Here is a 144179-nt window from a genome sequence, read left to right as displayed (position 1 = left end):
TCAGCCTGGTTTTACATAGGTTGAATGACGCAGAGTTAAATTTTGTTTGGACAAGATTCCTATCCTTGCAATAATAAAGAACTACGCACTAGACTCTTAAGTGGTCTTCCCTGTGGAAATGTTAACACCCAGACAGTTTCAACCCTGATCATTTGTTTTTCTTTCTGTTTTCCAATGTACCAGCACGTTGTGAAAAGTCCACAGGAATCTGCCTTCTTGCCAGTAGCTGAATGAATCATAATCACCCTCAACAAATAAAGCAGGCTAACTTTAGGTGCATAAACACAAACTTGCAGTGAATTAATTTACTTGCTCATTACACAAGATTAAACAACAAACTGAAGAGAACACATGGAAGTGACTGATTCTTTAAAAGCTTAAGAATGATTTGGGTTGAGTTCTGTATTGCAGCTGGAAAAAACACTGGTTCTCATATGAATGTCTTTTTGCAAAAATGTCCTTATTTTGACTTGCTACGATCTGAGAACGTCCTGTTATGATTTTTTTAAGAACTAGAAACAATTAAGTGATAATTTTTTACACTGGTGTGGAGGACTTAAATGACTGTTGTATATCTGCACTCTCTTTGGCTGGATAAGTAGCTTTCCATCTCTGCAGGATTTTTTTTTCCCCTCTCTTTAAAAAGACCTCTCCCCAGTCGAAACAGGGCAAGTGTAATTAGTCTCCTGCAAGGCTACACATTTCAAGATTTTTTAAAAGTCGCCTATTTTTATAAAAATGTATCAGAATTATGAACCTCTTATCACACTGGTTTTTTACCCTAGAGCTAAAAGTCAGGTGTCACTGAACAAAGTATATGTACGCAAGGCTTCATTATCAGTTTTTCATGCTAACTAGATTAGAAGAGATGAAAGTCTTGATCCTAAAATGAGATGATTAGGAGAGTCTGGGTGAATCACAGCTGATTTTTAGCTTGAAGGTTCAGGTGAGTGACTACTTTTTACAAATTACCTGACTACTGAGCTACCTAAGGTACAGATCAGCATCCTGGATTATTTATTAGTAACAGCAGAAGCACAGGAGAAAAATCACCCACTTCTGTCTGAGCTAAGGAAAAGAAACAGGGTTCCTGCCAAAACCACCCCAAGTCAGTACAGAATGGCTGGCAGCTCTTTAAAACATTATTGGATGTAACTTGAGTTCAGATGGAGGCAGGAGAGGAAAAAAAAAATCCAAAGATGAAATAGCAAGCATCTTTCTTTAGAGAGGTATTTTGTCTTGTGTATGTATATGGCTTTTCTCCATCAGTCTTTTATTACCTCCCTGTTCCTCACATTGTCTGGTTGAAATTATGTTCAAAAGGCTTTGAACCAAACACTGCACATGAGTCAAAATTATTGAAGCCTCTATATCCTTGCTATTTATACTATATATGAGCATGATATGTCAGCTAAAAGGAAAAAAATGTCTTTTCTTTGCACAGAATAAGTTCTTTTTACAACCTAACATCTCAATGATTCAGAGACAGGGCCTGGGTTGTCCCTAGATTTAGATTTCATGTCACCACTACACGTTAGCTGAAACAGGCTGTAGCATTGTGTGTCGGATCTGCAGCTTATTCATATGAATCCCACAGAACTACACCAATTTATAAGCTGACAGTCTTGGTCCACGTTATTTTCTCCTTCACGTGAATATTACAGTATGGAAACATGACATGCTTAACTTACGGGGTAGTAGTACTGAATTATATCCTTTCCTGCTTAATATCAAATAGCAGAGGACTGGTGTTTCGTTGCAAAGTTAACCACAATACCACATGATGAGGATGTGCAATGCTTATAGCAAGTGCTTGCTGGTGTCTTAATCTAACATTGCACTGAGGGAGATACAATTACTCTTCTAACCACCTTATGTTAATAAAGAAGTTAACCAGAAATACTAAAGAAAAATGACTGCCTGGCCTAGTCAAAGCAAGCAAAAGAAGCACCATGGTCTGAGCAGACACAAGGAATTTAAATACTGCATGTGCAAAAGATCTGCCCTCTGGCTGTGTCACAGGAATGACAGATTGACATGGAGTGCCTCAGTTAGAAGCCTAACTCTCCTTAGTCAGTGGGGAGAGATGGGCAGCTGCGCAGGGTGATGCAGACCTGAGTCACACTCTGGAGCTGCTTGCTCTCTCCATTAACTGTATCTGGGACCTAGGAATCTATGCTCCAAACTTTAACACCTCCTTTAAGCCAACTGAGGGAGTTCTTCCCCATATGCAGGGACACTCGAATTTGTTCAGAGCCAGCTCAGGCAGTTTCACTGCAGCTCTGTTGGTGCAGAGCTCTGTCCTGGCTAATTTACTTTGCACTATGCAGATCCTAAAGATATCCAAGAAACTAAAATACAAGATTTTTAACCTTTTCAACCTTTCTGCCAAGAAACTATGTATGTAGAAATATCCAACTCTGCACAGAGCATAACCATTAACAGATAACAGATAACTTAGCTGTTAGCACAGATCCCTTGCCCTGAGTAACAGATAGGGGTAAGGACTACCATATAGCAGAGCACCCGCAGCAGGCGGGCATGGTACCGAGACCCTCACTACTTCCTGTCCAAAGCAGATTATAGATGTGGTTTCAGAAGCTACAGATACTTTTATTAACCATGATAAGACACCCCTAAATATATTAAAGCATCTTCTGTGCTTAGAGAAAGCAGCTTTGAATTTCTAAGCCAGCTACTGGACATACTCCAGGGAGTAGCATCACATAGACTTTTGCAGCAACTGAATCTCAGTGCAGTTCTCTGTCCAGGGCTCATCCCAGGACAAGTGACCAGTTTAAATGCAGTTGAGACACAAGGCCCCACACAGCAGTGTGGAAAGGGGTTGTCACATGACAGGTGTCTTCCTACAAGACATCTGACAGTATGAAGCAGTGTTCTCTGTATAAGCACAGTAGGATGATGGAGATGTGAGAGGAGAAGAGAAAGCTTGTGATCAAGTCTTTGTAAATCATCGCTTCACACTGAGGTTTAGACTAGATATTAGGAAGAATTTCTTTCCAGAACGGGTTGTTAGGCGTTGGAATGGGCTGCCCAGGGAGGTGGTGGAGTCCCCATCCCTGGAGGTGTTTAAGAGTCACGTTGACATAGCGCTGAGGGATATGGTGTAGTTGGGAACTGTCAGTGTGAGGTTAATGGTTGGACTAGGTGATCTTCAAGGTCTTTTCCAACCTAGATGATTCTGTGATTCCAAGAAAATAACCAAATGGATTGTAACATGCCAATGTTTTGTCATAAGTGATTAGACTAGCATAATATCAGAGCTCTGTGGCAAAGACACAGTCCTGTTTCTCTGAAATACCTGTGCCTTCTCTTCCCCCATTTCTCACTTCCTTCTGATGCTCTTTCCAACGTGCGCAACAAACCAGAGAGGCATCCACAGAGAGCCTACTGACCACACAAACCACTTATCTCAAAGCGTTGCTGTCTTCTGTACAGAACGATCCCAGAGACCTGCAGAAATCCCTGTGGCAGCTTGTGGAACAGGATATCTGTGTCAGCACAGAGAGGTGAACTGACATTGTACAGACCTAGTTATAAGAAATGAGAGTATTCAGAAATTGTTGACAGTAATTCAAGAAATAAGTGCCAATATGTAATAAAATTATTGCTTAACTTCCATCCTACTTTCTACTTCTAAAACTCACCACACTTTTCAGAGAAGGGAAATAACATTAGTCCATTTTATTGTGGAGAAACTGAAAAACAAAGCAATAAATATTTGTCCATAGTCTTCCAAAAGGCCCATGACAGAGCTTGGCATCATCCTGAATCCTACCTTGTCCTTTGGACATCAAGTCCCAGAACACTCCAAGTCTCTGGGTGTTAGAGCTCAGCCAGCTGCATCCTGACTCCACACTGGCACAAGACCTCCTGTACACGCCCCTAGTATCCTTATTTCCACCAGAGAAGGAGGTATGCAGTTCCTTAGGAGCTGCAGGGCAACTATGAGGTGAAGATCTCCAACACAACACAGCCCAGGTAAGAAAATATTGTCAATAATCTCAAAATTAAAAGTAGAGGAAAGCAACAAAATCCTTACTCGGGGGAAAAAAAGTGAAATTTTCACCCACATGTTGATAGCCAAGTCCTGCTGGTAACCCAGGTAAAAATATTACTGTTGTGTATAGGAAGGTAGAAATATACTTTATTATTAGCAGTTGCCGAGAGGCAGATGTGTAAACTTTCTCCTGATTACTTATGGTGGGTTGAGCAACAGTTTGGATTTACAACATTCAAATTTCCTTTTGGTTGTTCACTCCGTTATATATACATTGAAGAACACCACAGAAAAATTCTGGCCTGTCTTCAATTTAAACTATTAGTGTGATACTTTGACTCATACATCTCTTACACTATAAATGTTTTGCTAATGTGATACAGTGTTCAAGATGAGTATAAATCGTGGCTACAAGAAGAATTTGCATTCCACTTCCAGAATCACCCTTGAGTACCCAGGCAGTTTTTGTTCTGTCATAGGTCAATATTCTTAGTAAAAACTAATTTAATAGAACTCTATTACTAAAACCAGGCAAAATGTAATATGAGGATGTTCACCTTCTCCTTAGTTTTTTCACTGAGTCAGAGAACAGAACAGAGGATTAAGGCTATGATTACTTTTCTGCTGCTCTGTACACCAGTTCATTTCCCACACTGGGACTTTGAACACCCATGCAATAGTAGCCATCAACTGATCATCAGTGATTTAAGCACAGAATTGAAGCAGTCAAACAGCTGAAAAGCTCAAGTTACTATTTGAGGCTCTGCCTTTGTCCATTCTGGTCTGAACCAAAAAAGACAGCTGGTTCTGGGACAAATTCAGAATAGTTTGGCCTAGAATGATGCTGGAAGCAGGAGGTGGCTTGCTAACAAAACTTGGTTTTCCATGGAAAAAATAAATTCTAGAAAATTTTCCAAAGCTTCTGCATGTGTTGCTAGATTAGCTGGATTACTTTAAACCATTTCTATTATTAACAAACCATTTCATTAGCTTCAGAAACCAAGGCACTTTCTGAAATATTTATTTAACAACCATATATATATGAAAGAGGAAAAAAAATTCCTCCTTACTTAGCTATCTACTATCCAAACATAAGCCTAATTTCCCTCCCTAGTAGCATAATTTTTCTGCAAGATAGAAAAGCACTGGTGGCTGGTCACAAGTTGGGATCTTGGTAACAACAGAAGTCAGCACTAAATCATCTGAAAGCAGCTCAGCTGACCCAGGTTCAACACATTCATTAAAGATTTATATAAAACCATCTGCATTCAAAACATGAGCCAAAGGTTCAATTAAACTGGATAGAACCAAAATGTAAGTTTACTGAAAGTTATTGCAGAAAAGCAATTTGACTGATGACTTGTACAGGGTGAATGTGGCTCCTTCTGGACACAGGGTAACTGTACTGACTTAGAAGAGAAGTACCTGCAGTATTTGCAAGAAAACAAAAAGACCCTGGCTTGAATTCTTTAGGCATCTTGGATTAATTTTAGGAGCATCTGTATTCATACAAAACTATGACTAAATCCATTTATTACAAATATTCACTTGTATAATTTTGCCTAAACAATGTGCTGGATATTTAAGAAATCCGCAATGTTTTTTTGCTCTTCAGAAGAAATTAGCAGTGTGCTTCCAGCTGCATTATGCTTCAAACCACTACAGGCTATTAAAGCATGTCCTGCAAATTCCACAGCCCATAGCGGATCTGCTGAATCAGTATTTTTCTAAACCGTTAAAGACTTCACCGGAAAGCCTTAGTCCTGTAACAAGTGGACCTTACCTGCACCAGAGGTTTTGAGAGAACTTTGCATCCCATAGATCAGTTCAGGTTGTGCTTTCAAACAGGAGCCTTTTCTCTAAGTAGGAGAAAAGTAAACTCAATCCTATCCCTGAAAATTTTTCCAGTAATATTGGATTCCTTCTGCCCCCTAAAAAAGGCAAAAATACTTAATCTGTGTTTAAAAAGTACAGAGTATAGCATTTTGGAACAGCCTCTTTAAGCAGGTGCACTTTCAGACACACTAAATATCCACAGATCTAGCTGAAGAGAAACCTATTCTTCCTGTGACCCCATGTTCTTCTTTCACTCCCATGACTCACATTCAGAGCTTTATCCTTCACCTTTAGGTAGGTTGTTTACCAGTAAGTTTTATTGTCAGCATGGCTCGTGACATGTTGTCTTCCTAACCAAGGTCTAAAGAAGACTCCCAACAGTCATATATTCAACGTGCTGACTTTCAGGCTCAGAACTGAACAGATCAAGCTGAGTCAGCTTCCACGCTACAAATGCTGAGTCTCTTCGGAAATCTGAGTACTGGTTTTGTGGTGTGTTTGTGATTGCCTACTGCAGCTCAGAATCATAAAAGGTATAATGAAAATTTTTTTCCACTTTTCATTTTTTTCCTCTGTGTTTGGCACATGTTAAATAAAGGGGTTTTATCTTGCTGTTGCTACTGCTCGTTTTTGGACACATCCCTGATCCCACCACAATTAACTGGAGTGTTCCTCTTCTTCCTCCACACAGCATAAACAACACAGCAGGCCCAACAGGAGGGATACAGAGGAATAAAACAGTATTAAGCAACAAGCTATTTTAAGTGTGTGAAGGGACAAAGCCTCACATGCTAAAAAGTCTTGTCTCAATGGACTGCTGGCTGGGGAGGGAATGAAATCTTGTTGCACCTCTGGAAGACACTCTCAGCAGTCTTGCAGCCACCCATTTACTGTGTTGCCATTAAAATACCTGTATTTCTGAGTGGCAGAGACTGTAGTTATAGATCAACTTACCCCAGTTCCAGTCTGTCTGTAGTTCCAAACACCTCAGACACAGACCATGCCTCTTGCAGGGACATCTCTATTGCAGGCTCAACCTGAGGATCTCTCTTCACAGGAGCGTATCAAGTTGCATTGGTTGCTTAAAAAGAGATGCCAAAGCTCACTGGATCACTCTTAACCTGCTACCTTACCTTAAGGCAAAAGGATTAGCTATGGCTTAACCGAATTCTAGGTAGGCAGCTGACATGGGCTAGAAAAGACCCTGTGCAAATCCTGTAGGAGCAGGGGGTTTCAAAAGCATTAAACTGTTAATCCAATAAAAAGGAAAGGACTACACTAGTTACACATGCAATCAAGTTATGACATATAACTATGCTCATTTTAAGGGAATGACTAACTTGTGAAAGTAAGGATATGAATTTGCATGTCAAGTGTCTAGCTGCCATCCCACAATTATAAACCTGAGATAATGCCTGACGTTACACCTACTGTGTTCATAGAGGCACAAGAGAGAAGGGCTGTATTTATCGCTCTGAATGTTACTCACACATACGATGATTTATGGTTATACTTCTTCCAACTTTTTGAGCTGTGTTTTGGTCCAGGGTAGATAGCCAGAAGAAACATGAAGTCAAAATCAACCAAAGCTGAATATAAACATATGTTCACAAATGTCTGATCAAATTTATGATTTTTCATTAAGATGTGCTTAGTTTTAAGTCTGTTTTACAAGGAAATTGCAAAGCAAATACTGAGTTGTTTAATCTATTTTTATTTTCCGTGACCTCTGATATTGCTGCACTGCAAAATAGGTCTCAAATATACCATTTCATAGGAATCTGAAAGAACTTTATCTCCTTTCCAGGTGCTATATTTAAATGTCTATACCCTGCATAATCTTTCCAGAGGCAAAAATAGGCATCCTCGTTATAAATACCTATAGCAATGATATTTGCATATGTTTAGGTTTTTTTGCTATGCAGGGAAAGCAAGGAAGAGTGAAATTGCTTGTAAGTACAGCTGCAAAGAATAAATCCTCTTCTGGATGGATTTTGCAATACGTTGAATCTTGGTTTCATTCCGACTGGAAAATCTCCAAAGGAATGTTTTTCCATAGGAAAATGCTGATTCATCAAAACCAAAGCATTTAGCAATCAGTAAAAGGCCAACTACAGTGGAAACCTGTCTTCTACTGGAAACATGCCCAGGCCCTGCCAGCTTGCCTGAGGGTCTGTGCTCACAGATGGGAAACCAAATCATCCTGAAACTAAAAAGAAGAGTTTTGACATGGAGATAAGATCATGGAAGGCCCATTAACTCCTGTTTACAATGTCTTATATTTCTAAGGTTTCTCATTTTGGCACAATTCACCTGGAGGATTGAGAGGCTAGCAGAGAAGGATTCAGGGTCCTGAGAGGGTAGATGCCTACAGCCCCCAGGGCCAGGAGGTCCCACTGCTCCCTGCCCACTCTTCCCCTATTTGCCAGCCAGGATGACAGAGTCCAGAAACTTTGAACCCCCAAAGCTCCTACGGAGCACAAAACATATCATTACCACTCCTTCTGAAAAAAAAAAAATGTTTCTCTAAACTTTCTTTTGCCAAAAAAAAAATCCTTCCAACTCTGTAAAGGGTCACACTGAAATATAATGTCTTCTGTGATACTCCTATTTGGCCATTCAGACCTGTTCCCTTTACTATTAAATGCTTAAAGTGTCAAAGAGATTTTCTCCCCAAACTGAAGAATATTTGGTATTTCTGTCAAGTACAGAAATTTTATTAAATATTAAACTATTAAAGTTAATTGAAAGGTCCATTCAAATATATCAAAGTATAAGCATAGTTCAAGCTACCACAAATATCCCCAAACTCCTATATCAGGGAGCTGCAGGTGCATCCTGAAATGGGCCCAGGTCTCAAAGTTGCCACATACAGTTCTGGAAACTCCAGAAGTACAATGATCCTCCTCACCAGCCCTGTGAACATCAGAGCATTCGCTCGTACTGACAGAAGCAAGAATGAGACTTGGCTCAAAAAGTTACTGCTTGAAGCTTGCAGTCTGGATAACTGTAACTTGTGGAATAAAATTTGCAGGGAAGGTCATGACAAGACAAGTCTCAAAATCAAGCTAACTCTAGCAATCTAGACACAGGCCCTATGGCAAAGGGCTTGCAGTAAAGGATGATCTCATCTTGCGAATAAACACAGAAGCGGTGTCCGTGTTATGGTGATGAGATCTGCCAGCCGGCACTCAGGTGAAAGCACACCTGCTCAGCAGATGGTTATGAACAACTGTCCTTTTACTCATCTTCTGATGCATAAGTACTTCTCAGGGCACTAGGCCATCACAGACTGCTGGTAGGTCATTGTTCCCTGCTTCGCATGCCAAGAAATCCAGTTCGGTCTTCCCACTTTGTTTAATTTGGACAATTCTGTTCAGAGCTGGAGTCAGCAGCAACAGGAGGCACTGAGTGGCTGATGCTCAACCTAAGCAAGCCAGAGACAGGAGTAGGAACCTAAGCAAGCTCCCTCAGGAGTAGGAACTGCTATTATGGGCATAAGTGTTTTCAAATTGGTGGCAACTTTAGATGTCTCTAAGACAGGCATTCAGTGCAGCTTTTGGAAAGTGGAGTTGACTGCTCACTAAGCAAGTCATCTTTCAGGGAGCGTGTGACTAGTGCCCCAGAATTCAAATCAGCTGCTCACTGGCCTTGGTGGGACAGGAGAATTGTAAACTTTCGAAATAAAAAGAAAGTTAAATTCAAACACCAAATAAAAACAACATACTATTGACTTCAGTAACTGAAATCTCCTACAAAAATTGCAATTTCTGTCTTTACTTTGCAGTTAGATCATGTTTTATCATTTAGATGAACTGAAGGATGTAATAACGGGAATTACTCTAATGGAGTTATATATAGTTAATAATCCGCTGGCCTGTATCTGGGAAAGAATCCCACAAATGTGCAACTGAGCATACAGCTGAGATGTAGGCTAGAAAGTACTAATAGCCCATTATATATCTAAAAATTGCCATATGCAGTAAAACTACATCTGTAGAAAACTACAGTACCTTTCATGATAGTTACTTGCCACTGATCTCTACTAAGAACACTATTGAGGCACAAAATTCCGTGAGATGAAAGGGGCAACAGAATCTAATAAAATCATAATGTAGGATTTCCACTGCTCTCTTCTAAACTTGTCTTATATCAGAAAGTTTGACCTTTGGAGGACTGTTTCTTGGAACAACTCGTTCTGGAGCACAGAGGGGAGAGGATGTTCTGACCCTTGTCCTGAAAACGTATGAGCCTGGCTTGGCACAGCTCAAGAAGCTGCTCTAGTGAAGCTGCTAATTAACAGTTACCACCATATAATCAAATGCAATGTCCTTGAGGAAGAAATCACTGGGGAGGGGGCGAATATATCAAAGGAATGTTCAATCTAGCAGAGTGTCACTAAACTCTAGAGAGAGAGGAATTTTTTCAAAACTTAATTTTGTTAAAGACACCCTGAAATGTAAACATACAAATTGAGGTACTTAGCAAAGATGTTGCTCTTGATTTGTTTGAATAAAAAAAATCCATCCATTAGAAAAGAGAAATCCAACCCCAGCTTCACGGTAACCTTAAGTAAACTAGAAACAAGAAATAAATTGACTGAGAATTAAGGCCAAAGTATTCCACATGACTCACAGGCAGTGATCCAGAAGAACATGATTGCCATAAAACTTCAATATTAAACGAAGTTCCCTCTAATCCTGTAAAGTCCCAAATGCTAATATCTCTTTTGCTTCTTCAGCTAAGTTGTCCAAGGTGTGATAGAGTGGAGTTTGGTTTTATTACCAGTTATAAGCCAAGGATAGTATAGTAGGTACTTTAAGACTTACCTGAACAAGACATAAAAATGAGACAGTTATCCATAAGTTTATGAATCTGACTCTCAGGCATACAATTTGGAAATACATAGTCTACTACATAAGAAAAGTTTCATTTTCTAAAGCAATGGAAAGTTTGTGTGAAAAGTAACAGACAAGAAAGGAACTTGCTCAGTAAATAAAACTATATTATAGCCATCTACTAGAGGGTCCCTTGTGTCTTCCTTTGAAGACATTCAGATGGTTCTACCATTTGAGACAGGGACCTAATTAGGTGTGAATACAACACTCTCTTTATGTATAGATGTCAAGATGTGCCCCTAGCATGATTACTTACAAGGACAGCAGAAGGCCAGAAAGCCACATGATCTTGTAAATTTATGCAGGATGTTACAGGACAAAGTTCCAGATTTCTCAAAGCGGCACTTTCTCAGTCTCTTTCTGTTGAGATACACTGATATCTTGAGATGTCTCCATAATCACCTTCCTCTATAATCCTCTTCTACCACCTTCTTTAAAGGTTTATTTGCTTATGTCCAAAGTCTGCTCTGATGCCACACAGCTTGAATCAGAGTTCTGTAAAAACAGGGAAGGTGTGAGAAGCAGGGCTGTGCAAAGTCTCATCTGGGCTTTCCACTCAGGCATCCTCTGCCCATTGGATTGAGAGATGCATTTGGTCCTTCTCTGAACTATATAATAGGTACACTGCACCTGGCTTCACACCTTGCTGAACTTTCACCTTGCCTTGACTTCTTCACTTGACCTTGGACCTGTCTTGTCACCAGACTTGTCTGGTGATCACTGGACTCTTGTCTAGACCTGGCTACTCTCGCTGGACCTGCTGTGCCCTCATTCAGGTGCTGTGGAACTGGACCATTGTCAGAGAGACATTGCTGCCTGCTTGCCACACTGTCACCCCTGTCTCCCCTTCCCTTGTGAGGCACACGCCCCCCTGACACACATGACATTTCACCATGGCCATTCTAAGCATCTGCTGAACAGCACCTGCGTACCAGCTCGTATGAACAGCCTAGCATTAAACATCTGCTGGATCAATATTTTAAATGAACTGCTAAGAGTGTTAATGCTCTGGTTGCCTCATCTTGGGAAAACTAGAGTGTTGCACTGATGTTCATGTTGTGATGGAAAGTTCTTTGGCTGACTTTGTGGGGGGTGGTTTCCATCCCTTTGTGGAGCCATGGTTTATTTTGTTTCTTGTTTTGTTTCTTGATAGCTTGCCAGCGTCCTCTGGGATAGATTATTCCTCAGCATTTTCTGAATCTCTGTCAGTAGAGTCCAATACTTCCTCCTCCCAGCTCTCATACATGCAATGACTCAGCCCTGGCTCTCACTTTCCCTTTGTTGAACTTTGTGACAATTTTTTCAGCTGCATTGCTATGTGGCCAAAAGAAGTATGTATACACTGTGCCAAAAAGGAATTTCAAACAACAGAAAGAAAAAGCAAGAAAGCTGTTTGTTTGCTTTGTATTAGAAGATCTTTGTGTTTCATGTCTCAAAACAATACGCATAGGAACACTTGCATTTATCTATGCAGGACTGGTGTGACACACAAGATGCTCAACAGTTGCTAAAACTGCAGAAAGTTTTAACTGAGAAAAATTTTGAATAATTCTTGTTTCATAGGCCTCATATCGCATTATCAGAGGGCACTAACAAGACACGTTTGAGACTTGAAAAAGTGATGTAATGAGCTGCAGAGATGGAATTGTGGACATATGAAGTGGCTTAAGACACAAGTCTTTTCAAATTATATGCCTAGAATTGGTTGGAAGCAAAATAACCCATTATTGTTACTAAAGGTAAGGACGACAGAATTAACAACTAGAACTTCATAGAGGAAGGCCACAAGGAGCCGGTAATGTCCCCAGTCAAAAGAAAAGGATAGGATAGCTGGAGAAATTGGGAGCCACTCCAAGGTAATTTTCAATTTGCCTTAATGGATAGAAGTGGATAATAAAGTCCTCATTCAGATAAGCTTGATTATCTTTTCACAATTCAATTCCAATTAAAAAACATACAAGGAAGGAAAACCCTTAACTAGTGTGGAATGATGCATGGTACCTTAAGGGGCAGGGAAAGCAATACATGTACTGTGATAAGAGAAATCCTTAATCCTGTCCCTGTCCTCTGCAATGAAAATTCACAGTTTAAAAAAAACAACCCCTATACTGCACCGTGTCACTACATAGTTATTAAAAGTTTGATGCACCAGTGTTTCCTAAATTATGGAGTAATTAATTCCTCTGTGAAAGGGGTCTGAGGCACAATTGAATTCCAAACTGAAATCTTGACTGAGGCTTACTAGAATAGCCTGAACTTTTTCCAAGTTTCAAAATTTAGGGAAAAACTTATAAATTAAGTAAAAGGATTTGATAAGCTATGCATGCAGTTTTCCTCCTCTCTCACACCAGTTTTGTTAGAGTTGTGCTCTGCTGCAATATTTTACTCCAACTGCCGAGTAACAATAACTTATATTGATCTCACAGGCAAAGCTCTGGCTCTTTTGACTTTGTAAGAACTCACAAACCCAGAGATCGAGCCTTTACCTTGGCATAAGAGCCAGAGGATTTTTATTTAAGAATTATTAGTACCAGTTGCTGCTGGTCAAGGGATACACAAGACCCCCCCACCTTTGCTGTATTCTTTTAGTCTTAGTTCTCTTGTAAACTTCACTAGTATTCAGATTCCTAATTCAATGAAGACTTGTTGTAAACAACTCCTCCTATCTGCATCTTTTCTAGGTCACAGTCAGGCTTTCACAGACATCTTCCCTGAGAGGGATGTGTTGTTGCCATGGCCTTTCCTTAGGATATCACTTATATAACAGCGCGATCTCTGTGGTGACGCAAGCCTCTTGCATTCCCGGCCACAGCAGGACAGTGTGTGAAACGTGCACCCTCCAGGAAATAATGGTTCAAGTTATGATAATGCTCCACTTGGGATCTCAATCTGGAGATGGGCCTAAGCTAAAACAGCAGACAGATGCATGTATTCTCTGAAGATCATGCTCATTTGTATGTACACAAAGAATTGCCAGGGTTACTACAAAGTTTTTCTTCTACCTCCAAAATAATCTGCTCTCAGCTTGACAGGACCCATTTATGTACCATGGTTTAGGCTGCTCAGCCTTAAAAACAAGAACTTTTCCATTAGTAAAAATTTATCTAACCTTCAGGTTGGCTGTGGGGAAGGGCTGGAACCATAGAGACAGAAATGTCTCTGGTCCATTATTTCACTGTCAAATTGTTTAAGAACCAATAAATATGGATTCTGTTCCTGCCTTCTAGCATTCAGAAAAAAAGTTAAACTATTAGAAGTAAATGAACAGGAAGGAGGAAAAAAGGCAACTCCTTCCCATTCTAGAAGCTAGCAAACAGACAAGCTCACATTGTAGTTACTGTGACTAAATGGTACGGTTTCTGTCTCCTTCATATAAACATTAATAGTCTCAAGTGGAACAAAAAAAGAGGTTCAAGAAACTATGATGTTTATACCAGTATGCCTTGCTCTTGGTAAAGCATGTTGATTTTGATAAACAGTATTTTCAATGAACTCCAACATTATATAGAAGGGTTTTTTTCTGATTTTTTTAAAAAATTATGATTTATAGCACTCTATACAGTCATATTATAGCACCGTATGCTATGGTTTAATAGAGATCAAATTTAAGGAAGATAAATTTGTGTTTGTTAAGCTATAGATGAGCTCACCTACATTAGGCAGGATTCTCTGAATATTGTCTGGTTTTAGGAGTTTAATAATATTTGGCTGGGAGACTCCTAAAATCCTGGGTACCCTATGCACAAGCCAAGCAGGTCAACAGTTGGCAAACATAAGACTACAGGAGCCAGATGATCTGGTTAGAGTCCACTCTGCCTCATTGCCAGTCCTGAGCTAATGGACCAGGGGGCAGAGGAGAAGGAAGACAGTAAATAAAGGAATGTATTAATTATACAGACTGCACCAAAAAAAAAAAATGTTTGTGGTGTGACATCAGAGACACAAAAATGGTACTTAACACTCAGTGTGGGAACTTTTTGTCTTCATATACAGGATTAATTCTGGCTCCCAGTTTACCCATTAGGAGCATTTGAGGATATTATTAGCTGCAGTTTTGAGTTGGTTGGTTTGTTTTTTAAAAAATTCCAATGCATCTTTACAATTTCTATTAGATGACATGAAGGGAAAGCAGAACAAGAAGAGGGAAACTAGAGAGATGTTAGACTAAGAGTACAAAATGGTGCTGTATGAGGGAAATTATTTATCTTCATCTGATGGAGTAAGTTATTCCCATCTAGCCTGAAGCTACTTTTTTCTCCTAGTTCTGCATAAAAGAGTTGAACTACATTTTAGGTGACTATTCTGGGGCAGATTTACAACTTTTTTAGGCACACCAAAAGAGAGAAAAACAATTCTGTTCTACTGAGGTGTGAAAAAGTTAGAAAATGAAATCCACTAAAAATTTACAATTCACTATATAAAGATGAATAAACCACCAAAGTAAAGTAACATGAAGACAGATCTATTATTCTTCTAGGGCAAATACGGAGCAACTTCAATGTCTTTTTACTAAGGAAAGGGGAGATTTTTGCAATACAGCCTCACATGGTGGGCCATTTCTATGCTATTCCACAGATTTCTATAAGAAATCAGTGAAGCTGCAACAGGTTTTCTCCAGTACAATAGAGAGCAGAACCTGTCCTGAATTTTTGCTATTCTGTTCATTAGCTTTATATTAATTTTATCTCAGAAGTGACAAATAGCCTTTAAGACTTTCATATAGGCAATGCATAGCTGGTATATTATTCCATTTTGTAACGGGGCAGCTCAGGTTTTCACATACGTATATTTGAATCTGTCCTGCTTATACATAGGCATTGAGTTTTGAACAAAATTCTTATCACATCAAGCCAGGAGATGCTTTTCAGTTGTCTGAAAGGCTACAAAAATTCAAAGAACATTTGAAAGTCAAAATTGCAGTATTTTTCTTCTGGTTCTGAAAGTGAGTTTTAAAAACTAGGCAGCATAGAGAACACACAAGTGTTTGGTTTTCCCACCCCTTGCCAGTTCACAAGAGGGAGCACGGTGCATCAAAAGAAGCCTTCCTCAGAGGCCTGTATGGATATCAAGTGAGGTATTGACTTCAGGTGATCTAGAAAGGCATCTTCCCATCTAATCCTTGTTACAAATAATGGGAAGGATTGCAAAGCCACAGAAACAACCAAAGGCATTTTGCATGTATTTGCCTCAAGAGACACCTTTCTCTGGTCTTAAATTTACCTCTCATCATCTCCTCCTCCACAGGAAGATTACAGAGCTCCCCACTAGAGGGTCTCACATAAGAGTTTGTTCTGAGGACTACAGCCCACCATAAACTTCCCTACGTTGAATGACTCTGATGACTGACAAAGCCAGGAAAAACAGAATAAATCACTACGATGACTTGCTATCCTCTTTTGGTAATAAAGAACCAGAGATTTTACTTTGTTGGATAGCTAACATGAGAACTGGCAACTAAGTTGGCAGTGGCCCTTGAAACCCTCTCTAGATCTACTAGGCCCCACTGCGATGGGCATGGTCAATAGGGAAGGCTGTAGAAACCACAATGAGAAACTCTTCTGGAAAGTTCAAGTTACAGCAAATATGGGAGCCCAGGGAACTCTTACTACACTGCCAAAGCTGTAATTTAATGTTCAGACTGAATTCACTGCATTGTGCTTTGGGGAGACAGTGTGGTCTGGAGGTTACAGAAGAGGGCTGGGAACCACAAGTATCCTCTTGGGATCCTGTCCAAAATGAGCTGCTCACTGCGTGACTTGAAGGAAGTCACTTAATCTGATTTCTGTATGCCTTAGTCAATTTAGATATAAAACTGGATAGAAAGCAGAACAAAGCTAAAATTTCCTGGTGCTGCAGTCAGACCTTATCTATGCAGACTAAATAAGTCCTTTGACACAATTCATTGTGGGAAGGAATATCAGAGAACAGGACCCAGAAACAGCTTGGTTTCTTAACAAGAAGCCAAACCAGGTACAGAGAGAGGCAGCATCTTCAAATATTGAAGAAATATATATGAATAGCACAGGAAACACTACAATGCTTACAGTGCTTGCAGAGAGCAGCTTTCTAGAGAGAATAAAAAACCATCTCAAGTCTGGGCATCACACCACACATTCATTAAAAAGTTATCTGAGCGATCAGATTGGATTTGCTGGTGCTGAGATGAGGGTGTGCATGTGGAATAATTTGATCAACAGTTTGCAGTATCCACTTGTGAGAGAGACACAGAGAACATCAAAGGTGTAAGTAGAAGGCTGCTGCACTGATCTATGGAAATGGACAGATTAGTCCTACAGGGTCATACGCCTACACAGTATTGAAAGCCACTTTGCAGCTAAGTGAAGTGGATCTCTCTTTACACTACTGCCAGTTTGAATGGCCAGGATTTTCTTACTATGGTTGGAATAGGATTATTAGAGGTCTGGGTTTACCACACTCAGAACTTCCTGGAAGCTGTTAATCTGTTTCAGCTCTGAATTTAGAAGATCATGAAAGAAAAGTAGTCTCCCCTCAGGATGGGGGGGAAAGCTAGGTAACTACATGACTTTAAAGCAAACAAGCAAAGCAACCAACCCCAATTACCCACAAAGCGGCCTACATACTGAAGCTTCAAGTCTGCATCCATATCTTAAAATATTCTGAAAGTTTAAGGGATTTTGGTCAGTAGAACTACTGACAAGAGAGACACATGGAGCTATCACTCCAAATACAAATTCAAGAAGTGGAGTCAAGCAGAGAAATCTGGTTCAGGTCCCTATTTTGTATGGGAAGCATTCTGAGCACATCAAAGTGTACCAACAGCTCATCATCAGATGGGGATTTTAGCTTCTGGAGTTCCATTTATGCTATATTCTAGCCCCATTTTCTTTCCCCTGAGTACAGGATCCTCAGCAGAATAACACGTGCCTGCCTGTGAACAGAGAACATCCCAGTAAAGCTGTGGTGACTGACAGGAAGATGTTCAATTTAGAAGGTGTGCAGGAGCATCATCCAAGGAAATTTTATTCAAGTAAAGAATCCTGGACAGAGCTTGAAGCACATCAAATCATTCATTTCCTCTAGCTCAACATTCTCCAAGAGCTGCACCAGGATCCAACCAAATTAACTGACTATACGTTGAGCCAAAGAAAGGAAAGTCTTCGCTACAGCAAGATTTTTCCCCTCTCAGTTTAATATGTAACATATTGTCACCTAAAAAAATAAGTGTGTAATATATTTTAATTGCATTTTTATTATTTCTGTTATTTTAATTTCTTTAAAGCATAGTTTTTAATATTTCTTTTAAAAATTTTGTCAAACGAATATGATGGGAAAACATTCTGCAATAAGTATGCATGCTCCTTCTGCTCACAAATGGCTTATAAAATTCAACAGTAACATTTTGGCAATCAGAACTATTTACATAGGAGACAGATGACTAGGCATGGGAAAGCAGCCTTTTGTTCACATCAAAGGATCACATACAAATTCTCACATGGTACATATACTCATTTTTATTTACAGACAAGAAAGATTGAGCAACTTGATACAAGCATGAATGGTGAGAAGTACAGTAGGTTGAAAGGGAGAGAATGCTGCATTACTTTGCACAGCATAAGTCATCTTATTGCATCATATAGGAAAGTGTTGGCTCAGAGTTCAACCTGGGGGCACAAAAGCATGGTTCCTACACCCTCTGCTCTCTTTAAATGTCCTGCAGCATAAAGGAAGTTACTAAGTGACATTTCTCACTTCAGCTACCTCAAAAATAGGTCCTACTATACTACTAAGAATCTCAGAACAAAACAAAAGCCACAAAACAAACAAACCAACCTTTAAAACAAGGACCTCCACAAAAAAACCCACCAAAACCCACCAATAAGCCAAAGAGCCTGAAACAGGAGACTGGCTACAGCTATCCCCTATTAATGCTGCCTCATATCAGTCACCTTTCTCATTACAAAAAGCCAGTTTATTCAAGGAACAAAATTGGGCCTAAAAACCCACTTACTAGTTCATTCCTCCAAGGCAACCTCAGCTTGACTGAGGAATTTTTAGGAAACTGGTTTTACATACATGTTGTATTATGTAAGTACTTTTAGTGATGAATAAAAAGACCAATAACAGACTACCTGATAATACAAATGCTGTACACAGTACTCATCATTACTACTACTACTTTTTTTTTTTTTTTTAATCTGCCTTTTTTTTCATCCCCTTAAATGATTGCTGTTGGGTTTGAGTAAATTTGGTCCTCCCACCTCCAACAAGAATTGCATCAATTTCTAAACAGCTAAAGGGTTCTTCCATGGCAGCAGAACTTAGTATGAACACATTTGTTGTTCACAAGTTGTGAATCACCGAAAGTTCACAATTGTTCACTGGCAATTAGTGAGCAGAGTTCAAAATCCATGGTACTTCGACAGTATCATCTCTGCATGTGCATGCATGTACACATTAGTATGATGTTTAATTGGGAAACATGCATTGGAGGTCTCATAGTCTCAATACCTGCCTTCAGACCATCCACAGCTTATGCCCAGAATGACTAAGGTTATTTAGCTCTTGTAAGAATGACTGCGGTCAACATACTCATTCCTCAGGCATGGTGGAGCTCTCTACAGTAAAGGCTAGAGTTCATCTTCTCTGGAGTCAGAAGTCTGTCAGGGACAGTCAGAGATCATGGAGAAAATTCCCCTAGGAACACCGGATCATCACAAGACTCACTCCTTCCTATTTTGACCACTTTTCCCATTATTCCTTTTTTAACACAGATGTGTAGCAATGTGTATTTAATAAGGACAAACACAACCAAGACAATTCACATCGTAGATGTCTCCCTTTAGGGAGAGGATAACAGACACACTATCATATGGCAGATAGTAGTCATATTATTTAACATACTACTGGAAGACACAGAGATACTCCTACATATGGTAGGATAAGCTATGATGGGAAGCATTACTACCATGTGAAATGATAGAGGCAGACACTGTTACTTCCTGCAAGACCATTCATTTTTTCCTCCCTAGGTCTGGTGCAGTCCTACATGCTCTTTTCTACTGACAAACCAGCACACCTCAAACCCTTTATGGGAGTGACAGTTCAGATTTCTTGCCCACTGAATTGCCAAATTCTCCGTGGCCATTATTTGCCTGATGTGGATCTTTCCCAGCTACCCAAGAATAGTCCAAAACTACAGAACTCCAGACAGGTACACAGTCTGCTTGATGACAGCAGTTCTAAATCACTGACCACCTGCTGCATGCAGACTATAAAGCTACAGCTTATTTTCTAAGCTGTTGGCAATAGTGATTTTTACCTATTGTTTTTCTTAATTTACCAACTGTAAAGCAACTTCTCAAAAATAAAGTTAAAAATAATCTGTGGCTTTAAGTTCCATGTAGATAATACATCAATATTTTTCTCATAGTTTGACCTTCTCTGATAAGGGATGAGTGACTTGTCGATGGGAGGAGCATTTCTGAAGCTAAACATGCATTTAGAAGTAATTCATACAAATTGTTTACCAACGGAAGAGATGTGTTTACTGTACAGTCAATACTACTTGATCTTAGAGGAAAACAGCTTGTAAGAAAGGAGACTAAATGACTCATTAAAAGTTGCAATACACATTTTTTCTATTCCCAGGGAATAAAAATTTCTCTTATTTTATGAGTGATACACAAAGTTCTGGACATGCATACTTCTTTCTTTATTGCTAATTTTTCAATTTATTTTAAGGCAAGCTACTGAACTGGGAAATGAACTTTCTATCATTACTGCATAGATACATGTATCTGGAAACACTCAAATAGTATCTCAACTTCTGATAAAGAAACTCCTCAAAAGTAGAGCTTTTTTCCAGGTATCAATTGCAGTAATAAGGCACAACCATTGCCATAGACTCTCTTTTATCAGGTAGAAGATGCTGCTTCATATGCAGGTCACTTATTTGCAGACCAGTTTTGACTGGAAAAATGTTTGGAGAAAGTAGAATGCTAACCTTGCTTTTTTCACATTGGTGAAGGATTAGCTAGACAATTCTGCCACCTTATAAGGGACCCATGTTTAACTTTCTTTCACCTGACTGAGGGGATCTGAACTTCCAAAAAAGTTTCCCAAACATAACAAAGTATTCTGCACCTCCTTCCACCCTTCCTGTAGGAGCTATGTTGCTTTGTATAAACAAAGAGCATAATTCTCTTGGTGGTCAAGAAGGTGTGATGTATGACTTGAGCTCAACTCCTTCAGAAGAGTTGTGAACTGAACTCATGTGGGTTGGACAAAAAGGGGAATAGCAGCTCCTTTTAAGATCTCCACAACCATCATGGGGAAACAACTATCTTAACTTAGTCTTTATTTCAGAAGTGTTTTCATTTGAGACCTTTGATTCAAAATGAAACATTTTTATTATTTTTTTGGCAAATAAAAAAAATGAAGCTATTTTAAATCTAATTTGATCTGTATAAGAATTCTTTCCAACTGTCAAACTTCAATGATTGTTAACACAAACAAGAATGTCCTTTACCCATTTGAGATTATCCTGTTACTGGGGCAGTCCAGGCACACGTTAAACTTTTCTTACATCTCAGCAGTTGTTCAACACAAGTAATTGAGACTTTCCTCTACCTTCACAAGAAAACTAAATTTGTTCCCCTCCCTGCTTGGCCTACATAGTCAATACTTTTGTCTTCTAAAACCAGGGTTTGATCACCCTGGGCTGTTGCAAGTCTGGGAAAATTGGACAGTAAATGGAGTTAGGCTTGTTCAAACCAGCTGTAAGTCTGACCCTTTCTCTGCACTAGTAATTTGAATTGATTTTAGGAGGTGATGGATGAGAAGTTTTAAGTCCAGAAATAACACCTGATGCAATTTGAAACCAAGGAGTTATGACTTGGTACATTACTGAAAAAAAAAAAGATTTGGAGATGCATCCAAGTTCAGTGTGGGAGGATGATTAGGTCCAGGATTCTTGTTTTCCCTAAAAAGTCATAAACATCTAAGTTTTTGGCATGACACTCTTCAATAGTGCCGTGCTTCAGCCTGCTTGCTCTAAGTAACTCCATTGGCTTCTACACAGGTGGAGTAAGGTACTTTTTGGCAGCAGAAAACATTTTCCTGGCTGAGATAAGTTTATGACCAAGCAATCTTCTCTTCTTTACCTTTTGTTAAGTAGTTGTATGTAACAAATTGCAATGCAAACATTTTCCTAAACTGAGAGAAAGTTTTCACAATTTTGACGCTGAAAAATGGTATCACTTTCTCTTGCTTAGGGAAAACATTTTATGCAAGAACCAATCAAAACAAGAAACTACAGCCAGGAAATCAAATGTTAAATCATGCTGACAGTTTAGTCAATTTTACATATTTTCACTGAAAACAAAGATGCTAGCTGCTTATTTAATTCTACTTAAAAATATATTAGTATGCTAAATAAAAGCACAGCCTAAGATATAAACAGAATTTCTAGGATAGCCAAGCCATTCATTTTTTCGCATAATTTGGTATTTTTATTTTTTTTCTCCTGTCAGCTATTTAGTTCTATTGTTTCTTCAAACACTTTTTTCTTACTTTAAGAAGAAACAGTTCTTCCTTAAGTAATTGCAAACAGAGATTTGAAGAAATTTGCTGACAATCAGATACCAGTAGACCTTATGTGAAAGTCTTTATTTTATATTTTTTAATGCAGAAGTGAATAATGTGAAAATGTGTACATACTCAAAAACATGGTAGTCGAACCCTGTTATTCAGTTGGACACTAGTGTGGTGTTCTTGCTTTAATACTAGTTTTAGCTAAGCCTGAAAGCACAAATAATGTGAATATGTAAGAAGCACTGTCTCCATAGTGCCACCCCATGCAACCATTCCCCTTAGATAAAGTCTCTTTTATACACCCAAGCCCATGTACTGTTGCCAAAGAAAATATTCTGAAATCAGCTGGAGTTATTCTTAATGGAGGTAAAGTTTCCTTAACTGGTTGAAGTTGTGCTATTTTCTCCTTAATTTTTAGATACTGTCTATATTATAGAGGAAAAAGGGTTTAAAAAGTCTATACCATCCTAGTTAGCTCCTCTGAATATACAGTAAGCCAACTAACTCAAGTTGAATATTAGTTAAGAAAAAATACATGAGTTAATGGATTGCATTCAAGGTAAGAGGGAGGCAGATTTTAAACACTGGCAATCTTGTTTTCTCTGCTAGTTTATCAAAGACTTTTGCCTTGTGCAATGTGGATATACCTTCTCATTCAGATTCCAAGTCAACCGAGAATATGCAAATTCATTCACTGTGGGCCAGCTTTTTTTACATTATTTTTTATTTTATTACTAATTAAGCTTAGAGTCTAGTCATAGGCCATGACTCCAGATGGGTTAGCTACCACTGACTAGAAAAAATAAGCCTATCCAAAGAGTTCCAAATTGATGAGCAAGTCAAGATCCAACAACAAGGTCAAGAGAAAAAAGCACAGAGCAACAACTGAACAGCTTTGGGAAAAACACCCAAAAAACCAGAAGAGAAGACATGTACAAAACAACTGGTTTCCAAGTCTACAGGATATGTTGATCTCCTGTCATACAAAAGTTTGATGACTAGTCTAATTCAAGATTATATAAAAATAATTCCGCTTTCATGCAGGTGCTCATTTCACTCCCACCTTTCTCCCATTTCCAGGTGTATGTAGCATGTGCTCACCACAATTCACAACCCGGTTAGGTCGTGTTGCCCATCTGCCAGACCAAGTTTAAATCTGGTAGGCAGGCTGACCCACAAGGAATGCCCAACACAGTACCAGGGCAATTACTGCAAATGCACTACTTCCAACTCTTCTGAATAACAGAGTGTCAGTCTTGGTGTAATCACGGTTCTGTGACACTGTCTGAATGCATAGAAACTGCTTATCTTGTTTCCTATTCCAACTTCACCTTGAGGAGTATGTGCATTCAACCTCCATAACACCTATCTGCTGTTGAATTTTAGGACTCGTCATTCTAGTCTCAGATTCAGCCCAACTGCTGAGAGGTCACAGTTTTGGAAAATAAATCTCAGGGTTTTCCTCCATAGATTAAACAAAAGAAAACTGTTCTTCACATGAATAGTTCAGCTGAGGAACTCCACTATGTGATGTAGTGGATGCTAAAAGTTTACAAGTGTTTAAGAGAAAACTGGACATGTTCATGAGAGAGAGATTTATTGAATGTTACTAAATACATAGAAGCTCTGTCTGGCTCAGGAAGTCTCAGAGCTGAAAATGGTGGGAGCCTGGGAGAGTGGTCACAGGGAAATTGTACATGATCGTTTTGGTCCCACACTCTTCCCTAGACAGTCATCCATTTTCAGTCACTGTCAGAGACAAGATGCTGGGCTGGGGAGGCTCCAGGAATGAAATGAAGGTTCTTATGTTCTTGTTTCTTGTAGTCTGGAATTTCTTCACCTGCTGTTTTCTTAGGCTGTTTACTGTCATTATAACCTGTTTCAAAAACTATGTTCCTCTCAGAGTCTTCTGCATTTAAGTGTTGGATATATGATGATCGTTAGATATATAATGACTATAGTATATTATCAAACTATTTTACAGGCCTATATGCAAGTCCTGATCAGGAAATAATGAAAAGCAGTATCTACAGATGTTATTCCTGGACTCTACTTCAGGCAGTATACACAATACAAAATTATTCATATGCCTTTCCAAGACTGCAGAAAATTGAGCTAGCTAATAATGAACAACTCAGCTACACAATGTCTACCATAAAAGCTAGATGCGTTTCATGTGTTGCACAGTATTTTAGTTCATTATGCAATTTTCATTAGTATCACTCTAATTCTGCCAGAGAAGTGTCAAAGTTCAGTCTAGTTATCCCTGGCAAAAGACACTGTTCAATTCATTTCACAACAATTGTTTATTTCTCCTTCTTCCTAATAACATCAGCTGCTTTCAACTCTGTTGAATGATGTAAATTAGTTATTCTATGCTAGAAAGTCAGCGAGCAAATTGGCCTTTGTTTGCAATGGCCTCTCCAGCAGGAACCATTTGCCAGAAATCATAAGATGAGCAGCTAATTGTGGCTTTCTAAAATGCCTTTCATTTTCTCCACTACAGAAGTTCTATTTCTGCTTTATTTAACTGATAAACACTAGCAGAACTGTCCCTGTGGAGATGGGGTGAGCTTCAATGCATCGATCTGAGTTTTCTCAAAAGCTTGGGCATTTTCCAATCTGCATTTTGGTTTTTTTTTTTTTTTCTTTGCAGATATTGAAGTCAGCTTCAAAGCTTCAAACTTATAATATTTAAAGCAGGGCATTATATTTCAGAAGCATTTTGGAATAAGTGTATTTTTTTCTAAGGATGACAACAAATCTTCCTAGTGGTGGTGGTCACAGTATATTTTAAACAGTTACAGAACTCAAAGAAAATCCCTACCACAGAGTATCTCTTGTTTGAAACACTATTCCTATATAGGCTTTGCCTACAGTATCCAACTAAAGCAGAGGTCAAACCCAGTCAGGATGGCAAAAGTGACCACAGAATGGTGCTGAGGATTAGAGAGGCCACAAAGACTGACCAAATAGGGAAACTTTGGCTACCTCTGTACTGACTGAATAAAACTCTTGTGGTGGCATGATTCAGAGCTTTAAATAAGCTTAGAAATAACCTTTTAAATAACCTCGAAAAACTGATAAAAACTGATTCTCAGATCAGCACAAGAACTGGTTCAAGGTGAATCACAGAAAAATTGCTGTTTGATGACCACAATATAGTCGATTCTAATAACATGAGAGAAAACACTTCAGAATTCCACTATAGGAATATTAAAGTTTATAATGGATACTACAGAAAAGGGAAATCATAGTTAAAAGAAAATTCAAAAGAGCAGCTACAAGAGTAGGGTGATTGCATGCAGCAGAGAGGCTATTCAAAAGTATTACATAAAGGCTCTCAAGTTCATCACCAGCTGACAGAAAAAGACTCCGAAAGTAGCAATAAGAAGAAAGACTGTGTGGTTAAACATCTGACTAAGGACTGCTATTAGAAGTAAAAAAGACATTTCAAAATGTGGAAGATATGGCCAGATGGAGAACACAGAAAAAGGAATTAATTATGTCAAGTTAAAAGTAAAAGCATATTAAAACTCTTCTACTTGGCATAAAGTACAACTTGCTATAGGTATAAAGATTACTAATAAAAACTTTTTCAAACATACTGGAAGCTGCCAGAAAGTTTCTGAAGCCAACAGATCATAAAGCTATAAACACTTAAGAAGATAAGCCCATTTCAGAAAAACTAACGAATTCTTTCCATTTGTGTGCAGTACAGAGGAGGTCAGGCAGGTTCACCCACTAAACCAGTCTGCCTGAGGAATGAGTCTCAGGAACCACCTCAAATCAAAGTGTTTAAGAGGCAGCTTTTTCCCAGCTCTGTAAAATGAACAGCCATAAATTGCCAAGGCCAGAGAATATTCACCCAGGAGTTTTAAGGGAACTATAATATGAAATTCTGCCAAGCTACTATGGTGTGTAAATTGTCACGTAAATCTCCCTCACCTGCAGAGGAGTGCAGCAGGCAAATGTCTTGCAAATCTTGTAAAATGGCTCAAGGGTGTTCTTGCAAATAACAGACCAAGGAATTTAACTTTTGCTTACGTAGGCCAGTAAAATATATAATAAAGGTCAGAATCAAAAGATACTTAGATATATATGATTTAATGAGGAAGAAACAATGAGCTTTCCAAACACAAAGTGATGCCTAGGAAATCTTTCAGAATGCTCTGAAGAATTTATCAGTGTGTTAATAAAGGTAAACCACAGTATATGCTGTACTAGGATTTTCCCCCAAAGGTGCTGACTTAGATTTCTGAATGGTTTTAAAGGCCACTACCTTTCTGTGGGCTCTCAGTTTGCTATAGGATAAAACAGTGTCTTTCAAGAATTAATAAGTTGTTAAACGACAAAAACAAAGATTTTGTTTTCAGATTGAAAGTTATAAGAGAGGTCCTCCAAGAATCTATACTGGGACCTGTGCTACATCAAACAATCTGAAAAGGTGAAATGGGGAGAGAAACAGAGCAAGACAGTTTGCTGATCATTAAAAAAAAAAAAAAGGAGGAAGAGAAGAAGAAACCTTTATTCTGGATAGTTAAAACCTAAGCCTAACTATCAAGCATCAAAAATTTCCCTGTATTAACTAATTAGGTCATTAAATGAAAAATAAATTTTATTGTCAATAAAAATAAAGTAATGCACACGGTTGAAAAGCAGCCTTAACTGTTCCTGTGCAGTGATGATCTCTGTTTTTGCTGTTAGTGTTTGCACCCGTCATCCAAATTTTGCTGCAGGTAACACCTAAAATAGCAGATAGATTGCCAGAAAGTAGCTAAAATTCCTAATGCTTGCTTGGGTATTTTTTTGACATAAAGAGGTAGAAAGTGTGTTTTATTCAAAATCCACCCTTCACATGTTGCACATTATATTTAATTCAGTATTCTCCTTCCTTTTTTGCTCTCCCCTATCTCAAAAAGGAGACAGAAGAATTGGAAAAGGAATTGGAGAGCATTCAAGGTGAAGGATTACCCAATATATGCCTTGGAGGGTCGGGGGTGTGTGTGTGGGTGTGTTTTGTTGGTTTTTTTTTTCTTTTAGTTTTTTGTGGGTTTTTTTTTTTGTTTGGTGTTTTTTTTTTTAAACTACTACTTCCACAGACATTTATTCCCTCCAGTTGTCAGAGGATACCAGGCAAGGGATACTGGTTCTGGTTCTTTGTGACAGTTCCTATGCCCTGGTTTTAATTTTCTGCATCACGCACACCAGTATGGCCAAGTTCACAGTCCTGGTCTGACCAAATACAAACTAGGCCAAATGGGGAAGGTGGGAGGTATCAAGAAAAGAATTCCTACTTTTTCCTTTTATTAATGCATTTTTTTAATTTATCAGATTCTTATGTTAAGGGTGGCTGAGCAAACTGAAATACGAGTTTCAGTACAAGGCCTCCCTGCGACTCAATGAACTTTCAACCAAATAAATACGCCTCATCAACTATGAGAATAGTGGACTCCACCTGCACTGCATTTAAGTAAGTACTCACTGCTCTTTGATATAATCTGAGAATTTGATTGTTTCTCGAAAAAAAGACAGACAAGGTATGCATTCTCTCATAATATATTAAGCTTGTACGGGTTCTAAAAGCCTCTTTTCACCATAATAAAGTGTTACTTATGACTAGGGCAGACAGCCAGAATCTGTAGCCTCGTGAAATCATCTCTTAACATCTTTCTGTGGTGGCTGCACTGTTGACTTCATTGGGACTGAGATTTTTTTTTTGTGTGTGAGGGGGCCAACGGGGGGGGATGTCTTTATATGTAAACAAAGATTTTCTGAGAGGACCTCAGCAATATCAAGCCCAGCACATTTCAAGGGTTACCATCTTTTATGCACAAACCGCCACTCATACAGCACAAAGCCAAAAGCAGTTACCACCATCTCTGTGGTAGCAGTTACCACCATCTCCAAACAAACCAACTCCTGGAGCATTTTAGCATAAACAAAACAGTGCAAGATACCAGCCAAAAAATCTTGGAAATCACAAGAGTGCTGTCCACAAAAGCTCTAGTTCCCTGAACAAGCTCATCATTTCTAATTCATAAGCATCTTTGGACGAGGAACAAACAAGAAAAATCTTAAGTAGGGGAAAGGGAACACAGCCTTAATTTTGGAAAACCACAGCAGTACAGCAAATACACAGATAGCTTGCACTTTCCTCAAATAACTTGGCAGCAGGCTTTCTAGCTGTCCACAAGCAACTACCCCTGAGCCACATGACATCACAGCCCCACCAAATCCCACTTAGAGAAGTACCAACCCATGCAATTCTTTCCAGCCCCAGGACAGCTGCTTGACCACCACCAGACCTAGCTAAGAAAAATCAGGTTTATTATGGACCTCGGAGACAATTACAGCTTCATTCCTGCCCTGTGAGCTCTCTCATACTGGAGCCAGAAGCACTCAGAAATTTGAGCAAAACCTCAAGTGTTTGAAGCCGACTCCTTTCTTCTCCCAAGCCTCTTGGTAACCCCCCAGCTCTGCCAGGTGCAAGCTGCAGCACAGGTACAGAGACTGAGCAACAGTCCCCCTTCAAACGAAGTTCTGTAGAACATCACTTTTCCACACCGCCGATAGAGTGAGTCACAATACACCACAGCTTCTCAAGTGAATCTTTTTGCTAGACTACACTTTGATTTAATCTGTAAATACTAATATAACAGAGGTATGGTAACACAAAATACATTCAGCTTGGCTCCCTCCTCCTGCCCACCAAAACCAAGAGCAAGACAGGTGGCAAATACACCTCAGGGCACTCAAAGCCATGATGGTTGGGTTATAAAAGTCAGAACAGATTTGAAACATGAACGTTTGTGTTCAGGCATCTCATCGAGGGTCTGGTATGACAGTACGCAAGAAGGATGGGAAGGGAGTAACACACAATGACAGGCATTTTGTTGAGAAAATTTTGCTCACCTTTCATGCAAACCCTAGATCTGGAAGACTAAAAATGGCCTTTTGCCAGCTTTTTTGCACAGTTGTGTTCATCTACTGCCCAAATGTGATTACAGCTAGCTCTCTTGGAGCACCATGTTTACTTACTGGCAAAGCAGGATTACAGATCAGTCACTTCTCACAACCTTTGGAGAGGTACTTGCTCCCCCTTTCACCTAGCCAAATGCAGGAGGGAGAGCTATGAAGAAGTAGCAGCAGCAATAAGCCAGGAGTCACAGCTCTTGAATTTAAGACACACAAATATAAAATGGGAGTGCCTGACAAACAAAGGAGACCAACATCTTTTACCCTTACCTTTCAGCATGCAGCTAGGAAGATGGACACAAGGAAGGCGAAGCTGTCCGTTTTCCCCCAAGGCACACTTTGTATGCAGACCATGTCTCAGATACAGCAGAAGTTTCATGCCATAAACATACCTCACTACGGAAAATAATCTGCAGTTTAGATATCTTGCATCATTCTTTACAAAACTCTGCTAAATAATCAGTAAGGAAACATCTCTTCGAGATGCTGCATAAACAAAAACTATACAAAGTGAAAACTTCCAAAGTCTGGTTTGCTTCCAAAAGAAACCCCTGCTCTGCTTCATTCATTTCCCCTTAAACTCCAAAACCACAATATTTATAATTTCAGTTAGGAAACAGCAAGTAGAGCCTTTCACTGCTAAACGAGTTAATTTCTATGGTGGGTGATACAGTCAGGATTCCCTAGTTTACACCTACCCAGTTCCCACAGCCTCCCTCCCGAGGGGTCAGCACAGCATGTACAGCTAAGCCTGCCCATTCCAGAAGGAGACCCCCACCACAGAACTGGCCCTTTGCAAGAACACCACCACAGCTTCCAGGCAGCAGTGCCTGAAAGCTGCCATCTGAAGGCACAGTCACATACTGAACTAGTCCACACAGACTATTAAAAACATATTCTCTTCCTGTTGGCTAATATTCTTTGGAAATTCAGGGTATTTGCCACGGGGAACTTCAAAAAGAACAGCAGTAGTACAGATTTCCTCAGCCCAGCTCCAAGAAAAGTGTTTAAGACTACTGAAGAGGGATGCCACCAGCCTGGAAAGGCAGCACAACTACCACACTCATTAAAACTCCTGCTCGTTGCTTTAGCTGCATTCCCATCAACATCATGCTGAGCATTCAAATGTATAGTAAATTAAAATTGTCTACTGAATTCTGTTCCCAAAGATAGCAGATCCAATTACTCATATGTTTTTGACTTCCACAGCTGTTCAACAAGTTTCTAACCAGAGCACAGATGAATTTTAATCTACCGACTTAAACATTTTCTGTATGCTATCCAACTACACAGACTAGATTCTTTTACTTTGAAGCTGGAATACTTGAATATTATTAGGACTTTTAGGAACAGCACATAGGAAATTAAAGCTAATTTCCTGAAAAGTCACAGACAAAAAACAGTCTAATTAGTCACCTGCCTCAATAAATCTGCATAACTGTCACTAGTGTGCATGAAAACATTAAAAGTAACGGACTCTCAGAAGTCCCCACTGTGCTGCATGCTGATATCCTATATAAAAATATCCTTACTCTATAAAGATTGCAAACCCCCTGTGCTCAGACATGCTTAGCTTTGCTCAAACAACCTTTTTTGCTGAAATCTTCCATTTTTGGATATTGGATATTTTTCTGTAAAGTCCGAGAAATCTCCTTTCAGCTGTTTCAAAAGTGTGAGAATTAAATTCCCCTGTTTAAAAAAAAAAAACCCAAACCAATAAAAACCCACACACACACAACAGCCCACAAAAAACCCTTTTAAGTGATGCTGTATACAACAGCAACATCATAAACAAATCAAATATATTGCATACCCTTCAGTTCATAGTTTAATTTTATTATTAAAAGAGAAGATAAGCTTTTGGCATGTTCGTTGTGCTAGGACTCACTCCTAGAATATATGCCTCAGAGAATCTACAATTTGGGGATAAACAGACTGAAAAATCAGCTGGCAGCATACTCTCTCTTAAAAGGGTACATTACTGCAGTAAGCAAACATGCTACAGGAGCAAACTGAGAATCAAACAGGTTGGCTCTGCAGCTAATGGACTAAAGGAAATTCCACCAGCCTTAGTCTATTTTATCACACTGTATTAAGAAACCAAGAGGTGAGATGAGCTGCCTCCTTTTGCCCTGATGTGTGAAAAGACCTGGCAGAGGACACTGAAAATCTCTTGCAGGAAATAAGAAAATTGCTCTTACTCTCTTGTCTTTACATATGGCCACAGGAGCCAGACTTTCACAGGGCAGAAATCTGGAGGAGGACAGAAGCTTCCTTGGAATAGACCAGGGAGATTCCCCAGCAGCACTGCATGTACAGGGTCAGGTCAAAGATCCATCTAATCTGCCGATTTTCCCCTGCAGCAGCTGGGATGCCTAGAGAAAGTAGTGCAAGTATACAATAATATTTCCCTAGTGTATCCTCCCAGCTCTGAACTTCCTCAACCAGAGACTGTATCTACTGTTGAGGAGCCTTCATGGATTTTTGTCTTCCATTGATTTGTGTAATCATGGCTTGAATCATTTGGCCTTCAAAACATCCTGTGGCAAGGCATGCCATCGTTTAATTATGTTTCTATGGAAAAAGTAAGGGGGTTTTTGTTTGTTTTAAACTTGTCAGCTGATTATTTCATTATGCACTTATAGTCCTCATGTCATGAGAAATATTGAATATGCCTTCACTAGTCACCTTTTCCATACCTCCTCTGATTTTATAAACTGCTATGATCTGCCTTTCCCACCCTCTAACTCACATCATATCTTCTGAGGTTAAGAATTGCATATCACCATTTCCTACATCTTCACATAAACTTCCAAACACTATGAGAGGATCAAAACAAGACAAGAACAAACTATGAAATTAGTGGCATGATGATGCTTTCTCCTATTTTCCTAGGTTTTTTCCTAATTTTATTTCTTGCCTTTTTTATTACTGCCAACTACTCCACTGTGAAAAAGTAATGCTTTACTCCCAAACTCAATCTCAGTGAGGAATTTTGAGTGTGTGTGTTTTGAGGCTTTTTGTTTGGTTGGCTTTTAGTTTTTTAAGAAGTTCTAGTACTCTTAACATAAGTCAGACTGAGGCTTAGCTACTTAATTATTGAGACCTTACAAAAATATGAGATGTGAGGTACAGCTTCTTTTGTAAAGACTGTGTGAACCTCTCCTCTTCAGTGTATCCATATGTATACTAATTCTATTATTATAATTGTCTAATAGCTTTCCCTTGTAGAAAGTCATTCTTACCCATCTTAAGCTTCCCAGATCCCCTTAAAAACTAGGATCCGTTTGCTATCTGCTATTCCTTTGGTACCAAGGCTAATTTAAGTCATATATTACACACCACAGTCAATAGCTCAGTAATTTCATATTTGAATTCTTTCAAAACACCCAGGTTATACCATTTGGCCTTGACAATTTGTTACTACTCATTTTTATGGATTTGTTCCAAAAACTTCTGCTGACATCACAATTTAAAAGCATCACAAAACCTGTGAGAAATAGTTCAAGTCAGTTAGACCTTGTCACACCAGCACACATGCAAGAAAGAGCAGAGATTGTCCCACAGAAAAGGATATGCAGAGAGGGCTTGGAGAGGTTGTGATGTATTATGCAATTAAAAGACAACATTAGCTTTAGAAGCATATGTGCCAAGTTTGGAAAGAGTCAAAGATCTTTCCCTTCACCCACGCAAATATTAATGCTGACACCATTTATAACTCACCAGAGGAAATTTCCAAGCTGGCTGGTAAAACTTTTTATAATATGTAGGACTAGCAAAAAGTTTGAAGACTAAACATTACATTTAGCTATAAGCAATACCTAGTAGGATCACATTACTTCTGTCTAAGGAGAGTACAGAACATCAAGATCGGATGCAATACCTTCCCAAAGGTAAACAAACTGGTTTGTCCTCGGGGTTTTTTTTTGTTTTTTAAAGGGTTGCTAAGCTTAAACAGTGTGTTACCTAAAACCATGTAGCAAAGTCAAAAAACACATGTTTTCAGGTCTAAGTTTATGTTGTAATATATATGTCTTATAATACAAAAGCAAAGTTTCTTAAGGTTATATAATGAAGGCTATTTCAGACAGGAGAAAAAAAAATAAATTGAGCTCTGTTCCCACATGCATCCTTCATTTTCTCACACCCCGTTCTTTCTACCTCCCCCTATTTTTCATTTAAGTTCTTTCTGCTTACAAATACTGCATAAAATGTGTTTCTTTTGCTTAGTCACAGGGTTTGGATAGAAAGAACCAGCACGAGAGCAGTGACTATACTTATTGCAGAGTTTTAATTAATGGAGCAGTTCCTGTTAGAGCTCCTGTTTTCTCCAACAGTTTAACACTCCAGTTCAGTGTTGTTGCCATTTAACTGATGTTTTAGTTAGTTACCCTGGTAGCTACCATGGCCATGAGCTCTATCTTTGTATGAGACCAAAGAAAAAAAAACTTAACAAGGACAACCTAGCTAACAGATAGTAGTTAAGTATGTAGAAGCAAAAAGAGCAGCGGGGTTTATTCCTTAACCTACGTATTGGTTCTCTAAATGTCATAGTATCTCTGCACTAGCAGGAAAGCAAAACCACTTCCTAGACCTGCCCCCCCACCTGATCCCAGGACCAATGATGCCTACTCTTCAGGGAAAGGTGACTGCCAAGAAGGGCAGGAAAGAATGAGTTGCCAGCACTGAATAATCCCTTAATACATCACTTTAAGGATCACAAGAAGATCCATGCAAGAAAAACAAAACAAAAAATTCCCTAGACAAACAAATGCCAAAACTATCTCCACATGCAGAAAACTGTAATTTCACTAAATCTAGAAGTCTCAATCCTTACCAAAATAACTTTTCACTAAGGTGAAATTACATTTGTTTGCCCACAGGGGAGGCTGGGAAAAGGGAGGATTTCATATTCTCTGACTCCTTTTGTCAGGTTGAATTTGATCTTACCCACATCATCGGTTCAGACAGTGAACACCAAGAGCTCCAAGGGAAAGGGAGCCAGACAGTTCATGACAGGAAAAAGGATCTTTTAAACATGAGTATCACTGAATATCCCATTCTATCAGGCACGTACATATGCTAAAGGTATTTACCATCCTCAGCCTGATGTAGCTTCTTCTAAATTGCTGCTGCTTAAAGAGCACTATCTCCTCCCCTAGTTCATACACTCTCATTATCTTCCCTAGTGATAAAAAAGCATTAGCCTAGAGCTCCAAATAAACTGCTTCATATAAGTCTTCACAAAACCCAGAGCTAAAGTTACAGCAACTCAACGATAACCAACATCCCCCCAAACAGGATCCATCTCCACTATCAGAAGGGCTGTAAAAGACAACAACCAGGGAGCAGAGAGTGCAACAAACCAACCAGACTTATCCCTTCTCGTTGCACTCACATACCAGGCCTGGTGAGCAGAAGGCTCAGGTTTGACTCTACAAGCATTATGACAACTTGAAGAGCTGTCATCTTACAGCTCTACAGGGACTGGTGAGCAGCGAATGGAGGATTGGGCTGTTGCTTCAGCAACGTGCATTCCCATGACAGGCACAACACAACTCTCTGTCCCTCCCTTGGGAAATCAGTGGTCAGGCCAGGAACTAGGCAAGCAAGGGAAAACTCAAAATACCTTTCTATTCCAACCTGGAGATAAAAAGAGCATCATCCAGCTCCTTTCATTAGCACTAAGACTCAGACCTTCAAATATGTTAGTGTGCTTAATTCCTGTTGAATTCTTTATAGGTTAGGCATTTAAATACCTACAATCCAGTCTTGATTGACTTAAGTGATCTATAGGTTTTCTTTAGACATTTAATCAAGTCTCCAAGTCATAATACAATAGAATAAAGAAAAACATATTTGCAGAGACAGTTCAATTTTAAAAGGCAGCAGGAACTAGCGATCCTAAAAGCAGCATCCATGCCAATGAAATAAGGCAGCAGCGTCTCTGCACCTATTAACACTCTTCTTTTCCACCCCAAGAGATAGAGCTGCTAGGGCTCTTTAATTATTTTTGCTCAGACTTTCTGCTCAGCTAAAAGTCAGATAGGCATGAATTACAAGAATCTTTAAATTATAGCCATAAAATACACCAGAAGTGCAGCTTAGTCTCAGGACACAAATCACATCACACAGGTTAGCAGGATATAAAGTCTATATATAGTCTACTATGTGACTGCACAATTAGGCCATGTGGGTCATAATTACGAATGAAACAAAATGAAGGATTCTGCATAGTCAGAGAAGAAATGATAGAAGTGTAAGGAGTTTTAACAGACTGGAATTCAAATTTAGAGCACTTTGGGATTGAACCTGAATTTTAAGATTAGAACGACATTTGTAAGACTTGATAGGTCTGCAGAAAAGGCATGATAGCATTCTCTATCACTGGAAAAAGCAGAGCACCAGGAAACAAAAAGGAAAAAAAAAAAAAGAATCTCTCAGCATCATCCTTACATTTCATAGATCTGGGCTCTCAATACCACTTATTTATCAGAATGCTAGAGACATCTCAAGAGGGCATGGGACATCCACAGTGACATACCTGACAAGTCAGAAAGGTCCTTTTCACAGTGTGTGCAGTGAGTCTGATTGCTCTCCACGAGCACTGAACGTCCAAAGAGCCTGCTTTGCTACTCATGTGCAGTGACCCCCACCCACAAGAACAGGGAAAGTTTGTCAGATGTGCGTAACAATCGGAGCCACTCTCACCAGGCCCAGGAAATTGAATTCTTCAGGACTGCTGCACACAAGCAGAGCAATTTCACAAACACTGGTTCTGGGGCAATGTTAGAAGTACTAAACCAGTACACCAGGGACCTATAGCATAAGCCTTGAATCAGGGGTTCTCAACCTTTCCTTCACAACGGACCCCCTTTAAATACCTTTTGTGGTCATGGACCACCAAGACTTAATTCAAGATTTAAAGCACTAGACTGCAACAAATATTTTTTCAATTTTCTCATGAAGGGTCTTCAAATTTGGAGAGAAGGGGAAATAAGTTAATCTGTTAATGCACACACTCCTACTATATCTTTATTGCAATGATTCCATTATGAATTTGAAATAATAGCATCAATGCTCTTCTTGCTCAAATGGCCCATTTTATTGTATTTTAATGTGCTAATTTCAAATTTGATGCCAATTTTTACATTAAAATGTGATGAAAATTTTTTACAATAATTCTCACCTCCACCCTTGTTTGTCTGTGTTCAGTCACCATATATTTTTGTTTATGGGCCCAAGGCCACCACTTGGAGGAACAGACTTCATCCCTGTTGTGGCCCTGAAGAGGGCTGTTGGGTTAAGAAAATGTCTTTAAGAGAAAAAAAATCACCTAGTTAAAGTGGGTCCCACCAGCCATACTAGCACGTCAGGGTAGGTGAGGGCAGACGTTTGAGAGGAACATTGAGGGGAGGGGGCTGTGGGAAAAGGAGGCGCAGTGCTTGCTGCAGGCCAGACCAAATGTTTCCAGGCTGGATGATCCCCATCCCTGCTTTAAGCCTTCACAGACCCCCTATGACAACATTGCAGCCCCCCAGGGGTCCGTGGACCAAAGGTTGAGAACCACTGCCTATTATCAGTGAATACCGCTTTGAGTAGCCCTTCCACAATTCTGCCTGGTGCTTACACAGTGCACAGTCAGTGTATCCTGCTTGTTTGGCACCATTTATACTCACAGAACCATAAACTGTTGGAGTTATCCAGAGCTTGGAGAGGTCATGGCTACCTAAATTCAGCCCCTTTGCTCACCTGAGAGCCTTCCCAGAGGACCACACAGAACCCCTCTCAGCATGCCATGGTTTGCAGTGGTGCCAGGACACAAGCACTTGGCAATAGACCCAGACAACATGACAGTTGAGACAGAGGGCAGATTTTAGCAGTATGTTTTGCTATGGTAGTCTGAGCAAGCCAAGATCTTCTAAAAGTAACCTGACCAGGAACTTCAGAGCCTTTTCAAGGCAGAGCTCCTTGAATTCTGTCGTTATCAGACCTGAAAGTTTTGACTGTAGTGATATAAAAGTGTAGTGATTATAGCAAAGATAGATATCTAGGTCCTTTATTTACATGTACATGTGATACAAACCCAAACAATCCTTCTTCACTTTTAAACAATTATTTCAGTCACACTGAGGGTAGTAAGCTTCAGCTACTCTTTATGACTTGCATATCTAGGAACTGACCTATTTTTGAAAGTGTCACATCACAAGGAATCACATCCTTTTTTAGAAAAAAGTGACTAAAAAGGAACTTAACAGTTTAGACAATCTTCATAATACAGACAAGCTAAAAATCAGTTCTTAATTCAGACAGTACTCTTCCCACCTCTAAAGGTCTTTGTATAAGAAACGTTTATCCACAGGCTTACCAGTGGGCTAAACTCTAACAGTGTCACAACCTGCTTTCACTACAGGTGTGACTAGCTTTTTTCTCCCCATGACCTGTTTTTTGTTGCATCTGCATTTCTGTATACCTGAAAAAGGTCAAACTGTTTGACAGTCATGGCTTACTCACATAAGCATTCATTTGCAAAGCCAGTAACAGCTTGCAAGTCTCTGGCTCACACACAGCAGTGCTTGCACAACTACTTCTCATGGAGATGCAGTTTTACTGCCTCACATATGCTGAACCTTCAGACTTTGAATAACTCAAGAGGTTGTCATTCTGTGTTTCCATGCATATCAGGTCAAGAATTTCAGCCACCAACTTCCCCTCAGCTTAGCAGTACAACATGAAGAAGTAGTGTTTCCTTTCACTTTTGAAGAACAGAAGGATGCAAACTGCACTAGCAGAGAATAATCCTTTAAAGTCTATGTGTAATACCATAATGTGATTAACCAAGGAATTTTAGCAGCTTACAACATCAGTAACACAATATCTTAGTCCATTATTGTAAATATTTTAATAAGCTTTTTCTGTGTAAGTTTTTTTTCCCCCCTAGATAAGGTATGTCTCTAAAGCTTAGGAAGCTAAAACTGGCTATTATTTGATAGACCAAAAGAGCCATCTAGCACAGTATATCCAAGAATACCCTATAATGGATCCATACAGAAGAGAATAAAAGCAAAGGAAGCACAGAATAGTCCCTCAGCATCCTGATACTTGCTCAGCACTTTCTCAGCCACATACCACAGTTGTCAGTTTAATAACTTCAGACCTTAATAAAAATCTGATTACAAGAATAAAAACAGGGAATGTGCCCCTAGCAAGGTGGGATTTCAGCCATGATTATGGTTCCCAAAAACCACGCAGTGCCTGAAAATGAGAGGAAAACTATGAGCACCAGGACCTGCATAGCACCTGGTCTCTGTGAGAAGCAGTAGTTTCCCACACTGCAAAGTCTTGGTGGCATCTCCTACTTCAGACAGGGACAAAGTGCTGCCATTACTCAATGAAAGGCACAGGGAATAGCGAGCTTACAACAACAGCAGCCAATTTTACTGAATCATCTCTAGCACACCTTGCCAGCTCATACCTGCACGAAGCAGCAGCTCTCCTATCTGCAGGGACTTGGAGAGGGGGAAATGTGGTGGCACTGTGCTTGCTCGCATCAGCAAGGGCAGTATAGCATAGTACTTTTACCTCTGCATACTGCTCCAGTGCTATGGCAACATGAACAACAAATAAAGAGCAAGACAACATGAACTTTGAGCAGAATTTGCCTTTTTCATAACTTCTGATGAAAAATAGCTTTGGGAAATTTTTAGTGAATTTCCACATTACCTTGAGCCTCTTTTGCCAGTAATTCAATAGATTCTGAGACTTGGTTTCTGCCTACTCATTGTTTTTCACAGGTAGATCCCCAGGTATTAATTATGCTTTTGCATTTTTTTCCAGGGAGCTTTCCATATCTCTTGTATAAAAACAGTGTCCAAAGGCCAATGCACTGACAAGGGCTGTTCTTGACAAGTTCTCCCTCAAGTTCCAGGTGACAGCTGCTGCCCTAAGACAGCAGGCAACACAAAAGCCTGGGAAGCAAAGAAACAGGGAGGACCCATTAACATGAGCCATAGCTTCCAAGAAGCAAGCTGAAAATAAAGCTATGCATTCTTCCCACCTTCAGTTTGCCACATCTTAGTGTCTCTGCTCACTGTCCTCCAAAAGACTTTTCCTTCCACCACCTCCCAAAAGCAGCATGTACTAGATACTCAAGAAATTTGTGCTCTGCCAGAGCTACCATTCTCACAGGCCTTGATGTTCCATATGAAACATCTGAACAAAGCAGCACACTTAAATCACCACCTTGGTTCTCAGATGACCCTTCAACTTTTTGATGTAACGTTCCCCGATATCAGAGGTTTTGTTCTTGCACCATATGATCATACATATATACAGATGAGTGCACACACATACAAACACATATAAGCCAAATCTGCTGAAGAACCTGAAATTCAGCTGTAACACCTTTCACTGACTTTTCTGCTTAGAAGATTTAATGTCCTTTTAAAGGCATTAAATACTTATCCACAAAGCCTCTGTCCAGGTTTAGTGATGATAGCAGAGTCTGTTGGTGAAAGGGAATGCCTGTCAGTGAGTTTGCATGTATTTCTGGCTTTCCAGGAAAAAGAAAAAAACAAACAACACAAAAAAATCACCAGAAAACCCCCTAAGGTTTATCTTTGATTTCTGGAAGCTAGACTTAACCTAGGGTGGTTGTGGCAGCAGGATTATTATGCCTGTATTGCAGTATCTGCAAGACTGCCTCCTGCTCCCTCTTATCCTGCATTTTACTACTCAACTGAAGCAAACCTCAAAGCCTTGAGTGCACCACCGTGGGACATTTTGGCCAAATCAAGGATTGAAGTAGCGAGCCACAAAGCTCAAAAGCATGAGCTCTTCCTGCTAAAACACCAGGCTCTCAAGCAAATGCATCCCATATGCACACATCCTCTGTGAACTGGGCACAGCTGGGGATATACACCACATAACACACCCACACATTGGTCCATAGGTCACTCAGCAAATATGTGGGACAAACAACTGAACACAACGTTTGAATGTAGTGAGTCATGAGTTTTCAAACCATGGGTTTGCAGCACAGAGAACACACTGCCATGCAAAACACTAGAAACTTCCCAGCCACTCCAGACAAACCAGCAGCAGAATTCAAGTTTCATGATCTCCTAGGCTTGACCTGCCCTAAACAAGCTACCAGGGTGACTCCTTCCACTGGTTCTGAGCAGCCCATGAGATGGAAGGCACGTTTTCCTGATGTGTCACAGGCATCTATAGACAAACATCCCTAAAGCCGAGGAGGACTGGGAATCTGCAAAGCTCTTGTTCCACAGAGATGGATTATTACTACTAAGATACCATAACATATCATAATATATCTCACCACGCTTACAAATTCCTTTGCCAGAAGAGCCTGACTTCTTTCTTATAGCAACTAGATATTCAAGTCCACATAAGATTAAAAAAAACTACAAACAGAGGATACGAGAAAGAATCAAACACACCTTGCAGCCACAGAAGCAGTACTTCGAACAACGCCTTCCTCTGAGAGCAAACAGGAGAGCTGTGGGAGAAGACCTCCAAACACCGAGGGCACTAATAAGCCTTAATTGCCCTGACCAGCCTCACCTGGGACCTCATCACAAACCCAGGAGCTCCCTTGCAGCCCAGGTGGGGGCCATCAGTCCCTGAGCACACCACAGGGACAAGCCCCCACAGTTGGCCTGGTCTGTCCCAGGCCCTGAGCCCGGCACCCACTGCCTGGCCCAGAGCTGTGCAGGGTCTGGTGGTCCCAGCCAGGGCTGCACTGGGGGGACCCTGGGCAGGGATCAGGGAGGGGGAGAAGGCCCCCAGGGAGGCTGACTGGGGAGATTAAGGGTGATCAGTGCCCTGGGGCCCTGGAAGCAGAAAAACAGCTGTGGTCTCTGGAAGACAAAAAAGAAAGGATCTCATCTGTTGATACTGTCTCTGAGCCATGGGTCCTAGTTAAACTTCTGTTGGGACCAATCCCATTAAAATTCTCCTTTGACTATCTTGTTATTCTAGGCTTCTCTTGAATTAAAAAAAAAAATCCTGTGCAATCTTTGTGATGTACCTGTAAATGACTTGTCCTATGGGTTTTGTGCTTTTAATCAGACAGGAATATTAGCTACACAGTGCTAGCAGGTAAATTCATTTAGTGAACTTTGACACTTCTGCAGTGCCATAGGATTAGGGACTGTCAGTGGTCTGGCAGCTCGTAAGGCAAATCCTGTGCGTTTACTCACCGAATTTATGAGAGTATCTCCAGTGCAAGCTGCTGCTTTTCTCTTGCCTATATTGGTTTACGGAGAAATTCTGGAATTGCTGATTATGCTGGCTCCTGCATTCTCTCTGTCAACCAGTAATTAAAGAAAGCTGCACATTCATTACAGATGCAAAGCCAGAATATTTCACATTTCCCTTCAAACATCTGCACATCCTAACACACACAGGAATTAGAGTTCAATGGCTGGGCGTTAACCTGCAACAAATCAGAGGTAGCAAATAGTAGATAACAATTACTGTGCTAAATTCAGGCAGACACCTGTGTGCACGTGAGGAATGATTAGGCAACTGCTACTTCCACTAAGGCTAAAACTGTGTAATGGTTTCCTTGAAGACATTCATATGCAAAATATCCAAACTGATGAGCTCTGGACCATCTTAGTATCTCAATGAACTGTTTATGTCAGAGACAGACCTGTTACTGTATGCGGTGGGGATAAGATGGTTCTGCTCCTGACACGTACAGATGACCTCTATTTCTTGTTAACAACCAAGGACAGAGCGGGGGCTGTTTGTTTAAACTGGAATCTACTGTCAGCCCTGGTTCAACTTCCTGGTTTCTCTAGTGATCAGACTTGACTCTGATGAAAGATTGAGATGTTTCAAAGTCTCAACCCAAGATGTCCAAACCAAGAAGACCCCTTTTTTCCTGATCACTACAACTTCATCAAGCTAGAATGGGTCAGCACTTGTATAGGAGACCTCAAAATGAAGAGACCACTATGAGCAATCTCTCTTTCCCAAGCTGGTCCAAAACCCTGTGCTTAACAGTTGACGTTTCATAGGATTTTTTTTCCCTGACACTGTCCACTGCACCTTCCCCAGTACTAGCAGCTACTAAGAAAAAGACAGGACATATTCTCATCAAAACTCTTAGGTCTGTTTCCAGTTAAGGGTGCAGTAAAATAACATGTCATTTATAAAATCAGATGGAAAAACCCAAAGAACAATTTAAAGACAGGCTGGTTTCTTCTCAGAAAAATAAATGTTAGCCTAGCCCCACCTTTTCTTCTATACATGGGACAGACTGAGAAGAAAAGAGGTCAAATGGTTCCTTCTGTCTCATGAGCTGAATATTTCCCTTATGCTTGCACTCGAAAAGTTTGTAGTAGCTAGCAGCACCTTTAACAAGCACATTGAAACAGTGAGTGAGATCCAACTATTGTCTTCAGGTTGTTTTTAAATATTGACACAGTTGCCAAATCACTAATACCTGCCTATAGTTCCTTGCCTACATGACCCATGTCACCGAAACCACATACCAAATTACTTTGTCTCATCTCTGTTTACCATAACTCCTCTCTTAGACTGCAAGCTCTGTGAGTTGAGCTGCTCTTTTTATCCCTTCTTTTAGCAGCTAGCAAATGATGCCCCACCTTGACAGATTCATAAGAGAGTAACTGCTTTTACTCAAAAAGATGATTTACAAATTTAAATAAGTTGATGTTTCCTCACCAAAGTAAGCAAGACCAACATGGCTTTGACTTGAAACACAGTTATTTCAACAGAAACATTTGCTTCTTAAAACAGCAAAAGAAAAGGGAAGATAGGGTATTTAATTCCCTGATTAAATCCAAGAAGCAATGGATGCAGGCTGATTTCTACCTGGGCTCTGCGGGAATCCGCAGGTCATATGAGAGCACTATGGCTGCCAGGGTACGGGATTGCCAAATCTTACAGTGTCATGATGTTCTCATACAATCTTATACAAGTTATAGTCACCAGAGCAGGAACTGAAATTCAAAATGTTTTTGCTTCTGTGTATTTGCTGACCATTGGGCTAGGGGGTATTTGTAATTTTTTTTTCTCTAGCTCAGGACATAAATATTTTGTATGGTGGGGACACAAGTCCAATGGGAGAAACCGTGGCTGTACTGCCCTTTCTTCCGAAAATACTTCAGAGTGCTGGTAAATCAGTGAGATGGGACTATCCAGCTCCGCCCAAGCGCAGACTTGAACTGTCTGAGGGATTCCCAGTTTCTGGGCAAATGCATTAAACCCTCAGTTAAGTAAAAGGGAAAAATGACAGTGAAGAAAAAAACGCTCCCAGAAAAAAATAAAATCCCAGGAGTAACTAGTTAGAAAATTTGACCTGAATTCATAAATAGTTTTGGGATGACCTAAATATATTTTTCCCAACAAACTTACTATTCACCAGAATTTTTTCTTCTGATTTTGCAGGCCAGTTGGCTCATTTGGGGTACCTCACTATAAGCATTAAACAACAGCAAACTTAAGAAGGTAAGGTTTTCTTTTTATACAGCTTGGATAGAAAGGAACTCACTATGGGCTTCCTTAGTCTACACTTAGAAAGCTGTAGCCTGGTTTTCTAGAATGGCCATCATCACAAAATTATCACTGCAAGGAACACAGCTGACGAAATGACCACAGTCACCCTCAAGAACTACATTCTCTCAAATTAAAGGTCACAAAATGCCTGACAGAACTGCCCTTTTCATAAGTCACTGGAAATATTAAAACTCCTGAGAAAAGAGGACGACACAGTATCATCCTCAGACACAAAGCAAAATGAAAGGGCACCTAATTAGAGGTTTCACAAATATCAACAAGGCAAAGTTGAAGCAGACCTCAGTCCGTGGGAAGGAATTGCTTTTTGATTATGCCATGATTGAGACCATGGCCACTGCCACCACAGACTGGCCATGTCCCTCCTCCGCCTCCATGGGCATGGCCACCAGGCAGTACGACCCCAGTAACAGGGGTAGGCATTCACCAAACTTCTCGGTTTTATCCTTCAAAAAGGAGCTTTGTAAAGGACAAGTAGACATCAGAGCTATTTGTATTAAAGACACAGCAAAGATAAAATATCCATTGAATAAACTCAGTGTATCCTTCACCAGGCTTTTCAGAGCTGGAAGGCAAATGCTATCGGTTAATAGGGCTTGACAAAGCCTAGCAACTGGAGACGTTACTCAGACCGGGGATATGTAATTAAGCAATAAAGTGTACTGTGCTGTGGCTGCTAGGGAGTAATAATGTGCCTCAGGGGGTATGAAAAGGCGTAAAGCTGTGAGCAATGGCACCTGAGAGGTGCAATTATGAAGCAAATCACAGGTTTTGTTATTCTCCTTGTGAGCAGTAGCTGGTGGGCCCATGCAGTGCCCTCCACCCCAGCCTGACCTGGCAGGACCTTCCCTCAGCCCCACTGGGGAGGCGTCCATGGCTGCCCCTCGCCATGGTCTTGGGCCCACCACCATCCCCAGGCTCCCCCAGTGCAAATGGCCTTGGGTAGAGACATCGGGCTACTGTGGGACTGAAAACCCAATGGTTCAGGTTCCCCCACACAAAAACCTCTCAGAGATCCCCCATGGGCGGCTGCGAGCCCTCTGCGGCACTTGCAGCCCCTTGTTGAACTGCACGCAGCTCGCTACCCTTGCTTGAAGGCAGCAATTCTGATTTTATGGCTTTTATCACCTGACAGTTTCTTCTGAGAGTCTATCGGTGTAATTAAGAGAGAGTTTTTCAATAACTTCAAGTTGCTCCACACAAGTAAACAAAACAGCCATCGGGCTGCATGGAAACACTGTGAGAAGGCAATTGCATGGCCATGACACGTGTCCGCCCTGTCTCTGTAATGACTTTCTTCATCCCTGACAGATTCATTCCCCATGGCAGGTGGAAGGGGGTATTGGGGCACCTCAGGGTCCCCAGCCTGCCCTGCATGGGGCAAAGCTCTGGTGTCAGAGTGGCACAATTCCTGTCCTGCTGAGCCAGGGCACAGTGGGGAGAAAAGTGCAAAAAAAAAAAGCATCTGTGAAAGGCAGGTTAAAGGCAGACTGCAGCTTAACCCATCCTCTGTGGGACATCTGTGACTGAAGGCAAGGAACCTGGTGTGGACTGGACAAAAAAAATCCAACAGGTTCAGTGCAAGGAGAACCCACTGGCATGCCTGAAATGCTTGGGGGGGTCCAGCACCACTGGAGCTTTTCTGGGGCTGTTCATAGCGGAACCCCCCCCAGCGAGACAAGCCAAGAGCAAACCTGCTGCTCTATCTGGTTGATAATTAGTATACAAAGCTAAAGAAATAGGTTTTATTTTACTACTTTATTTTTATTTCTACTGTTACATACTAATATATATTATACACAGACCGACAGTGCTGGAGAGGGTGGGGGAGCCCATGGAAACTGGAGTACGGGGGGGAAGATGCTGGATCGAAGGTAACAGAGTGAACACTTATGTGTGCGAGGATGAGCTGTCCTAACAAATCTTCAGAGCTTCTACTTTAAACCCTTAACTAAAGAAACCCAGTCCTAAACAAGCAAACTGTGACATTACAACTCTAGCACTCATTTTTCAGCCCTGTCTGTGCTTTAACATGCAGGTCCTGCAATTGCATGGGGAAATAGTGAACTTCAGCATTTTCAATAATTAGGGGAACAATGACAGTAACTGTGCATGTTAGCTACATAGTTAACCTCACAACACTTGGGATATATATGAAGTCATTATTTCCACACACAAAAAATATCACCAATAGTGAATCTCATGAAAAAGATCAGGAGAGCAAGGGAAAAAAAGGCTGAGGGGGGTAGCTGATGTTAGAGCAGGGTGCTGTTTTCACTGTCACGGCTCAGCTGGCTATTTGCAACCCAGTCTTCCCCTAGGGCTTTGTAGCACAGCCACTTTATGGACCCATGTTTAAATGGAACAGTTTGGCCTTCAGATGCAACAATAGCTTACGTGCAGGACTCCCTAAAAGCCCAGGTCCCTGGAGAGGAACATGAGGATGTCTACAGGAATGAGCTGGCTGTGGCCCGAAGTGGTGGAGCAGATTTGTGTAATCCTATCCCTTATAGACCAAAGAGAGGAGTTAATCATTTTCCAGGCAATGCTTCAAATTGGATCACTAGGGATATCTGTGAGGATTCCAAAAGAAATGTTCCTGACAGCCATTAATGTGTTCCCAATGACGTACAAGATGCACACGCGCACACACACACACACACACACACAAACAAAGCAGCTAGCCTGGAAAAGAAATCAGCAAAAGGTGCACTTAAAGCAAATTACATCGCAAGGGACGAATTAATTTCCAGGACAAATAATGACTCTCATTACCCTTCCACATGTGCTCCCAGCAAAGGGATGCAGGAGCTGGATGAAGGGCATGTGTATAGCTCAGCTTCCACCCTTGAAAACTCCAAAGGGCCACGCTCTGTTTCCATAACACTTTTTACATGCTTACTTTTATGGGTCTCTTGATGACAATCTAAATCCTGCCTGTTCTTCAATAAACCATTAATCTTCCAGATAGAGTTCAGGGAAGTTGCTCTGTAGCAATAAAGTGCATGTTTCCAGAGCCCGGAGGGAACAAAAAGAAAAAAAAAGTGAAAGGAAGTGACATTGTTTTTGAAAGACAACTTCCTGGCTTGGAGGGTTGGGGTGCATGTAGGGTTATCTCCCCAAATCCTATCTGGAACCTGCCCCTCCCCTCACCAAACCCTGATGCCACTTTGCCCGTAACATTTATGAGAAGAAGGTCCACCCCTTCAAAATCAGGGTCAGCATAAGAAGGGGACTGGTCACCCCCTGTACCTTCCCCCCTAATGGCCCAAGAGCCTTTTGTGAGTGGTGCCAGCTGTGACTGCGCTCTGGTGAGCAGATACCGGCTGGGGAGAGACAGTGCTCATCACTGCTCCCCCCAGCCCACCAGACCTGGCTTGGAGATCAGTGGGGAGGGGGTTCTACTGGTTCCCCACCAGCCAGCGGTTTCAGTAGCTAACTCACATCACCCAATTTACAGACTTGCTGCTGCTTTTGCAGACTGAAGCATAAAATGTCTCCTCTTTGTCTTCAAACTACTTCCTTTTGGTGTGTTGAGGGTACAAGTCTCATAGAACCAGTGTCGCAAAAGCCGTCAATTCCCCACGCCAAATTTGACTAGTCCTGTCCTGGGTTTGCATTTGAACTGGTGACCCACAGTAGAAGTAGCTGTGGCCCGCTTTATAACAGGAAAAATTAACACAATCCCTTGTGCTTCCAGGCCCCCATAAACTTGATGTTAACCATATGTCAGTATGTGAATTGTGTATAGCTGTTAGGAAAGCACGTACTGCGCTACTCAAAAGAGATGGTAGCAGTCAGCATTAGAAAGTGCCAAGGAATAGAAAAAATCGTGTTCAACCTGACTTAAGTGCCCTAAGCTATGTCTTTTATGCAGAAAAGAAAAAGAAGATAAGGAGAGGCCTGAAAAAATAAATTCCCTGCACTAGAATCCTGTAGAAAAATGGTAGTGAGGAGGGAAAATAAGTATATCAGGAAAATACATACAGATAGAAGTCCATTTATTGGAGTCTCCCAGTTCAAACTGGCACAGCTCTCAACAGAAAAATGAGGGAAAATTCACTGTCTGTCTAGACATCATAAATACAAGGACTCAAAGAGTCTAGTACTTTTACTCTAAACTCCTGGGTCTGTGATCCTTCCCTGGCACACATGTATCTCACAAATATTCCTATACAGGACACTTTTAATCCCAAAGCTCTGCCTATTCCATATGAATGTTATGTTCTCTTCTTTCCATATGAATATAATGTTCTTGTCATTCCTGATAATAGTACTTCACAAGACAAACTAAAGGTCATGGAAGAGAAGTTGTGGAAAAAATTCTTTTCACCGACAAAAAGAATCCTGTGATATTTTGAATGTCGTTCATGAGTTTTATTATAATAATAATAATGAATAACTAAGTATGTAAATATCCACCCAAACATGAAGTACGGTATGTATAGCTCACCTGAAGGAGTAAAAACGTTGAGCAGCCAGCCCTATGGCAACAGTTTTGCTTGCCACCGCAGCATGATGACCACCGATGATGGGTAGTTCTGTCAGCAGCCATTTGCACCTCCCTGATGATGGCTCCCTGCAGAGGCAAGCTGCATGATCCTTTTCATCCAGCGTTTCATTCTTGATGAATATAGGAAAAAAAAAAAATTTACAGTGACAATCCATCTTAGATACACAACCTGACCAAAGAGCAGCTAATTAGATGTGACTGAAGTAAATTATTTAATTAATTAATTAACACTGATCAGCTAGACCCTGAGTGACAGAATGTGACAGAGCTGTTGCTGCTGTTTCCTTTGGTGAAGGCACAATGAGCAGTTCCTTGGTAAATATGGATAGGTACTACCATCACATCACCCGTGTGCCTCACTGTCATTCCTTAGATAACGCTCACCCTTCTCACCAAAGTCAACAGCATCCTTTGGTATAAAATCCTCTGCAACTCATCAAAATTAACACATACGCGCAGGATGCGTGCACAACCTCAGACTTTCCACAGTGCTCTCCTACAGTGCTGTGTGTGAAGAGTCACATGTAGAGAAATGTCCCGGTGGTGCTTGGGTTTTGAGCAGCCCCAGCACCGCTCCGTGCTTCTACAAGTGTCAAGAGCGTTCACTGCTTCCCAGTGAGGCAGAAGCAGAGTGCTAGCACGCTGGAAAGCAGTTACTGACACTCGTTAGGATGCTGTTGCTGACAGGATCAGCAATAGCAACTGGTTTTTTTGTAGCATCAGATATTTGTAAGGAAAATTATGAGATGGTGCTCCATTAAGGCCTTGAAAGAGGGCACCACTGGGGCTAGTCTGTGTAACATTCAAGGGTAGTCTGCTACTACATAGCTCTATACCTATTATTAAAAAATAGTAGCAGTAACACTTTTTCTCTTCCTCTCTTCTCTCTTACAGGAAACCTTGCTTGATCAGTTTGCTGTGTTCTGAGGAGAGAGAAGAGGGATACACATCTTTAGAGGTGTACAGTTTATATTTACTACTGAAGAGAAAGAAAGACCATTTTTTTGTGTATCCTCTAGGACAGAATTCAAAACCTCTTGCGAACATTGTGTGTCTCACATCCTCTCACCTGCATTGTTCATTTTTGTTCATGTTTCATTTTTGTTGCTGGGATGAGACACAGCTGTCCCAAGGAAGGCTAGGCTGGGGACCAGCACCACAGCAGGCTTGCTCCAGGCCCAGCACTCATAGATAAGCTGCAGGGGTTGGAGGCATCACATGACGGCCCCAGCTAAACCACTGGAGTTCACACCAGAGGAAGTTCTTTAATGTTGTGGTTCCTTCTCTGAGTACAAAGAATAATAACTCATCTATCTTTTCTCACTTTCCATCAGAGGTCAACACCCTGAAATTCTCAGAGTAGTTATTCTCACATTAGCTTTGGGCAGCAAAGGTGTGCTCTTCTTTACAGTTTATAAATGAGAGTCTTAGCCAAAGCAAGTAATTTTCCAGAGTACCACAGTGAATCTGGAGCAGAAGGGGGAACTGAATTTAGTCTTCCAAATCCCAGGGCTGCTGCTCACCAGCACCTCCTCTCTCATATCAGCCAAGCAAAAAGGCCCTGTTACATGGCTGCTGCCGACCTGAGGATGTCCTGTGGGATGAGCTGCACTCTTCCAGATAGTCACAGATGTGAGCAATTGTCATTTGTTGCCAGTGGCATCTAATAGAATTGAGGAAAGCAAAGTTTGTTGTTCCTAGGTGGGCAAATGCTTTGTATTTATACCATATCTTTCATCTGAGAATCACAAGCATTTCATGTCTATCAAGAATGCATCATATTCTCACAGACAGGAATGTAAGTAGCATCACCTGATAGTCAAGTGAAGTGCAGGACAGTTAAACGGACTACTCAGGGAGAGAGATGGGAACATAGCCTGTAATACACCATTCCGTAGCCTTTATTATCCTCCTTTTAGTCACTTATTTGGATGGCAAAAGCCTCAGCCTAACCTGGCCTAATACAAACTGGAACCCTACCCAAACCCAAACTAAACAAAATTAAGCGTTGGAAAATCTCTGGTACTCATTGATTTTGTGTTATCTTCCATTTTCTTCCCTAGTTGAGATGGATACAGAAGTGTCAATATACAAAGAAGGTGGCTCATCTCACAGCTATTTTTGGCTGTATGCAGTAGGAACTGCAGAGGCGTGTGAAAACGGAAAGAATACAAAAGCAAACCAACAAAATACACAGAGGCAAATATGATCGGTGCTTAAAAACCAATAGCCTAAACAATTTTATTAACTTTTATGCCTCTGAGATCCAAACCTCATATTTTAAATGTAAAATGCAACTGTGAACTCAGAGGGAAATCATCTTCCCACTAGAACAATGTGAGCATGGTAGGTTGACAACCACAGGAGAGCATGGTCCAGCTTTGGCACAACAGTAACTAGTGCAACCAACTGTACTGTTCTGCACCCCACTTTGAGCATCGCTGAGAATGCTCGTCTATCACATGGTGGGGACTCCTTCCATCTTTGCAGGGTCTTGAAATTTTTAGATGAAAATTAAAGACAGGTGGTTTAACCTTGTTTTGTTGAAACGGCTGTGATAAAAGTGCAGTCTGCATTGGGGACCCGAGTGCTCCTTGTCTTCAAGCAGTACACCTATCCTTGCCCAACATCATGTACTGAAGACTTAGAAACAGAAATGACCATTAGAGTTTATCAGTTTCCTTCCTTTCCAACCCTGTGAGGATTGATTTAATTATTTGGGTAGGTGCGAGTGCACGTCCAAGAAAGGGACAGATCCAGGGGAACCCACTGTGAGAGGGACAAGCTGGGGTAAGAAGTTTTGCAATGAGTTGTAACACATGAGGCTCCTGGCCATATCTACCACGATCTGTGACCTGCACTCCAGTCCTTGGAAGGTGGATTCTCTCGTGTTCGTTAACCTCCCCCATTAACTCTTTCCGTGGTCCAGAGCACGGCAGTCCTGGGAGAGCCTGGGAGACCCTGTGCCCAGGGAAGGGACAAGTTCTGCATTTCTACTTCAGTTATTCAGCAGGTTCAGTCTGTTGAATGAGTAACCTCACAGGTGCATCTGTATGCAATCCACTGGCAGGATTTAGGCTTCTAAATCAGCCAGCTATCATCACAGATCCCCTGTGGCAATCTCAAGAGCTGTCACTTTTATTTACAGTAGGTCCTGGAGCCAGACCATGTACACATGCCACATGTGGCCATCTTTTCCTGTTCTATCAATGCATTTTTTTAAATAAAATCATCCCCATTCAGTCAAATTACAGTCAATTATCATTGCCCTCAAGCCAAGATCTATTAGCTCTGAATCTGATTTAACTCAGTTACTGAAGCACACTGGAAATGTCTATCATTTTAGAAAAAATAAAATTATTATGACCTTTTGCTCCTTAGTAGTCAAAAGGATTTTAAACAAGCTTAATAGGGGCAATTTTCTTCCTTCCATCTGTAGCTTTTCTAGATTAACAACACTTCTTTTATTTTTCAATAATAGCTACCTGGTAGTTTTGGGTCACTGGGCTGTCTTCAAAGCATCTTTGCATTCAGTTGCACATCCAATTAACTTTTATAGCTAAAATATATTTTTGCGTCTTTTTTTCCCCCTGGTGCCATCAAAATACTAATTATGACGAAGACAAATGTCCTAGGACAAAGACAAATACATACCAAACTACCATGCATGCTTTCTTGAACCCCATGGGCCAAGGATAGCTCCATCACAGTCTGCAAGAAGGTGACCACATTTTCGTGCTTACTAGATCACTTCAGTGTAAATAGACCCCAAAGCACATAGTGTTTCCGTTTATAGCAGCTCAATTTAACACAAGAAACCACTAGAATAAGCTAGCTTTTTTATCCATAAAAGCAGAGCTGTAACTTACATTTCGTTCTGTTTTTCCTTCTTATCACCACTGCTGTCAGAAGTTTCTTGATTCATTATTGTGGCAATGGAAACACTGAAACAGCAGCATGAGTAAATGTGGAAGATGCAGCATTACTGACCCGCTATTCCAGGACACTGTGGGTGTCCCGGGAGATTACATTGCCGGAGGGAAATGCAGTCTTGCTGATGGGTAGCTTTAGGTCCACAGAAGCTTGTAAACAGGCCCCAGAATTATTTAATAGGGAGTGAGTAAAGAGAGCAGAGCACAGGGGAACAGATTTTGTGGGAAAGCGAGCAGATATAACTTTATAGCAACCTGATTTTTGAAATAACCTCAAATTACCCCATGCCAGTGCCTGTGACCCCGTACATACTGTCACAGCTTAAAGGAGACATGGAATTGCAGAGTTGCCTCTAAACACTTCCGCCCTGCATTGGGAGCCAGAATCCTGAAACCTCCCCTTATCCCTAATGCTGGAAATGGCAGAGCAGCAACAAGACCCAGGGTCAAAGCTTGTGACAAAGCCAACTACATACCATGGCCCAGTATTGGAAATCCAGTGGGAACAGAGACCTGTGTCAGACACTTGCCCATGACCTCAGCCTAGCTCACCCAATTTGCTGCAAATTTAAAACCAAAACTCAAAATGCAGACTTCTCAAGAGGCTGAGTAAGGGACAAAAAAGTTTTCATAGCAGCTTGCCAGTTTTGCCAGTCTCCTCAATGGCTTACCAGCACCCCCAGCTCTTTGCAGGAGGACTCTGGGTACCCCTGCAGCCGTGCCTGCACATGGGCAGGACCTGAGCCCCAGGAAGTTGCCCAGTGCCCCAAAGAACCAGCACGGACCCAAGGCAGATCTGGAGCACCTGGATGAGCCCTTCGGTCAGCCCGCAACGCTGCAGCACTGTCAAACACAAGGAATCATTTCAAAAAGAGGCTAAGAAAAGGATCCGCTAGAAATTTTGCCCAGTCTCGTTACTGGAAATCTATTTGACGTAGTGAACAAACATGAAAACTTTTCCAGGAAACGTGTTTCTTTATTTAAATAAAAATTAGTGCCAGTAGAAACAATAAACTTTAAATACATGAGACAATTATATACAACTCAATGTTAGGAATTATATACATCAGTTTTTTACAGATACAAATACATTTATACCAAAAGTAAAAGGACAAAGGAGAAAGCAATGGAAAATGTGACAACTCGTGCATGTCAGTCTCATTTGGAAAGTTACAGGATTCAAGTGATTCCAGGCAAAATGCCAAATTTAATTTGGCTTCTTTCAAACTTAAAACAGCCCCTTTTGGAGTAAATCTACCAAAAAGCTTTATATGGTCTGATCCAAAGTTCACTGAAGTGGATGGAAAAACTCCCACTGTTTCAGTCTGAACCGAATCAGGCCCTTTCTGAGCACAATGGAGCCTTTGTTCTGCTGTGTTTAGAGAGAGACAGTGATACCTCTGCAGGCTAAACCATATTAACCCTGCAAGCCAAAAGCAGAGTTCTCCCTTCTAAACAGCAGAAGTTCAGCAGACTCTTGCCTCAGTTCATTTCTGGTGTTCAGCGTTCATGTTTTTCAAGCTGTCTCTCAAGCTCTAATGCCAGTGGATAAATCACAGAGCTATTTTAGCGCAGGAAATATGTGGAGACATTTTGCAAACATTTTGCTGTGCAATGCTTTAGATTCAGGCTCTTCAGCTCTCATGCTTCAGAACTAATCCAAACATTGTAATAAGTTATTATAAAATATAAGGTATGATTGAAATATTCATTATTTTATTTTTATTCACTCTTACTTCTTTTAACAGTGCAATAATTTAGTAACTAATTTCATGAGCATTTGAAAAAATCACAGTACCATTAAATTAGGGGATAGGGAGTTTGTGGTGGTTTTAAAAACTAGTTACTAATAACTTTATAGAAATGCATGTGTCACATGCGAGCTGATTAAAAAAAATTATGTAATGCAATTTTTATCTACACTGGCTTAAATAGAGCAGAAAGTTTATATTCTTTAATGATGTAAATGGGTACAGTTGTACTGACCTCAAATGGAGAATTTAACTCCAACAGAGAAGCACAAAATCTTGTGCATGTCCTCTGAAGTCAGGAGGACTCAGCTGACGACTTCAGCAGGGCCAGGATTTCACCCTTGCTAGGTTAAATTCTATTCTGAATTCCACCTACTTTTCAAGGGGGCGTAACAGAGCAGCATTTGTTCAAGCCTTTCTACATCTTACACCTTGTAACAAAGATCTTTTAATGTCTTCTTTAACCTACAGATCTTTGCCTCTAGTGATCAAATGTATATATCTTTAAAAAATACAAAAGCAAAAAACAAAACCACTTTTCCTACTAGTAACTCAGTCAAAGGCTGGATTGCAGCAGAAGTTCGTGAACCCGACCCAGCCAGTGCAGGTACACCTTAAGCAAAGATAGATATAGTGGCATGGATCTGAAACTGGGCTCTACAAACCTCCTAGAAATTCAGTGTTTTGGGGTGTTTTTTAAATGTTTTCTTTGATTCTTTCTGTGCCTAAAGCCAGTCTCCAGCTATGCTGCAATCTCCCTTCAACAAAGCATCAATAAATTTTCATCTTATGAGGCCTCATTGAGCAAATCTGCTGTTGGCTGTGGTTTTTTATAAGAAAAACACAGTAAAAGTACTTCTAGTCTATCACAGGTTTGTGTGAATGAGCATTACCCATCATCTTTAACAACCAGGCACTTGTGTTAAGGTAACTTCCCTAAATGTTTCCCAGATATTTGCAGAATTCTGAAATACACAGAGACATGCCAGTAATAGTTACCTTGTTAGAAAAAACATATATATTCTCCTTGTTCTTAGCTCTCATGGCAAGAAATAATGATGGAAAAATTAAAATTAAGCATCCCAATTATGTGCAAGTTACACTTTGGAGTTGGGTACCACTGCTTCCCTGTCCTGCCAGCTCTCAGGAACACCTCGGGCCCAGGGGCACAGATACCAGTTCAGAGTACATTGGAAGGCAGGAAATTAGAACCACAAGTTCTTAGTGGGAGCTCCACTCACTCTTTGGCAGCTGATCAAAGGAGCCCTGCAAGTGCTAGGAGTTCTTGTGGATGTTTTCAGCAGATCCCTCGCTGCTCTCGTTGAGGAGCGTTTCTGACACTTCCCCCAGTTCAGCATCCAGCACTTCCTCCTGGATGGTGAAGTGCACATCTGGGGAGGAGGATTCGGAGCTCACACTGCTGCCTTCCATCGAGCAGATGGCGCAGGACAGGGACGGCACCATGCTCTCCTGCAGCATGTTCAGCATCATGGGGATCTGGACAGATTTCAGCCCCGATATGGTTGGTAGAGGCTTCACAGCTTCTCCCCATTCTCTCTCCTCATCTTTGTAGAGCAGAAGCAAATTGGAATTCTTCTCTTTTCTTTTGGATTTCATGTAGCCAAGCATTATCCCTATCAGGAAGATCCCATAGAAAGACATGACGATCAGAATGTAAAAATATTCATTGCTGCTGCTCTTCTCCGTGTTGTGCGATTCAGCATCAAACATGGCTTGAGTCATATTTGCATGGTCCATCTTCAGCATGGAAAGTGTTTTACCACAGCTAAAGCCTGGAGGAGAATGTGTTTGTATACATAAGATCAAGCTTCAGATCAAAGATGTAAAAGAAACATCTGAAAAAACATATCCCCAAACTATTCCTTGCTACTTGTAATTTGTAAGCTTGCGAAACACACACCTGACTGAAGCTTGCAGTCTATCATACCTCTGCATAAATACTGTAAGTGAATGAACTGTTATTCAGATACAGAAAACATTAGAGGAAAGAAAATACATAATATTAAATCATGTCAAGTTCTATGCTGAATTATAAAACTCCCAATTCACACGATTAAAGAAAGAAAACTATACAGAAATACTCTGCTAGGCACTTAAACATAGTTTTGTGTGACTTGTCCATGTTTCCACAGGGGGGAAAAACGTTAGAAGTGTTATTTTATTCAATGATGCAGGAAAAAAAATCAAAAAGCAACTTACGTTGGTATGCAAATAATTCCTCCTTTTGCAAAGCTCAAGAGACCTTTCCTCTACCAAATGCCGGGTGTTCTGAAAACTTTCCTCTGCTGCAGTTGGAATAAATAGCTCTCAAGAAATGTTTCATCACGTGTTTTAGAGGCACAGTTTATAATAGTTTTGTGTTGGAGTCAACAGATGAACTTGAAGGATTGCAGTTCAACCCACTGAACTCTTAACAGCTGTGAAAAGAAAAAGAGTTGGGAATTCAGATTTTACTCTTTCCTAACCAGTTCAGCACTGGCTATTTCAGCTCGTGAATCTATTCCTTTCACTGTCGTCCCAATTGCTAAATCCGACCTGTTACCCTGAGAGCTGCTATGCAGAATAGAAAACCTGCAGACCATTGTTCTGTGTTTGTCATAAAATATAGAAAAATATACATGTGAATTTTAGAGTAGACACTATCAAATTCTTTACATGCCTGCTATACATAGTTTTCCCTGAAGAGAGGGGGGAGGAAGCAGGTTATTTTCTTTGCCTGGGACTAGTGACAAAGCTTTACAAAGTGCACACAAAACAAAGTGGTGACTTTCAACTTGTGCTGCAGCTCCACTTTTCCACAGGGAGTGGGGCTGTGGAGAACTGAGCCCTGGATCTCGAGTGAGTTTTGGATGGACGGGTGCTGGTGCCACCTAACTTCAGCCATCAAAGCAGCAGCTATGGGACTGGTTCCCCACATAACCAGTGGAAAGGTGCAGACTCCTCCAGGGAGAACCTTGGAGCTCCTGAAGTTAGCAGTCCCCTTCTCCCACTGTCTGTAGGAGCAGCCAAGAGCTACATGAGCTGCATGCTGTTTATGCATAAATAGACCACTGAGTTAATTCGGGTTTTAGTATGATGGGACATTAACAACTTCTGGGCAGAGGGATGCTCTCTGAGTGACTGCTGGAGGCTGCTACAGCAGGCTGCTGGGCCAAGCAGGACGCCTCCCAGACTGCCGGGGAGGGCAGAGTTAGGATGCAGGCTGGGCCACGGGGCCCACAGAGTTCCCAGTCATCAGCTCAGTGGTACAGGAGGCTCTGAGACCCCTGTTCAACACGTAAGCAACAGTACAGGCCATGGGAAGAAGGAGGCCCAGCTTGCACCTTGGGGATTTCACTTCCTTATCCTCTCCATCCCTGTTCTTCACACACAAAGCCCAATTAGTCAGGCCCCATATGTGAATGTCACCCCTTCTGCAAAGCTTCAAGGATGTTTATGTAACAAAACACTCCAGTTCCAGAAAGCAGTCGGCTGGTGCTGGAGTTTCCCAACGGTAGGTCTGGGGTTTTTTTCCCCTGCAGTCACTTGTGGATTCTTTGCATAGATAGCAAATTCTTTTCCAAACTCTGCCCTCACAATCCCTCTGAGGTAAAGGCAGATAAGATTAACCTCTATTCACATGTAGGAAAAGGCAGGAAAGAGGAGTTAAGCAACTTTAAATGAAGTGAAGAATTTAAGAAATACAGAATTGTATCTGTGTTTGGAACCAGCATTCTCCATAGTTTCTCTGAATGACTCCACAAATAAAAGAAAAAAATTACATTAGCTTGATTCCTTTCTCTGCCCCTTAAAATATTGGATCCACCCTTTAGGATGTTGGTTTTATCTCCTTGCGCATTCCCATGTGATAGCTCAGGAGCTGTTGATGTTGGACTAATGTCTACTGGGATTTCATCTGACAAAAATCTGTCTGCAGCACCAGCTTGCCAAGTCTGGATTCTTCTTCCCTGTTCCCGACAAATTACTGAGCAGGCAGCAAGAGCATATTAACTGGTAGGCTAAAGCATAACCCAGAGCAAGTCTCTGGGTTTTCTAGCTAACTTTGGGGAATTTTTATTTCACAACTTTCTTAGCTCCGTGTGATATTTTTTCCCCCATTCAGCTCCGGAAATTTGGAATTAGAAAGATTAACGACAATGTGTCAGGTTTTACCAACACCCTTTTATGCAGGACTTTCACAGGATGGTGAGGAAACACCCAGCATTGTTGGGTCAGTGAAAACTGGCTCAGTACCAGGAGAAATCCCTTCTCTGTACCTATGACAGCAGCTCTGAAGCTGCTTGATGCTGGGAACAAGACCACCTAAAGCCTGTCCTACTGCCTCCAGTCATCAGTGTTACACACAGGTCATCACTCACCTCCATACGAAGAGCACTTTCAGACACCCAGAGGCACCAACACCTCACAGCTCCTACCAGTGAGCCAGCAGAGCAGAGGCAGACCGGCTCTTCTGCAGGTGCCCACAGGTGCAAATAGGGTCTCTTATTTTCTCCAAAGCCTCATATTCTTCATGTAGGTGAAGCTCTGTACAAAGTGACCAAGATGAACTGCGGCACCCAAGAGGAGCACAGGGAGACTGGTCGAGTACATCCATAGAATTTATGCAATCCTCTGAAGTTCAACTGCAAGACGACTGAATTGCATAATTAAGCATAGTTATTGCTGAAAAATTTGCAATTATGTTTACTTTGGCTAGCTGATGACAACAACTTTTCTCCATCTGTTAGCCCATGATTCTGAAAAACACTTTAATTTTAAAAAGGCCTGGAAGGAATCCCTGAGCCTTCTATAGACATGAAGAGGAGGAAAAGAAGACACTGGGGAATAACCACCTGGAAAACATACAACTTGCTTACTGGTGCCATAAGTCAGCTTTCTCAAGCTGAACCTTATAGAAACTATATTTTTGTCTAAAAACAAGACCTAGAAAATAAAAAATTTGAGCCTTTTAGTTTTGTGTTTCAGTTATTTTTGTTGCAAATTATATTGTAAAACCATTGATCATGGCAAAAATACTTGTTTAATCTGAAGTAATTTATTTTTTAGAGTTAAGGTTACAAGCTATTTCTTTTTTGAGGTTTCTTTCTTCCTTTCAGATCGATTTTTTTCCCCAAACTTAACAGAATTTCCCCTGAAACTTAACTTACAGATATCTTACACTTGCAGCAATTGCCAGTCACTTGTTCACCTTCTTTGCATCAATCCCAACCTAGGCTATTGAATTTAAGAATAATCATCATGCTGTTGCTCCCACCTTCCATTTTCCCCCTTTGGAAAACATTCAGACTGATAAAGCAGAGCAGCAGCCAGGCACTCCAGTGATGAAAAGGTCACAACATAGTTGCTGATGCCAGATTTTTTTTCTCAAGGTCCCTGTCTCCTACAGAGCCTTTTGTGGCAGCAACCTCCGTCACCAAAGGACGCAGAAGTGGAGACTTGAGGCATCCCTTGGGGCAGGAATTCTTCACAACATGGCTTAAGGGATAGTATAATGTGAACCCTTTCTCCAAATAAAAATTTGAGGACAGTCAGAACAAAGACAGAATCCATTATGAAGACAACATGAAACATCCTTAGAGACTCAGATGACTCTCTGCAGGCTGCCATGGAAAATATATGCCTAACCCTTCATTATGGGCATAACCCATGGTCTGATGCTGCATTTATCTTTCTTTCTCCAGTTAGTGAGTTAATAAGACTAAAGATACAAGACACAACTGTTAAAGGGCTAGCTCCCATGGAAAGCTGAGCCTGTTTGACAAGTGTGTGCTGACAGTATCACTCTAAAGAGTATCTGAGCATGTTCATTTTTGGAGTAATCATCAGAAAATCTGAAAAAAAGTGGAAAGAAAGGAGAAATGGGAAGGATAGAGGGGTTGGGGTTTTTTCTTCCTGCACATAGACCTTTAATGGTACCAGTGGTTGGCAATTTACTGCTAGGGAGAAAAAGGAGGGAAGAATTTTGCCCATGCAGATATTCACTTAGATATGATTTAGACCTTCTAGACACTGCAGTTGGGAAAGGAGAGCACAGATGATCAATTTTTTTTTCACTCAAATATATGATTTCAATTAAAGTAATATTAGAGACCAAGAGCTGAGTTTGACACCATAAAGGAAGACACAATGAAAGGGATGTTTGTGCCCTTGATTTGGCCTTGCGTTTAAAGACCTGCAATGCTGAGATGTATGTACTGACTTTTGGTCCTGCTGCAAAACACACACCTCACTAAGAACCTGATCCAAAGCTCCTTGAAGTCAAAGCCCCTTAAAGCTAACGGCAGTGCCTCACCGAAAGCGAGTGTCAAATCAGGAATGGCACCTACACCTTTCAAGTTCTGTGCAACTCGGAGTCAACGTTCAGTGAAGCTCATGGGTGTGTTGGAACGAAAGAGCTAGTTCAAAAGTAGCAAGCAAGTCATGCACTCATTCCCAGAGGAGGGAACGAGTAGCAGCCCAACACAAGCCACGTGCCTCCTCACTAACAAGCCTAATTACAGTATGAAATTTATGAGCTTTACTTTACGCTCTTAACGCTTCTATGCCTCAGTTCATCCACTTGTGAAACGAATCTAATACCACCTACAAATTACATGTGCTGTGAGGGTACAGCATGGTAATGCACTTGCAGATCACTACCCGAAAAGGTAGTAACCATTGTGTTCATAAGCACAACAGCATTACCACATGGCTGGGCTGGCATCTGAGCAATTCTCACACAGCTCTAACTTCAGTGTCATTTTCCATCACTCCTTCTTATTTTTCATACTGCAGAAATAAATGACATTTTTTATATACTTCACGCAAGAAATTTCTAGAGGAAGGTGGCAATTTTCTCAGTGTTATCCACAGTATGCCATGTTACCATCCAGATATTGAATGGAAGTAACACTCTGCCCAGTTATTAACTGGGAAAAGCTTAGTAAAATGCTACAGCTCTGCCTTGCTACCTTACAGTCTTCACTGGTGAAAACATGCATCAGCCTTCTCTCCAACTTCAAGGTTTAGTCTGCTTTAATTTAAATTTTATTTAATCTTCATAGCAGATCATGAAACTTCAAGTTTCTCAGGTGTTCCCTGCACCCAGAACAGCAAAAACTTTCTATGTTTATCAATCGTAGCAAATACGGGGTTCAGAAGCACCTCACAGCCAAGGTGGCCATCTGCCCTAGCGCTCTCAACTGTAGCAGTGGCAAGAGATTTCCCAGAAGTCACGTCTGGAGTATTGCAATTGCCCTCCAAGCACACAACAAAGATCTGTAAGGCAAATTGGTTTCTGATCCTGAGGGATGACAAGCAATAGAAAACCTCAGTGATATCTGTAATAACAGTTTACACTAAATTTAGCATTAACTGTAAGGCATATGTTGTGGGAGCCTTGGAGTTTTGGGATAGGCTTTTCTTTTCAACCTCTAAACTGAATTTTAGAAAGCTATGAGTGACTGGAAACAGAGTGGAAACAGGTAACTCTAATGATAGCAATAACAAGAAATTACATTTAAAAAATAAAGATTTTTCAGTGACTGATATGAGAATGTGAGTCATCATTCTCCTTCCTGTAGCTGAGACATGTTACAAAGTTATTTTATCAATATATATTTCTATACAATAAAATGAAACTTATATTTCATATTACCCTACCTTTTTCCTTTGATGTGGCACAAAGGACATAAGTATGTTTGATTTTAAATGTTTTTTCATTTATTTTTCCTCTTCTTTTTTTCAAATAGAATTATTTGTTGGATGCACTATCTTTAAAAACAAAATAAATTAAATCTTTCTTTGCTGTCGGTGTGAAATGCTAGATTCAGTTGCACTGTATGAGATCAACTGTTTGATATATTTGCTTCTATTTGGGATTCAAAACAGTTAGCAACATACTAAATTTTGGGTGCCATTAAAAAAATAAATCAAGAACACCTAAATTTGATTAGCAGTATTTAGAAGAAATTCACTGACAAATCCAAACACACATTTCTGTTTTGTCAGTGAAGAGACAGTGCTTACTTTTCCAACTATGGAAAGGTGCCTTAGTTATGTAGGACCATTCATCTTCTCTCTGAAGAGCTTCTGACTCTAATCTGCTCAGAATTAGCACTCTGGTTTACATTAGAGAAGGTTTCTAACAAACAAATTGTAGGTGAAGAGATATGGATGTTTAGAGCATTTTTGAAAAATTCCTCTGCATGCAGCATGAAATTCTCCCTTCAGTTTTCTTTTATTTTCATTTTAAGATTCTTAATGATCTGAAAAATTCAGTGTATACCACTAATTGAGAACCATAAGAAATAAAGGGGATAAAACCACTGAAAACATTCAAATGCTTGACTTGAACTCTCACTTTACTACAGATCAGAAATTAGAGAATGATCTTTGGGAAAGTTAAGAGATGCTTGCACAACGTAAGGCAGAAAGCTTATAGAGACATTGATAAGCATCTAGCTATCCAGTAAACATAACTGAAGATCAAATAGGAAAGCACGCATTCATTCCCTCATGCCAGGAAACATTTTTTTAGGTTGCATTCACTTCAACTGGAACTCTGCTGCCTTCTTCCCAAGGAGTAGCAACCCACGATCTATTGCCACTCATGCAAATTCATGCCTCCCTTCAGTTAATCTCTTTGTGCTTCTCAGTTCTGCTGGCTGTGTGGATACCCAGCACGGTTCTGTCATTTTGCTTTGGGCTTTTTTGAAAATAATATTTGGAAACCAAGGAGAACAGGGGAGCAGGATGCTCTCATGAAATGAACGGGGCCAGGTTCACACACCCAGTGACTTCACTTGCACTGGCACAGAGGTGCAACAGTTCTCAAAGTCCACCACACTTGGAAGAATTTGAGAAGAAAAAACAAACAAACAAAATTTTAACCAGTGAGGAAACCACAGACTCTGAAGTCAAGGAGACAGTTGTTGCTTAGTCTTACTAAACCATAGCATTGTAGTTTTAATTTTCACACATCAAGAAACAGTAAAGACCCCAAAATTTAGACATGCAAGTTCTGCCTCAGATACGTGCCCAGAACTCCCCCTGAATCCAGCAGGATTTTGCTGAGCGTGAAGAATACAACCACTAGTACAGAGCAAAGTACCAGTCTGGCTTCCTGCGTGGACTGTGTCAAGTTTTCTGCCTAGAGATTAATGTACCTGCCAGTATGTAAGTGGTATTTCATATTACTCTCCACTAACACTGCTCTTGAGGACAGGGTTGAATACAGAGTGCTCAAAAAAGAGATTGAAAAAAGCAAGGGAGACCATCATGACATTTACCACAAAAGCAATTCTATCCCTTGAGGCACTCGCGACAGCATACAATAAAGAATACAGCACAAGTGTCACAGCGATCTTCCATCCTTCTGAGGAGAGAAAACACATGCAGAGGTACGTTCACTCTCCTCTCTCAGAAATAGGTGCAGAGCAGAGATGAAAGGGACAGATAGCGCTTTCGCAGTGGCACACATCCAGCCCAGCTGAAGTGAAAGCACTTGCAAGACCTTAGAGGAAAAAGCCACATTTCTCTTCATTATTATTTTTTCCAATCCTGGAAAATTTGTTCACAAAGTAAGAAGTAGCCCATTCTGTTTCACAGCCATGTCAGCACAGCATCCCAGGTGACCTTCAGCGCATACGGGATTTTTCACTTTCACATGGATGCCAGATGTTGACCCCTCTCTCCCTCTGATGTTCAAGGCCCTCAGGCTTTTGTACAACATCAGGCACTCAGCATCATCTGTGTTTGTAACACTCTCTTCAAGTTTTTGTTGTGAAACCTCCACATTTACTGTAGCTGTTGCAGCAAACACCACACTCCATTAATTTTTGCTCTCAACCCTGTTGACCTGAATCTTCACGGGATTGCAAATGCAGTTTAGATTTCATCACTGCCTTTTTCTACACCAGTCCCCTTTCAAGATGAAACAACTAAGACAGCACTTCAATTTGATTTATTACCTCTTGGCATCTGTTGACCGTACTCACTTTTAGAGCATAAAATACTCAGAACAGCTATTTGTATTTTTATTCCAAAGTCTGCTTTGGGAAACATAATACAAAGCACAAAATAGCAATCTGGAGTGCAAATAGCATCAATTGGATGAACCTCAGGTGTACAGCAAAGAGGACAGAAAGTATACAAGAGAGGCAGCAACAGCACGTCTCCTTTCTGAAGGGAGGGAGTCTGCATGGCAAAGCAGAGAAAGCACAAAGCTGTGATTTCTGAAACCTGAGGCCGAGCTCCCAGTCTCAAATAATGAACCCACCTGCAGATGGCCTTTGGTTCCTGTAAGGTCTGGATTTCCCCTTTAATGCCTGGATGCAAGAAGTTAAGATGATTCCTGAAAATGAGCTGAGATCTGTTCCTGTATTTCTGTATTAGTCCACAGACCCACAGCTGTGAGTATGCAGAGGATGAGTCCTTAAAAGCATAATGCAGAGAGTGGGTTGTACACAATGCAGGGTCATGCCAGCTTTAACAGAGCAGGATTTCTTCCTTCTCAACTGATAGAAAAGCTTCATTTCTTTCAGTTAACACAAGCACTCGTAATCCAGCCTTGTGTGGACAACTGATGGAGCTTGAATGATGTAATCTTCCATTACCAGGGCTCTGATTGACGTAACAGCCCCCACACCTTCTCATACTTTCTGAGTCAAATGAATTTCAAAAGAGCTCCAAGACACCTGGGAAAGCCCAGGGAGAAGTCTGGCCAGAGAAACCTGGTGGGAGAAGCCCTCTTGACATTCCCCTTATCAGTGCAGTAAGTTCACATCCTGCAGATTTGGTGCACCCTGTGGGCGTACATAGCATCAAACTGAACAGGCAGAAAGCACGCAGGTCTCTGGGAAGCACTGCCATGTTCCTCATGGGGTCCACGGCCATGCCATCCCATGGAAAACTGTCCCTGTGCCATGTGTTGAACAGAAAGAGGGGAGAGAGCACGCATGGACAGTGCAATAAGGTTGACCAAAGGAATCAAAATTAACTTGCCAAATTAATTTTTTAAAAGTGATACCAAATAAAAGAAACTTAGTAACACATGAATTCCCACTCTAAGGAAGGGCTGCTTACCTGCAAGCGATAAAAGAAACTGGAGGGGATGTATTTTTCAAGTGCAGGCATTTATATCTCAGTGGGGAGACATCATCCCTTCTTGGATGTATTTTGTTAAAGCAAAGACAACCATTGGTTTGATGGAATTATGCTTTTAGAACTTAGGGGAAAACACTCTCCTCTCTTGGCTGCTCATAACATGTGAATAATCAGCCCAAAGTAAACAACATGTGGTCTTGTGTGGTCTTTTTGCTCTTCATATAAGGCTGGTATTTCACTTGAATCTGAGACGCGACAGGAAGTGGGGAATTCTGCACAGATACAGGAGATCCTGTGCTTTCCTCACAAGCTCTGGAAATGCTGTGTGTTTGGGAAAAAAATTATTGCTGTTCCAGATGGGAAATACAAAAAAAAACCAAAAAAACAAACCATCTGGACACATAGAATGAATTAATACTCCTTTGAGTCACATAACTAAAGAATTTTGATGTAGCCATACTCACAAGATTTCCCGACTCTTTCATAAGCATTTGAGTGTTCAAGCGTCAATGGAGTACTAATCAATTCTTAAACTGAAGCTTTAAAGGAGTTCCTGAAAGCAACATAACTGCTGTGTTATTTGTAAATATAGCTCACGGTGTACGGTGGTTACTCACATAAATCATCCTCTTCGGGAAGAGAAATGGTGCTCCGGCAGATGAAAGGGCTCAGCACAGCAGGGTCCGTGTTCCCTTTGCTGTTGCACTGCAAGCAAGGAATCTGTTTGCTGCTTTCTTCAGCAAGGATCAGCAAGAACAACAACTGTTCAACACGCTGCTACCCATTTTCCAATGAATATGGGGTGTGGAAATTTTGTGTTGGTTCTCTTAACCATCACTTGCTCAGCTGACCCCAGCACATCCTGCCTGCACCCATCATGGTAGGGGACACACATGAACCATTTACTCAGTGTCTTTTCCAACTGCCCGCTCCCTTTCCCTACCACACAACTTCTCCACATGACCCATCCATGTCCCCACCTCTCTGACCATTCCTCTGCATGGTCTTGACCTCCACCCCACAAGCCATTCAGTTCAGCTCAGCCAAAACCCTGGAGAGGTTTGTTACGCCCAGGTACCGCCACATGATTTGGCTGGCTCCCTCTGCCCCACGGGTGTATTGCAAAGGCAAAGGCAAGAGGCGACTCATATATCAAACCCTTCAACTGTGAACTGAAGATGCAAACTGGAAGCCGTTGCTTTGAAAGCGGGAACTTATGTAGTCCTTACCTATATTTCGGGGCTTACCTCCTTCATATCAAACCACATTGCTATGCTTTTGCTGGGGCAGGACTGTGTCTGTCTGTAGCAAGATACCTCACATTTTGCTGAGCCCTGAAATAGCAGTCACACCCCCTAAGTTTGTGAAGCACACTCAGCTAGGACAGCTCTGCAAAGCTCCAAGTGTTTTCCCAATACGTCCCTCCAGGAAAGAGCTGCCAGAACTGGTCCTTCCTTCTCCCAAAAGATAAACTCTCTTGCTGCACTTCCCTGGGGTGCAGCTCAGCCCCTTGCCCCCACCACTGCCAGCGCTGGGGCTGGTGCAAGGCACATTCCAGGAATGCTTCCAGCCAGTGCGCCCTGCTCTTCTAACTCTCCTCCTTTTCCTAAACGTTCAGCCATAGTTTAGTCAGACTTAACTTTTTTTTTTTTTCTAATAGTTGCTCATTCTTGAGCAGAGATGGGTGCATCTGTCCTGGAAGGTTCCCTGCCCAGGTCCTCATTGCCTGGTATATCTTACTTGGATTGGAGCCCCGACCTAGAAAATGTTCATCTGAATTCATTTGTGTTTGTAAATAATAGATTAAAATGAAAAAGTGAATGCAGATTTAATTGTTGTGGGTATAATAATCTCAGCATTAGGATTAACTAGCAGCATAAGCAAAAAGAAAAAAAAACAACCCAAAAAAACAGTTATCTGGGATTAAGGAACCTTGACAATTAAGCTTTATGATTTGCTGCTGAACCAACCAACACATCTATACACATCATTATTTTTTCCTAAACCCAAGAACTAACAAGATAAACCAAAACAAATTCCCATCAATGTTTTGGTCTATTATAAAGTATTTTTTTAAATATCAAGCTGACTCTCTGAAGACTACTGCAGAAGATAACTAAAGAGCAGCACAAAACTGACATGAAACTGGGTGATGAGCTGTACCAGGCTGCAAGTTTGAAGCAGAGAGGGCAGAAGAATCTTGTTCTGGTCTCCTGTGTGATGTGGGAGTGCATAGAACAAAATTAATCTCTTCCAGTTATGAGAAGGATAAAAAGCAGCTGCAAAATCATTCAAAACAGGGCACAGATCAGAAACCCCTGAGGACGCCACACCACTTTTTTTGAATCACAGTTTCTAGAAATTCTGCAGGGGTCAGGCTTTTGTTGTTGCTGACTGTTGAGCTTGAATAGCACGCTACTAAATCGGGAGCTCGATTGCCAGAGAAGCAGCAGATTTAACAGTCAATGCAGAAGCCGATTACCTTCGGTGCTGGTGGGGCTCTGCCCTGCCTCTGCTGCAGCCCACGCCGGCTCTCTCTGGAGGTAGGGCCAGGCTGATGGACCTTGCTGCTCCTAGTAGGAAGCTCACAGCCCCCTGCTGCTCCTAGTAGGAAGCTCACAGCCCCCGTGAAGCCTGAGGAGCGCTCTCTCTCAGACACCCACTATACTTGATTTAAGGAAAGAAAGTATCTGTTCAATTACAGCAAATCAACAAGCACAGGCTCAGCCTGTGAACTGCTCAATTCAGTTAGACACAGCAAATCCTCACAGGGCTCATTTCCCACTGAAGTTGCTGGGTTGGTTTGTTTTTCTATAAGGTGAATCATACGCTGCCCTTTGGGCTTAATACCTAAATCCTTTCTTAGACAACATTCCCACTAACTCAGCCCTGTAAATTGCCAGCCTCGTAACCTCGTATCCCGTCGATGTCAATAGCAATGAGGGTTGGTCACCTCTTCAGTGCCCCAAACCACCATATTTGTGTTACTACAAATCTGTCCCCTGTGCAGACATTGCTGTAGCACCTCCAGGTCTTACAGTTTAATGTTTGCCAGTCTCTGGTACAACCCTGCCATCACCTCTCTCTCAAAAACAACTCATCCGGACCCTGTCGTCTGTCCCCAGCAAATTACAAAGGCTTCAATACTTCATACAAAGGAAAGTTGTAAAAGGTCCTGTCTCATCATTGGAAAGCTCAGTGAGGAGAAGTCTAGGTCATCGCCAAAACACTAAGTTGTCCTTTTAGGATTTTGGTGTTTTCTTTTTTTGCTTTTTTCTTCCCCCCTCATGAGTGGTTTCAGGGTCTGATGAATCTCAAAAGAAAAAAAAAAAGATACAGACATCGATTCAGGTATCCAGCATTCAGACACTTCAAATAAATTGCCCAGGTCATCTCTGTAATTTAGTTCAGGAAAGCAGTCCATTTACTAAATTAAAAATTTTTAGAAGTCTTATGAGTAAAGTGAGCCTAGGCTTTGTCCCCTAATTTATTAGCACTTTCATTTCATTTCTCTTATCTTATGCAACCCTTCATTTCAGAACCGGTCAAGTTTCAACCAAGTAGGTTCATTATCACATGGAAAAACCCACGTGCTAGACTAGTGCTGTAGACTGCACTAGCACCATTAAAAATAACAACTACAGTGGGATTGAGCTGCCACATCCCTAACGCGGGCTAGCTCGGACCTCCGTCACCCCACGTTGCCATGGCTATGAGCAATGCTCAGAAACCAGCGCTGCCACAGAGATGACATTGCCATGACACCGAAGTAAGCAAGAGGCTATACTGGGCAGGTAACACACTCCAAATTCTGGATGTCATAATTTTAATTAATAAGGGAATATAATGTAGCCACTTACACATAGGTAATGCAGAACTTCAGTAGCATTTCTGTTGAATTAAATTTAGGAGAGATTTTAATCTAGCTTTAAAAACAAATGGCAAAAATGCAAGATCTTGTTAACAAAGTAAATTACACACAAAATATATTAGATTTCTATTGCTATAACAATAAAGTGGGAACAATTAATATACACTAAACACAAGTAAAAAATCAAATAAGGATCCCATAACTACATATTACTGCCTTTCTAAAGATAAAGGTAAAGGCTTCCCAGGAGGCAGTTACTTTGCAAGAGAAACCAAACAGGAAACATGCTCTGTACCAGGATTATGAATACTGGAAATTTGTCCACAACTGGGGGGGTACAGGACTCAGCCTGTGTGATCCACTGTTACCCCTAAGCCGGACCCATGTTATCAACTCCCCCCATTTAACTAGGTACCTCGCAGTGCTGAGATACTCATCTCATGCTATTCAGTTGTTGCCAAGACACCATTCATGCTTCTGATTCCCCATTAGCATCAACTAATAACCTTCTGCTGGCTAGTTTTCAAAGAGCTCCAGAAGGATTCAAGACTGCTATAAGAAAAGAACAAGGCAAGAGAGAAAAGCTGCTTGCTCTTGCAGTCAAAGGAAGAAGTTCAGCCCATGGCTTTTGCATGCCTCAGAAAACCAGAAAACCAGAAACTAAAACCCCAAATCCATTACTTTCTTAAGTGTAATCATTTGGGGATCTGACTTGTGATTTTTGAAGCACAAGTTGCTTTGAGTTAGCAAGAGCAATAAAACTCTAAAAATGCAGACATGACCACAAGTTCCTCTGTTTGCACCCTCTTCTCCCTCAAGCGTTAAGCAGGCGTTCTCTCTGCTTGCATCCATAGCTGGGTCCCGCCTGCTTTTCTGGAAGCCCACAACACAGCCCCTACATTTCTCAGCCACTTTCCCATGTTGTTCAAAACATAGATGATTTGAGCAGAGGTTCAGACAAGGGCACAGAAATTGTTCATCCTGGGCAAAGCTTCAGGGAGCCATGTCCCAGCACTGGGGCTGAGGCAAGCGCTGCTGCAGAGGCCAGCCAGCACTGCTGCAGCGTGCAGATGGTGGGGTTGGCATGGAGGAGCTCAGAGACACTGAAAAATTCCAACCAGCCTCATCTCACCCCATTATTTTGCTCTGGTTGAAACAGAAACACTGTTATTTTTGACCCTACTCTCCTTCAAGGATGCAATCAAAGCACTTCTGAAATGCTACTGCTTCTGCAACAGTAAATCGACAGTGGGGAAATTGGTCCCCATAGATCTCAGAGCCTGAGCAAAAGCTAAACATATTTAGTAATCACCATGTTTATAGGGTTGTATATTCTAGGCTTTGCATTGCTGTAACACTCAATACACGTGTTTACCACTCGTCAAAGAAGGTAACAGTGGCAGAGAAGAGATTAAGACCAAGGCTAGTGGGAAACCACTGACAATAAATGTCCAACAGCCCAACCTCTACTGTAGCAGTAAGAGTACCTTCCCTCAGGTAGAGATTTGTTTTAGACCTTATTTCAACTTAAAGTTATATTAGCCTTCAAAACAGCTTAAAAAAAAAGATCCTTACATCTATGAAAACTATACTGCAGACAAAAAAACGAGGTATGAGAACCCCAAGCCAACACGTTTTGTTCTGAGGTTGCTGTGGGGATACCTGGGCTTGAGAAGCTGAGATTTCTGATTTGCGCCCTTCATTCTGTCTCTGGGCAAGTCACTCCAGAATTGAGAGGCAGAGCATGACTGGGTCACTGCCCTGGAGGCACACAGCCTCCAGGGAGGTCAGGAGTTCCTCTCTACAGCAGGAAAACTACAAAGGAAGGATTAAAAAGAGGGAAAGACTTTTAAACTTCGTTTTGCTATTGTGAAGAGATTAAAAATATTTTCAAAATAAATAAAGTAGAACTTGGGAGATAATTTTTTACAATACTTAAAGGCGTTGCTTTTTTCTATATCCAAAATGTGAGAGAATCAGGTCAGAACCATGGGTCTTTGCTCTTGCATGAGCTCACATTCACAGGAATACAAACGTCCCTGCTGTTCACAAAGTCATCTGTTGCACACAAGTGTGATTGTAACAGTCATTGACAAATTACAAACATTTGCCACAATTTATTAGTCCTGTAAGGTTTGGGTTTTTTCCTCTAGTGGCTGAAAAGAAAACTCCTGAGTCAGCTCTGGTGCAAAAAACTACTCTTCAAACCCTAGTGAATGGGATGAGACTTAGGCCATGTGGGGTTTTCTTATTTACCCTGACAAAGTAGGTCTACAGCTCTGCAAAGGCAGGCACAAGGACCACGATGCCTTTGCAGCAGGTCTGGCTGCAGGCACTGGCAGGGTGCAGCTTCACGCCGGCAACACAGCACGCAAATTTGGCTGGAGAGAGAATGGAGCTGTTTGCATCCATCCATGCAGCCAGGATTTTGCTTTCCATCTCTCTGGTCACCTAATCTGCCAAGGGTTAGGTTTTACAGATTAGGCTGCAGTGGCATAATCCACCTTTCTTCTACAGGAGAGTCACTCACGCGGCTGCTCTCCTAAACAGACCCACCTAAGTGGGACCTACAAGGTCTGGACGAGAAGATCCATGTTGGTCATGCCCAAGTCTCCCCTTTCTTACAACGGGCTCATAGCACTGGGACAGCCCCATTGCCTGCTTGCACCAGGGATGGAGAGAGAGAATCACACTCCACAGGTGTAAATCTCCTTTCTACCTTGATACATTCTGCTCAATTTGGTGGCAATTCTTAAAGCAGATTTTTCTAGAAGCAATTAAGCTTTTGTCTGCATAGTTAGCAGCTTTTCTTGCTCAGCCATCTCTCTGTGAGACTCAGAATCATCCAGAACTTGTCAAGATTTGGTTTTGGATGTTGACATACATTTAATATTTAGATACATTCCTCCATTCACAAGAGCACACTTGGTGGGATTGCAGGAAGATGGCCCGTTTGAAGGGGTTAGGGGCACTCGGAAGTGTTTTTTATGCCTGGGGCACAAGCAGCTCACCACCCTTGCCCACCCTTTTCCGTCCACATCATGGTTATGATTCATCTTCCCACATAGAGTCTCCTGCACTCTCAGGCATCACTGGTTAAAAATAACCCCCACATTCCAATTTATACAACCCCACTAGCCAGTTCCTTGAGCACTCGGGGTGGCTAACACAAGTGTTTTCCTTTGCCCCCCAAAGGTGTCCTCCTCCAAGCCTGTGCCACCCAGGCTCCCTTTCTCCAGCAGCAGTGTCATCTGCACAAGTGCTGGTTATGCTCCACACCCTGGTCTTCCCCGAGGTGCTCAGGGGATGATCACCAAGTCCTGAGGGCTCTCTCATGGGCAACTTACAACTACTGGAGTATTTAGTTTATAGGCATTTTAAGCTAAAGTTGAACACGAAGACAACTTACTCTTATTTACAACTGTGAAATGCAGAGTAAGTTGTTCAGGATCCTAAACAGAGTGTGTGTGTCAACATACTAATAAATAAATAGGCAATTTGCAAAGATCCTACCCCAAAGTGACATTAGCAAAGAAACGGAGATCTTACCCAGAAGAAGAGCAAATATTGACTAGCTCAACAATGAGAGCAGGAATCGTTGCAGGCAGCAGCAGGGCCTAAAGGCAGGTGGGACATGGCAAGGCAGCAGAGCTCGCAGGGGAGCCGGGGCCCAGGTGGACGGCAGGTCCTGCAGCACGGACACGGGCATGGACCCTGCTCTGCTGCGCATCCACCGCGCTCCCCGGGACAGCCCCTCAGCACTGCAAGGTGAGAGCAGGACAGACACCGTCCTTAGGAGTAAAACAAACTAGAACAAACGAAACAGGAGATAAACACTGCATGTTATGCTGTGCACGGGAGCAGGGCAAAGCCAGTCACTGCCTTCCAGGCACCGCAGCAAGCGTCTGCCCGGGGTGCCAGCCCCCAGCACGGGCACACCGGCACATCTCGCTGCCCACACACCTCCACTCACACAGCCGAGGCTAAAATCAAGACAAAGCTGTGAAAAAAGAAGCACAAAAGTCACCCCCAAGTAACATTTTAAATATCACTTAAATTATATTTAAATAGTATAAACATTTATTGCCATCCTTCATACCTACTCTCAGACATATTTTCTTACACTGGAGTTTCAGAGTATGAACACAGATTGTGCCCCAAGATATTCATACAGATCCCATTTAAGATCATCACAGGGACCAGTAGAAAAAAACCAGTAGAGATTTTTGCTTTGAAACTACTAATACTTCAGTTTATTAGCCTGAAAAATAAAATAAAAAAAAAAGTTAATTATCCCAGCCTCAGATGTGGTGAGTTACTGATTCCCTCCAGTGCTACCAGAGTATCCACTCCCAGAGGAGCTGCACTGACAAGTGGCTCCATGATACTTGCTGATCTCTCCAGCATCACACGCCGGCTGGGGACCCCACAACTAAGGAGGGCAGCCTTTGCAGTTGCAGAGTAGCTGAGCTGCTCCAGTCCACAGCTCCCACCTCTGCAGCCACCTCCAGAAGTGATGTCCGGTCACATCAAAAAACTCCCAGAGACAGACTGAGGTATCAGCTCCAGAATAAAACAGGCCAGCAGATGAAGAGAATTAAAATTTCACTATACCTAGAAAAAGCATCGACAAGTTCTATCTACTCATTTAATACGGGAAGTCTTTAACTGCAGTCTACGCATCCTTCCTAATTTCAAAAGATTTATAAATTACAGGTAAGATACCAGATGTGGAGATTTATCAATCTCTAAAGCTATTTATTTGTCTCTGAAAACTATGAGTAAGGTCTTAGCAACAAAATAAAAAAATCATGGTAAGAATAAAATAGGGCAAACAAGATACTAATGGGTTTCTTAGATGGAGCTGGGATGAAAGTCAAAGCTGGACTATTTCACAGTGGAAGCTGGGTATAATTTTCTGAAGCCTTTTCTAAAGGTTACAACACCAGGATCCTTCACTGGAGAAAATCACCAGTTAGGAGAAACAAGCCCTTACAGAGCTTAATCCAAAGGATCCTGATGCCAGGAGGAAGAGATCCCTTGGCCTTGCTGGGCTCTGGCACGAGCCCTGACTCAGCACCAGCTGCATGTGGCGACACAGACTGTGGCCCTCCGGGTGGGAAAGCATGCCACAGCTCTGCTCTGTCACCACACACAGCCATGCTTGGCAGCGATGGAGGGCAAACGTGTGGGCAAGCTCCTTGAAAAGAAAGTCCCTCCGCTGCCAGCGTTCCCCATGACATTGCCAATGTGGCTGGCTCCGGCCAGACCCAGAGGGCGAAGGGGATACCATAGGAAACCTGGAGACACAAACAGATGCAAAGAAACAAATAGGAGCGTGGAAGAGAAACAAACACACACTTATAAGTCTTAATTAAACAAAAGGTGAAAGGAGCCAGGGAGTACACTGTAGTCTCAGCCTGAGGTGGGAAAGGAAATGTGAAACTCAGCCCCTGGTCTCAGATAGACTTTCTAAGGCTTTGCTGCACAGGAATCTGCAAATCACAGTGGGCTAGAAATTTCTAGCACAATAAAGCTGTTCTGAATACTACTGGAGCTTTCTTGAAAAAGTAAACAGAGACAGACAGATGGAAGTAATTATAATCCAAATGCTTGGAGCTGTTGGAGTGCAGTTTTCAATTATCCCAGATTGGCTCGGACCCTAAAAACTCATCCAAAGAGCTAAAGCTATGAAAGGGGGAAAAACTGACTCCTGGCATAAGCAGGTGGGAGTCTCCTGGGCTCTCAAACGCCAGCAGGGCCTCTGGCCTGCCAGCTGTGATCAGCGGCAAAACCCACCGAGCGTGCAGGCAGCGCTTCTGCGCAGGCACCTACCCCGGCACACACAGGGCCATGGGAGCCCCTGTGACACAGCCCCGGCCCCCCGGCACCCCCCACCCCTCAGCACGGCCGAGCCCATGGAGCGGGACATTGCTCCCCACATGGGGGGCAAAGCCAAACTCAGGCGGCTGCACCAAGTCCCGCGGGGGACCTCCTGGCAAACACCCGCTGGCTGGAGCTCCCCAGAGCTGCTCCCCTTCTCCTGCCTGCTGGTGACCCCTGGAGCAGGACTGAGAAGTTACCTACCTACATTTCCTTCAGCTGCATCAAATAGGGAATTCTTACTTTAAAAACTAAACAGCTAATAACAAAAGCTTTCAAAAAACACCATGGAACTTCTTTCCATATGCGAGGAAAAAACACCCATGTTGCAGAGTACTCTCCCAAACCAGTTACCCCCATAGTACCCATTGCTGTGGCTGTTGTTACTAATGACACCAGTTCCAAAAGGCACCTGAGACACGCGCGATTGTGTGGCATTTCCACAAAGTCACAGTTACTGTCAGGTGGCAATAACGCTGAAACACAGAGAGAATCAGACACATGGCTGCAGCTAAGGGCTTGCTGGTGATCAGTACTGGGGGGCGGTTTTTGTTTCCTGACAAACAAAAACCTGTGAGCAGCACCAAATGAGCAGAGCTATTCTGCCCTGGGTCCTCCATCCCTGAGTGCCAGTCAGTGGCACCAGCCCTGCAGCTCCCCACGCCCCAAGCTTTGAGGAGCACAAAGACTGTAAGCCCCCATGACACTCGTCCTGGGCTCAGCATCCTCCCCCAGGGGTGTCCCCACACTTGCTGGGGGCAGCCCAGCCCCAGGCCACAGCTGAGCCACCACACAAGTCCCTGGGCAAGGGTGGAGACACACCAGGGGTCCCAAAGCACAGGCCCAGCAGGCAGGATCAGACAGATTTCTCTATTACTCAAAGTATCTCAGCTTCTTCTTCCTTAAGGAGAAGAGAGTTGTGGTAAATAAGTTTCTTGCACCTTAGCCAACTCCTCCCTTCAAAAAGCTCTGTCAGGGTGGGTAATTTCCAAGCTGCTTAAGATTGGATAACACTGTCTTCTGCTAAGTCTCCATTTTCTTGGGAAAAAAAAAAAAAAGAGAGAGAGAAAATCTGTAGCTGATCTAATTATAAATATTGAAAAGTTTATTTAGGCATATTTTCCATTGTGGAAAACACAGGGAAGCTCTGTAAGAAGGCGAGGGGCGGGGGGGAAGACTGTCTGGTTTACCACCCTATACAGGCTGCTTATTACAACTTCATAATTTAACATTTTTTGCCTACCTGACGTCTTCCCATTTGTCCACATCATTCTTGTGCAAGAACCTGTCACATTACAGTAATTTAAATAAAACTGCACTCTATGACAGCACGCCCAGAGATTCAGAGCACAGTAATTTTCCCTATATACCATTTTTGGCTAGAGGAAGAAAAAAAGATCTTTATGGAGAGACAGCAAGAGCAGCTCATATCTGGGATAGATCAGCAGCTCCTTCTCCCAGGGTACGTGATTCACGGAGAAGGCTGTGTGGCCATTTGCGACCCCGGCTCCCGTCGCAGATGACGGCAGCACCTCCCATCCCACGCTGCAAGTGCTGCAGGCCAGGGGACGAGCAGGGCTGAAGCCAAAAGGGCTTTTCATGAGAGTCCAGCAGAGCGAAACACTGATGTCAGCACCGCTCGTCACACACGTGCCCTGTGTAGACGGCTGCAAAACACGCAGCAGGCCAATAAACACAGGCTTTGGGTACTTGCTGAGCATTAATCTCCCGTGACAGCATTTGAGCGTGCGGCAGCCTCGCCAGCAGCGTGCTGGCTCACCCGCCTCCGTGCCCGGCGGGGAGCGCGACGAGGAGCGCCGGCCTGGCTTCGCACCTTGGCAGAGCGGCCGAGAAGCCGGGACAGCCCCTGGCAGCCAGGCCAGCACTGCCAGTCCTGGGGCCCGCCGGCTGCCTGGGCCTGCCGTACACCCCATTTCAACCGACCAAGTGATAAAGCTTGACTGCCCTCTACTTGCTGTGCCCCCGCCGACATACCGCACAGCAAAACACCACAGAAAGGTGGGAGCAGGGCAGGCAGTGGCCCACGAGCCACAGGCCCATGAGCCCCGCTCCCTGGGCACAGCCCCACAGCCCCAGCTGCACCAGGGAAGAAGGAGGGACATGCTGGGAGCGGGGAAGGTCTCTAGGGAAAGGAAGAGTAAGAACATACACAGTATAGGAGAAAGCCACAAGCCAGCAAAGCCGGCAGGTCCCTGGCAGCATGGTACAGCATCTCTCCTGTGCACCCAGGGAGCAAAACAGCTCATGAGCAGTTCTGGAGGTGATTAACCAAGTATTGACCGTTGTATGGAGGGGCAACAGGCAAGTGCAATGATTTATCAAACCTGCCAAGGCTGCTGCTGTCAGCAGAGGGGCAGCTGGTACCCCCCCTCAGCACAGAGGGATTGATAATGGAGAAGGGGGTAGCATCCTTTCACTGGGAGCACTCTTGTAGCCAATTAAGACATCACAGGACAATCCATTGCCCTGTTTAATTTTAACTATGACATATTTAGACTAATGCAAAAAGAAAGGTGTCAGGATAATGTAAAACATGATTTATTTTCTTTAAATCAGGTTTTCTAATTCCCACTGAACCGGGGGCTGCTGCAGTCCAGCAGCACTGACCATTTGGAGACCCTCAAACCAGAGGCTGAGGACAGCGAGCCCCTGCTTCCACTGCAGGCACTTCCCAATCGGGGGCCTTTCTCTCCACCCAGATAAGCAGTGAGCCCACCCTCCCACAAGGACCAGCAAAGGCAGCGTGGAGTACACACCTGTGCACCGCCCTGAGCGCGGGCTGCTCCAGGCAACAGTCACTCACAGGCTCACTGCTCCAGGATTTTAGAAAAAATCGTTTCTAGAAATCTCTGGCAGTCAAGATTTACAGGGAGCATCATGCCTCCCTTTACAAGCAATCCATTGTATCTACATCTAACATAGTCCAAATTTTGTAAAACGATTAACAAAGACAAAAGATCAGTTATGGAAAAGATCACACCAGAAAGATCTGATAAGTATGGTGTATAAAGAAAAGTTACTGACACAAAATAAAGCTGATAGAAGTAAATGGAAAAATGATTTAAAAGTAAGTATCCCTTTGGACCACTGGGAAAAACTCTGGATAAAGTCCCAAATCTCATCTATTTACGAAAACATTAGGAAAATTACTGCAAAACACGTTATCAATGGCACATCAATGAATATAAACAGAAGCAAATACAAAACAAGCAGACTGGAGTACTGTGGAGCATGTGAGGGCCCAGAAACTTTTCTGCATGCTCAGTGGAAACACTGTAATTGCAGCTGGAAGGGCAACTTCATTTGAGCAAACTAAAGTCAGACTATCCAGAGCCACAGGGTCTCCTTGGGTTTAGCATTAGAAGGACACCTGCCCTGGGGACACACTCCCCATCGGCAACACACTGCCTACAACAAGACCCGTCACCTGTGGTTCCTGGAAAACATCAGATAATCCATTACTACAAAAATGGAGGAATAAGTACATGGGAGATATTTTCAAAGAAGTATTTATCAAGTTTATCAAGACTTCAAATACAAATAGGCCTCTGGAAGAAATATTAGCACACTTTGCTCGTAACATCCTTGGGGAGACGTGAAGCAGTTAGGCAGAAACCACCACCCTCCAGAAGCTCCGTGCTGGTCTGCACCAGGCAGGGACAATCCAAAACCTGACCCTAAATCCTGCCCTGTTGCAGGTCACCTATGCAACATTTGCCTGGGCATGTCAGCGAGCGTGAGTACACACGCACATGCGGATAGCCCAGTGGAGTTACACAAATTCACAAATTTATCAGCCCATTTTGATCCCCCCACCCTCTTGTTCTATGGCTCTTATGCAACTTTGGCAAGAAGGGGGAGGAAAGAGGATGCAATGCTGAACAGGGCAGATTGCTCACCAGCATTCTCAGTCTTCCTCATAATTTTGTTACACTACTTTAGCTGGAACAGACCAAGCCCTGAATTGCAACAAAATTAAGCAAACCCACCTCATTTCCAAGAAGTCTGGCAGTAATACCCAGTAAATGTGGGTGAGATCCAGAGAACTGATGAGACATAAAATTCTTAACGAGTTTTAGCAACTAGTTTCCGTACAGCTTGTTAAACATCCACAACCTACCTTCCAACTATACTAAATAATGGAAGCTCTGCTTTCCAAGTCATTCTTAAGTCTTATAAATTATACACTTAAGCTTTAAAAACAACTGTAGATATACATGGCAGTAGGAAAGGTATCAAAAATAGAAAGCTTGCAAGCAAGATCCCTGATGCAATTATTATTTTTAAAAAAACAAAAATTAACTGAATCTGACCAGCATCACTAAGGTAAATCGCTAAATCAAAGTCTGTATTAATTAGCTAAGCATCCAGGACTTTCTATCAGTGTGGGATACAGTGAATTGTATGGGAATTTGATACAATAGGCACTTTCTTTTGCTATTCATATTTTCATATTTCAAAATGATGCTTTCTCCCCCACCCCCTCTAGGAGCCTGAAGTAGCAGAAACTCTATGGAAGCGTAAGGATCTATACCAAGATCCTGCCATTTCAGAGGGATTAAGGGCACTATCCACCAGGCCTGTCGGCAAACAGTTACTGTGATGGCAAATCAATGGAAAGTGATATGAACTTTTCCATTAGAACCATTTGTGTTCATAAAGTTGTCTCTCAAGTATCTGGAAGTAATTACAAAAAAACCCCAAACACACACTTGTAATAGAGTAGGAAAGGGTATATCAGAATACATGGATATTCAGGGACTAGGGATTAAAATGTGGCATGTGGCTTTTTTCCTGCTGTTGCACTTGGCAGTGCTGCATAACCCTGGTTACACACGTAGAATATTTCATTACCAACAGCTGCGCCACTCTTTCAGGTACATGTGTTCACAGCCAACATAACCCACCTACCCCAACAGGGAAACAGCGTTTGCTTTTCTACCAGACATCTCATACTGGGGACCGGGCAGCAGTTTGGGGATGCCTGTCCAGGACCACACGCAGACACGAGTGGCCCAATGCCCAGCCCTGCGCGAAGGCTGCAAGGTCTTTACGTTAGGTGGATGGGCAGTTACAGCTAAGCAGTGGTTTCCACATAAAGCAGGAATGAAATGCTTGGTTTAAACCAATACATAATGAAATTTGGGATTCAAATTTTACAGACACTACTTGCTGAAAGCTACAGGTGTCTGTTTTAATACTCAGTAGCTTCAGGAGAGGAAACATTTACAACCACTCTCTGAAATCTGAGCTCCCCACACCTGCTGTCCCTCCAGCCACAGCAGCTGGATCCCACTCAGACAGGCACAGGCATGCGTGTGCCCACCAACACCAGCGCTGGCCCAAAAGTTCAGCTTCCGTTAACCACATGCAAAAACTCTCTCTCCTGGGAACATTTAGTAATTTCCCAGTTTTCACTGGCACCTTAGAAGGCAGGTGAAAATTACTCAACTATTTCATCCCAAAAAAGAAACATTTCTACCACTGGCTCCCCAGCACAAAGAAAAGGCTACCTATCACCTATCATCTGGTCCCCTAGCTTGCTGAGTGCAGGCAAATCCACTTTATACCTATAATTTCCCAGGGAAGGACCTTTCATCCGCTCTTGCCTGCAGGAGAACTTTTAAAATGGGAGGGCAGCATGCCTCCCTCCCCCTGGTTACAGCCGGCTGGGGCGCCCCACTGCAGCCACCTGCTCCATAAAGCAGCATCGAAACCGCTATGATGTGATGGCACGCAAGAACAGGTACAGGTGTAGAGGTGTAGCACGGGCCTTGTTCTTGGTTTTAATGCCAAGATAGAAATTGTATATACACAGAAATATTAAATGATTTTCACAAATATTATTCCTAAGTATTATAATTTTTTTTTTTTTTTAAATCACCCACTTTTTCAGCTATTTGGGTACTCCCTTTCCCCGCTGGCTCCCCTAGGTTCTTCTAGTGTAGACAGCAATAGCAATTCAGGACTTCACTTTTTATTTGTAATTTTATTGTACCTATTATTTTGGATCTTATGCCTCCCTAATGGTTTCCTTAACATATTTCCTGAAAACTAAGGCTTCTAAAATGGCTACGTTTATCCTTTCTGAAATTAGTTGCTATAATAAATTACCTATTATAATAGTTCAGAACTTGTTTACTTCTCTTTATTAAAGAGCCCCCCTAAAGACATTTTAGCAGCTGTGGATGCCTGGGGGGGTGGGGGTGGGGAATCAATTAAAGTGTGTCATATTATCCTAAATGAATGTGAAATAAAAAGTTTTCAATCTTAAACAGTAGTTTTGAAGGAAAGAAAACAAACAACTACTTCAAATATAACTGAAAACCTGGAGGAAGTTGGAGCCTTCTCATGGCTGATTAAAGGGATAAAAATAAAGATCAGCTATGCAGCGGGGAAGGCTTGACATTTAGCCAGCACTATGGCCCTAGGCATCTGGGGAACCTGTAAATAAAGACCCCCAAAAAAGAAGAAAGAGGCATCTGTCAAGTTGAGATGTTTCCAGGTTGGATGGTTATTACCAGCAACGGTTTGTGAGCTTGTAATCAAACCCTGAAATTTAAGTGCTCAAGATCTCTTAAGAAGTCCAATTGGAAGCATCTAACATCTCTCTGGCATCTGACCCTTCAGCCCACAAACTTAAGTAAAATTAAGCACTAAATGTAAGTCCTAGAACACCTGGATGGTAAAAAAAAAAGTCAGAAGCTTAACAGTTTTACATCAGGTATTACCACAGCCAGTGCCCTTAAAAAAGGGTAAATGGCAGATCATATGCAAATAAAATACACAAAGCAGGATGGTAATTTTCCTATAGTGGAAAAGCAGACTTGCCAGATAACTAGTGTGCCTGCATTCACCTTGAAACTGTCACATTTGTTTTGACTGTCTGACAAGACTTGAAATTACAGTTTCAAAGACACAAGTTGGCTAAATTCTCACTACATTAGGTATCAATCACTTTTACTCCTGATCTGGCAAGCCTTGCACATAAGGGTGATATTCCAGATATATAAACTCACTACCAGCTATATTAACGTACAGAAAAAAATACATCAGCAGTATCTGTATAGCACAAATGGCTGAGCAGTCATCCAGAATATTCACTACCCTCAAAGCACAAGCACACGGCTATTAACATAGAAAACTGTCAAGATACCAAACACAAGCAATGCAGGGATGGAGCCTTTTGCAAAAGGTTACCAGCAATGCAAGGCAGGGAGCAAAGTGAAAGGACGCGCCCACCACCAAATGGGTTTCCCTGGTACAAAACGTTTTGAACCATCCTAATCCACTACCCTTCTTTAACAGCCACATACTCAACTAACATGATTTAAGTTCACTAATTTACAACCATAAATTATCTAGGCTCAGACAGATAAAATTGAAATGCTACTTAAAAAACTGGACATACGGGGCCTGATTTGTGAAATTAATTTTATTTCTGAAACATGATATCCAATTACAAATAAATAATTCATACAATATAACTCAATTAGGATATACAATGTTCAGGCAGTTCAGAGTAACAACCAAGATCACATTGAAAATGAGCTTACATTAAATAACCAATTACAATAATATACAATTGGTCATTCAATTAACGTTTCAGCCTGGTCCTGGGTGTATGCAAGTTGAAGATTGTTCCTCTTACCAGTAAAGAAACAGATGTACGCAATTTTATACCGAGTCCGAAGTAGTTAATACATCACATTAATAAAAATTAAAAATGCTGCATTGCCTAAGTGTAGTTTTAGTACAGAATAAAAGCTTGTGAATTTTAGCAGGATAAAGGTTATTGCAAAGGAGTATTACGTCCTATAGCAATTTCTGCATAAACTTACAAGCTTTACAAGACATTTTTAATGCATGGTTTCAATTCCATAACCTTCTCTGCATACGATCTATAAAACCGGTAGCACATAGGTATGCATTATGTTCTCAGTTTCAGTTGTACATTGTTCTTCATTTCAGCAAAATATTTTACTGCTAAGATACGGCTTCCCATTGAGGTATGGTCCTGCTTTGTGTAAATTGCAGTAGCAGCAGCAGCGAACTTACACGGTCTCTTCTGACATGTAATTTTTAAATTTCCTAGCCTACTCCAGAAACACCATTCTCTGCAAAGAACACTTATGACATCTAGATTGAATTTAGCCTAAAGTCCTGAAATATTTTTAAATAATGGTAGGAATTTAAAGGAGATTGACAGCATCCTTGGTATTTCTTGGTCAGTCATTTTTTATAATGAAATATGTAGATTTTCACAACAGAATAAGTAGTTACATTTTCCAATGAATCAGAGTCCTGGGCAGTTCATATTTACAAAGGCTTTGTTAAAAATCCCCCCCTTTTTGGGGCCCCTCAGGTGAGGTATACGCACCTTGTTCTCAGTTTGAACTCAGCAAGACTGTTTGAAAGTTACAGCTCTTTCCATTACAAAATTCCCCACATGGAAGCCGTTACTTCCAACCATGTGCTTTTCCTAATTTACTCTACAACTGTCCGCAGCCTTTAGGACATGCACAATACATTCCAGCAGGTACTTTTGTTCCTTCTTACACTGGGCATGGGAAGACAGAAAAAGAAAAAAAAAAGAAAAAAAGATAAAGACCAGGTAAATTCCTGGCTGGCATGTAGTGCATCTACACAGGGTTTCAAACTCCCCTGGAGTTGTCTTTCTGCTCAGCAATGCAAGAGCACAGGGTGAGAACATGGTGGCGGCCAAAAGTATCTGACAGGCATAGGAGGCTACAGGGCTAAGACCTAAGACTGCCGGAGCAAGGAAGCCCTACACCTGAGCAGCAGCTGTGACTTACCATCCCATTACAGCCCTGCTCAACTAATGAAAAGCGTGGGCACCCACAGGCCAGGTGGCCTCAATAGGACATGGAAGTACTCAGAATCTAGCAGTATTAAAGTCTGTCTTTTGTTATAAAACAAAAGAAAAAAACACCATACTCATCACAAAGATTTTAAGCCCATACAAATATTTTAAAAGTCCTTCTATCTCCAATGCTGAGACTAAAATCAATGAACTGCTTTTATTTTCACATTTCTGTAGAAGAAATAAATGTGCACAATGAATCTGATGTCTAAAGGAGGAGGAACTATATATATCAACATCCATTTTAAATAAAAAAAAACCTGAACTGTAAAATCAAATCCAGTTACACTGCAACCCAATCTTGGGACTGGATTAGAAGAAAAATTAAAACTATTTCCAAACCATTTTAAGTTTCATTTATGCAATTTATCCAAAAGTGGATTTAAACCCTTAGCAGAACAAAATACTAACTTCAGATTTCTTCTGAATCAATCAAAAGCAGATTTTCTTAAATCTGCACAATGCACCAAGTGATATACATAGTACTTCAGCAACTTATTAATTTCCACTAAAAATCACAAAAAAATATTTGAGCAATGTACATCCTTTGCTGAGCACAAACTATTTAAGAACTTGTTGATGGAGCACAAATACATATTTAAGTATTAACAATATCTAATATATGGTGTGACACTTCCCTACAGACTTGGCAATTCCCACATTTGCCTTCTTCAGTCATTTTCCAACGTTAGTCTTATTTCTATTTGCCAGAAGGTTTTAATTTATGATCTAGATATCTGAAGGCATTAATCTCATAAATGCGGTTTTGATTTATTTTTGTTGCTTGTATTTCCATTTGACTAGATACACCAAAATTCAAATGGTAACAGGTTTTCATAGACACCAGCAAGGGAAGTCCATGAATAGTGGGAGAGATGGCAACATAACATAAAATCCAGCACAAATCTTCTCACTGTTTCATCAAAACTCAAGTACAGAGAACCTACTTGATAACTTTCAGCTCCTATGAAACTGCTTTTTATAATCAATGGAAAGTGTTCATTTAAATAATATTTCAGATTTTTTTAAAATGAGAATTTGTATATCAAACATCTCCCAAAACTCCCATGTCACAAATGCTAACGAGCAGGAACTCCCTCCCCCAAACAACGCTTCTGCCTTTCAAAACTGCTATATGCTACCATAGTAGGGTACCAAGTGAGCATCAGGACCTTGATTTTTAGTACTACAAGTAAATGATACACGAGAGAAAGATCTCCAAATTAAAGCCATTTTAATATTTGCTCCATCACAAAGTTGACTGATTTATGTCTTTTCACATTCTCATGTAACCCTGATGAAAATACTCTTTCCAGAAATATTTTGAAAATAAAATTCACATCTGAAACAAATCTAAGCACTCCCGCTGAAGAAGAAAGGAGCCCCCATAGTTCTTCCAGCAATATTCACATATCTATAGTAAAACAGAAATTGAGACTCCTTCTCAAAGTAAGAACTGGGTGTAACAAGCCAAGCAACATAAATAACTCTGGCTGAGAAATAATTCAAATATCTGTTTTTAAAGCAAAAAATGCTAAACAAAAGAACACAATTAATGGGAGATTTTTAACGGCACAAAGGGCAGCTAGGCACTGTGTGAGCTGAGAACATAACTGTCATCATGACTTTAAAAATCCCCTCTGTAAGATTTGGGTTGCAGCGAGGGCAGAACAGGGGTCTTGCCAGACTTTGACAAACAACTAAAGAGCAAACCCAGTGTAATGTCCAAACGTAATGAGAAAAGACAAAAGTTGTTACAGTCTCTCTGCTAAAAGGACACTGTCAAACTTACAAAGTTTTAAGTGAAATTAAAGCTGAGAGTTCTTATTAGCTCTACACAATTCAGCTACTGGATGAAATGGTCATGAGCTATTTAAAAAAGGAGTTTCTGTATTTGAGAGATTATCCTTAGTTTTAACTTCTGCTGTGTTAATAGCATCTTTTCTATTAAATGAGCTTTAACTAACACCTGCAAGAGTACCTGCCTTTATGCAGAGCTGTGTCATGACCATCTTTTCATTTTCAGATAAAAATAAAAGTAACCATTAGGCACATATTGAAGGTGTATTACACAAGCTGGAATGTCAAACATTTTCTCCCTCAGATTTACACAGAAAAACAACACAGCAGCAAATAACCTGGTCCTCTGTTCAACAATGATCTTGTTACAAGCATTTTCAATGTACACAATGTCACAACATCAATACCTCCTTATCTTTAAATAATTAGGTAAAAAAAGGCCCCCAGTATAACCATTTCTTATATAGCCAAGTTCTCTCTATATACATCCAAATTTTAAAGATACAAATAAAACTATACAGAATTTATAAATGTTTAAAAACTTGAGGCTTCAGAATCATGGTTTCCCAAAAAGACTCTGGAAAATCCACAGACTGACAAGGTAGCAGAGAAAACTGGAAAAAAGGAGACAGACACAAGTTTGCTGCCATAACATTTTACTAAACTTGCCAGTCATCATGGTGATGTTATCAGAAATAACAGTTTAAGCTGCAAATGAGGAATGGTGGTTTTGTGTGTTGATCTCAAGTGTTGAGACAGGCAATTCAAGTATTTCCTATTTGATCCAAGCTCATTGTAGCAAAGTGGTGCAGAAAAAAGAATTATTTTACATTTTTTCCATACATTCGATCAATGTCCATTTGATAGTATGCCGTAAGCTCTTTGCGTTTTAGTTTGAATGCATCTGTCACTAGACCAGTCTCAGGGGTCCAAGGATCAGGGCTCAAACGAATTTTTACTGGTATTTCAAACTTCTCCAAATTAGCTGTAAAAATAAACATTTTCAATACAAAATGTAAATGTAACCATTTTTCTACAATTAAGCACAAAAGGAGAAACTGTATTCTCACACAGAAAAGCACATGACATAAATGAAGAAATGCTCCTCAAACCCCCCATATTTGCTTTGAAAACCAGAGTGACAGGATCCACCAGTAACTGTTCTTCAGTTTCCACAGAAACATGAAATAAGCCCCAGCTGTTTGGGTATCTGTGCTGCTCCCTAACTTCAGAAAAGCCTCAGTGCATGGAAGTGACATCCTCAAAGTATACACTGTTGTATCGGTGTTATGATACTCATCTGCTGGAGAGAAAGTCTTAAAATCCATACTACTTAAGCTTGAGAAACGGGGGGCGGGGGGTTGTGTTTTTTCCTGATAGTCCTAAATTGTTCAAGGGAAGTCAGTTCATATGGTAGCTGTTCCCCTTACTGAAACAGAACAGTGCTCTGCATGTTATACCTCTAGCACAAAACACTATCATTTGCAAGAGCTTCTGCTATGGTTTCAGGCATAAGAGAAGAAAAACAACTAAAAAAAGTAATCAACAGATGGGCAATATTAAAAAAATAAATTTATTTTCAGGTTAAATAAAAAATAATACACAAATGTATAATTATGCTGCGCAACCTGCCATTTTTAGATTTTCCTGTGCCTTTTATTCCCCTTGACATTAAATCACTGGGTTTGGGTTGTTTTTGGGTTTTTTTTGCAATTTAGCACTAAAAATCATAATATTACTTTAAAAGTAAAGCCTATGATACTAAAGTGAAAAACAAAAACAAATATAAAAATAACATCAAAATGTGTAAAAATGCCTCAGGATTAAATGAAATGTTCCATTTCATCAATTTTAACAGCATATTTAATTCTCTTTAGAACAGTTAGTGCTGCACAAAAAAGAAAAGCGACTTTGACATACTCTCCATTGCAGCAGCTTCTTAGAATGACTTTGCCCCTATGCTCCAGGCAGTGAACAAAAATGGACTACGAGACATGGGGCAAGGAAAAAAAGTCTGCTGCAGTACTGAGACTGCACACATCCTAAGAGTATGCTCCTGTAACAGAAGTCTGCAAATGTACTAATCAGAGTTTAATATATTGACAAGTAATATGTAGAAGAGACAAAGATTAACATGACAAAGATTGTCAGAAGCATAAAGTTATCCAGGGTAGAAAAGGCGAGGACAAATTGCGAAGATGTGTAGAAGGGACATCATGATACTAAGCAATTGCAAAACAGCAGAAAACATTAATTGCAGAAAAGTATAAAAGACAATGCTATGAAAAACAAATTTAACATCCACAAAGACCATTTAAAAAACATTCTGTTGTCATAACTGACAGCTTTATGAAAAAAGCTCATTGCTTAGTAATGGTCAAAAGCAAAAACAAGGCAGAAATTATTATGGAAGAACAAAATATCACTGTGCCACTGTTTAATTCTGCACCAGAATAGCTAAATAGATTACAACCAATTAACACAAAAGGATACAGCTGAGGGGGAAGTATAATAGACACTGAAAAAAGTCATGACTGCCATTGTGAGCATTCACTGCCTCTTCCCATACAAGAGCTCGGCAGAACCAAACTGAACTAGCAGATGGCAGGGTAAAAACAAACGAGGCATTTCTTCATATGAACACAGCTGAGCTATGCAACTCTGCCACAAGATAGTATGGTTACTGAGGCAGAATATTTACATAACTTCAAAAGGCAACTAGAAGAGTTAATGGAAGAAAAGTCTACTGAAAATTATTAACTACAAAGACCCTGTTTTCATGTTTAGGAAATCCCTCAGGTGCAAGTCACTGGAAGCTAGGAGAGCTTATTTCAACTATGCATAGATATGCAGCATAGGAGACTGTATGATATCCAACACACATATCATGGATCTACAGATGACCCACATTCTTTTGGACCAGCAGCTAAGGCCAAAAGATGCTACAGGATATCATAAAGAGAGCCACACATACACAAATATATATAGGGAACTGAACTGAGTTTGTTAAGTTTGGCCTGGTTTTATATTCTTTCCTCAGCTCTTGGCCATGGTAAAAAAAAAAAAATTACGTGAACCAAAAGGACTGACCCAAGTCATGTTTTGTTGTTCGTTTTTTTTGCATGAAAATTTCACTTTCTACAGATTCTATGGAATATATACACTCAAGGGCATATTTTTATCTGTTTCACAGACATTACAGTCCACAAAGTTAGTACTATCTACCCAGCTACTTACCTGCCATGGCAGCCTCAGCTAGCACCTTCAGTACCTCTTTTTCCATCTCAGGACTATTACAGATCTCTTCCCAGGTTCCTTTAAATCCTTTCTTTCGAGCTAGGTCTGCGAGCTCCTTTTGATTTGGCACAACAAATCCAATGACATAAGAATGGAAACTGAGAAGTATAATGTACTTTAGTATGAATTTTGTAAAGTTAACAAGTCTTCAAAAATAACATTTCAAGTTGAGGGGTTTGCACTTCACACAGAGATATTGCTCTTAACAGTTGGCTTTTGTTCACCTGATAATCTTTCTGAAATAGTACACAAATTACATTTGCCTGCTTAAAAATAAGTAGAAAGAGAAGCTACTTACCTTACAGCAACTGGATTGCTTCAAGGTGTGCTGTCCATATGCATATTCCACTGTGTCTCATGCTCAAAGCTTTGGGGAAGCAGTACCCATACGATGTCAATGCGCCCTGCCTCTCCTCATGTTTTGCTTCCCGGTATGAAGACTGGTGTGCGGCTTCCCTACCTCAGTTTCCTCTCAACTGCAGAATCCAGTTACTGTAGAGGAGCAGAGGACTGCAGTGAAGAGGGGTTGGAGAGCAGGTTGTGGAATGAGCATATGCACAACACATCTCAAAGGACGCCTGCTTCTGTAAGGGAAGTGGCTTCTCTTTCTCTTTCAAGTGATTGTCCATACGCTCACTCTACTGCTGGCAATCTTTGTCTGCTCCTGATATGCCCAAAACATACGAAGCTGTGATCTCAAAGTCTTTGGAAAACACTGAAGCACAATTCGCTCTGAAACAGCTATTGAAGATTTTTCAGATGGTGTAAACCTTAGGGAAAACATGAACAGAACCTCACGTGGCAACTCTACACATTCTAACAAAGCAGATCACAGAATCAGAGAGCTGAAAGCAATCTCAGATGATCATCTAATTCACTCACCTGCCTTGAAGCAAGGTCAGCTACATCTAACAGATATTTGTCTAACCTGTTCTTAAACATTAGGCAAACGTTAATGCAAATGCTTCATTATTCTTAGCACTGGTAAGCTGTTTCTGACGACTATTCCTGACTCTTTCTCTCTGCAGTTTGCATTAGCTGTATTTTCATATAGCCATTAGTCAGATGTTCCTCTCCTTTCCACAGAAGCCATTGATTTGTTCACAGACTGTTACTATTTTTTTTTTCTTCTCACCTTTCTAGTCTTCCTTCCTTTCTTAAATTTCTTTAGGAATTTAAGCATTGTCCTTTCCTCCTAAGTCATGCGTCAGAGATCTCTGACCAGGTGTTCCCATTTTTCTCCTGGACTCTTCTGAAGAGGTCCACCTTTTCTGAGGCATTGCATGTGGAACTCAGACCCTTTAATGCTTGGTAGAGCAAAGAGATCACTGTGCGTATCATAGGCTGTACATCTGACTATGCCATATTATTTACCTTCTTATAACAGCATGGCACTTGTTGACTCATGTCAGCTTCTACAGAACTGCTACCAGCTGGTGGTCCCCATCCTGTAGTTTTGCAGTTTATTTAGGTGTAATTCTATCTCCCCTCTTTAAACTGACTGCTGTTTTCAAGCAAATCTCTATCTAGTCAAGCTTGCTCTGAATTCTAATCCTGTCCTCCACTGTACCTTTGATCCTGTACCACCTTAACCGTCCAGAGATTTATTAGATCTTTTCAACTCTCACCAGACAGATCAGTAATGCAAAAATATAAAACCTTAACCCTGGTATGGAGATAACTTTAGTTTATCCTTGAAAGTTTCCAAGATAATTTCAAAATACTAACTTTAAAATACACTTTTGGTTACTGTACTTCACAATTTTCTCCTTTGTTACTGGTATGAATTATAATGGGCATCTGACAGCAGCTGCAAAGACTGCACAGAAGTCCATTACAAATACAGGCTCGCCCGGCATCATCTGTCAACAAGCTTTGCCTATTGGCTGACTTGGAACCATTCTCATTTTCCTCTTACTAAGAATGTACGTACAGAAAGACTTCAGATTAACCCCAGTATCACTTACGGCTTGCATCTCACCCTCTGTCTTTGCCTCTCTCTGATATACAGCATATACAAGTAATCAGTTGGCTGGGTAAGCCTCAAACTTTTGATACATCTAAAATTCAGCCTCTTGAGTAGAAGCATACTTCCTTTGGACAGAAGGGTTCATCCAACTATGTTTTTTCCTAGAAAGAGCACCTTAGAACTTACAGCTCCTAGAACGTGTAGCTTTTCATTCTGTACCACTAAGTTATATCTTCACTTGTTGCAGTTCAAATGCTAAAGCACTGTTTGTCTTGAGAAGTATCTTGAAGACTGGATCTTCTCTCTGGAGCAGCTACTTCCCATCGCCGCTACTATTTCTTCTGCAGATCTTCTGAACTTGCTAGCTTCTTCATAATAGCAGTAAGAAGGAAGACATTTTCAGAATTTGGACATCAGGACCTCTCCTTATTCATCTCCTCCATGCTAAGAAATATTGCTGAAATGTGTCTCTTGCACTAGGCATCCTCATTCCCTTGTTGTGCTTGAGATCCTACCCAAGTATGGCCCTCAGACCTATGGTAAGAGACACATAGTGGCACTACATGTCTGTATCACCATTCTGTAAAGCCTGGTCCTTATCAGCTCTCCTTGAGCCTCCTGCTGAGAACTCCCTTGGTTTCTTTGCCACGTTTGCTCATTCCTCAGGTAACTGAACTACTCATTTTCCTGATGTGATGCTTGAGACCCCCTGAATGCATTTTGGATGGGTGAAGTGCTGATAAAGCAGTAGGAGTCTCCTCTGAAGGAGCTCTGATCATGATTCCTTTCAGCAAACATTTTATTCCTTATCTCACTGAGCATTTTGTTTGAAGTGGTCAATTTAAATAGTTTTTGAAGCAGTGATATCGTTCAAACACTTTTGATTCCCTACTACCACGTTCAGAGGAGCTTTGCACCCCAAAATCTAAGCTCACAGATATAACCCCTTTGTAAAAGTCTTCCCTCCTTGTCCTTTTACACATGGAAGATAAAAAAGCTACGAACGAATGAAGGACTCCTCTTGCATATGAGACCACCAAGGCAAAATATAAGGAGAGACAGGATATAAGAAAGGTCATAGGCACTGCTAACAAAAAGTCTCCGAGCTCACGCTGCTGAGTACATACCCACAATGAAATGTGCATATGGACAATCATTCAGAGAATCTGTATTACATGGCTACCTATGTCAAATTACACACATGAAAGTATTAAGAAGAAATACAGCAGCAGCATAAAAACCAATCTGGATCGTACTTGGACTCTGTTTGTAAACTGCTCATAGGTTTTCCTATTTTTATGTAATAGACAAGACAGACTATGAGAGTCAAGTGCCTGTCTGACAAGTGCATTTTAGCCTCCGATGTTATGCTGACCTGGCAAAATTAACACAGAATTTGATAGTACAATTCCAATAGTGAACTTCAATCCTAGAACAGCAGAAATCACCATCTGTAGGAACCTATTTTCTCCACAGACTACAGAGGGTGCTCAGAACAGGCACATAACCTCAGACAGTCAAAGCAAGCAAAGATGAGACTTGCCCAACAGGTCAAAACCACAAATAAAGCTTAATATAACGGAAGTTTTCTCAGCAGTGGCATACCCAATGCATGTTAGCCTATTAATCCAAAACTGTCAAAAGTGAAGCTACAGGATTACTACCATTAGTTAACACACAAAAATACCACAGAGAACCAGGTGAACAAACCAAAAGTTAACTTTTTATTTATTACCACTGAGCAATTCTCTGGTATGCTTGTCTTGGCCTTTTTCAAAGTTATCAAGTCGGGCTTTTTTTGGCCGTACTGGAAATCAGAGTATTTCTGATTGTTCAGAAGCTCCAAAATGACTTTCCAAACATCAAAAATGACAACAGGAAACAAAGACCACCAGAATTATATTTATACATGTAAGTCTATATTATGCATGGGTAAGAAATTCTAGAAATAGAAACTTAAGACAAGTTTGAGCCGTGATATACCTAATTCACTAGTACATGTGGAAAGCTAATAAAAAAGGACATTTGACCATCATTTATTAATTGTGTGTTTGCATAAAATTTACTCAGCATTTTCTCTCAAGTTTCAAGGCTTCTGCTGGTGTACTTCAGGGGTTAAAGTATTTGTAATGCGCAAGACAGCTTCTGGGCTGTTGGTGATTTTTTTCCCCCCACCTTTCTCTAAAGTATAACAGTACTTCCTCTGAACAACAACAGTACTTCCTCTGAAGAACAGGTCAGGTCAGAGCTAAAAACAGCAAGGAACAAGGTGTCCTAGGGCTTCTACAGGTAATAATCTCTAAAGTGCTTCAGTGATGTCTGTTATGAATGCAGTCAGCATTTAACTGCTTTTCAGACTAGGAAAAAGGGAATGGAAGAGTGTCATTCTTGGCATTTTCCAATGAATGATGAAAAAATGGGAAAGGAAAAATAAAAACATTTCAGCTGGTTTAATTTTGATAGAGAAAAATTATTCCATTGTATTATAAGTAAAATACTGTTTCAACTGGTTTATAAAATTCCACACACATTCAGCAACAAAAAATTTTGCTTATGGCTTCAGTAGGACAGACAAAGAATATAGCAATAACAAAGCATCAGCTGCCTCTTACCTGCTTGCATATGCACAAATATTATCTACCAGTGGAAGATTCTTTAGAGCTGCTTCTACTTTGCCAAGAGAAACATATTCTCCTGCCTGGAGTTTTACAAGATCTTTTTTACGATCTATTGAGGAAAAAAGGAATTAAATTTTAATTACAGAACACAAAACTTTAGACATTGATATTATACTTTTCTGAAATGTATGTATAAGTGCCAAAAGCCAAGCTGACTCATGTTTGGTGAACGTACCAGAAACATTTAATACCAGGTTTCCAGGCCTTGCATTTAATCAATCTGTCCCTCACATAAAAACAAGACACATTTCAATTCTATGCATTTTCTGCCTTTAGAACAGCACTTCATATATTATAGCACTGTCATGTGAATGGAAGACAACTAGGATTATGCAAAAAACAGTGTTTGGCTAGAAGCACACAATTTGTGCTGTCTGGTCCAGACGCTAAGGCAGGAGATGCACCATTTGGTGACATTTTGTTATTTATTCCCAGGCTAAATCTGTATTTAAAGAGCAACTGTCCACCTGTTATTTGAAATGCAACAATAGGAACCGCAAATTAAGCCCAAATTACCGGAGCTTATTGTACATAGCCCCAAAGAAGGCAAAGCTGACTACAAGGCCTTACCCACCCATCTGTGACAGCAGCCAGGAGTACCTCTCCTTTGTTATACACCTTCCTGCTGCTTTGTGCAACCAGACAAGGTAGTCTTGTAGCTGACATATTTGACCAGTGCAAGGCAGCTGCAATGGGACCTATGATTCTTCTCAAACAATAAGCCAGATAAACTTAGTTTTCAGGATTAAAGAGCACCCTGAATCATCCACTGGCTTCAAGAGAGACACCTGGTAGTTTAGAGGGCACCTATTTTTGTGTCTGCAGGTGTCAAAGAATTATGAGCCTGTCACAGGGTTATGTATAACACCTTTACCTTAATATATTTTTGCCCTAGTTCCTTTATGATAAAGGGATATTCTGATTATAAAGAATGGCAAGATTAAAAAAAGGCTTATTTAATCCTGAGCACATTATTACCAAAAGAGCTCTTTCACTGAATCAAATTCTCTACTTACAAAATTATAAAATGTAGGGCAGCTTATCTAGCTCAATTAGCCTATATTTAACTGTCTAATTACTAACCAGTCTCACTAACAGAGTGGAGTCAATGTTAAGACTGTTTTAAAAGGAAGCAATTGTTTTAAAAATCAGCTTTTAAAACACACAATCAAATTGATATTAACATATCAGAATTTCCCTGGAATACATGTTAGTGCTTCAGACTGCAGGCCAAGATATGGAGATTTTTGGTTAATTACAGTATTTAGCAGCCCTAAAAAATGTATATATATGTTCACCTGAATTTATTAACTCACCAATAATTTTTAGACATCCATCTTGATGAAACTCTCCAATGTCTCCAGTATGGAGCCACCTCTGCCCATTCTCATCAACACTGAAATCCTTTTTGGTTCGTACTTCATTTTTGTAGTAGCCCACAGTCACATTTTGCCCTCCAATAAGAATCTCACCTCTAGGATATGGTTTATCACTGTTGTAATATCCACCTAAAGTACGGGTTTTATTAACAAGAATTAAAATACATTCAAAGCAAGAATTCCTGTTATTTTTACTAGTTAAATATAGAACTAAACAATTCACTAAGTCCTTAGCCAAATCTACCACTTGTTACCAAATAGTTCAGTAAGAGAAGAGGTGGTTCCAATTCTTTTCAACATATAAACAGCTAATCAGCCTGTGTGTTTACAAACAGTGAAATTCACACACACACAAAGGGCAAATGACACCTCTATGCAATCTTTCTGCTAGGACTAACAAGCTCTCAGCTTCATACAGGCTCAAATAAAAAAATATATCAGTTTTGCCTCAAATTTAGGCAAGAAAAAAACCTACACGGTTTCATATTAGCCCAAAACATCCTAAGTATTATGTATTTCTACTGTACAATACATAAAAGCCTACACTGAAAGGAAATAGCTTAAATACATTTCAAGCTTCATTAAATATATGTTATATAGCACCCACTAAGTTTCTATTCCATATGCCAATTTTTAAATTATTTTCTTAATATTAAGACTATTTTAAAATATTTTTAAATGGCATACACTTCAGTTGAAGTCTCCTGAATCCAGCACCTCTAAGACACAACACACAAGACCTGCACCCTGTCCTGCAAGAATACTGATCTAAAGCAGAAAGAGGTACAGTGCTGTATACATTTATACAATCAGAGCAACTGGAATAAAAGAGATAGTATAGCCAGAGTGTCATAATACAACCTAGTCAAAATGTCACTTGCCTTGATAGTTTCCATCTAGATATTTGTACGTTTAAAAACCACTGAGGGATTTATTTTACCATTTTTCTCCTCCAAGATCAAACTTTTACAGGCAGAAGTAGCATTTAAAATGTAAAAAGCCAAGAAATAGTCTTCTAATTACTACCACCGAGCAAAGCCCAATAGAAAAATAGCTATATAAAGTTCTTACAAACACAGTATACTTTAATCACATAAATTCTCACCTTCTTCCCAGTTCATTAACTTGATTTCACAACAGACCAAAGGTGCTCCCACTCTCCCTGTAGTGTAGTCCCAAACTAGAATTTAAAAAATAGCACTTTTCAGAAAAAAAATTTACCAAAACTGATTAGAAAAATCTTTCTTGCCATTCATCTTATTTAGTGAAAATTAACTGCTATTTATTTCTGAACTTTAATTCATAGAATATAACTTCCAAGAGAACCAATGGATCTATCAAGGTAATACAGGTAAAATCCTTATCCTGCAAAGAGAATAGATGGCTGTATTTAGTCGTATCGACACAGCTTTGATAGTAAACTGTCCATGTGGATCACGCTTCGAAAGTGGCACAACAATTTTAGTGTTTGCTGAACTCTGAAATAAGTAGCAATATTTCATAACCATTCAGATATTCTATATTTTGATTCACCTTCCTGAAGTCTCAATCCCAAACACTTCTGCATCTGGGCACCTTCCCAAAAGAGCCTGACTGGAGACTACATCACCTGTATTACAGTTCCACTTTTTTTTTCCCCAAGCTACTGAAGAAGCCATTTCCAAAGACTTCTTGGAATAAAAACCACATCACAGCAGTTTGTGTATCACAAAGGAACATAATACATGTTCTACAATTCAGCATAATCTAGCAATGAACCTTAGATACTCCTCATACAACTCCTAGGTAGATCACACCATTGCCAAAAAATAGCAGCTCTGACCGTTTCTGCCACCACTGAATACGAGTGACATTTTAGGACTAAAAGGCAAGTGAAACTATTAAGTTCTCCTATATGAAATTAAAATCTGGTGCAGGCTTTTGCATTCCATTTTTTATTTTCCTAACGGCTCAATATACTCACCAAAATTAGAAATAATTTATTCAGTTCAACTGGTAACTGCAATAATGCCAAATCCCATTCACACTATTACAGGTTTCTCTATTGCAAATGAGAACATTCATTTTATACATAGGTCACCAGCTTTAGCACAATGTGTCAAACTTAGTACTCCTACTGTTTTATACATTTATGATTACAAGTAATTCTCTGGATTCCTCAATTATGTTTGGTGGCATACACCAAACAAAGAGACTGTCAAAGATGGTACATGCAGAGCGCTCTGCACAGACCACAGCACACAGCGGGATGTACCGACACCAACCTTCCGTGATTGTGCCAGCTCCAGCTGATTCAGTTAATCCATACCCCTGTCCTACAGGGCAACAGAAACAAATGTTCATAAACCGCTGAGTTGCTGCAGAGAGCGGAGCTCCTCCACAAAGCAGGATGCGAATTTTTCCACCTAGCAGCATTCGTACTTTCCGGAAAATAAGGCTAAAATACAAATATAAGAGTATGTATTTGTTGCTTAAAACCAAAACAAGAGTGTACTGAATTTTGTATCTGAACTGAAAGTTTTCACCATCTTCAAATACATCTCTATGGCTTTCAAGGAAAACTCTGAAGGAGCACATTTAAGTTTTCAAAAACACAAGCAGAGATTTCTAAGCTTTCTTCCACATTCTAATTTGAAGATGGATTAAATGTCTTGAGAACGTAGATTTAGTAAGACAGTAAAGTTCTGTGATTTTCTCTTCAAAAATACTTTAAACAAGCTGTATAAATTTTGCAGTTATATTATCCTTTAGTCTCACTAAAGTTGGGAGTTGGACTCAGTGATCCTTAGGGTTCCTTCCAACTTGAGATATTACATGATTCACTTCTGTGAAAACGTGAAATCTACAGCCATCTATAACAGACTTCCCATCTTACACAAGAACTGCATAAATCCATTATTAAAGTCCTGATTAAAATAACACAATGAATATAAATCTCCAATCAGTTTCAAGTTATAACACTTGGTTTTATATATTTACTGATATAATTTATCACACAAACTTTTTTGTTGTTTCGATTAATTAGAGACTTGTTCATGTTCAAAGTGTCAACATTAAAACAAAGAAAAGCAACAAAAAAGTCAGATACTGCTCATATGGTAAGACTCTGATAAGCATTTTTTTTGGTGCCAGTGAAAATACAATTAAAATTACCTATCGCAGAGTGGGGTAGTGTAGCCTTTGGAAATCTGTTCCATTTTGTAGTTGTAGGCCAGTATAAATAGATTCCGCTGAAAACTAGTCATTTCATTCACTTTATTCATGACATTTTTGTAGATACGATCCATAATTTCCTAGTTACATAAATAGATAAACTTTAACTCAAAGAAACAGAAATCCTAAGTTTAGTACGACAAAAAGGAAACATGATCTAGAAATTTCAGTACATTTCAGATGACAACCCACTCCCAGGTTGTCTCCTCTTCTATTGCTAAGAGATAGCAAGATGTTCACAGAAAGAAGGAAATAAAACATCTGAGCAGGAGCACTAGTTAACGCCAAGCTGCCTGCTGCCAACTATCTTTACTCCATTTATTTACGATGATGAGCAATAGATGACTAATTAAAATGGCAATCTAATCCCCATAGCTATTTAAGCTTTGAAAAGGTTGACACTCATATGATGAGTTTATCCCTAACAAATAAACACCCAAAATATTATTTGAAGCTAGTTTAACATTAAAGGTTCTACCTTCCTTATTTAAATGAACATTGCATTAATTTTGTTGTTAAAAATTTGAATTATATTTAAAAAATAATTTTTAAAATTCAGTTACTTACCGGGACAGCTGCCATTAGGGTTGGCTTAAGTGTGGTAACATCACCTTTGCTTCCTTTCTTTATTTTAGAGGACTAAAGTGAAGAACAAGTTTACTAGCAGACACATTCAAGATTTTTAACATGAGAAATTAAGTGACATAGCACATCTTTCAAACAATCATTTTCATTTAAATTATATTTTAACAATTAAAACTAGTCCAGAGTACCAGTCATAACCACCAATACCCTGTTTCATGAATTGTAGAAAAGATTTGTTGTACTATTTTTAAAAAAATACTACAAAGATCTGGTGTGAGTAATTAAGTATTTTTTTTTAACATAAGGGCTTACATCTACAACATACCTGGTCGGCTAATGTCTGAGGTGAAGAGTAACCAATGCGGCATCCATGAGACAGACACACAAGTTCAGCACTCAGCTCCAGAACATGGGCAAGAGGCAAATAGCCAATATAGACATCTTTTTCCCTGTTAAGAGTTTTTAAAAGATAGGTTTGTGTTGTACCATTAGAGTCCTCAGATGAGTCATTAAGCTAAATTTACACAAAGCTTACTGCAGAACAGTGAAAAAATGCCTTTGAGCTTGAGAACATATTTCAAATAACATGGGTTTTGTTTCAAAAGTTGTACAGTACATACTGCAGGTTTAAGGCATGAACAAAGTGTGACTGTTACTCATCCCAAGACAATTAACCATGTGTTGCAAAGGCATCTCTGTGTACAAGATTAAAAACTGCACCAAACAAAAAGAAACCACAGAATTTAATACTAACCAAAGTATTACTTAGTACTGCTTAGGAAAGCTTTCAACCACTCCAGTGCAAGGTGGCCTCACAGGCTTTTGTGTCCCAGTCTTCCCCACATACGGAAGACAAGAGACAAACTGCACATGTAGCAGTCATGTCATTTAATGCAGTACTGGAAGATGCTCAGACATCAGCGCATAGTATGATTTGTCACAGACAAAGCAATATAAAACAGTTAATATTTTACACAGTAATTAATCTAAAATCATACGCAACTACACAATTCTTTATTTGCCAGTAAGTAACTGTTGGTACGTACCCCAGATTTGGAATCCTCTCAGCCATTCCAGTTATCCCAGCAATTATGTTGCAATGGGAGATCATAACTCCTTTGGGAACTCCTGTGGATCCACTTGTGTACATGATCACTGCAATATCCGATGGCAGAGGCCTGGCCTGCGGTTTGTTTCCTGTAATTTGTGTTAAAAAAAGAGAATGTATAACATGTGGAGAGCCTATCAGGCTGGGAGATCTGATATACTAACATATTTCAGCTGTCATTCCAATATAACACTACATGACTATTTCTATTACATTTTGCTTTCAGTTGAAAAGCTTGTGGTCAAGCTTAAGTGCCTTCACAAAGAGTAGGAACTTCTTTGTATTAGCTGAGCAATACTTGAAGTGATTGTCCTAGTCTACCATGACAACACTTCTTCTATTATGTTTCCCATATTCCTGCAGAGGAGAGAAAGATGGACAGAGCTTTGGCTCCTCCAAAATGCCACTGAGCTTCACACCCCTAGGAAGGTACGCTGCACCGGTTCCACGCTGCCGCAGGGTCAGTCCCCGTTTGCAAAGGTACTGGTCTCATGTGCTCCCTGGCAGGGGAACAACACGCTGCCTCATTTGCAACACCTGCAGCAAGACACTGGTGAGCAAACATGAGGTCTAATTTCTATAAGTATTTAAGAAAGTTCAGTAGTTTTAAAGTGTTTTTTTTAATACTTGCTCTGAGAGCAAGATGACACAAAACCAATTGTGTTTATTCAGAGGAAAAACTGCATAATGTGCAATACATGTGGCACAACATACACGTGGAATGAGAAGAGTGAAAGCATATTTAATAATTTCCCACTCACTGAATCCTGTCCATCCTGCACAATAAACAGAGGAAAAAAACATAAGCAGTCTAATACTTAATATAATATTAATTGAACATGCTTGACCATAAACAATTCATTGTAGTATTCCACAATTTATGAATGGTTAACTTGACAAAGATAATGATGTTCCCTTACTATAGTGTATATTTAAAAATATATACATGTGATATTTAAAAGACTGACAAAAGGATTAGACATCTTTTCACATAGCACATAGATTAACAAATCTCAAGAAGCTAATGAATTATAGCCCTATTTTTTTGTTTGTGTTGTCTGAAACAGTTTTAATAGTACATAAGACTGGTACATCAAAACCGTCAAACCACCTTTTAAAGAAATTGAGAGGTCGCGATGTGGGGAGCAAACCTGTCATTCCCCTAAACATCAACAGCAGATGGATTAACCACCCACCCTACTCCTAAAATAAAATCCAATCCAACATTCATGTATGTCTTCAGTGGTTAAAAGATTCTGAAAACACAAAGAATGAGAACAGAAGGAAGCGACTACTGAATATAATGAAATCTTAAGATACTATGTTTAGCAGCTTTTCAGAGCCAAGAATAAAAATTTGTTATGATAAAAGTTAAAACACCTTCTGAAATTCTGAATTTTAATTCTAAAAGTGTTACAGAGACTGGAAATAGATTTCAAGAAATTTACACACTAGATTGATACTTTCAGAAATGCAATAAAAGTGACTAAGTTCTATCGGATTTAACTGGTTATTTAAATACCACAACCAAACCAAAAAACCCCACAGATTTTATTTAAAGAAAAAGCAGATGATAAAAGGTTAATCACTGCATAATTTCTTGAGATCTGCGATTTTCACAAGCCTATTCAACAGGGTCAAAGTAGGACAACAAATGAGATGAGATGATCCAAATAGAAAGAAGAGATAACCTACCAGTATCTGCCTTGGCCCCCATAGCTTGCACAGAAGCCATAGTATGAACAATGACACCCTTGGGAAACTCTGACCATGTTGTTGGTTTGCCATCCACTGTAATAATATGTCGCAGCAGTGGAACTTGAGAAACAATTTCCTGTGGAAATGAACAAGTGTTCAGAAATCTGGTTGTTCCAACAAGAGAAACAAACAAAAAGCCCAACAATAAAACCCCATCTATTGTATTCATTTAAAAAAAGCATTGACATAAAATACCTGAGATTTTAAAACATCAGAGGATAAACTTGTCTACTTCAAACAGCTGCAAAACTTGAAACTTTCCACATGTAGATCTGCAGGACTGATTGAACTTTCCACTTAGAAGTCCAAAAACTTTTCTAACCATTTACTGATCTGGGTCTTATTTCAAGAAAAGCCCACAAATAAGACTGCAATGATTTGTAGAGATAATTGACTTTCCACTCTCATAGAACACTGAGAGAAACTGGCGATGCTGAGCTCACAGTAATTCTTATGTTGCTCCTTGACTATTACTATGCTATTTAAAATAAACAACAGCTAGCAAAAATACAGAAAATTATTTGTTAAGCATTTCAAGCAAAAATGTGAGTTCTAAAACATTTATCAATATTCTAGTGGAAGAAGTAGTAATTATCATCTCTAACAGAAGAAATTCTCTTACTGCAAGCTGACATAAATGTGCATTGTATATATACTCTCATCCCAGTAACCTGAAAAAAAAGGTTTGGGAAATTCTCATTCAAAATTCAGCAACAGTCAGTTTTTAATTGAAACAATCCCTTATGTGAAAGGTCTAGTTCCCCCAGAACACATGATGATGAAACTCATGCAGATTAGTTGTTGCACTTATGTATCCAATCTGGGTCAGAAGTCAAAAAGGTTTTTTGACTGTTCTAATGTTTAATAAGCTTTCCCCCGCACTGGAGAACAACTCTAACTCATCGAGCACCCACCTGTAGATTTAAGAGCCATTCTCTGCTGGGAAAACATCCAACAATAAATCAGGAGGATGATCACGTTTAGCTATTCATATACAGTTTATACATTTCTCTGTTCTTCCCATTTGCTTCAACTGTTAAATTTATAGGTACTAAACCCACTCAGAAACCATAGCAGTTTCTTGTAAAGATGTTGTTCCAGGCAGCACTGCAGCTCTTCAATAGGGCAAATTGCTCATCCTGTTCTCCAGAGTCATTGAGGAGCCTAATCCCACTGAAGGCTAACTATTGGTTTTTCTGTACATTAAGACAGATACATAAATCTTATTCTAAAAAGACATGTCTGCCCTACAGAAAGGCAATAAATCATTGTTCCATACAATGGAACCAGGCTTTTTAACAACAATGAACAGGTACACTGGAAAGAGATAGACAAGTTTTCTGACCTTCAATTTTGTTTGCATCAATTCTTTACTAGTAATGATGGTGGTGACCTCCGTTTCATTTAGCCCATGTACTATTGCTGGGCCTCCCAGAGTAGCATACAGAGTAACAACTGAAACACAAAATAGAGAAAAAAAAAAAGGGGTGAATCTCTGTTACACTTTCAAGTTTAGTTTACAATAAAGGGCTGAGATTAACCTGTTCTGTTAGGCAACACAGCAAAAGTATTTGTCAACCAATATAAAGGTGGTATAGTTTTATGTTTTGAAAAATACATATTACATGGATTTAAATACAGCATAATCTTCAGCTACTCCCAGAAGGAATAAAGAACCACTATGTGACTGTTTACTTTTTTCCAAGGTCTAACTAGAAGCACCAAAACCACATTACCCTATGTAATTCTCTTCTAGATCCACTCTCACACCTTCATAGGTTTTACCATTTTAAAAGTAGGCATCTATTCTTAGTTTAATACACCGTTTAACAGTCCTGTTGTACACAGGAAAGAAAAGAGCTTTCATTTACATGACCTCTCTTTTCAGAATTTACACGCTCTGTTACTAGCCTTTTACAATTGACTGCTAATAAGAAATTATTATAACATTGTAATACATGTCATCAGCAGATTAATTCTCACACTCTGTAATAAAGCTGTGACTATCATATTCTCCCATCTATTTAAAACAACATAATAAAGGTGTACTGGGCTTGCGTGGCAAGGTTTTGGTAGTGGGGGGACTATAGGGGCGGCTTCTGTGAGAAGCTGCTGGAAGCTTCCCCCATGTCCCACAGAGCCAATGCCAGCCGGCTCCAGGACGGACCCGCCGCTGGCCCAGGCCGAGCCCATCAGCCACCGTGGTAGCGCCTCTGGGATAATGTATTTAAGGAGAGAAAAAAAACAACTGAGCAATTGCAGCCAGGAGAGAGGAGTCAGAATATGTGAGAAACAACTCTGCAGACCCCAAGGTCAGTGCAGCAGGAGGAGCAGGAGGTGCTCCAGGCGCCGGAGCAGAGATTCCCCTGCAGCCTGTGGTGCAGCCCATGGTGAGGCAGCTGTGCCCTGCGCCCAGGGAGGTCCACGGGGGAGCAGAGACCCACCTGCAGCCCAGGGGGGACCCCACATCAGAGCAGGTGGGTGCCCGAAGGAGGCTGTGACCCTGTGGGAAGCCTGTGCTGGAGCAGGCTCCTGGCAGGACCTGTGGCCCCGTGGAGAGAGGAGCCCACGCTGGATCAGGTTTGCTGGCAGGACTGGTGACCCCGGGGGGGACCCACGCTGGAGCAGTCTGTGCCTGAAGGGCTGCACCCCATGGGAGGGACCCACGCTGGAGCAGTTCGTGGAGGACTGCAGCCCATGGGAAGGACTCATATTGGAGAAATTCCTGGAGAACTGTCTCCGGTGGGAGAGACCCCACACTGGAACAGGGGAAGGGTGTGAGGAGTCCTCCCCCTGAGGAGGAAGGAGCAGCAGAAACAGCATGTGATGAGCTGACCACAACCCCCATTCCCTGTCCCCCTTCGCCACTGGTGGGGAGGAGGTAGAGAAAGTCAGGAGTGAAGTTAAGCCTGGGAAGAAGGGAGGGGTGGGGGGAAGGTGTCTTAAGATTTAGTTTTATTTCTAACTATCCTACTCTGATTTGATTGGTAATAAATTAAACTAATTTCCCCAAGTCGGGTCTGTTTTGCCTGTGACAGTAATTGGTGAGTGATCTGTCCCTGTCCTTACCTCAACCCATAAGCCTTTCGTTATATTTTCTCTCCCCTGTACTGCTGAGGAGGGGAGTGACAGAGCAGCTTTGGTGGGCACCTGGTGTCCAGCCAGGATCAACCCACCACAAAAGTTTTAATCATCACAATCATTAGACATTGAACTTACATCATGAGAATACAGAATAACAAGGAAAGAAAATATTTAGGAAGTTATTAGAAACACCATTTCCTGTATTTAACAACAGCTCATTAGGAATAGAGTGTTAAAACACAATTATTTCATATTAACAATTTTTAAATCATATTTAATTTCCTGCCATTTTAATGGGAACTGCATGAGAAAAGACAGGAAGAGATTGGGGAAGAAAAAGGCAGCTCAAAAAGGAAGAAAGGTATTGCTCTCAAAAAATAATCATTTCCTATTTTCCAATCAGAATGCTAAACAGGAATATCTCAAAAAAGCTGTAAGGTCAATCAATACAATCATTAATAATTACATCAGTGCTGGAAGTTTTGTCACATTAGGTATCTGAATTTCTTTTGTATTTTAGTCTGCATTTAGCTGAATATTTAAACAACAATTATTAAAACAAGACACCCCATTGTACATTATGGCTGTAACTATACTATGTTCACTGCAGCCAAAATAAAAAATAAAATAAAAATCAAACTCTGTTTTATGTTAAGATTTGAAATCCAGGCAGTTACTAACCCAGTGTAGCATACTAAGGAAGAACTCAAAAGCAGTCTTCTTACACAAGAAAGTAAATAGTTGACCTCTACTTATTTTTTCCTTGTTAAAACAGTCCATCATAGTTCAGAACCATTGCAGGGCAAATGCACATGCACTGTGTTTTCTTTAATTTGGTGGGAGCAAAGTCCAGAAGAGTGCCTCTACTAGTTCCCACGAGCTCTCTCTACTTACTGCAGTGACCCCTGTTATATAAACATCTAGCAGAAATTCAGTTTCCCCAAGCCAACAAGTAAAACCAAAACGACACACCGCCTGGAAAGAAAAGTAACTACATAAATGATTATTTCAGAGATTATAATTACTCATCTACAAATAAGTCCCTCAAGGACAACTTAGAGCTATATGATAGAGCTAACGAGAGAGATACCATTTATATGATGGTGTACTAATACCATGGAGAGAAAAAAACCTGAGCAATGACTCTGATCTATGAAATTCTCACTTCTCCACACTGGCACCTAGAACTTTTTCAGGCAAATCTGAAACTTTAGGTAACTTTTTTCTCTCCTTGTTCTCGTGAAAACATACTGAGAAGGGATTATCTTTTGTGTTCATCTTTACACATGCAATAGTAAAAGTGAGTCTTTGATATCTGAACTACTGCTTCTAGAAGTCTAACAAAAAATTTCAACACCACTAAACTTGCCAGCTAATATACAAGAACAAAGCCTTGCCCTAAAGAAACAAATAGAACGTTTGCCATTTATTTCAATGTAACTAAAATGTTAAACTGAGTAATTTCGGCATCCCTCATACATCAAAAATAAAAAGCAAAATATACCTTTAAAGGCTTCAGCCAAATCAATTCTGACAAAACCACTTCTGTTCAAGCTTCAGGAAGGCGTGATTGAAAAATGAAACATAGCCTTTCCTATTTATTTCATTATTTGGTTATACACTCAGGTGTTTTATTTGCCCACACTGGTGAAGAGCTCTTCAGACAGATGAAGAGGAGATACTTTGGAAGAAAACCTGTTTTCATGTTAGTGCTTTTTTTTTTTCCATTTTTAAACTAGCAATCCCACTCTACCCCCTGCAAATACAAGACTTTGATAACTTCAAACAATGTAAAATTTACAATCAAGTAAATATTTCTAATCATAAAACTACTTGTTTGTGCAAGTACTCCATAACATAAACATTGCTTTCTCCATTTTAATTCTTTAGTACAAAAGGCATTCTCTCCAACACTATGTATGAAGCAGATGAACCTGCTCTCTTGACAGCAGTTCTGGGCACATACCATCAGATTTAATACATTTCACATTCGGAAGGAATGTCACAACACTACCACAGCAGTTAGTTGTTGTGAAACTTACATTAGTGTTTTTCAGTTTACAAGTCACTCAGCAATGTCTTGCCACATTCTTCAACATCACCTGAATTTTATAACTCATTCAGCAAACCGACTGTGAATACTGCATGATAATATCATCATCTGCTAACACACAAGTCAGCCAAGTTCACATAAGATGACATACAGCTTCGATGCTAAATACCACGTCAGTGTGCCGAAGCACGTCTCAGTAAGGGAATTTGAAACATTAATCCAACAAAACTAAAAACACATGCATACCATTCTGCACACGACATCCATACACTATCTCAGATAAATTTTTTTTCCCTCAAATTATGAAATCTTCCTAGGATTTGTAAGCGTACTTCACTTCCAAAGAAAAAATAAGTGATACAAGCCTTTGCATTTTATTCTCAGGATAGTCACTGGGAATCTAACATCTCAAAAGCGATAGAAGGGAACTGACATGGCATATTACGAGACATGTAGTTTAAAGGCAACACAGGCATCTCATCTGAGAACAGCCTGTGCAGATCTCTGCTCTGGTAGGCAAGTCAGCAGCAGTCACTCACTGAAGAAAGGACCAAAAATATCACTGAATTTAGGTTGGAAGGTACCTGGGAAGATCACCGGCACAAAACGATTCATTACAGCAGAGTGCTCAGGGCCAGTTCAGTTTCAAGTATCTCCAAGGATCAAAATTTCACAATCACTCCAGGCTCCTGTTCTGGCATTTAACCACCCTCACAACGAAGAGGTTTGTCCTAATATCTCATCAACTTTTCATATGTTTCAACTTGTGCCTGTTGTCTCCAGTCTTATCAAAACACACCTTTGAGCAGTCTGGCTTCATCTTCTCTGTACGCTCCCATTAGACAGTTTTAGACAGCAACAAGATCTCAACTCACTCATCTTAATGCTGAACAGACCCCGCTCTGTCAGCCTCTCCTCATATGTCACGTTCTCCAACCCCTTCAGCATCTTGGCAGCCCTCCACTGGACTTGCTCCAGTATGTCAATGTCTTTCTCTTCCTACTGGGAAGCCACAAACTGGACACAGTACTCTAGATGTGGTCTCACTAGTGTCCAAAAGGGGGAGGGGGAAGGATCACTTCCCTGCACCTGCCTGTTACACTCAAGCCACTACCACCCAGGATGCTGTTGGCCTTCACTGCAAGAAGACACTACACATACCCATGGTTGACTCATTGTTCACCAGGACCTTCAAGTCCTTTTCTGCAAAGCTGCTCTCTACCCAGTTGCCCCCCAGCCTACACTGGTGCATGAGATATTCCAGCACAGGAATTTGTAATTGTCTTCATTGAACTCCACAAGGTACCTGCCAGCCAACTTTTCCTGCTTACAGGCCCCTCTGTACATCAGCTCTGCCCTCCAGTGTACTGGCTGCTCCCCCCAACTTGCTACAGGCTATGACCTCCTGTGTTTGCACTGTCCCATCATCCAGGCCTTCAATAAAGACATTAAACAGTATTGGACTCTGTATCAATCCCTGAGGGCTGGCAACTAACTTCATGCTACTGATTACAATCCTTTCAGCCAATGTCCAATGAATTTTCCATCCATCTTACCATTTACTTATCCAGTCTTTATCTGAATAGTTTGGCTGTACAGATCTATGGGAGATCATGTTAAAGGCCTTGCTCGAGTCACAGTATACAACATCCACTTTCTCCTTGTCCGCAGACCCAGTTATCATACAAGGCAAGGAAGGTGATTTTGAAAGGGTAGGGTCTAAGGCAATACATCCTGTAACCAACCCCACCCTTAAACTGAGGGAACAATACAGCATAAGGGTATACATAAAATAACCACTCAGACCCGCAGTAAAGACTTAATTAAATGAAAACTGCTTTATACTCATGAACATATGGCTTCTCAAACTGAAACAGACTCGTGCTTAGAGCAGAGAGGGACCATTTAAGATACAATTTGCTTGTTAGGCTTGCTTCCAAATTCTGAAAAAAGTCTAACTGATACATATCTTTAGTGCAGGTAGGTAGCAAATCAGGAATTTCTGCACATCTGGCTTTTACAGCCCATCTCTTATCGAAGGAGATGAAATCTGGCATGGGAGAGAAGAGGCCAAAGCATGCGAGGAAAAGCAGCTTCTAGAGTGCCTGGTGGGAAAATGAGAAACGTCCGCCTGAGAGCATCACAGAACCCAGCCAGGCTGAGCTTACAGTTAGGCAAATGACATATTATGAAGTGATGATGAAACAGACATTTGCAAACAACTCCTATACCGAGTTGAGATCAGCACTCAATAGGTTTCTCAGGCCTAGAGCTCTTACACTTATCCTTGTGCCTATGCTCAGACTGGGTTAGGGTATACAGCAGGTTTCCCACTGTGCCAGAGAGCCCTCTACATGGTTTGAGTGAAAGGGGAGTAAACTTGGCCTTGCATCTGTCTCTACCCTGTACAGTGAAGCTGTGCAAGGACACCTCCAGCCAGTCTGTCCTGTTCTGCTACTCCTCAAAGGCACCTCCAACACAGCCTGCAACTGCCCAGCACACACATTCTGCCAAGAAAGCACCTCCTCCTCCTTGAGCAGACTCAGCTCTGCCCCAACATAGTTTGTGGTCTCCACAATGAAACAGCAGAAGACTAAAGGATAAGTACCTAGAAATTACAGAATAGGACTAAGACTGTCATCAGACAGCAGAGCCCAAAAGACACTTCTCTTATGATCACTCCATGAGAAAATGAGGAGTATCGCCCAGGGCAGAGAATCTAGCCTCAGTCTACTGCCAGGGTTAAAGATTCAGTTAGTGTATGATTAAAACAGATACTATGAATGAGACAGAGACTGACTTTAAATAGCTCACCAAAACTAAACATAGAGAGGTTTCTGAAATAATAACTTGGACTCAAGCTTGCCCTTGAGCATAATCTCAAATCAGCACCCAGGTTAAATCAGGATGCATTAAATGACATTCTCATAGTCCATTGAAAGTCAAGAGGCAGAGAGAATTAAGGAAAATGTATCAGCTCAGCCTAAGGTTTGAGTTAAGGAACGACTTACAGTTTAGAAAAGGAGTTACTAAGCAACTTTTTAATTAGAAAGAGGTCTCCAAAATAAGGTCAGGACTTACTCCTTTTCACTTTTTAGAGATAACAAATACGATAAACTCTAACCAAAATCAAAATTGAAGAACTGACAAAACATGGAGTTAAAACAAAACTTACAGGCACAGATGAAGGTTTGACATCAACTCCTGAAACCAAGTCAATGAATTAATGTGTGATTTTTGTTTGTTTGTTTTTAGAAATCTGGACTGATTTGAGATTAAAAGGAAATAAACCTCTCAAATTCACTGAGCAAGCTATACTTACTGAAACCATACTCCATCTGCAAACAGATACAGGTTTCTCTATTCAATAAAGAAAAACACTACAAAGTGCACAGACTCTACCTTATGCAGTATTTTTTATTTGTAACTTTATGTTCTATATACTAAGAAAGCTTTATATAAAGTGAAGTAAGAAAAAAAGTTTATTTCAGACTGTGTTGCAAGATCAAAAGACATAAAAATGTTAGAAAAGGCGCATACTTACGCTGGTAGTTGCACATAAAGCAGGCCTGTGCTGCAATCATCCACTCAGCTCTAGTCTCACAAAAGATAGCAATGTTAGTCTTTGGTTGCTGACCCAATACTGCTAAGCCATTTCCAAAATTAACAGCTTTAATGTATACATCTTCATATGAAAGCCAGGTGTATTTGCCAAGGATGACCTAATAAGAATAATAAATTCAATTTAGAAAATGAAAATCCTTAACACATGCCATACTATATCTTCATCCACATGAAGAAACCACAGATGTTTGAAGTAATATTTGCTTGAATTATAACAGCAGTTTACTCAAGATAATGAATAATATTCGTGCCAAAAACTACAGGGACTATGGAAGTTCCAACACAAATACTGCAATATCTCCGTGCATGTTATCACCTCAGTTTCTACATTCACATTAGAAGAGCACATGATTCCCATCATATTTCACAGCTTCAGAAGCCCTCTGAAAGGCCATGGTTATCTGACCCATATACCTTTAGTTTTTACAAAGTTTTATTTTATGCTAAGTAAAGGGTAACAACACCAGCTAGTACAATACATTCTTTGTATTTGCTTTCTTGGATATTTGGGCTACAAGTCTCCTACACAAATATGATATTTAGGCATTCATTCTTAGTTTAAAAAAACAAGGAAAAAAAAGGGAAACTAGAATCCAGAAAGTAGTATATCAATGTGTCCTCAGTCAGAAATTGTGAAATCCCTTTCCCTTTGTTTGTTCCAAAACAAATGTCAGGAGGAAGAGGAGTAATCTTTTTGCCCCTTTTTTACTGTTAAACAAAAGTGAACAGAAGACTAGACTGGAAACTATTGGCAAATCACAGTACTGAGAAGTCATGTGGAAAACATTAAGCAATCTCACTTTTCTTCCGTATGGGAAAGCTGGTGCCCAGTAAAATCGGATTTACGTTTACAGGTCACTATCTACCATAGATTTCTGTGTGTGCACTTGTACCTTGCAATACTATTTTCTCACAGAGTGATAGAATACTTCTTTGAGGATATCCTAGATATTTTCTTATACAGATGTACTATGAGGATGTTTCATATTGAAAACCCAGACTCTAAATTATACCTTACCCATCTATTTATACAAGCACCTTGACAATTTTGAAAAATATAATTTTTCTTAGTCAAGTATTTCAGATATTTCCTTTGACTACATGGCATTAGTAATAAATGCAAGCAAACACTAAAAATAAAGCTTGAAAAGCAAATTTCTCCCTCCTCCCCCCCATTTCATTTATCAACTTTAAATTTCAAACTTGTGGGCTGTAAAATCTAACAACTTTTTGGCATGTAACGACATTTCTAATGAGTCTGTATCTCAACATCCACCTCCCTAATAAAATGAATTTGAAAATCTCTCATCCTCTACTAGGGAAATGAAATCTAAATATTTCTTTTATCAAAACACTTTTTCAAGCTGCTGAAGTTTACTATTGGGTAACTGAGTTGTACCTACTACAGCCTTGCTGCATATTGCTCACTAACCTACTTGTTCAGCAGGACAAACCTTTCTTAACTCAGGACAGGAATATGTGCAGCTGCTTGGAAATGTCACAAATGTCTATTAGGAAAATATTTCACAAAAACAAAAAACAATACTCGCCAACAACAGCAATACTTAGCAATTTCACCAGAAGAAAAGAAACATTTCTTACACAAATATCTGCACAGGTTTTCCTGTTTTATTTACAGCAACTCAGCTTCAATGGCAAATACGCTGTTTCAGAGCCAAAAAACTTACTGGAGAAGAAACATCACACTGAATTTCTCTGCTGTAACTGGCAAGAGAATCACAGCAGAACTGCTGCCTGACCATATTTGCAGGACGGTGGGGCAGAGGACTCGCACCGCTGCCAGCGCGCACAGCTACAGCCCCCCAAGGACAAGGGCCGGGGAGTTCCTTTCGGTTTCAACACATCAAGGTATTTCTGGTGTGGAAAACTTTTACTGCTTCCAAAGAAAATATTGTACTTCTTCCTGTCCATCCAAATTTCAGTAATTTGGAATTTTTATTCCAATTGGGGACATTTTTCCCCCAAAGGCAGTATTTTTGGCAAATCTGGAAATTCCTGACAAGCTCATCAGCTGAAAACAATTTATAGCAGTGAATTGCGCAACACCCTTTCCACCACTGTACTCTACCTAGTGTGGCCTCAGGGATACTGCTCTCAAATAATTAGGTCAAGAAATACAAGCAGATTCTCATTACTGTTTCTGGTAAGTTTGCCAATCCATAAATGGACAGGTTTTGGTAATTTTCAACATTCACTACATAACTCACTGAAGTTAGAATAAGAAATCATTAAAGGGTCAAAAATGGACCTTTCTGAATAACACTTGTGATTCTGCTTTTTTTCCCCTTTTTTTATTCACTTAAATTATTTTTCCTCATTGCTTAAACAAGTGTGATATAAAGTAGTGAAAGAAGGACTTATCGGTGCTTTTCTTTCTTAAAAGGTTAGAAGTCGCACAGAAAGTATAGCACTGTGAGTTATAGCTATTTTTCTACATATAGAAATATAGTTGTATCTCTGAAGAATGCTGACGTGTGAAAACAGATGAGAAGACCTTTTTCAATGCACCTGTTTTGACTCTTACTCTTCCTGCTGCCTTCCATGTATTTAAATTCCCGTGTTCCCTTCCTCCCCGTGCCCAGCATTTCTTCTCTGTTCCCTCCCTATGACACATTAATATACTGCCTCTGTCCGTATGTCCCTTTCTTCTGCATTTCTCTATATGCTTCTTTTGCAGGACACAGAGCAGGTTATGGTTTCTCTAATCCTTCCTTATGTTTGAGTATGTCTCCAAGTCCATCTCCCTTCCCGGCCCTTCCCTCAGTAGCTTTCGCTAATAATTTCCAATGTACAGTTTCTATTGTAAACAGCTGTTAAGACTGATGTTAACTGCCACAATCTTTTAAACATTCATAAAGGTTTTACAGCTTTCAGAACTTATTTCTGCTAGATAACTACTTACACACGTAAAGAAAGTAACTGTCCAAGAGTTTGCAAGAGAAGGGCCCAAGAAGTCAAGATTATCAAGAACTGATTAAACAGACACATAAAACCAAACACTGAATCAGAAGAGACAGCACCTCTGAATGTTCACTTCAAAATACCACATTAAATAGAAAAATACTGCCCTCTAGTGCGACAGCTTTTAAACATACTTAAACTGCAAGTTATTAAAAATATTTGAGTTACTTAATGCATTGAAAAATATTTACTGTATTAATATTTGGAAATCCAACAAAGTATAGAGACTAAATACTTGCTGCACAGTAATCATTTCTTTATTCTCGATTGTAGGGAAGCCACATTCAAATTTTCAATGTGAAGGTATCACAAAATGTTCCCAAAAAAGCTGCAGGCACACATAGAGTCATTAAACTACCTGACCTCAGTTACCTTTCATGGTTTTCCTAAAAGTAGCTTATAAGGCTTGAAGAACCTTGACTACAATTTGGAAACCAGCGATCATGAATTAAATATATTTTCTTGTAGAAAGTATATTAAAAGTAATACAAAGGAGGTTATTTGAAATGTCCATTTTTGACCTTTCACATGAAATCATGAATTGCAGCTGAACACCTCTGAAAAAACCCCACCCTAATATATTATTTACATAGCACCCTAGATTTTTCAACATCATAAGCTACTCTTCCCGCTCAATGACTTGGCATGGCAAGAACCTTCCTGCAACTTCACAGTAAGTTTCAGTATCAGCAATAATGAATAACATTTTGAATTCCCAAGTGCTCGCCAATGTTCTGTTTCACATAAGTCTCACAGGCTTTAGATGCATCACTTTCCCCTACCAAAATCCAGTTTACTTTTCCCCACTAGGTCTTATTTATTATGTTTTCATAAATTCTGGTTTTGGTTACAAACCCTTCTTAGAACAAAACAAACAAACAACTCCCCCCCCAAACCAACAAAAGAACACACACACAAAGCAAAATCCACACACCAACATATATAAAAGCAAGCACATGACAACATAACCTGTAACTAAGATGACATAAAATAATCAACCAGCAGAAAAAAGCTCATCTTTTGGGCATAGGTAAATTTAAACTCTTCTTAAATTAATTAATTTTTCCAATTAATTACATTTTAATCTCTAAAGTATTTTCAACATTATTTTATCCTGAATTAAATACATATTTTATGAAATTAGTATTAGGTATGCTCTCCAATCCATGTATTAAAAGACACTACAGAAGGAAACAGAAAAACTAACTACATATGAAATATTATAAAATGTAAAGTGGGCAGAAGCAAGTTTTTCTGTTTTATTAACATCCATGAATTTCTGCTACTTTGGCAACTACACAGGAATAAATAAATCTTTTGAACAATATAATATCATAAATATTCAAGAAATTACAGATTATCTGGGATATCACTGTTCTCGGAATAAATTAATGTAGCACCTGATCTTAAAGATGTTAAATATCTAGCTTTAAATAATTTTAGCTAGAAGGGTGAGTACACTTAGTTCTCCTAAGAATCAGAAGGTTAATATTTTACTCTGAGATATACATTTATCCTATTAATGAATCATTAATTAGGCTAATCTAGCCCGTTTCAATTTGCACAGACATCTTCTAATAGGTAGTGCAACTCGTACACAGACCCATGATCTACATTCACATCTGCCCGACTTGCAGCTGACCTCAGAAAAATGCATCAATCATTCCCACCAGTGTGTTCAATTTCTGAAAGGGAAAAAATAATGAACGAGTTTTGCAACTCCTATAAGTATAGAATTTATATGCATTATATTTAAGAATTAAAATTGTCATAAACCTTTTCAAAAAGCTGCACCAAATAAGCCTCAACAAGTTGCCTTTACTAAGGGGAACCAGGCAATAAAAAGATGCATGGTATAAAAGACAAAAAGGAAAAGAACTCGGACATTTAGAATCAACAAGGTATCTTGTGAAATTTTCTGATTTTCCTCACTTGCTAGAACATGTTACAAGGTATTAAGAAACACTGTATTCCTTAATAGAAAAAAAAAATTAAAAGTAGACTTATGCGATAATGCCACAACTTGGCCAAAATAACACGAGGGCAAGTATGGCAATCAAACATAATGAACTGTTGTGTCAAGCTTAGACAAAATTACCTAATTTATGTAATTCCTAAATCTAAATGCTTAGAAACAAGTAATTTAAGTAGGTCAACACCAACATTCTTCAGCTTTCCAATATTCAGAACACTTTGCTTGCATAACGGAAAAGGCTAACACTCCTAAATTCTTACACCCTACATTACTAATTGTGTTTAAAAAAACAGATCACGGGCAGCCAAAATTCTGATTTGTGCTCGGAAGTCCACTTTGTATAACATTAACTTTCCATTTCTTTATGGGACAATGAGGCAGCACCAAAAAAGATCATATGTACCCATTTCCCCCAGCATTTCCTTCATACTGAAAAGTGAACTCCACAGGAAGTTTCACTAACAATTAAAGCTTCTATAAAGATTTTAACAGAACTAAATTTTACCATGTATTGTGATATTAACCAAATTCTACTTTAAACATTATACTCCTATATCAGAATTAAAACTAGCCATATTTAAGGAATCCTTTACTATATGAAGAGATACATTTTTCTTCTGCAGGAAAACTAATCTGAACTAAAAATTGTCTTTATAGTGTGTAGTTAACAACTTCTGGATTAGAACTGCAGACCTTTAACACATATCCATGTTAATGGTATCCTGACTTGCTTCTTCAGGCAAAACTGCATTTTTAATGCCTCTGAAGAAATACAAAGCTGCAAGTGACAACACAGGCCTGAATGCAAAAGACTATAAAAAGGCAGTCCCTTGAAACAACAGAGATTTATACTGAAATTATATCTCCCCCATACACCATGATTACAGATTAGCAGAGAAGTAGTTCACCTTAAAGGAGATTGGGGGGGGGGGGGGGGGAAGACTCCTCCGATTAAAGTCTGTGCAATCCTTTTCCAAACGAAATTTCATTGAAGCCCTGAATTCACAGGGCAAAACAGTAAATCTTTAAGTTACAATTAAGTTTACAGGAAAGACACAACTGAGTATAGGCATCTAGTAATTCTTCTACATTTATCTGATGATAGTTCAGAATAACACAAAGGGAGACTTTTTTTAGTTCACCCAAAAGGAAAACTTTAAAGCCAGTTACATCATCAACTGAATATTAAAAACAAATACCTAAAATACATTTGCATTTTTTCTTTGACTGAAACCAAAAAAAGGGTATCTACTCCAGAATGCAAAACAAAGGTTTAGATTTGTTTTAAACACCGAGTAATGAAAGATTGGGAATTAGATAAGTTAACTCTTCTCATGATGTTTAAGGAGAGAAACTTAGTTTTTCCCCTGATTTGCTTTACTGGACTAGAAGTGTGCAAAAGAGAGTAAACACACTTTGAAAAAATTCTTGAAGGTAGACTGCAAAAAAGGACTTACCTTTTTAAAAACTTTTCCTGATGGCTGGATTTCATCTTCCTCTTTTAGGATTTCACGTGTTCCCAAGAGTTTTTTGTCCTTAAATTTAGTTTTAGCATATTTAAAAACTTTGTCGAGTGTATCACACCCAGGATATAAAACTGAAGCTAAGCAATGCAGACTGTTAACAGATCTGTATGCACCCCCAGGCTTGTTATTCACAGGTTTAGCTTTAACCTGCTTGGCTTTTGCTATAGCGTGCCTTGATCCTGAAAATATGTACCACGGAATGTATGTTACAAAGGAGTACACCAAGATTATAAAGTTTATAAAGTGTAAAAGAACAGGGTTGATGTTATGCTTCAACTTCATTTTGGCTGCTTGCAAAGGTTACAAGGAAGAGTTCGGCAACACGGATCAATTAGGGATCCAAAAAGATCTGAAAAGAGAAAACAAAAGGTTAGTGGTAAACTCTATAGCTGTTGGCAGGAGGGTAATTTTCAGACATATTATTACAATCCATATCCCAATAGGTCTTTTTATGCAGAAATTAGGCTAGAAGTCTTAACTTCTTACACAAACGAAACAAGACACCAATCCACAAGGAAAAATTCATCTATTCCCATTTAACAGACTGCAGTACTTACTAATATTTTTATTTCTTTGGACACTACACAACACAAACAGAACCTAGAGGAATTCAGGGCCTGGATTTTTAATTAAATGACATGTGAATGGCATATATTTATCTGAAAATGCTATGTGATTATACAACTTACAGCATTGTCTCCAACCACATCAGAATACCTATGTGTGCATCTTCACTAGTAGTCTTCATGACCTTTGACTGTAAATCATCAACTTCCATGAGAGCCTTAACAATTCAGTAATGCCACTGCTCTGTATGTGGAAACCCCAACCACTAAGTATGTTGAAATGCTTTCCAAACATTATACAGACTGGGAGACCTACGTAAGAGAAAGAAACTAACCTTCCTCCCTCAAGTCCCTGTATGCAACAGAACTTTGCTGGCTCTTTTATTCCTAGGACTTTCCATCAGTCCTATGATTTCAGCCTCAGTACTAGTATGCAGTGGGCACACTTTATAGAAATAAATATGACAATAAGTAATATTTGGTAAATATTGGAAAATGGCTTAGAAATATCCCCAAAATCCTAGCTACGGCACTATGAAGAGATGTGTAACTTTTTCCAGGATCCCTAATGATGCCAAGATATTCACTCTGACTTTTTTTAAAACATCATTTATCATATCTAAAGAACACAATGATGCAACTTTTTAATGGTTTCTACTGTGGAGACAAGAAATTATGCCATCTATCTTAAAGATCAAAAAAATCCAACAGAATAATTAAAATCGTTATGGAAAACAGGGACACTTTCATAACGGCTGAAGATTAATTTCTGCAACAGTGAATAAGCTACCAGTTACAAAAAATCAGTGTTTTGCACATAAAAGCAAAATGAACTATAAATACACTTCACTCAGTTAACTTTTCAAATGCATTGCTACAACTGTATTAAAAGCAATACTATAAATCAAGCAACTAATAATGATGTGTATAGAAGATGCATGACTTTGATAATTCTTTCTAAACTAAGTTTTCATTCGTAAGATACAGTGCCAATACCCTATTATTCTTTGCTGATGTCTTATGTTCATTGACTCTTTGAAAACCCTAACGAAAAAAATTTTAGTTGAAAAAGTAACATTTAAATCATATAAGATCTTTCAGTAGTAATGGAAGGAAACCTTGCTTCATGAATCTTAGATTTGTAGATCCTTTTGGGAACAGATCAACCCAATATCCTTCATTTGTCAGATGAGATTAATTCCATCTTTCTCTAAACTGTACAATTTCTTAAAACTCCAAGCAAAAAGATCAGCTTCTTCCCTAACAAGCTGCTGCAACCTCATTGTTAACGGTGCATAGTGCATCGTTACAGGCAGTTTGAAGGAACCAAGCAACATCAGGGTCTACTCTGGAAAGCACCCAGACACATATTCAAATAAAGCGCAGGAGCTCTTCAAAGTAGGGACTTACTGAATCAAGCTGCAGAGGGAGAAAGGGACTTAAAAACCTAAAAAAAATATGGAAGCGTATTATGTTTTCATATTCAGATCAAAGATATTCAGGCCAAGTAAGACTCCATTTTTCTTTCTTTAAAAATCTTAGGAGACAGCAAACTTTACCAAGAGAGAATGCTCCTGTGCCAGTGTCTAACAACTTGGCAACTGATTTCTGACTTTGATATTTACAGAGCATCTATGCTTGTAACTAATTATAATTACCACTGTACTTGGGAGCAGGAAAAGTGCAGTCCCTTTTTGAACAAGCAAGAAAAGTATATGCTAGTATTCTCATTAGAAAGGTAAGTTCCAATATCTTTGTAGGGTGACAGTTCTAAACAGAGCTGAGCCACAACACAAAGGAAGTTCCTTGGTGGCAATGTAAAGGTTCCACCTCTTTCCTTGTATAACTGAAGACCGTAAGATGATTTTAACAAGTCATTTCATTTATTGGTTTGCTATGCTGGTGGAGAGAAAAGTTCCAGGTAAACAGGAGGTGCAGTTTAAAATGCCTTCATCCAACAGATTTATCATTGCCATTGCTGGCAGAAGAACACTGAAGTCAGCTAAAGGGATCACTATGCATCCAATAAAAAAATCATTTTGATGACAATATAGAAGCAAAACTTTCCCCTAACTTGAGGCTAGAGTGCTAGCAGTACAACAGTTATGTTTTACTGCAAGCAAAGCCAATGCAGCTGAACATGACAGTACGCTTTTTGGGGGGTTTTTTTGTTTGTTGGGGTTTTTTAAAAATAAAAGGTCATTTAACCTCCAAAAAAAAAGTTTTAATGACATTGTAAAAGAAAATGTTTGTTTTCATTAAGATACAATGTTTGCACATGCATTTTTGTCTATAACAATTGCTGTTTTGAACCTTTAATGTATGGTATTTTAAAAACTCAACATGAAAATACATAATTAATAACCAATTTGTAGAACTGATTTGAAAATTAGAAGTCTTAGGGAAATCTTCAATGTTATATAAAATTTGAAAGGCTTGAAAGGGATGCACTGTTTGCTGTTTAATATTCTACCTTAAAAAAAAAGTACAAAACAAAAAAAAGGCCTCTGAAAGACTTAGTGAAATACTATACCTGGGCTTTACAATTTCATTAAAATACAATTTGTGGTCACATCGTTAATTCTGGAAGTATAAGACTGCTTTTCACTGTAAAGAGAGGGTAAATAAACACATTTTGGGGCTGGAAATGGAAAGCAGAAGACAACAGGATCCTAAGCAGTTTCTAGTTAAACTATGACACTGCGAGAAAGTCCACTGCCTTTACAATACTGTTCTTAAGTAACTCCTGCTTAATCACTGACAAATACAAATACATGATGCAAATAAACGGACAAATAAAAATACATGACATGAAAATATTTTAATTTAGTGGTTCAGTCTGCAGATTAGCTGTAAACACTCAGGTTCTTACAGAACATGCACCCATTCTGGTTTCACATAATCCTGCTGGGGTTCTGAGAAATCAGTGTTCAAACCACGACTAGTGATGCAGGAAAGGTTGGCAGGTTAAATCCTGGAGGAAAGAGCTGCTAATATATGCAAGAATATAAATTATAGAAAAACTGTGCAAGCCAATGTTTCTGCACGCACATAATAGCTCTTCAGCTTATATGTAATTCCATTTCACAAAGTAGTCACCAAACGGGAAAGAGTAAGACCACAAGTTAAAACTTACACACTTTTTTCAACAGCAAAGAGAAGCAGCAACCAACACGCTCATTCATGAGTCTGGAAAAGTAAACCGGCAGTTCTCAGGACTGATCCTGCTTAATACATAATCCGTGATTTGGCCTGATATACTACTTATACTAATACTGTTATACCCTTTAGTTTTAGAACAACACTTTTGTTAAATGAGAAAAAAAATCCTTAAAGGAATGTTTACTAATTGAACTGCTTATAATAATTACACTACAATAAAAGCATAAATTAACAAGAAAAAGAAACCTTATGCAACTTCTCATCATGGCAGGTACAGGTACAACAGCCGATACGAGATGTTCCCGTCTCAGTTTACTCAACAGGAGCTGTCACAGGCAACTGCACAAAATCTAAAAATGGAAAATCCCCATTAAATATAGCAATCATAAAACACATCCTCCATTCTTTCACTTGTCTTTTATAGTAAATAAAACCTTTTGCTCATCTAATACTGCACTATATCACCTTGGAGAGTCTAGGCCCACTACATCGAAGTTAAAATAAAACAAACTGTTAGCGCACAACATAGTTACTCATGGTTCATACTCAAGTCCAGTATAATCAAGGTGCCTGGAAGAGCATTAAATTCAGTAACTCATGCTACTTGCCTCCCTAACTCCCCAGTGTCTTTCAGTGTGCCATGGTTTAACCCCAGCTGGCAATTAAGCACCACACAGCCGCTCGCTCACTCCCCACCCCGAAGTGGGATAGGGGAGAGAACTTGGAATAAAAAAACTCATGGGTTGAGATAAAGACAGTTTAATAGGACAGAAAAGGAAAGGAAAATAATAATAACAGAATATACAAAACAAGTGATGCACAATGCAATTGCTCACCACCCGCTGACGGATGCCCAGCCAATCCCCGAGCTGTGGTGTCCCCTGGCCAGCTCCCCCCAGTTTATGTACTGGGCATGATGCCGTATGGTATGGAACAGCCCTTTGGCTCGTCCTGGCTGTGTCCCCTCCCAGCTTCTTGTGCACCCCAGCCTCCCCTGGCCAGGCAGTATGAGAAGCTGAAAAGTCCTTGACTTAGCATAAACACTGCTTAGCAACAACTAAAACTTCAGTGTGTTATCAACATTCTCATCCTAAATCCAAAACACAGCACTGTACCAGCTACTAGGAAGAAAATTAACTTTATTCCAGTTGAAAGCAGAACACAGTATAACATTGGTTCTACTGTTTGGGGTGAAAAAAATGTACATAACTTTGTATATCTATCTATGCAGAGAATACATTTCAGTTTGAGTAATAAATATTCCTGGACACTTTATAAAAAGACTCCATAAAACAGCAATCATTAAATTTATCGACTTCTATTATACGTCAAGGTTTTATTTATTGCTGTTTGCAGAATGAAGTCTTTCTTAAAAACCTGTGCAAGCAATGCCCATTTAAAATACATTGCAAATGTAAACATTCCATAGCTATTACCCATCAGCAAACGTTATTATTTACACAGCTATTCAGCTCGCATGCAGATAATCTTTTCCAGAAAAGAGTTTCAGTGGATTGACTATTTAATGCTTGAGGTAAGTACCTAGCGTGCTCACTGCCCCATTTCTTGACTTCCATGATTTCATGCATACTAATTAAACAAAACCAAACTCAAACTCGGAGATTCCAAGATACCCTTACAAAAAACCATTACTGTCAACAATTTATAGTTGCAGGAACACACATTAGATTTCTCTTACCAGTGAATCTTGCAAAAAGACTGATTTGTTAACATTCACAGAGAGGATAAAAAGGTTATTTACAGGGTTAGGCTTTACTGGACAAAATAACTGAGTATCTTCATGTACTGCCTGACAGCTTCATTATAAAAACTCACAATCTGAGTACTCAAGACAATATAACAAAGACCATAATATAGAATTTTACCTGTATTGGAAATTAGCCTCTACTAGTTTACATCTGGACTTAAAAAGCAACATTAACAACCCCCTAAGCAATCCTACATCTGGAATTCACTATTAGAGCTGCCAGTGAAAAAATTTCTTTGCTAGCATTCAGCAAGTGAGCTTTTCTTTTACAAAGAGATCTAAAAAAACCCAAATTACTATTATTCATTTATCAATACTCACGCACTCATCTATATAAAATAGAAAAGAAAGCTAAACGTACACAGAAGCAACAGCCTATGCTTTAGAAGGAAGTTCCCTTCACTATGAAGTGAGGTAAAGCCTGAGGTAACAAATGGTGCTGAGGAAGGCATCCTACATGTACACCCATCTGTCCTGGTTTAACCCCAGCCGGCAACTAAGCACCACACAGCCGCTCACTCACTTCCCCCACAGCAGGATAGGGGAGAGAACTGGAAGAGTAAAAGTGAGAAAACTCATGGGCTAAAATAAAGACAGCTTAATATGTAAAGCGAAAGCCGCGTGCACGAGCAAAGCAAACCAAGGAATTCATTCCCCACCCCCCATCGGCAGGCGGGTGCTCAGCCACCTCCAGGACAGCAGGGCTCCATCACACCTAACAGTGACTTGGGAAGACAAATGCCACCACTCCAAACATCCTCCCCTTCCTCCTCCAAACATCCTCGCCTTTCTCCTCCTCCCCTCAGCTTTACATGCTGAGCATGATGCCACATGGTCTGGGATACCCCTGGGCTCGGCTGTCCTGGCTGTGCCCCCTCTCAGCTTCTTGTGCACCTGCAGCCTCCTCGCTGGCGGGGCAGGGTGAGAGGCAGAAAAGGCCTTGACTCGGTGTAAGCCCTGCTCAGCAATAGCTAAAACATTCCTGTGTTACAAACACTATCTCCAGCACAAATCCAAACCATAGCCCCATAATAGCTACTGTGAAGAAAACTCGATCCCAGCCAAAACCAGCACACCATCTAAGCAGAAGATCTGCTTTGCAATATGGATTTAAGACATAGTTATATCTGAAAACAGATGTTCCTCACAGCTACAGCATAAGTGTTTTCACACATTTCTTGAAACAGCAGAGGATGGAAATCCCAACAAGCCCTAGAGAACGGTGGAAATGGATGCCTTGGGTCCCCAGAGAAGAGTTGGTGCTCAGCACATTTTCCCAAATTTGAAGTGACAACAGAGCAAGCACAAGGACCCACCTCAGCTCCCTGACTCACTCCCTGCTGCTTTCCACAGCAAGGCTCTCCTCCCCACTGCCTCCCGCATCCCCAGAGGGCCACTGCCCTGAGAGTGTTTGCAGGACCTGTGTCACTCCCCAGGGCCCAGCTCCCTCTAAGCCATCCTGGTGGTCTCTTCTCTCCCAGACCCAGTGGTTTCCATATAATCGCAAATACTGTCCTTGTCCCCTGCTTGCTTATCTTTCAACCTCCCTACCCCTCCCATGTCACCCTTCTCCAGATTTCTGCCTGCATCTCATCATCACTTCTAGAGCAAGAGAGACCTTCCACACACCTCTCAAACATCCACAAAACCCTTCACCAGGCAGACCTGAAACCCTGTTCCAAAATGGACTACCTCTATTGAGTCAAGTTGGGAACAGATCCACATTTCTATCCAAAAGGCCATCTGCTTGCAACAGGGAGGAAAAAGAGATGCTTGGTGCACCAAGCCTTCAGTGACCACCACCCAACTGCAAACAAAGCTAGCAGCAGTACCTTCCTCAACAACTCTACCTGACCACACAGGGCTTGTTAGTTATTAAATAGCCCTTACTAAAGATCTAGGAGAACAAGACTGCATGGCTCTAGCAGTCTGACCTACACTCAGCAGGAAGTTTTCATGGAAATTTTTCAAGCAGGCAGACCCAGAATGAAATTAATTGCCACATCACCTCCAGTCCTTGATTTCTCACTCCAAGTCCTGAACAAAAGATAATCTGTCTCCCCCTGTACTTTGCCATCCTTCCCTCTATACTATTTGTGAACTGCTATTAGCTTGCACAGAAAGAGGTATAGTGAGAGATCAAAATTACTACTGATTACGGCTTTTCTCTCAAAAGGATGCAGATTTTCTGGATGTGAGGGGAATAACTACTGCCTGCAAGCACATCTAGGGTAACTTTGAGCTACCTTGTTCAGATCGCCCTGTAGCATCCAGCTGTGACCCACCTCTCACACAACCCTGGGTGAACATTCAGGCTCTTTAAATGCTTCCAGTCACTCTGCTGGGGATCACAAACCCACGCAGGCGGATTGCCAGAGCCACCTCAGCACTCCCACTCCTGCTCACACAACTCACCCCCCATGAGGCTTCAGCATAAGCAAATCCACAACTGAACTCCAGTCCTGATGGCAACTCAAGCGTACGAGTGTGTTTCTGCAAAATACACGAGGGCACACAGAGACCATCAGGAAAGACACATCATGACCTGGAACAAACCATTTTCCAAGGTAAGTGTTTAACAGAGCGCTGGGGCAGCTGAGGTTGCTCATGAAGCGTACAGCCTGAGGGTATGGTTTCAGTTTGGCTCAAGCAGATTTAGCACTGGGCTGGTAATAAAAACAAGACTGTTCATCTCCAAAACATAATCCAGCTCTTTCCCTCCATTGTACCAACACACAAGTGCCTGCATGGCTAGAAATGAGTCAGATTAGCTTGCTGATCCAGTTTAAACCCTCCCCTTCTCAGGGCAGAAGGGTGGATTTTCCTTTGTATCAGTTTCGGTTCTTATTGAGCCTAGGGTGAGTCACTGCAGGCACCTAAATCAACAGAAAATTAGCACTACAAAAGATGTTATTCTTCTGCTACCTCAAACTGGGTACCCATGAATAGACAGGCATCAGTGCCACCAAAAAGAGGGAACACACAGCTGGAGGAGGAGAGGGAAGAAGCCATGCTGTAAATCAAACCTCTACTCAGCTGTAGGAGAACCAAAATCAGCGTAGACCAATATGCAAAATGCCGTGACTTGGTCGTCACCAGTACACTGTGGGATCAGAGAAGAGCTGTGGTCTGGAGGATTAACCTTCTGCTCTCACTACTAATGATCTCACTACTTACTTTTTTTGGAGCTCACCTTGGTGGTTTCAAGTGCCACAGCCTAAATAAATACCTTTGAACTTTGGATGTCAGCTATTCAACATTCTTATAAATACAAAGGGGTTTAATGTATGTCCTTCACATCTCAATGCTACATTTGTAAAATGATACTCCTATTTCCTTAGGAGGCAGCCAGAAGACATGTTATTAGGATTAATATATCATGCGCTTGTTAGACACCAAGATACTATAATGGTAGGAATTACATGAACCGAACAAGTCCTTTACCCTAAGGAGAGACTTTCTACTATATTAACTAAATCTTGAGACAAAGGAAACAGTTTTATTATCTAGAAAAGTTTGCAAAACGTTTTCTTTTCCTTTTAGTAGGCCCATTTACACGGGGGGGGGGATAAAAAAAAAAATCAGTGGTAGCAGACAACAGGTAGACAAATGTGGTCACACAGAACTAAATTAGACAGAAGCAGTTGACATTTCTTGAGGGCAAAGACCTGTGCTTTCTCTTAAATGGATCCTTGGTATATTCAGTTACTTCTAAAAAAGGTAATAGCAAATGGTTGTTAAAAACGTCCATTTGTCATCAACCTCTTCTAGGTACTTCCATGCCCCACTTGTACAAAATATCACTGCGTGTTGCAGGAGAGTGAGAGGGTCTGGTTCGTAAATCTATCCTCTGCTTTCTAACGAAACAAAGATATTTATGAGGACCTGAAAGCTAAAGTGACAAAGTAGACAAACAGCTTTATTTTTCCCAAAAAAATTATGGGACTTTCAATGCACAGTTTGACTGCATGAGCTACAAACTGAAGTTTAAACCTTTGTTACAGGTGAAAAGTAAAACTAAATCAAAATCAGCACTAATTCAGGAACAACACTTAAACAGACATCCTAAAGCTACCATTACCTATGACACAAATACCCCTCCAAGATAGTAAAAATCAGCTGAAAATGCAAACCCCATTGCAATTCTGCATCTCAGAAATGTTCCTATTTAAAACATTTTAAAATTTATTTTCCTTAAATAAGTTATTTTTTTAACTTATAAAAAACAGACTAAATATTTAACAGATTGATGAATACACCTTCATTAACAAGAGTAATAAAACACAGCTCTAAGGTAACAAATGTCAGCAAAACTGAAAGCATTTCCCAAGAAGTTAACATCACTGTTACTACGAATACGGAGAAGAAAACAGTGTGATAAAAACATTTATTCAAAGTCATTCAGCAAAGTAATGGCTATGCCAGGAACACAATCCAGTGCTGCTACACCTTTTGTCTCCTTTCCTTCCCACTATATAATACTACTTCATGGCAAACAAGTGTCTTAACTCATTTCAGGCACTTGGATTTATCAGATATCATCAATACATTGCTTCCATTCCTTCTCATAAGCCATTACTACAGCATTTAAGAGAGGTATTTCATGCCAAACTAAATGTTTTCACATTTGTGTCAGAGAAACAAAGAAATTAATGGATAAAGTACCTTACTATTGCAGAAGACCTCAGAGTGACTTCAGTATCTGCAAATTAACTGTTGAAGAGAGACAAAAACACCAATTTCCCAAGTAGTCTGCTAGATTTTTAAACCAGAGGCACAAATTAAACATGGAAGAGCACTTAAACAAAAACACCAACACCACTACACATGCAGTATAAAAAAAGTCTGCATAAAAATAAACCAGAAGCTTCATCATTACCCCCAACCTTTGGCTACTGGAGGGGTGGAGTAACAGCCCAGTTATCACTACCAGTTTATCACTCTCCAAATTCCTACAGTCATTTTCCAATTGTTTAAGACAATCCTCCCAAGTACTTCCACTGGGAGGCAGACTCTGCTTTCCATTTGAATGGAAGGGAACCACTAGAATGGTTCAATATGCCATTTTCTACTACAAAATACAGCCTTAGATCAATTCTCTAATTTCTGGGAAATCTGAAATGATAAGGAGTGAACTGGTCTGTTTGTTTGTTTCTTAAAAAACAAAACAGAAATAGATGTTCTGTTGCCACATAGTCAATCTGGTTGCGTGCTGTATTCTAGTCATTATTTGTCAGATGAGAACAAAAATCTAACATAACAATACCAGAGATTTTTAGCAGTAAAGGTGCTTATGTTTTTTTCTCGAGCAGAAGCTATACCTGCATAAAAATGTTCTCATTTACTTTTAGATGAATTAGAGCTCATGTAGTGTGACAGCAAAAATTATTACCCATTATCCTATATTCATTTTTTGAAGAATACCAGATGACCAGCTCCAAAATCTGGGTAAGCTCATGTATTTATACTGTCTTTACCTTCTTTCTTTAACATTTCTTCTTTCTTTGATGGGCTTTTCTTAGGGATAACCTTAAGCCAGAACCTCTTTAAAGAACAAGCAGCAGATGAATACACTGACGCAACAAAGAAAATCTCAGAGACCAAAATGATGATGCAGGCTTCAGAAGAAAAAGTAAACTATTTATTCCAAGTCTTTAGAGAAGTTCCTCACAAGAAAAACGTCAGAGGAACAATACTTTCAAGAGGAATTTTACAATACATTTCAAAGGAATAAGAACATCCACAGCACGATCAAAGCTATCAAAGTGATAAAGTGGGATGTTTCACCACTTAATTTGAAAGGCCAAGCTGTTAACATTTTCAATACACTTTCTCTTTTGAAGGATAAATACATTTTCAGGTTCCAATTGCTTAGGTTTTGGTGTGTTTGGTTTCGGGTTTTTTTTAACAACATCATTGTGTCCAGTCATCTACAGGGATTTACTACCAAAAAATACTTAATGAAGAGGTTCCCGCAGGAACATCTGCTTTTCTCCCCCCTCACTTTCCACTGTGGTGACTGCATCTCCAGAACAGGAACAAACCCCCTCTGGCCAGCGATGGAAGTCACAAGTCTCTCAGAGGGGACCACTACCTTTTCAGGTAAAGACTACGGCTCCCAACTCCACGTGCATGCTTCACACTGGTTTTTTTTAACATTCACTCTCAATATAATGAAGAGATCCCTCCCAGGCCACACAGCAGGAAAAAAGCAACAGGAACGCTATTTATAAAAAAAAAAAAAAAAAAAAAAAAAAAAAATCACAGACCCCAGGAAGTGTTGCCTCAAGCCAACACTTGCACAAGACTCACTGGGCGTTTCATACCTCATGAAGTGAAGTCCTCTCTGCAAGGACTAAGCAAGACATACCAAAAGCAGTACTTCACTGCAAACAACTATATAAAAACAGAAAATAACTTATGAAGCTTTTCCTGAGCACAAATAGAAAGGGAGAAATGAAATTTTCTCTAAGTTCTGTGAATATGCAATTTTCAAGTACAGTTTTAATAATCTTACCCCTGCCACAAATTGTAAATCTATTCTCAAAAACATAGTCTTCTGTTTCTTAGACTGTTTACATTAGTATCTGTGAAATGTCATCTCCTAAACACACAAGTTTACAGATGATTACCCTTGACTCAAGTTGTTTTAATAGAAATACTTCAAGATGTTTATTTGAACATATACCCCAATTATACTGCAATGCACGGGAACTGCCTCTCTCCTAGCATTTTTCAGAACCTGACTAAAAAATGACTCATCTAACTCCAAATTTCAAAAAGGCTCAAACTAAACCAAACCGTGATTTATGACACTAAAAATGCTGCACACAGAGTCAATCAATAGAAATAGGACTTAAACAAATGTTTCCTATGGATATAAGCATGACACTACAACCACCAAGTTGCCAAAAAGAACATCACCTGGAAGCCACTCAGGAACTTTTCCGCCTTTGCCACAGATGCAGGGTCCTGCTCTCTGCAACATCAAAGCTGGCCAAAGTGGTTCCTGAACTAAGTCCAGGGAAGGCTACCACAGAAGCAGGTTTCAGCTGCTACTGCTTCAACCTCACTCCCCCATGTATTTGTGGGCAGACAGCACTCTTTCTTTGCACTCAGAAAGTGTGGGGTGACCCATGGGGCATTGCACAAAAGCTTAAGTTACAGAAAGACTAGCAGGCTGTTTTACTGCAAACCACTTTACAAGGTTTGTATTTCTCTTGACTGCTCTGACATTCTACAGACAGTGGGGAATACAATATTACAAAATAAAAAAATAGCAAAAGAAAATATTTCAAATTCAGTGTTTTCCTAAAGAGTTACTTCATCTAGGTTTTATATCTATACTGCTTGGGGAAATGACTCCTTTGTTCAAAATCCAGCATTGGAATTTATTTAAGTACAGCATAAGGATGCCTACCCTGCTCATTTGAGATATCATCCTATTTTCTGACATTAGAAGTAACAGTGTATCAGGACAACCTGATAAGCAAGCAAAGCAAGGCAGGATCAGTTATGAACATGCCCAACAACTGCGTAACATGAAACAAACACAAAACAAGGATTCATTAAATTAGAGGCCATTTTATTCTATGTGAAGAAACATGGTCCTCAGATCCAATCCTTATGTGTCACTCTTAAAAAAAAAACTTACAAATGAAGGTGTTGAAAAATCAGAGGACAACATCCAGTGCCCACAGATATGGACTGGAAGGGATGAAGGTGAGCAGGTAATTAAGTCCTCACAGGAGGTAATTCAAGTCAGTAGTTCAGAATGAGTATACAAATACTATGCAGGTAGGTGGGAGTTTTTAGCAGAAGGGAATCATGTTTTTCTATTCAGGATAAACAAACACACCCTTAGACTCTGATTATGTTAACATGACCAAATTATTGAAGCGCCTGGCTGCGTAGAGCCTTCACCACTAAGTTTTTAAAACAAGAACATCGACTTTTTCAAAAAAGAAAGGTGCCATAGCACCAACAGCATTTGCAGGACTTTTTTTGCCTGTGTTACACAGATGGGCAGATTAGAGTAACACATTCACAAACTGGAAGTCCTGAATAAACAGTTAAATATTTCTAGAGGAAGAATATAAATAACATATTTCATCTGTTTCATGAGCCACTGACATTTCAAAAACCAAAATAATTACATCCTGCATCTAAAAAAATTCCAAAAAGAAACATGAAAGATTAAGCTCATGATGTAATTAAAACATATACAATTTCAACCACTGTACTCTTAGGCTCTGTTATCTTAGATGTATGCACATCTACAGATGCATAGAAAGAAAAAGTCAAGCCAGCAGACCTCTCCATTCTTTCAAACCCTGGACCTGGCCACAACTGCGTATGTGAACGCATAACACTGGATGTGGACAGAGTTTAAATAAAACTTATGTTATTGGTAAATGACAGATTTTTGAAAACAAAAGTTGTCACAAGTTTCTTTATGAATGTCAATTTTAGTTAACATTCCCGATTAAAAACCCTCACACCACCTTCCAACACCCACGAACAGCCTTGGTTTTGTGTCTAGGACACACACACTAGCTCACAGCCCTGCTACACTCGATTGAGAAGTGGATTTGTACCTTGTTCTTCAAAATATTGCATGTTATCAGGTTAAGCTATTTGTGCAAATTGTAAGAGAACTAGATAAAAATCTCCATAAGCATCTTCCCCCTCAAAGGGGGTGGGGTGGGGCAGAAATCTACATAGTTCTCAGCACTGCAGAGCCGGAAAATATTTTCTAGGCATCTCAAAACTGTCTATTAGGAAAATAATTTCTCTATTTGCAGTTTCCCTAGAACAATACCGTGCAGCAGTACTTCAGAACAATTAAACTTCACTTATAAATGACTGACAAGCCCTGGCAACAGAATTTTCCAAGTAGTTTGTGGATTTACTGCTGCAGAACAGACTGAACCTACATTTTGCCACATAGACAATCAAGCTCCCTGCCCGAGCATTACTGGGACCACTGTGTCCCTCCTACGCCTGTTGCCTTACCTCTCTCCTCTTCAGCATTCACCAAACATATAAATCCTTACAATATCTGCAGACAAAAAAAGCAGATGCATCTCTCTACATAACCACTTAAATCCTCCTGCAAAGCTGTCACCTCCTGCTTCTCCTGTTCCCGTCTGCCTTCCTCCATACCCACATACTTAAAACACAGGCTACAGACATCCTCTTTACCAAACACAAATTACACATACATCTAACTTTTAAAAAACTAACCACAGATGCTCCCTTTTCCACATTTTTCATAAGTTCTCACAGAATGAGCCCATAAACTTTGATTTTAATAACAGTTTGGTGAAATAACCACAGACCATGCTCTACTGTTTTGATGTCAGATTATTAAAAGAAATGTTGAAAGGTTAGAGGTCAGTTTTGTTAGAAACACCATAAAACCAAATGATTAGCTGTTAGGATAATGGTAGAAACAAGTGATTAACCTTGAAACAATCCACTAGTGTATATGCACGTCAGAAAGTAGAAGCCTAGGTAGGATCAATAGGAAGTACAGACAGCGAGCTGTGTCAACCTGCCTACATCTGCCAAACTATGAGGACACTGTGTAGAAGGTAATTCTGGCAGGGGGAGATGGTGACCACTGACCCATGGACCACCAACTCTGATTACACCCCAGACTCAAAAGAAAAAGGTGGAGAAGGCAAACTAGGCACGCGTGCTAATTGACATGTTAAGCATAGAGATTATAACCAATCACTTGGTAGATATGTACCAGAGTACTGAATATGTATAAATTGTGTGTATAAATAGTCATAGTTTTCGGGACCACAGCGTGCTGTCTTGGGACACGCACCCGTGCATGTGCATTCACATAACCAAGGAAAATACCTCCATCCTGTGTGTGAATTGGGCATCTGCACACTGGGTGATGAACCCCGTTTTGGGACAACAGTTTCACAGACTATATTCTGATACTGTCTTAAAACTTTGGTTGGTAGAAATCATACTGTATGTCTGAGCCAATAAACCTTACATCATCATGTACACTGATGCATGACACTGCACCAATTGCTCTGAAGTCTTCTGGTCAAGAAGCAAAGAACCCATGCAAAACCTTCCTGCGGATGTTTGAGGTCTCTTGCACATCTCAGTAGTCAACCTCAACAAAATGAGGCACACTACATACCCAGCAGTAAGGGAAAGGCAGAAAAGTCTTCCCTCTAAGGATGCAGAAAAACTGTTTTTATATAGTTTTCAGTTCACAGTATCCTTATGAGTTTACCACAGGAGAATGTTCTACACAGACAATAATGTAACACAGCAAATAGATGGGGAACGGGATCTGGCAGTGCAGCACTACTGCTATTCTGCTGCTCCATCTTCAGCAAGTCACTTCTAATCTTTATTATTGCTTCTCCCCTTCCAGGTCTCATATTGGTTTCATCTAGTAGATACATGCCTTCAGGGTAAAGATGATATTTACACAGTACCTAAAAAACCAAAGCACTAGGTTTCCAATTTTTAAGTGAAATAGGAAAAGGCTTGCAGTTTGTTATTGCTGTTTTCCACTATCAACAGTGAAAATCTGTAAATCAGTAACTTTCAATAATCCTATCTTCCCTGCCTTCCAGGAAACCCATAAGACTGAGAAGCCAGCTTGTCCCATTTCAGATATTGTAATTAACTGGCACATCTTCGTAATTAACAGGACTCATGAACACCAAGGGAAACATGACTTCCCAATGCACGTGTGTTGACAAACTGCCACCACCGCCGCCTCCTATGGCATTACAAACACTAAGTGACTTCCCGTGAGCTGCAGGCTCACTTCGGGAACGAGGGAACATGCGTGAGTAATTCCTTCCTAAGGAGCAGTAAAGACTCTTGCAAGTTTTGAAACGGGCTGATTCTAAAACCATTCTGAATTTTGAAGAACTTTTCTCTAATCGATTTAGAAGGTCATACAAAATTAGATTTGAGCTTCCTTCAGAGAGCTGCACTTTTTCCCTCTATAGTTCTGGATTTAGTAATAGCTATTCAGGAGGTGTGATTAGGATATGGCCTCAGCCAGGTGATTTCCTTCAACATTTTCAAAATTGTTAGATCCCAAACTGTATCTCAAAGCAGAGTACTGAAACCTTCGAGAGCCCTTTGGGCCTTAGTACATGGCAAACCCTGATGTAGATCAGGATCTCAGGATGAAGAGCAGTTCTTCCAACTCTAACTGCATAATTAAACAAATAAAGTCCTGCCATTTGAGAGCTGCTTAAGATTGGCTTGAGTGCTTGCACTCAAACCTGCACTGCCAGACCACATGCAGTCCTAAATAAGATTGCTCAGAAACTTCTACTGCGACTGCTCCGTGGGCAGAAACTAAATAGAGCCACAGGATAATTCAGGTGGGAAAGGACCTCAGGGGACCTCTGGTTCAACCTCCAGCTCAAAGCAGGGTCACCCATGAGATCACACCTGCTTTGTCAGGGCTTTATGCAGTTGGATGTTGAAGGAGGCCGCCCAACCTCTCCAGGCAGCAAGTCCCACTGCTTGACTGACTTCAGGGTGAAAAATGCCTTATAGACACAGACCTCTAACTCCCAATTCACACCTGCTGTCTCTTGTCCTCCCACCACGCACCACTGTGAAGAACCTGACTTCACTCTCTTGAAAACCTCCCCACAGGTGCTGGAAGGGCCCCCCAAACTGTCTCTTCTCCAGGCTCAACAACAGGCACAGTTCTTCTGCCTCTCCTCACAAGGCAAAAAGCTCACATCTCCAGACAATCTTGGTAGCTCTCCACTGAACTCACCCCAGTTTATCATCATTCCCCTTGTCCTGAGGAGCACAACAACTGGATGCTGTATTCTGAATGTGGCCTAATGAGCACTGAGGGGAAGAGGATAATTGCTTCACTTGACCTACTGTCTGTGCTCCTTTTAGTACAGGACACATGGCTGCCCCACACTCAGTTAGCTGTCTACCATGAGCCCCAGGGCCTTCCCAGAAGAGCTACTCCCTGAGCAGGCTGGCCCCAGGCTGTGCTGGTGCAAGGGGTTACTCCTGCCAGGAAACAAAGCCAGAAAGCCCCCACGCTTAAATAACCGTTTAAATGGTAAATTTGCTTAGTAATCGGCAGCAGATGAAATGGATAGAAATCGAAGCCAAGTCTTCTTAGTGTTAATACAACTTACTTAGTAGTACTAAGTCGCATCTTAGGGCCATATTCAGATGGCCTAAATTCCACATAAATCCTTCTGCCTCCTATTTCTTATTAGCTGGCTTTCAGGCAGCTCCCCATTCATCGTCTTATGTAAATTCTCTGAATTGCTCTCCAAAACCACCTAGATTTCTCCATTGACTGAGAAAAGGGGCTTGAGTGGAATTGAGGCCACCTGAACTTAGTCTTTAAGGTCTGGGAACACTGCGGCATCAGACCGCATTATTCCTTTGGTTTTGTCACTGTGGCAGTAAGTAACAGCTCGTTTGTCAGAACAGGTTTTAGTTTAGTTACTCTTCCACTGGAACATAAATTTTTAAGAAAATGTAGATTTCTAACCAATTCAGTTCTTCCTACTACTTTCCAGCAATTTACTCCATAGCTGGATCTCCATAAACAAGAATGCTTTATCAGTAGTTCTCTCACATTTTTGTCCTGAGCTGTGTGTGCTACTTTGTTCCAGATGTCTTGACATTTCACTGATAAAAAATTTGGTCTTTAGTATGATTGTGGCTCAAACCATTTACTGGTCTACAGAAAGGAAAAATAAAAGCCCTACATCAGCACTAAATGTGGGCTGAGGGAATCAGTGGCTTAAATGCTCAACAGTTTAGCAAGAGCACACCATGCTTCAAGTCAAGCATGAAGACATTTCCTCTAGTTCTTCAAAGACTCAGTTTTTCAATAAATACCATTCCAATTTTCTTAGGCTCCAGGCTGAACCAGATCTCTCTATTTGAGAAATTATTTCTCATAAGCAATATGGTTTTATAACAGTGTCATAAATTGAAAAGTTACACATATCAGCATACTCAGCCCAACATGCTCTATTTGGTGGTCTTATGTAATCAGGATCCTCCAAGCAAGAGAGATGGAGCAGGGAAGATGGGAACTGACCATAACACTTCTGAAAAAAAGAACCAGATTCCACACACCTTGCTTCAGGATATTAGTAGTGCTTTTTGCAAAGCCCCACAGCACTGCAGATGCACAGGTATGGACAGCCTACCCTTGTCCACAGCTAGATCTCTCTCAGAATATCACAGAACACCAACAGATACATGACTGTGAAATATACAGAATAATGCTGAGGTTTATTATCTGCACGATTACTTTGAGTGGAATGGGACACTTGGAGATGGCACAACTTTCATAACCAGAGACAGCTTGCTGAGGATCAAACAAGCTGTTTTAGAATAAACTAGGTAGGTCTGCTTCTCTCCAAGGGATTCTGTTTCCATTAGTAAGAAGCTTGCCTTCCTGACCAGTCAAAAGGGACTGGATCCATACCACAAGCTGAGCATGTTATGTGGTTCGGAATTCTCAACCCCATAGATCAGCAGATCCAACAGATTCACCCAAGTTTGTCAGCCAGCCATCAAAACTGCACAAAGCATGAAATCTGAACATGCCTCCTGTTCCTAGGGACTAACAATTACAAGGAAAATGAAGTCTTTCAGTCACAATATGCTTCAGCCGTTCCTGAAGCATAAATCCACAGGACAAGGAGGAATTATCAGGCCTAACAATGTATTTCCTTAATTTTTCAAAGCACGCAGGACAGGCAAATACAATGAGATGTGCTTGCTCTCTCAGTGGTGCAGATGGTTACGAGTATAAATTCTTATGAGTGCGCCTAGACAATTATCTTTCTCTTAGGACATAATTAAGATCTGATAATGCAGCTACCATTTCTGACTTTTACTTTTTATCCCCAGGAAAAGCAAAAAAAGTTATATGCTGTAGTGAATTTTGGACAATAAGATGCTAAGTCCCTCTGGAGAAAGACTATTTCTACAGCAGAACATAACCAGACAAAAATCCCTTTAAGTGTTTTTGGGTTCATTTTGTGCTTTTTCTGTACATGATGCTTAGAACAAAATAATAAAAAAACTTCATGTCCACTCAAATACTCTTTAAGACTTCTGTAAGTCTAAAATATCGTTAGCAAAAATGAGTGCCCTTACCCTTAATAGGCTCTTAAAAGTACTCAAAATCATTTATCATTGATTTTGCTCTTTTTCAGAAATTCTATATTGGTAACAGCACTTTTAAAGTTAGAGAATGAGGCTATTTAAGTACAAGAATTTCACATTCAGTGTTACCAAATCCATTTCATAGGCCAAAAAAAGCCATGTTTATCTGGTACTTCTAAACAAAATGCAGTACTTCTCACTTAAAAAAAAAAAATATACCAGTTGTACATAATTATTACATGTTTTGTGGGAGTTATTTCTTCAGCAAGTTAAAAAAAAAAAAATCTAGCAGTGCTCAAACTACCTTACAACTATTTTTATTCAGGTCACCGTTTCAGTTTTTCTGAGGGTTACTGTTTGCTTATTTCCCAAAGATGTGGCTGAGTCCCACAAACTGAACTTGAAGCTGTTGATGGAACTATCTGAAATAATCTTTTAACGCCCGCTTCTCTCCCGTCCCTTCGAGTGAAGAATGCTCCTCTGCTATCTTTCCCGAGCGAGTCCACGGAAGGGAGGTAGCTCAGCACTAAATCTAGTATCAAAGCCCTAGAAATCAGAATGAAAACAGTAAAATATGACTGGAAACTCTGATTCATACCTCCTTCAACCGTGCTGGTTTCACATTACACGCACGTACAGACCACAAGCTGCACGCCGAGAGTGAAGAGTACACGCAGACGCACTTTCGGTACCGACCCCCGCGGTTTGGGATACACCAGGCAAGCGGCCGGGACACGGCGTCCCCCCGCGCCGCACCGGCGGGCGGTCACCTGCCGGGCGGGCCGAGGCGGCGGCGGGCCGCCCTCTCCCCCCGGCCCCGGCCGGCTCGGTGACTCACGGCGTGCCTCCTCCACCTCCTCGTACGTAAGAGCCGAAACACAAAGAAAAGCATTAGAATAAAGCGCCTATTATTGCCTATTATTTCACTAATTAGCCGGCAAGCCGCTCCCGCGCGCTCCGGCGCCCTGCGCGGGCGCTGCTCCCCTCTCAGCGGCGGGAAGGCCGCCCGGTCGCCGCAGGGGGCCCCGCCGGGCCGCCCCTCACCGCCGGCCGGGCCGCGGGCGGCTCTCGCCGCGCCCCCTCCCCTCCCCACCGAGCCGCTTCAGCACCACCGCGGCCCGGATGGCCGCCGCGCCCGCGCTCGCCCCCGCGGAGGCGGCGGGAGGCTGCGCCGCCCCGCCCCGCGTCGCGGCCCCGGGAGGCCCGGCGGGGCGCCGCCCGCCCGTTCCGGCGGCCCCGCACCACGGCGGGGCTGGGCGCGCTGCCGGCGGCGCAGGGCCACGCAGCATCCCCCCGCCCCCGCGCCGGCCTCCCACAGCCCCGCACTCACCGGGCCCCGGCCCCGCGGACGCCCGCACGCTGCGGGCCGCCTACCGCCCGCTGCGGCCCGAGTGCGCGCCCCCGGCCGCGCCGCGCCAGTGGCTGGGCCAGCGGCTGGGCTCAGCGGCGGCTCGGCAGCCCGCCGCCGCCGGGCGCCCTCATCCCGTATGCGGCACGGCGCCTCCTGGTTGGCCGGAGCGCGGTGGCGCGCGGGGCCGGGCTCCCCAGGAATGGCGAGGGGCGGGGCCCGCGCCGGCGCGGGGTTACTACAGGTCACCGCGGCGGGGGGCGGGGCAGGGGGCGGGGCCGGCCGCTGGGGCGGGGCCGCGTCGGCCCTTCCGCGCTTCGGCCGCACTGCGCGTGCGCGCCCGCCGAGCGCGGGGCGGGGGCTGCGGGTCACCGCGATGGGGAATTGCCGGGTCTCCTGCCTGAATCTGAATGTTTTTCGTCTCTATTAAAATTCCTGTTAATTATCTCTAGTCCGCCGTTAATTTCATTACTTTGACAGGAGCTCCCCCAGGGAGCGGTAACGCCGTAAATGTGTGGATGATGTAAAATGTGAAGTTTGCGGGGGGTGCAGGGCTATCAGAAGGACATGGACCTGCTCGAGTGGGTCCGGAGGAGGCCATGAAGATGATCAGGGGCTGGAGCACCTCCCCTGTGAGGACAGGCTGAGAGAGTTGGGGTTGTTCAGCCTGGAGAAGAGAAGACTCTGGGGAGACCTTACAGCAGCCTTCCAGTACTTAAAGGGGCTACAGGAAAGATGGGGAGGGACTCTTTATCAGGGGGTGTAGGGGTAGGATGAGGGGTAATGGTTTTAAACTGACAGAGGGTAGATTCAGATTAGATATAAGGAAGAAATTCTTCCCTGTGAGGGTGGTGAGACCCTGGCACAGGTTGCCCACAGAAGCTGTGGCTGCCCCCTCCCTGGCAGTGTTCAAGGCCAGGTTGGACGGGGCTTTGGGCAACCTGGTCTAGTGGAAGGTGTCCCTGCCCACGGCAGGGGGTTGGAATGAGAGGATCTTTAAGGTCCCTTCCAACCCAAACCATTCTAGGATATGATTCTATGATAATATGCACTGTTACCTGATTCTGGCTGGAGCCCTGATGCATGTTAATACATGTTTTTTTAACAAGTCTCCTGAACGAAGTAACTTACATACGGTGTTGAACTTCCAAAGCTCCTTCTGAGGAGTCTGTCAGAGCTGCAGCGGCAGCAGCCAGCCAGAGGTGTACACCTGGGCCGGACCGCATCCACACCGCCGGCGGTGGGCAGCGCCGGGGAGCTCTGCAGGACACGGGCCACAACACACCAGAGATGGTCCCTACCCCAGCGAGCTGGGGAGACGTGGCCTCCTCCGCTTGCCCAGCTGCTTGGGTAGTTGTAAAATCCAGAGCTGCTGCAAGAACTTCAGGGTTTGAGGTTGCCATTAAGATTTTACGGAGTTTGAGGTTTTAAATGAAGGTGTCATTAGTGGCAGTTGCTGCAGAGGTTTGTGACGTGGATCTCTGCTGACAGAAATGAACTCATTTCACATCGACTGTCATCAAAGCTGGCGTTACTTGGAGCAAGTTTAGGTTAGTACCGCTCGAGGCTAGGTTCCTATTTAACAGTTACTGAGAACCTCTTTTATCAACTCATCCAGATCCTGCAAATGTTCCTTCAGAATTAAAGGTTTAAATTTGACCGCCATAATACAATACTGAAAGACAAAATAAATGAGCACCTGCCAAAGATAAGCAAAATGAAAACAACAAATGGGAAGAAGGTCTCAAAGCCCAGAAGAAAGATTTAATGACAGCGGGTTGTGTGGTTGTGTCTGCAGTGGTGGCAGCCACCGTTGCCGCAAGGGTTAAGTTTGTTTTCCTCCATTCGTGCAGGTCTAGTGCTCCTGCCACACTGTCCTCAGGGCTGAACAGCCCAGCGAGCTGAGCAGCACAGCACAAGGAAGGGAAGAGTAGAATTGCAATGCAAAGGGCAGTAGCCTGAATGCAACCTTACCTACAGATCATCAGGCAGTGAGTTACTTTGTACCATTTGTAAACTATGCAGCTGACCAAGGCACAGGCGTATGTCCCACAAACAGACCTTTCTCCTTTCCCCTCACAGATAAGAACGTTTCTAAGGAAGAAGCATTGTTTGCATCTGTGGTCATCTGCAGAGTCCTTGAGTGGCAGGGAATATTCCAACTCTTACTAAAAGCAAATGAACAAGGTACATACTTCTAATCCAAAGACCAACTAAGTCAGTCACCTCAGTTACTGGAAAAAGTGCTTCCAAGCATTTAGAACTGGAACAGAAGAGATGGCCACTGACAGTTCTAAAAAGCAGGAAAACATTATTCACAAGACTTATCTGAGCTATAAAGGTCATTATGCTAACTGAAATATGGGTAGGAGTATGGAGAGGTTATATTTAAAACAGTTTCACACTCACTGGAAAAAGTGAAAAAGGATAAGCAGACTTGGAAGGAGAAGAAACGCATTTTTCAAAGGTGGAAAATGTGGGCATTTCTGCAACAGGAGGGAATTCAGGTGGCTTTCTGCCAAAGGATTCACTTACATTGGTAGAGACAGAGTAAACTTAATAAATACAATGTGAATATTAGCACAAGGAAAGAAGTCCTAGATTTGTGTCATGCAATCTTTCACATTTCATTCAAGGCAAGGAGGTTCAGGATAAAATTACAAAAGCAATTTTACACAAAGGAAGATGGGAGATAAAGCACTGGACAGCGCAGAGCTCATCTGCTCAGCATCAGATCTCACGTTGAACTCCCTGTTCTCATGTTTGCTCCCAGGTAATCACCAGCAACTCCGCAGTAAAATAGCTGGGCAAAAGCCTCACTTTGAGAAATGCATGGAATCCACAACTTCAGATTCAGCGTGACCCTTACTAAACTGTCAGATCTGGACACTATCAAGTTTTATGAGCAGGAGATTCCAAAGAAACTTTAACTCCAAATATGGATTTGTTGTAAACTTTGTATTTCAGCCTTACCTTTATTACAAGGGTGCATCAATGTGCATGTTTCAAGTCTACCTGAACTTTTGAGTTATTCGAAATCGAAAAGCTAACTGTGTAACTAGTTATACTTATTCCAAATCGACACAGCTATTGGCTGTATCCCTAATAGTCTTCATGGTAGATGAGGAGTTCATGATGACATACCACCCCAGCAAGATGTTTTTTGAAAAATTGTAAGGCCTTTGGTGTTGAATTCCCCCAGTTCTTACCAGCTTTGTCTGAAGTGAGATAACAGCTACATTACCCAAACTAGTACTCCTTGCCTGTTACTGAGGAGCTTGCAAGCTTGTTACAGACACCAAAGAAGCTGGTACTTTCATTGCCCTGCAAATACCAACCATCCAAACCCTCCAGGATCATCCTGTGTGTTGGACCATGAGTCAGACATTCATCACAGAGCATTTGTTATGTCCCAAAAAGCTGTCCAGTGCATTCCATATCTTAAGATAATTTAGGTAGGAGTGAGCCATTCAAATAACAACAAAAATACTGAGAGCTAACAGGTAAATCCTAAAAGGTTTTGAAGCTTTCATTCATTAGTGTTTAAACCAATTTCTAAGGAGTTATGATTAAAAGACTAAACTGTGTCCAATCCATTAATCTACAATAGCATTTATTGAATTTTCCCCTGCACCGTTTGGTGCTGGTGGCTGCTGGAGACGGTACCCCAGGCTGGATCGCCTGGTCCCTGGCAATCCCTGTGGCTCCTAATTCAGCTCAGCAACAGAGGTGAAAGATTATCTGCAGCCCACACTGATTAAGCAACTTCAAATTTAGAGACACCTAAGGTTTAAAAATATATACATGTATACAAACAACAACATACTGATTTAAACAGATTCCTACATGTATTCAGCATTTTCTTGAGCTTCTTTATAGATTCCTGATGTTTACATGTAGCATAGGCAAAGCTTTTGATGACATCAGGGATTTTACCACAACTTTTTGCTTAAATGTAGTTTTTTACAGAGCAGGGCTTTTGAAGATACTGGTGTAATGTGTCACATACACTGTAACACTTTGCTTGTATGAGTCTATGCTGAGTATCCTGTAAGGAAACCAAAGAATTTGGGGGATTATAGTAGACACAATAGTCACCTATAAAATGATTGATAACCTATGTTTATAACCGGAGATTTACACTGCAGAAGACACATACACCAGTGACTGTGGGAGACAGTGACCTTTCCTATATAAGCTACACACAGTGATAGGAAATAACAAGTTAAAATAGCTGATTTATACTTTAAATAAAAAGGCACAATAGCACAATTAAAGGCAGGAAAGAAGTTCTTGTGTCACCTAGAGCATTCAGATAGGGAAGGAATATCTGTGAAAACATTCATGGCTCCTACTAACCACATTCATGTATTCACAAATTCTTCGTTTTGTTTTGGCTTTTTTTTTTAATTTCAAGAAGGAAAGGTTCACTGACTGTTCTCACTTTCCCCTTTAAAAATTTCAGGCATCCAGTCAAGGGGAAAAAAACCCACTGCCATATGTTTTGATCAGCAACAGAGAATGAATAGCAAGTAGTAAATAGCAGGGAAGATTGCAAGTGATCTTATGAAAATACTGATTTGGAAGTACAGTCAACTGACTCATCAGGAAAGAGAACAGAAAGCCAATGTTATATTTGGCCAATTCTAACTAATATCCAGGGGGAATTAATAAAAACAAAACCACGAGCCGCACTGAAAGAGGAGAGTCTATGAATGGGTAAATATGTGTGGAAGGTTGGCATTAATCTTTGATGAGCAGGCTGCTGCCTACTGATACTCTGGTAGAAGCTAGAGGGGGAAGAAAACAACAGTGTCACAGATAAAACAGATGTGAGAGCTTTTAGCTAAAAATCCCTGGAGGGACACAAACAATTAAGTACTTCAAGAAGGTACATATGGTTAAACTAAAACCAAATTGACTTCTTATGTGAAATAACAGAGACAATTAAGGAGCTTGGGTAGGACAAAGCTCATGGTCTGGATAGAGTTTATTTCATTGTAGACTTCGAACTCGTGAAAAATAAATGACTCTATAATTAGCAAACTTTCTTCATGACTCATTAAATAATTGAACACTACAAATTAATACAGTATTGCTCTAAAATTAATTTTAACTAAAAAGAAGAGAACGTTTTTAAACTGTTTGCTTAGAACTTATTTTGCTTTAGCTACAAACAATAACCAGTTCAACAAAGGGACTCATACCCCTTGACATTTTTAATTAAACAGTCAAACTGGAATGATAATGTTCTATTTCTAAAGATATCCTGGTAGTGTGGCATTTTGAATGTCCTCTTAAAATGTAGAGAGGGCTGAGCTAATACCGAAGGGGCAGGGAGAGCCAGCTGGGATGCGGGTGCTGGCAATAGAAACAGCTTGTGTTCCTGAAATGATCATTCCCAAAACTGTTAATTTTGGGGTGTTGTTTTAAAAGACGGAAAAACATTTCTAGAGCAAGCAGCATGAGGTTTCAATGCTAAATAGCCTCCACGTATATATCAGTACATTTGACTCATTTTTATCTGCGAAGCTTTTTGTTTCCAAATAAAGGAACAAATGAGTAAGTTGCTAAGATTAAACGGGAAAGCAGCAAACTCTGGCAACATGCCCCAAATGATTAATTATTTAGTAGAACATTTGGTAATATGGGCATGCCCAGAGCCACTTTTCACAGACAGAGATTGATGACATTAATAATAAGGTGATCAAGTGTAGAGTGTAAAATTTATCACCACTTGACACAGTTCAGCTTTGTTAATGCTTGAGTACTTCTTTAAATTCCTCGCTTGTATTTTCTCATACCACAGATACATTGCCAACCTACTGCAATAAATCAGAGTGCCATTCAGGTATTAATAGTATGATAACCCTCCAAAACTGAAATTTCCAACTAGGGGAAAACATGTAAATAGGTTAGGATCTGTAAAACAAGCTGCAAGGCATGCTCTGCAACACTGCCGCACCCTGGAACTACCACGCTATGAGAAATTGTGCCGCCCACGGAAAATCAGAGGCAGGATTAAAAATAGAATTTATTTATGCTCTTGAACTTTCTTGCTCAAAAGCCGCCTGTCATTTTCTAGGCCAACGAAACGTTACAGTGGAGCTGACAGCATCAAAGGCAGCCAAGAGGAATCAAAAGCATCCAACAATGAACAGTGGCTCGAGCCTGCAGAAAAGAAGTGATCCTTATGGGCTACAGCATCTTACAGTACAATTTAATCATCAAATAGACCATAAAAATATCCATGCCCAGGTCCAAGTCCATGTCTGAGCCCTCCACACTGCTTG

General features: G+C 40.7%; 2 protein-coding genes across 8 annotated transcripts; both read right to left on the bottom strand.

The window, feature by feature from the left end:
- Positions 1–53275: 53275 nt before the first annotated feature.
- KCNE4 (potassium voltage-gated channel subfamily E regulatory subunit 4) lies at positions 53276–56350 on the bottom strand. The gene is made up of 2 exons (XM_074834535.1): positions 56292–56350; positions 53276–55864 (listed from the first exon to the last, which is right to left on the bottom strand). Exon 2 carries the CDS (start codon positions 55836–55838, stop codon positions 55347–55349), a length of 492 nt encoding a protein of 163 aa, XP_074690636.1. The 5' UTR covers positions 55839–55864; positions 56292–56350; the 3' UTR covers positions 53276–55346.
- Positions 56351–82372: 26022 nt separating this feature from the next.
- On the bottom strand, positions 82373–138007 carry ACSL3 (acyl-CoA synthetase long chain family member 3). 7 transcript variants are annotated; one of them, XM_074833691.1, is made up of 17 exons: positions 137869–138007; positions 120842–120945; positions 119967–120040; positions 116799–117216; positions 110305–110482; positions 102969–103078; positions 101561–101699; positions 99804–99954; positions 99083–99206; positions 98740–98811; positions 98113–98252; positions 97224–97396; positions 96065–96139; positions 94897–95088; positions 93515–93629; positions 88874–89031; positions 82373–86621 (listed from the first exon to the last, which is right to left on the bottom strand). In XM_074833691.1, exons 4-17 carry the CDS (start codon positions 117147–117149, stop codon positions 86458–86460), a joined length of 2142 nt encoding a protein of 713 aa, XP_074689792.1. In that variant the 5' UTR covers positions 117150–117216; positions 119967–120040; positions 120842–120945; positions 137869–138007; the 3' UTR covers positions 82373–86457. The 7 variants fall into 7 exon arrangements, 5 of the variants coding, with proteins under 5 accessions (XP_074689792.1, XP_074689790.1, XP_074689791.1 ...); XR_012624275.1 differs by lacking the exon at positions 119967–120040 and having other exon boundaries at positions 88874–88988; XM_074833689.1 differs by lacking the exon at positions 119967–120040.
- Between the last annotated feature and the right edge of the window lie 6172 nt (positions 138008–144179).

The sequence above is a fragment of the Strix aluco genome, chromosome 9, assembly GCF_031877795.1.
Source record: "Strix aluco isolate bStrAlu1 chromosome 9, bStrAlu1.hap1, whole genome shotgun sequence".
Classification (NCBI taxonomy): domain Eukaryota; kingdom Metazoa; phylum Chordata; class Aves; order Strigiformes; family Strigidae; genus Strix; species Strix aluco.
Note: the sequence above shows the minus strand (reverse complement) of the source record. Positions and strands in the feature narration are given on the sequence as shown.

What these genes read in the sequence shown, in the direction of transcription:
- KCNE4 (XM_074834535.1), bottom strand. Translation starts at nt 55,838, where the DNA reads ATGCTGAAGATGGACCATGCAAATATGACTCAAGCCATGTTTGATGCT.
- ACSL3 (XM_074833691.1), bottom strand. Translation starts at nt 117,149, where the DNA reads ATGAAGTTGAAGCATAACATCAACCCTGTTCTTTTACACTTTATAAAC. An exon ending in CTTTATGTGCAACTACCAGC is followed by an intron (nt 103,079 to 110,304) that starts GTAAGTATGCGC and finishes TTTGTGTTTCAG; the next exon opens with TTGTTACTCTGTATGCTACT. An exon ending in GGGGGCCAAGGCAGATACTG is followed by an intron (nt 99,955 to 101,560) that starts GTAGGTTATCTC and finishes CACAAATTACAG; the next exon opens with GAAACAAACCGCAGGCCAGG.